At 42.4% G+C, this 139554-nt stretch overlaps 5 protein-coding genes and 1 long non-coding RNA gene across 8 annotated transcripts; 3 read left to right on the top strand and 3 right to left on the bottom strand.

The window, feature by feature from the left end:
- Window positions 1-22671: 22671 nt before the first annotated feature.
- taldo1 (transaldolase 1) lies at window positions 22672-34055 on the top strand. Its single transcript, XM_063189132.1, has 8 exons — window positions 22672-22903; window positions 27573-27696; window positions 28423-28530; window positions 30400-30531; window positions 31522-31697; window positions 31931-32128; window positions 33104-33249; window positions 33501-34055. The coding sequence occupies exons 1-8, from the start codon at window positions 22807-22809 to the stop codon at window positions 33531-33533; spliced, it is 1014 nt and encodes a 337-aa protein (XP_063045202.1). The 5' UTR covers window positions 22672-22806; the 3' UTR covers window positions 33534-34055.
- Window positions 34056-38002: 3947 nt separating this feature from the next.
- Window positions 38003-41892, top strand: LOC134439369 (uncharacterized). Its single transcript, XR_010032738.1, has 3 exons — window positions 38003-38168; window positions 40215-40411; window positions 41793-41892. It is a non-coding gene; the product is annotated as an uncharacterized LOC134439369 (long non-coding RNA).
- A 468-nt stretch (window positions 41893-42360) lies between these two features.
- On the top strand, window positions 42361-50169 carry LOC134438628 (uncharacterized; the record flags this gene model as incomplete). The annotated part of the gene is made up of 11 exons (XM_063188240.1): window positions 42361-42564; window positions 43059-43209; window positions 43569-43701; window positions 43911-44066; window positions 44817-44854; window positions 45007-45036; window positions 46041-46207; window positions 47320-47738; window positions 48609-48708; window positions 48945-49260; window positions 49856-50169. Coding segments are annotated over 11 exons (1794 nt in total), but the record flags the coding sequence as incomplete, so codon positions are not given.
- A 1809-nt stretch (window positions 50170-51978) lies between these two features.
- On the bottom strand, window positions 51979-60038 carry LOC134439237 (schlafen family member 13-like). Its single transcript, XM_063189135.1, has 5 exons — window positions 59913-60038; window positions 56564-57630; window positions 56310-56426; window positions 54216-54897; window positions 51979-54118 (listed from the first exon to the last, which is right to left on the bottom strand). The coding sequence occupies exons 1-5, from the start codon at window positions 59918-59920 to the stop codon at window positions 53332-53334; spliced, it is 2661 nt and encodes an 886-aa protein (XP_063045205.1). The 5' UTR covers window positions 59921-60038; the 3' UTR covers window positions 51979-53331.
- A 3951-nt stretch (window positions 60039-63989) lies between these two features.
- Window positions 63990-80448, bottom strand: LOC134439010 (CD151 antigen-like). Of its 2 annotated transcripts, none has more exons than XM_063188805.1 (8): window positions 80202-80448; window positions 76745-76829; window positions 75240-75431; window positions 72912-72986; window positions 71597-71701; window positions 71171-71329; window positions 70210-70296; window positions 63990-64870 (listed from the first exon to the last, which is right to left on the bottom strand). In XM_063188805.1, exons 2-8 carry the CDS (start codon window positions 76826-76828, stop codon window positions 64811-64813), a joined length of 762 nt encoding a protein of 253 aa, XP_063044875.1. In that variant the 5' UTR covers window position 76829; window positions 80202-80448; the 3' UTR covers window positions 63990-64810. The 2 variants fall into 2 exon arrangements, with proteins under 2 accessions (XP_063044875.1, XP_063044876.1); XM_063188806.1 differs by having other exon boundaries at window positions 71177-71329; window positions 80202-80383.
- Window positions 80449-84016: 3568 nt separating this feature from the next.
- Window positions 84017-119411, bottom strand: LOC134438833 (AP-2 complex subunit alpha-2). 2 transcript variants are annotated; one of them, XM_063188514.1, is made up of 23 exons: window positions 119040-119411; window positions 116370-116438; window positions 111056-111198; window positions 110265-110458; window positions 108605-108734; window positions 107822-107923; window positions 106983-107091; window positions 105205-105355; window positions 104352-104520; window positions 103531-103668; window positions 98998-99180; window positions 97157-97254; window positions 96038-96269; window positions 95516-95689; window positions 94434-94619; window positions 90784-91004; window positions 90509-90591; window positions 89963-90051; window positions 87926-88050; window positions 87534-87650; window positions 86755-86824; window positions 86463-86597; window positions 84017-86100 (listed from the first exon to the last, which is right to left on the bottom strand). In XM_063188514.1, exons 1-23 carry the CDS (start codon window positions 119104-119106, stop codon window positions 86023-86025), a joined length of 3063 nt encoding a protein of 1020 aa, XP_063044584.1. In that variant the 5' UTR covers window positions 119107-119411; the 3' UTR covers window positions 84017-86022. The 2 variants fall into 2 exon arrangements, with proteins under 2 accessions (XP_063044584.1, XP_063044585.1); XM_063188515.1 differs by lacking the exon at window positions 94434-94619 and having other exon boundaries at window positions 119040-119408.
- Between the last annotated feature and the right edge of the window lie 20143 nt (window positions 119412-139554).

Below are 139554 nucleotides of genomic sequence, written 5' to 3'. Positions count from 1 at the left end.
TACCATGGGCACATCATATTCTGAATACACATACAGTACGTACACAAACTTGTATGTAATTAATAATCCATCTATTTGAATCTTTTTATTTGCATATTTCAGTTGGCTAGTCATGTGTTTTTTTTCCTCGCTAGGACAGAGGAAATTTATTTTTAAGACAGATATTGAAACCGTTGGGAATCTTTACTCCAGATTGGCCTACTTACAGAGAGGCTATGAGGCAGTCTTTGAAGTTTCCCTCTGCCTTGTGTGGGCATAAAGAGAGAGACACTTTTATTATTTTTGCCCTGCTAAAGAGAGAAAAATAGGATGTAGTAGCATGCACTAACTCTGTGTATGTAAATCTCCAGAAAGCCCTACAAACGGTTAGTTCTCCTATGTACGTCATATTGCTGTATGCATCAATGGAACCAAGTGAGGCCATCTTGTCATGAACTGCACACAGTAAATCAGTGGGATTACTACAGATACAAGAAGAACAAAAAGATCTTGCAGTAATGCGCTAGCTTTCTGATAAAAGTCAGCAGGATTAAAGTAGATTCACCAGGAGGAACCTGGAGATACAGAGACTGAGATGTGTGCTGCCTGCCTGCCTGCCTGCGGAAACAGAACAGACAGCGTAAACTGCTTGCATGATGCTCCTGAAGCGACGTCCATCATGTTGGCAATCCATTTGCTCTCTGCTTTTGTGGTTAGGCCGACAGACATCTGACCTTCAGGGTAATTTCCAATCAGCCATCGAATTGGAATATATGATGTACTGTATATAGACAGTTGGGCCAGTGGCAATTTCCTTCCCTCCCTCTATCATTCTAACTCCCTCACCACCATACACAGTAAAAATGTAGTGTTAATTCAACACAGAGAGTCCTCTGAGAGCAAATAAAATCTAGTAGATGTTAGATCGACTCTGTGTGTTAAATTAACACTGTATTTTTTATTGTGTAGCGACCCAACTGACTAACACAAACCCCCTGCCAACAACCCTCAGCAGGACACCCGAATGTTCCCATCCAATCGCCACTCTTGGAACAGAGCATTCTAAGGTGAGATGACGGTATCAGTATCCTGGATACCAAAACACTCCTGGGTACAATGGATCCTCAGCGTCATAGTGCTACTGCCATACCAGTACGTATACATAAAGCCATTCGGTTAACACACTGTACATTGGTGCCATTGCATTGGCCAATACGTTTGTGTCTCTTTAATGAATATCTGGCCTAACCGCAGTGGTGTAGTCTACTTTTTTGTGGTGAGTATACTGTATATTTGAGCAAGTGGGTATACTGTATTTGTGCCATGCTAAATAATGGAGCAATCAATTTTAAGTGGGTATACTGAAATCCCTGAGATTTTGAAGTGGGTATACTCCATATACCCGCGTTCTACGTAGACTACACCACTGCCTAACCACGACATAACCGTGGCACTGGCCTGCTACACCAGCGACCCAGGTTTGATTCCGGCCTGTCCATTTGCCGATCTCTCCCCACTCCTGTCTGTCTCTCTCTATCCTATCAGAAAAATAATAAAGGCCAAAATTATATTTTCAAAAAGACATAGGCCTGTGCATGCACTGCATGCCTACACCACAGAAACATGCACACGTGTACACCGTAGATAAATGTGCCGTGAGACACACACCGTCCCAAGGTGAGAGAGCGTCTTCCACCATATTGCTGTGGCTGTCATTATTAAGGGGATGAAATATGACTGCTGGAGGAGGAGGAGGACGCGTTGGGGCCGATAAACATCCCTCCAGGCGTTGGTTGGAGCATCTCTACAGCATCTCATCTCCACAGCATAAACAAAAACAGCATTAACATGGAGCACCACTACCACCACGTCCCCCTTGACTACACGGCCAACACAACCCTGCCGCACCACCATCCACATGCTGTAAGTAAAACATAAGCCGATCGAACTGCTCAAAAACATTGAGGAGGGCAAGCAGAGAAGATAAAAAATGCACTGAATATGAGAATGGATGGCTGTAGGCCACAGGAAATAAATACAAATGCGCAATAAAATCAATAAAAAAACAAAGAGCAGAGGATGGCCTACCAAATGGACTGGAGCATTCTGAGACCTATAAGTTACACAAAAAATGTAAAATTGAATGTCTTGTAAAATCGCAGCTAATAAACTGTCAGTTCAATAACAATATTTCATATGCTTGCAAATAAGTAAGTTCTCCTTTCTTATTATCAAGAGGTCTTCTTCCTGCATTTCAGGGCTGTAAAATTCACCAGTCCACCAAAATCAAAATCTGGGACAAAAAGCCAAACTGGACTAGAATTATGCTTGCCTGCCCACATTTAATGCCCTTCAGTAGTTCAGATGTGCCTGCCCTGAGTACATTCTGACGAGAATTTCACGACTGATGCCCTTGTACTGTATCCTACCCTATCCTGAGTCCACCCATACTTGAGATTGTAGAGAATAGTCTACACCTTATATAGTCGATTTAATGGGCCTACATTGATTTATGCACTGTACATAGCACATGATTTTTGATTTCAAGAGAAAGCTGTAACATTGAAAAATGGAGACATGAGTAACAAAAAGATGTACAAATTTGGACTTTCCAAGAAAACCATTGCCAAAGTCAGGGCAATGTCCTTACAGTAAGTCACTGCATGAGTGTGTGGTATTGGTAGTGAACAATAGAACAACACTGAATGGCTGTACGCCTTGCACACTCAGGGGTAAATCTATCAACCCCACAGTCGGTACTGAAAAACCAATATCTGACTCCCGAATGTTCCAAAACAAGGTGGTATTTGAAAGCCGGCATATTCAACAAAATTCACAGCATTTTCATCGAACATCATCAGTATGAATGAATGGCAACATTTGGAGGAATGGTAATAGTAGAGGACCAGGAGCAACGCAATATAAAAGAAAGAATTACATTATTTTATATTATCCATTATTTTACTTTTACATGTTTATATTTATTGTTGTTAGTATAATTGTGGGCTTTGAAAACTGCACTCTCTGAACACCTATTTACCTGAAAAGGAAAGAAAGCTAAGAAATGTCGGCTGTTATTCCTCTCATCATTCTCTCACAAAGAGTGATGTTCTTTGGTTGAAAATGGATTCCATTAAATGTTCTGAAAGGCTTTATTCACCTTTCAACGCGTCAATTTGTTCCATTCCTCGCTAAAATAAATGGCATACTTTTTTTCAAAAAAGAAGCAGAATCAGCACGACTCCATCCTTTCAGAGAAGTATTGAAATTTGAAGACCATAGGGCACTGTGAGTTACAAAGGAAATGTCCAGGCAAGCATTGTCTGCATGTTTCTTTGAGCTTGGTAGGATCAGTTGAGGGGGCACTGCTACATTATTAGTTTTCTTACATCAGTGCTCTCCCTGGGCATATTTCAATAGCCTTCCTGAATAGCCTAACGTCTATGGCGGCTTGGAGAAAGTACTTTCCTTGAGCTCTAATAATAATATGATGTCATGTATATATTGCCTATGTCTGCTGAGGTTTTTTAGATTTATGTCTCAATGTTGTAATTGTATAATGTGGAAAGGCATGGTGATTTTTTTTCTCCTCACCTCACCCAATGTTATGCTGTGCTGAGTCTACTTTTTGGCGCGCTGCGCGGCAGCAAGGTACCTTAATTTCCCTTTGGGGATTAATGAAGTTTACTTTACTCTACTCTACTTATACTACACTCTATTGTGCGGTGACAGCCCTCTTTTTTCTATGCGTAATCTGACACCTTGGTCGTGACCTTTCAGCTATGTAGCCCAAATGTATTGTACCATTTTATTTATTTATTTTTGGATATTTGTTTTGGGGGTTGATTTTGGCCTTATTATAGACAAGAGAATGAATATGTAGGCCAGAAAGTAGTGGCAAATGGCCAGGCCAGTTTCAAATCAAGATGGGTCTCCATGGGCAATATTGCCCTTATGGCAGTGTTTTTCAACAGTGGGGTCGGGGCCCCATGTGGGGTCGCCTGGAATTAAAATGGGGTCACCTGAAATATCTAGGTGTGAAAAAACATCTTTTTTTTCCGATTGCAGGGAAAAAATGCATATGGGGTCCCCAGAAATTTCAAAACAGGGTCCAGGGCCAAAAAAGGTTGGAAACCACTCTTGTATGGCGTGTTAGCGTGCTGCACCACACAGTACCCACAATGTATACCCATTTTAAATGTTTTGATGAAACACCAGAGTTAACTGCACTGACGCTCCAGGAGCTGGCGCCATACTGTATAGAGCAGCTGTTGTCCTCAATTAGAGCTATGTGTGTGTGGGATTTGGGAAATGTCTTGATAGAGGGGCAAGAGGGACAGAGAGCTGAGAGTGTGTGTGGGGTGGGGAGGCTAACCTCCGGCATGATCCCGATGCTATTGTCTTCATGTGAATTAGTATTTAGGAAGGGGGACAGACACACACAATCCGATCTGGTGGCTGGTGTCAGAAGATTTGAGGGGAATAATCCAGGCTCCACTGACGCTTATTTCCAAACCAGAGTCAAAGCTTTCGCTTATTAATGAGGGCATGCAGAAGAGAAACACATTCACATACGCACATACGCACGCACACACGCACGCACGCACACACACACGCACGCACACACAAACACACACACACGCACACATACACATGCACAAGCGCGCGCACACACACACAAACACACTTTCTCCACTCCCTCTGCTTGTTCATCTCTCTCTCTCTCTCTCTCTCTCTCTCTCTCTCTCTCTCTCTCTCTCTCTCTCTCTCTCTCTCTCTCTCCCTCTCTCTCTCTCTCTCTCTCTCTCTCTCTCTCTCTCTCCCTCTGTCTCTGTCCTTGAAACACACACCCACCCACACACACACACACACGCAGACCCACACACACACAGGCATGTATCACACAGAAATAAATATTCAAGATGTGACACTCTTACAGAGCGCTAAAACAACACCAGAGAGGATGTCACAGTCATTGGCAGGTGGAGCATGGCAACTGGGAGGTGACTTTGAATCAAAGAATAAACGGTAATTATCATAAAGCAGATGATTATTATATGGCAGAAGGGCTGGCAAGGTTGTGGAGAGACAGAAGAAGAACGCAGGGGGAGGGAGGAGTATTAGGTTAAAAGCAGACAGCTAGAGGTTTCATTCCATCCATGACACCACACAGAGCCAAATCCGTGTCTTTCAGTAAAAGGGGCGGCCGTGGCTTTCACAGCTAGATTAATGATTAATAGCATTATCCTCTGATTAGATGTCACACACGTCCATGCTGCACTAGGCCACATCTGCTGCTATTGTTGTTTTCCAACATCGGCTCGGCGTAGCCTGGCTCTTGCCAGACCTGTGCAGTTCAGCACAGCTCCACTGGGGGAGCTCTACGAGCTACTCACACACACAGCTCTTAGGTGCATTTCTCAAGACCAAAGTTGCTTACTACATTAGCTACTTCTCTTTTGAGAAATGCAACCTGGTCTTTTTGGGTAGCTCTCAGACGTGGAACTTGTTGAATCAATTGTTTCAATAACAATGGCGGCTTGTATTGCGACAAGTCGCGCAACAACTGTGGGTTCTGTTGTAGACTCTGCCACCTGCTGGTTCTTCCATGCCTTCTGAAAACAAATTCAACGCACGCTCCTCCAGACTTACCGCAGAAATACACCAGCGGCGATCTGAGCGAGTCGAGCGACGGAAGTAATTGACTTTGTATTGAGTCACGCGACAAAATCGACTCTGGAGACTAGAGCGATTTGCGCGACGAGCGCGACAATTTGAAGTTGAAATCTTTTCAACTTTCTATGACGCGGTTCGGCGACAAGCCGCGACAGCCAATGACTGTATAGAGGTCAGTGACCACAGCCAATGGGAATGATTGAATGCTTTGCCTTCTGCCTGTACGGACATACTCTAGTCTCCTCAATCGCTCGTATCGCTTGCTGCTGCACTCTGTCGCTTGAATCGCATCGCCGCTGGTGTATTCCTGCGGTTAGTCAGTGGACCGCGCCAAGCTGTGAGGAACTACACAGGTCTTGCTGGAGCCAGGCTAGGCATGGCAGAGCATCCCAACTGAACGTCATCATTATTTTCCTGTTTCCTCACTGCAGCCTATAGTACGACACACAGCAACACTGCCTCTGCCAGTATGACAGGAGTATTGGGTGGCTACTGCAGACCAGGAAAAATAAAAGCTGAGCTGTTGAAGGGATATTTTCTTAACTCATGCCACAGTGGAATGGAATGGAATGTAAGCACGCACACGTTCACACACACACACACACACACACACACACACACACACACACACACACACACACACACACACACACACACACACACAAACACATGCACACACACACACAGACACCCACACACACACGTCACACACACACGTCACACACACACACAGCAACAGCAACAGCAACAGCAACAGCAGTAGCAGCAGTGCTGATTGAAAAACATGAGATTCACATGTGCATTCAAATAATAAGCGGTAAGCTCCCAGGCAACTGCGATTCTCCTCCTCGGGAGAATGACAATGTTCCACCTCCCGGCCGGATAAAAAGCTTTGCACTAAAACGAAATCTCTGAGAAGATAGGGGAATTCAATTAAATTCAATTGCCAAGAAGGAGTCCAGTGGCCTGACACATTGGCCTCCACAACTACACTGTTTTGAATAAAATGGAAACACAGTATACTGACCAAACCTCTGCATTTGTCAATTACGGTGCCTAGGATGAAGATGCGATGCGAATACTGAAAGAGTTTTAAAAATACTGCGCTATTTCTGCAGTGTATTTGCTGATCAGTGTTCACTGTTCAGTCTCTTTGTTTTTCGAGGTTACTGTAAAGATTAAGGTCATCATTCTTCACTCAGTGTTAAGATGGCTATTCATTATCATACTGGTTATTCTGCATGTCTACATGGGGTATGGGCCATTCTTATTCTTAATGCTATTTTTAACACATTCTGAGAGATTTACAGGATATGGAACAGAAAGCTATACATAATTTCAGTGCTGTTTCGCATACAGTAGCGTAAGCCAATAATGGGATTACTTGATGTAACTTGTTCCCTTGATACTTGGCATGTTTTGACAGGATGCCATAAACTGACTGAATGCACGAGGGTAAAGAAGAGTGTTACCTTAACAGGAATTGGATGTTGTCACGTTTCTTATAAAGAGGATAAGATCACAACACCAGCAAGGCAGGCGTAGTGTGCTGACACACACACACACACACACACACACACACACACACACACACACACACACACTGCACGCACACACACACACACAGACAAGAAAGGACAAACACAAAGGATTGACACACAAACATGCATGCACGCACACAGACACACAAAGGATTGACACACAAACATGCATGCACGCACACAGACACACACAGACACATACAAACACACACACACACACACACACACACACACACACACACACACACACACACACACACACACACACACACATATATATATATAGATAGATGGATGCACAGAACAGCAGTGTGCTATCTGATGGGGGCTTCCGCAGTACCAGAGGAGGAGACAGTGGCGGTCAGAGCTGTTTGAGAGTGCTTGCTTCTTGGACAGAGCACCAGTTTGCACCAGTTACCCCCTTGAGTGTTTGGTGTACACGTACACTGTGTAGAGTTATCATGTGTTCGTTCATGTCAGCTGTCCTCAGTCCCTGGATGCTTGAAGTATAGACCCATTTACTGTTTGTAATCAGATATGGCGTAATTTGGCTGCGCATCGTTGGAGCAGAATTGATCATGCACCGTTCATTGATCAGAAACTAGCCAGGTGTTTTTTTCGTAAATAAGAAAACGGATGGTCACGATAACTTCAGATATGCAGTGGGGACCACAGACACGGGTATTCGTGATGATGTCCTCCGTCCAGTCAGTACGTTTAATGTCTTGTGACTACAAACATCTCCTATGCTGCTGGAACAGCCTCTTCCCTCTAGAAATAGCATAACGAGTGTACTTTTCGGAATCTCTATTTTTATCAACTTACACACTTCAGGACAGCAGGTCTTCTCTCTTTAGGGTGTGCACTGTCCTCTTTAGGGTGGGCACTGTCCTCTTTAGGGTGGGTACTGTCCTCTTTAGGGTGTGCACTGTCTTCTTTAGGGTGTGCTCTGTCCTCTTTAGGGTGTGCACTGTCCTCTTTAGGGTGGGCACTGTCCTCTTTAGGGTGCACACTGTCCTCTTTAGGGTGGGCACTGTCCTCTTTAGGGTGTGCACTGTCCTCTTTAGGGTGGGCACTGTCCTCTTTAGGGTGGGCACTGTCCTCTTTAGGGTGTGCACTGTCCTCTTTAGGGCGTGCACTGTCCTCTTTAGGGCGTGCACTGTCCTCTTTAGGGTGGGCACTGTCCTCTTTAGGGTGTGCACTGTCCTCTTTAGGGTGGGCACTGTCCTCTTTAGGGTGCACACTGTCCTCTTTAGGGTGGGCACTGTCCTCTTTAGGGTGGGCACTGTCCTCTTTAGGGTGGGCACTGTCCTCTTTAGGGTGGGCACTGTCCTCTTTAGGGTGGGCACTGTCCTCTTTAGGGCGTGCACTGTCCTCTTTAGGGCGTGCACTGTCCTCTTTAGGGTGGGCACTGTCTGTTAGGTTTTACTTACAGCCTATTTTACCAATGCCTGCAGTTCACCTAGGGGCGCTGTCGAGAGAGCGCAGCTCATTCCTTCTGAATGGAGTCTGCACTCCTCCGTTGGCGCCCCTAGAGTGCAGTACCACCCATAGTATTCCAATCGTAATACTCTTAAAACCTCTCTGGTGTGTTTGAATCAACAATGCACACGCATTCAGTGATGACGTGAATTCTGAACGGTTCAATAGGTCATGCTGAATGAGATCTGCTCGCACTCCCTATGCGTACAGAGGGACGTGGGGTGACGTGGGGAAGACTGGTGACATGGAGGAGTAATGCCCCGTGTACATCGAAGGCGAACTAAGCGACCTGCGCGGCGGAAGTCATTGTTTCTCTATGGAGGGAAGGCGAATAAAGCTACCAGAGCGAATTCGCCAGGAGCGAAGCTTCTTGAGCGACCAGGGCGAATTTTGACGATTAAACTCAAGCTAATCTAAAGCGAATTCGCTATGACGCGGTTCGGCGAAAACCAATCAAGACAGAGCCGTTATGTGATTAGCTGAATCAAACATGTCAGTGCAGCGTCCAGAGCGAATAAAACAAATTCATGGCGAAACTTCTTCAACCACCCCAGCTACCTGGGTCGCGTTGGTAGCGCTTGATGTACACGGGGCATAAGAGCAGGCCGTGGGACAGTTCCAGAGGCCCCCAAGCAGGACAGTTGACTAAGCAAGAGGAATGATTAAATCTCTCATATCGCAGGAGAAGGTAAGACAGCTGTCCATCACTCCACAGGCTTCCACCCAAAAAAACAACACCATGCAGTAAACGGCCAGGGCAGAAGGGAGAGGAGACACCTGAGAAGACAGCCGTGGTTAGAGCTGCTTGGACACAGCACAGGAAGGGGTTAAAGGGCCAGGGGAGAAATGAAAAGTGGTGAGGGTTTTTAACCAGTCCCCGTCGACCTCTTCAAACGGACTGCCTTGACACATCTTATGACCGCTAGAGCAGTGTGAAAGCCACTGCTTTATAACTCATCCAACAGAGAGGCCAAGGTCATCCCTGCACTGCACTGGACCACAGTGGCATGGGCACACACACACCCAGACACACACGCATGCACACACATGCACACACACATGCGCGCGTGTGCACGGCATGCATGCATGCACGCACGCACGCACACACACACACACAAATGCAAAAATGTATGTGCATACAGTACACACAGATATGCACGCGAGCACGCAAGCACGCAGGCACGTGCGCACACACACCCACGCACTCACACGCACACACACACACACCTCTCATGCTCACTACTGTTGCCAAAGGCCTCCTTCAATTTCCTCAATTCAAGATAAGGGCTATGATGATGATCATCAACCCCCACAGTACAGCTCCCAAGAGCTACTGACCTACAGCTTTAATGTCCAATTAGTGCTAATTTATTCCCTAATCAATGATGTATTTATCTAGCTATTTAGTTTATGCCGTCGATAGACGATCAATATTGTTGTTGTTCACGTTTGGGCTTTCAAGCAGTGTAGCATGTGTCAACTCATGTGTAAATGTGTATGTGTGCATACGTGCATGCATTTGTGCGCATGCATGCGTGACAGTTGAGTGCGTCACAGTTGGTCTCTTTTGCAACCTTTCAGAGGAAAAGGCCTCCTACGGCTTATCAGATAAGGACAGAGAGGGCGGTGAAGATGATGATGATGATGATGATGATGTGAATTCCTCTAGCTTCTAACAGTGACTGACTGTCAGCTTTAATGTCAACATCATTCATTTCTTCATTGATCAATTTCTGCTCCGAACGAAAAAAAAGGATTTATCTACTTATCTACATGTATCTGATGTTTGCAATAAACTGCCCGAGGCTTTTTAATTGATACTGCACACAAGGGTTTTAAATCAGTTCAGACAATATATATTCAAAAGCATAGAGGGTTATGCATTGTTGTACGCTACATTAAACACATACAATATAAAAAGAAACACTATTATTATTTCTCAGTGGCATTTCTGTTTATATGTTTACATAAGCCCTCCTTCATCATCTTGTCTATGCGCTTGCTGTATGGATTCAAATTCACCACGCTCACTCTGACATATATCTCTCCTCTCTGACACTGTGCCAACCAATAGAAATGTGTAGCAAAATAATATGATGTATTTCATTTCGAATTATGTCCTTCATAAATGTCACAACAGTGTAGATTTTTGTGCTCTAGTGCAGTGTTTCTCAACAGGGGTGCCGGGGCACCCTGGGGTGCCGCAGGCCGCCCTCAGGGGTGCCGCGGAAACGTGGCTGATAAATAAATGTACTATAATACATATTTGTCTAAATTGATATGTTAATGTTAGTCAGTGGAATATTTCATCTACCATTTACGCACAATGAAGTAAATTTAGGTCACCCCAGTCAGCTGCAACTTTGAACGTAGGTCGTGTGACGTCTCCAAATGTGTTACTTTTCAAAGCTTGTGTGGTATCGGATGCGATGCCATGTTACGGCTTGTTGGTTTGGGGTGCCTTGAATTTTTTCATGAATTGAAAGGGTGCCTCGCCTAAAAAAAGGTTGAGAAACACTGCTCTAGTGAACAAGAAGAAGACACAGAGCCACACAGACTGGGTCCTGTTACTAAGCAAGAGTGTGCTAAAGAAGAGAGAGAGGAATATAAAGAATACAAGGAATGGTGTATAAAACTGTTTGGTGAAGCTTATCAGATTCTATCGAGGCTTTTGTGATGTTAGAAGCCATCTCCTCTGCCTCTGCCTGTGTAACAAAGCGCTCGGAGAGAGACATCTATCTTATGAATGTGCATGCATATCTTTCGTGACTCGCTGAAGCATGGCAAGCACACATACAAAGCGGCACAACAGCAATATTTTAGCAGCAGCAATACCGTAATGGTCGCAATGATTGGCCATCATTATGAGGGCAGAGTGATTTTAGGTGAAGATGCATTTCACTGGGGGGTTGGGGAAATATCCAAATCGACCAAAATTGCTGTTGTGCCATTCTACAAAAATGAATACCCTGGAGCTGTGTTGAAAATATGCTTTAGCTGCTTCTATGGAGCACCTTATCTTTTATGACAGAAATGATGTAACATGAATTACTAGAATTCCAAAATGGCCATTGGAGAAATGGCAAATTGGCCAAGTTCTAATGGTGCAAATGTAGGCTATTAGGCTTGTGATTGCTATTCTATGAAACCCTCACCGTATTCTGCCTTTGAGTAGTTGCTTCCTTGATAGCTTTTTGGATTACTTTCTGAAGGGACTGATCATGCCTCTGATGTGCTCTGACTTACTCTGACAAACAAATGTATCTTTCCACAAATGTTCACCATTTCAGGTGTACTGCCTGGGGTACAGTGAGCCTACCCACCACCAACACCACCCCACCCTTAATGTAGTCACTGCTGTAAAAATAGCAGCCCTCCCTCAATTATGAAAGGATTATTCACACTCTTCTTTTCACATTGAATGTCACTCCGAAGCCACTGTGAAATGGTACAACATCTGTTCGTGGCAAAGCATCACAGAATATTTTAACACTCTCGTTCCAATATGTGCATGTGCGTGCGTGCGTGTGTGTGTGTGTGTGTGTGTGTGTGTGTGTGTGTGTGTGTGTGTGTGTGTGTGTGTGTGTGTGTGTGTGTGTGTGTGTGTGTGTGTGTGTGTGTGTGTGTGTGTGTTTTAACTGGTTCTAAATTAAGTCTCAACCATATTAAGTGCAGAATGTAGCGCCATAATGAACACTATTCCACCACTGAAACGCTGTCATAGTCATTGAAAGTACACTACTATGACACAACACAGGGCCTTAAGTAATGCGGTACGACTGGGTCATTGCCGTTCTGGTTAGGGCAAATTTATAATGCTGTGCTTCCAGGGGCACTGACAGCTTTTGAAGGGCCCAGGACAAAGTAATCTGACAGGGCCTCCAACCCAATACATACTAGTGGTGTCAACAATGATCGATTCGGCGATCCGAATCGATCCGGGGCATGGACGATCCAGATCCAGATCCGGCAAGTTCCAGAATCAATCCGGCAATTTTTTTAAGTTTCAATTACTTCCATGGATATTTCGGGAGCAAATGAATGTTAAATGAAATAAAAACACTTCAAAACATTGCAAGACTGATACAGACTGATACAGAAAACAGCCAATAAATTGTTGCTCAGTATCTGACTACTTGTATTTCCTCATCATGGCTGAACATTTGCTTTGCGTTCAGTAGAAATGTAATGCATTGCAATGCATTGTAGAATTGAATCGAATCGGATTGGATCTAATAGAATCGAATCGAATCGGATCTACTACCTCCCGAATCGTGATCGAATCGGATCGTGAGGGCAGTGCCGATCCACACCACTAATTCATACAATGTAATAGCTACCCAATTCTGGGCCCCCTGTCTCCCTGGGCCCAGGACAACATACCTGTTTGTCCCCCCCTGTCGGTCCCCCCTGCCTGTGTGCTTCAACTGGCTAATGTTAACCTGTGACAACTTCGCATCTGTCATTTTGTCTGATGAAAAATGGCAACTCTGGACGGCGGAAAAAAAACCTGAAAACTGTAATCCTGCTTATGTTGTGTCCGTTTGCTCTGTACTGTATGTTGTGTGTGTTATTCTGCTGTTTCTGCTACAAACCCGATCTGTAAGATAAGAAGGCGACTGATGAAGAAGAAACTCAACCTAAACTCCAAAGCTTGCACAAAGACTGTCTGGGTTTTCCTACTCTTTCGCTGCCTTTTATAAGTAATACACTGCATAAGCAGTAAGGATGTGTCACGCCTGACTAAAGCAGCCCGGGAGTCTGCTATACTGACAGACGACCTTGCTCAAGACACTGTTCTTTGCCACCGGAATCAATCACATTATGCTACTTACACTAGAGGTGAAAGGAAACTATTGTTTTGACACCTGACGACCCCGATCTTCCAACAAATCTGTCTGCTATTTGACACACACTTGAACAAGAATAATAATAATAATAATAATTGTATTTGTATAGCACTGTGTCATACAAGGCATGTAACTCAAAGTGCTTAACAAATGGGAAAAAACATTGTTAGAGATAGATTTAAAAGGAGAGGTATAGAGGAGAGGCAGAAAAAGCAGGAAGGCAGAGGAAGAAGAGATAGACAGAGAATGTAGAGTCATAAGGTCAACGTAGGTTAGGACCAGGATTCTTAGATGTGTAAGGTCCATAGTGGCTGGGCCTATCATAAGTCATAGATAGTCACACAGAGATTGGGCGCTCAGGTGCGGCCCCTGGTGGCATCAGGGGTGAGGAAAAACTCCCTTTCGCTTGAATCATAGTTTGTGAGGGGGAAAAAAAAGCTCAGTGAGGTCTGAGAAAAAAGACCCCCTGTAGTCAGGAAGAAACCTCAGGCAGAGACCAGCGGCCACCTAGGGGAGCCCCCTGCCAGGGCTGGATTGCGAGTAGTAGTAAGGGCGCTGCGGCGGCTGGGACACTATGACGCCTTGGCAGCTAGGAGTTGGCAAGGATGAAGAGGTGGGTCTTCAGCTGCTTCTTAAAGGAGTCGACGGAGGTGGCTGATCGGATCTCGATGGGGAGGGCGTTCCATCTCTTGGGCGCATAGCAGGCAAACGCGGCGTCGCCGATCTTCTTCTGCGGGGGGGTGGGGGTCCTTAGCAGCTTGGCATCAGTGGACCTGAGAGCTCGAGCAGGGGCATAAAAAGAAAGCATGTCTGAGATATAGCTAGGGGCAAGTCCATTTAATGCTTTAAATACTGTGAGCAGAATCTTAAAGTCGATTCTGTATGAGACAGGTAACCAGTGCAGGTCTGCCAAGACAGGAGAGATGTGCTCTCTCAATCTGGTTCTTGTTAGGATTCTTGCCGCAGAATTTTGAATGAGTTGCAATTTGTCAATTAATTTTTTTGGGAGACCAGAGAAGAGAGCATTGCAGTAGTCTATCCTACTGGTGACAAAGGCATGAATAAGTTTCTCAGCGTCTTGTCGGGGGGCCAAGCCGCGCACTTTGTTGACATTTCTAAGATGGAAAAAAGCAGATTTTGTTATCTTGTTGATGTGAGGCTCAAAGCTCAAATCCGAGTCTATGACCACACCTAGGCTAGTAACCTTATCTTTAATGTGTATGCTTAGGTCACCTAGGCTTGAGTGGAGTTTTGCACGTTTTTTCTTAGGCCCAATGAGCAACACTTCAGTTTTATCTTCATTTAATTTTAGGAAGTTACTGTTTATCCAATCTGTAATGGCAGACATGCCCCAAGCCAAATACTTCTGGCCTATGACACTGTCTTGCATTTGACCTAACACAGCAAAATGATGTCTTTTGTCTCATGCTTTCCTAAAAAGGGAATTTCCAGACAGACAGAGAGAGAGAGAGAGAGAGAGAGAGAGAGAGAGAGAGAGAGAGAGAGAGAGAGAGAGAGAGAGAAGGATTAGGGTTGGGAAATGGCTACGGGAAAGCCAGGTTGGACTCGAACTGGAACCAGATCAGGAGGGACTTGTTAGTGCAGTGGCCCATAGCACCCCCTGAAGAAAATATCTGGGTGGGCTTATCCTGATGAGTATGATAAAACATAAACACAAAGCAGCCACTGTCTTTCAACAAGAGGTGTGCCCAGTCCGAGAGAGAGAGAGAGAGAGAGAGAGAGAGAGAGAGAGAGAGAGAGAGAGAGAGAGAGAGAGAGAGAGAGAGAGAATATTAGTATACTTACCAGTGACATTTACAGAAGCTCTATAGTAATGGCTGGATTCTGGCAGCATAGTACAGCGTAGGCTAATATACCATCTAGTCTTTTTAATACTATACACAAGCCGGCAGAGCCAAGGGACTTGTTTCTATCTCCCTCACTCAGACACAGACACATAGACTCTCTCGCGCCCTCTCTCTCTCACACACGCCCTCTCTCTCTCTCTCTCACACACACACACACACACACACACACACACACACACACACACACACACACACACACACACACACACACACACACACACACACACACACACACACACACACAAAGACACACACAGGCACAGAGACAGACACACAGATAACATCAAGAGGGTTATTTGGGGAAAACCAAGCAAACCAGAAAAGAGCGACAGCAGAGCCATTACAACATCTCGCCTTATGGGGAAAAAGCGACGGCTTAATAAACAGCCAGCCAGTTTCTCATGCATCCTCCCCAACATTGTTTGACAATCTAATGTACGTATAATATGAGGGAGTGCTATCTGCAGTTATCCGCAGTCTGAGCAATTGTCGGAGAGGGGCCTGTCAAGGTATTTTACAGCAGGTCCCGACGTCAGCGGCAGTAATAGGAGCTGTCATTACTGGCATAATTACAATAACTGCCGATGGAGAAGGGTGGCAATATATTTGCACACTGATGGAATATGTGCTGCCGTGGCTGAAAACAAGCAAGCAGGCGAGCGTGCCCCTTTGCAGACGCGATAAATCAGCCCATGAGCAGATGTCGTCTCTCTCTCTCTCTCTCTCTCTCTCTCTCTCTCTCTCTCTCTCTCTCTCTCTCTCTCTCTCTCTCTCAAGCCACTGATGTATGAACATTCATGTGCATGCCGCTTTATGCAGTTGTACATTGTACAAACTAAACTATTGAGACTGCTGCGATTTTTTCGTTCGAGGGGAACTTTTTCAAAGGTGTTTTTCCTAGTTTTCACCTGCCCAAAGCTCCCTTCTCAGTATATATATATATATAAAAATTAAATCTCATTCAACAACAGCCATCAGCAGATTTTCAGCAAATTTTGCCCAGCAATGTGTGTGTCTACCCAGGTCTCCTCCCTGGATATCCCTTTCCTGAACATCAACATTAACAGTACAGTGCGGTGCTCAGCCTCAGTACATCCTGAGTGCTCCTGGCCCTGTGTAGGGACTAGGGAGAGGTACACTATGCACGTGCAGGGTTATGCAACATCCTGTGAAATGGGTGGATGGGTACCAGTTCACTTACAGGTACCAGCTGTTGCTCATAACAGTGAACAGCTATACAACAGCTACATTCTTTTTTTCATTTGTTTTAGTTTAATATATGCCTTTAATATACATCATTTTGTTAGTGTATGCTTAATGTATACATAATAAGTAATGGATGAATATGTAAGGTAAAAATAAGTACTGACTGAAACTCCACAACTGTGTTGTTGGCTCCTATAGCTACTGACAGTGAGTATGTAAAGGATCCTCAGGCCTTAATTTGCCAAGACAGAGTTGTAGCGTGTAATCTCTTTCCAAGGCAAGCCTCTGCCAGGCTGGGAAGTGATATGAGCTGTACCCGCACATAATTACATGAGGACCATGGGGATGACATGGCAGCTTATCTTTAAACGACAATTCCCAATTTAGAGATTAGCTTAAACAGGAAATAATATCGGAAATGACAGTGTTTTATGTACGCTCAAGAAAACACAAAGCACCATATGTAGCCAGTGCACTATTTGTTTCGTTCTCATGACTTACTTGTCAGTTCCTATAAGCTTTAGGCCTAGTGTTTTAAAAAATTCAGATTGCACGGAGGGGGGGCTTTCGGTAAACTAATCCCCAGCCCAAAGTCTTACTTTGCATTCTAAGACAATGTTTTAAACGCAAAGCTTGTAAAATGGACTAGAGGCATAATCCATTATTCTGATACAGTACCTGGGCTTATGGCCCTGTTAGCTGCATAGGCGGGAACTATAGTACAAGTCATTACTTCTCCCTCTGAGGTAATGATGGCACGGGGAGCACTTTCTATTAACAAAGGCTAATGATGTACCGTGGCAGACGAATCAAACTAATAGGCTACGTAATTAAATCAAATAAAAGAAACATATTAAGATGGAAAAAAAGGCTGGTAAACTGTCCCAAGGTATGGCGGATGGAGGATAGGTTTGTTGCTATGTTAATAACATATGGGATGTTTCAATACAGAAGGCTCTTTAACAATAACAGGGAATTAACAGGCTTACGTTTTTCCTAGCAGCCCTTCTTTCTACGGTAATGTTTATGCTGGTCACGACTCACCATGACAAACTTGCACTCTCTCCATTCCCCCCCTTTTTTCTTCTTCACACTAACAAAAAGCAGCACTTGGTCTCTATGAAAAGCTAGGAGCACTCACCCACACAAACACACTCTGACAAAACACAGGCATATTGTGCGACGGGCTGTGTATCACACAAGGCTCTTGCTCATTCTTGCACATTTTCACCACACACACCGCCCTTCCTAAATATAGGCTTCACACACAGTCACTATCCCACCACACACCCATACACATACACACACGGGCTTGTTGAGGCTGAGTTTTTGCTTTTAGTGGATCTGTCCTTTGTGGAGTCAGTGTTTATGGTAATTGTCAGCAGCTTTTGGCATCTTAAAATAGTTTTTGAGATAACCACCACACTGGCAAAACAGTACATGTTTGCATTCGTCTATAGGAATATGGTTGTGGAAGGCAGGGCCACTGACAGCTTTGGCCAGGCACATCAGGACAAAGTCATCCGAAAGGGCCCCACCACCCAGTATATGCAATGTAATGAGAACCCCATTTTGCGGCCCCTCTCTCCATGGGCCCAAGGCAACTGCCCTGTTTGTCCACCCCTGTTGGCCTCGGCTCCCTGGTAGTAGGTAGGGTGTGCAGTGTTTCCCACAGAAATTTTGGAAACTATGGGGGCAGCCGGGGTTTATTTTGTCCGGGGGCCGGGGGGTCTTCTCACACGGGCCTTTTTTTTTTTGGGGGGGGGGGGGGGGGGGGGGGGGGGGGGGGGTTGGGGGGCTGTATTGCAGCGTAAATGCAAAATGGCAAAACAATGACTACAGTATGACATTGGCGCATGGAGAAACTGTAGGCCTATATTTCAGCCATTTATATTTTGAGAAATAAGGCTACATAAGATTTTACCCATGACTTGTATAATAGTAGTACATTGCCATTGTCAAAAAATGCAGTACAGTGAATAATTTCTGTTTACAACACAGTTTCATTCGTCCCTCATGCAGGGGTCTGGGAAACAATAATAAAACAAAATATAGAGATAAGAATTTAAGAGCACTGTGAAATTGTTAACGCATAGACAAAAAGGGTCTTAGAGGGTAGGCTATGCCTTTTCCCCCACACATATCTGTAGGCGTACACATTCTACATGAGGGGTGCTGGTCACAGGGCCAGTTTTTTCCAAATTCCTCCCATTAAAAGGGCTGAACAACATATTACACATTTATGTCTATATTCACATGTAAAACAAAGCCTGGGGAGTGTTAGTAAACTCATCCCAACTGTCCCTTCTCTGCAGCTTTTTTTTTATTGCTCCCAAACCCAAGTTAACTACAACAACTTGACTAGGCTTTTGATCCCTGTCTTTCAAGCACTTGTGGTTCTCTCTATAGCAGGGGTGCCCAACCTTTTTTTAAACAAGATCTACTTTTGAAGTTGATGGTCTGCCGTGATCTACCAAGTCAAATTCAAGGATGTCAGTATGAAAATTTAAGACCACCATTTATTAATCACCATTATTATGAACAAAATGTTTTCAGTAGGCTACTATGGCAGTATCTTTTCAGTGTGTTTTTAAAGTGTGTTGAATAGCCTATCTTTACAAAGCAATGCAGCACTGATAGTATGCAGAGATAATTTCAGTCATACACAAGTCATAAACAACTGAAACAATTTTCAAAATGATAAACATTTGGTATATAAAAGGCACATAGGCCCTATTTCTAAAAATATGATGAAGCATTATCATGCCTTCAGTGTATAGGCTACAAATTAAAAAAGGGCTCAAAAAATTCACCATTTGTTATGGGTAAAATAGTAGGCTACTAGAGAGAGAGAGAGAGAGAGAGAGAGAGAGAAAGAGAGAGAGAGAGAGAGAGAGAGAGAGAGAGAGAGAGAGAATGGAAAGAGAGACAGAAAGACAGAGAAAGAGATATAGAGAGAGAGAGAGAGAGAGAGAGAGCAATGAGAGAACTCATTGGATTGGTTAACACTCCTGTTAAGTGTGACTTCTTCTATGAAGGTTTTTTTTCAGCTCTCTGGGACAGTAGCACAGCAAAGGCTTTCTATTGTGAGTTTGGCCAATCGTTTTGTCCACAACTGAAGCAAGAAACAGCACAAATTGAAGTGAATTCCATACATGTCAACAACTAACATTTCCCTTACACGCGGCACGCGATGTAAACGCAGTTAGCGATGATGCATGCGACTAGCGATTTGGAGTAGGATCCTCGCATATCGGCGTGTCATAACGCATCGTTGCGCACATGTTCTGTTACTCACCCGACGTTACACCTGTGCACACATGAATCAACTGTGATACCCTTACGGTAACTCCCTAATGCTTTCCCCTCATTCTGTGTTACCGTGGGAGTAATTATCTAACCAATACAGATACCAATACTCCAGGAGGTAAATGCGAAGGAAATTCAACATCGTAATTCAAATCGTTTTTAACAAAAACGGATATCGTTAAAAAAAAAAAAATTAAAAAAAAAAAAAAAAAATTTTTTTTTTTTTTTTTTTTTACATTTTCGTAAACTATGGCGGCCAAATTTAAACTATGGCGGGCCGCCATAGTTTCCTCAATGTATGGGAAACACTGGTGTGTCTATTTAGTCACTACTTTTCACTAGGACTAAAAAATCCCAACTCTTGAACAATACTGTATAAAGAGAAACTGCACCACAAACTGGCACATGTATCTGAGAAGATGACTAGGAAGGATAAAAAGGATACAGCTGTTCCCACCCAACCAGAGTTCACAAGTTCAGACCTTGACCGTGGGAGCTGCACTGAAAGATGTTAGATGTTTTGTAGCTTCATTAAATAATGTAGCTAATTAACTACATACAACAATTCCACTCTGATTTCATCTTCATTAAATAGTGTAGCCTATTAAGTAGGTCTACATACGACACTGTGATATCATGCAGTTTGTAGTAGCCAAATTAAATCTTTGTTCCATTCTCAGATATATGACCTCCATAGTCTCCATAGGCATAGTCTACAGTATTTTGTATGGTTATGACACCGGTTATTTAGGGAACCAAGTTAGGCCATGGCAGATAGGCTTGGACAACTAAGTGTATGCAACTGAGCCAAACAACCTATCACAGTGTCATCACTTATTAGGCTAGTATGCAACTGAGCAGATGAGTCCACACTTTCAATAACCCCTGCACAATATCCATACCATGTCATCACTACTTAGTAGTACACCAACTGCTTGCACGTGAATTGAAAACCTCCTTTCCATGTTACTATATATAGCCTGTCTTTACGCTGGTCTTGTAAACACTGGAGGCTTGTTCCTTTACTAGTGAGCTGTAGGGGCTCGTGCGCCCACAACCCTCACCAGTCCAGGAGCCCACGTGTATGAAAGCTTTTGGCTGGGCGACGTGTCCCTCTCCTTATACCAAAAAAGCAAAAGCCAGGGAGGGACCCACATGGAGAATGTCAGGAATGCTCATGTTATTTTTCTTGGAGTTAGTTTATTTTTATGTGCCATCAGATACCACTCAAAGAGTGTTGCGCGCGCACAGCATTTCCATTGGACTAACTAATTTCTACCGTCTCACTAATTTCCCACATAAAGTAACATGTAAAGACAGAAAAATACAGTAACATGGCACTGGACATTTTCTGCGAGCAATATGCCCATTGTTGGTTTAAATATAGCCATCGAGGGGGGTGCTGGGGCAAAATACGCACAGCAACAAGTGGAGGTAAACCATCCAGATTGCTGAGACTAAACTAATGAAAGGCATGATCATGAATAAAACAGTTCAAAGACCAGAATTGCTATTATAAAAATGGGAGGAAAAATATTCACTTCACCCCCGCAATGATACAAGCAAGATTTTCCCAGGGGTTACCGATAAGTGGTGTCGCCTACCTTAGTATTCAGCAACGGGCTTTAAGTGTAAAGTTTTAAGACTTACCTCAGGCTAGATTTATGGTGGCTTTATGGCTGGCCTAATATCTCCGGAGGCTATGGTTTCTATGTGAAAGGCCAGAGAAACGTTGTGGAGTCTCCCTCCAAAGCGTCGCGTTTGATTCCAGCTCGGTTAGAAAAACAGCTGCTGAAGGAAAGCGAATCTGTCCCCTAACGGACTGATGTTAAAACTTTTTCTTGGACAGCACCACCAAAACCCAAAATGTTTGTTTTTGATGTTTTTATGTTTAACACTACTACCCTCTACTGGACACTGTATAGAACTACCAGAAGTTTAAAAAGGATGTACCCCACCGTACAGTCTGTGATCCCCAAAGTGACTGGGATCCCCATGATTCAACAAATTGACAGTAAACACGCGCACCTTTTGAAGTTCGCACCTCAATTTCCTTTTTTTTTAACGATTGGGTGTTTTGTTTGTGATATGTCATGATTTGGTTGTTACATCAGTATAAGCTAATTTGTGTCTTAGAGCGTAAATACCAACAGTGAAATATTGAAAGTGCATAATACATAAAGAGATAGATAGATTTTAAAAATTACATCAAATGAAATCATAAGATGTAGACCAGTGTTTCTCAACAGGGGTGCCGGGGCACCCTGGGGTGCCGCGTGCCCCCCTCAGGGGTGCCGCAGAAACGTGGTTGATAAATAAATTATGTAATATGATACATATTTGTCTAAATTGTTAAGTTAATGTTAGTCAGTGGAATCTTTCATCTGCCATTTACGCACAATAAAGTAAATAGAGGTCGCCCCAGTCAGCTGCAACTTTGAATGTAGGTCATGTGACGTCTCCAAATGTGTTACTTTTCTAAGCTTTTGTGGTATCGGATGCGATGCCATGTTACGGCTTGTTGGTTTGGGGTGCCTTGAAATGTTTAATGAATTGAAAGGGTGCCTTGCCTTAAAAAAAGGTTGAGAAACACTGATGTAGACCACTTGTTTGAGTGAACTCTTTCAGTGGTACTACCTGCCACTCCCCTGCAACCCTATTGGATGATTCATGAGCTGAGACAATGTGTGCAACAAAATCTCAGTGAGCATTGGTTAACACTTATTTCCTTGCCATTTCATCCCGCCTACAGCCCCGCCCCTCTCCACGCGCGACTCTGGCCTCTGTCTGTCACTGCACGTACGCGCTCCCGTCCTCGTTGCTGCTTTTGCGGGCCAGACATTCCAATTCGTTTCACGCGCTTGGGTATATAAAGGCTCTCTGTTCTCGTACATAATGTCTGTGTCACCTGACAAACGACGAAAGATGGAGTCAGCATTAGAACAGCTGAAGAAATACACCGTGGTTGTTGCCGACACGGGCGACTTCAATGGTAAGGCAAGGCATAGCTAACTTCATTGGGCTATGAAATTATTCTCTTATTTTACCCTGCGTGTAGACTCCCTCGGCTCGGTAATGCTTTTAACCTGATCAATGACAGATGTTTGCTGTAAAGAGCATTCTGGAAGCCTGCTACTGATGTAAGAGGAGGGGGTAGCTAGCATCACTGCCTGCTCGGCATCCACAGGCCTCTTCAGTGCTTGCTAACTAGCTTGTCAGGTCTTTATGCATGGAAACTCGTTAGCCAAGTGGGCAGGTGCTACTCGTGCTACCTGCTTACTTTGGCATCACCTGTACTTTGGTTAATCCACTCCAGGTGATCAACCACAGCCTAGCTTAGTCTTTGACGTGTGGACATTATAGTTGCACGCAACTTAACCTTTCGCATTTGCAATGTTCCCTGTCATCTATAACTTTTGAACAAGCTAACGAAGCGCCACCGCTGTGCATCTTTGGAGCGGAGTTAATGTTTAACATTCAAACTGATGGACTGCAATGCAAACATGCCCTCGGTCGTTAAATTCACGGTGCTCAAGCATATTTGGGCATATCACAGGAGCTTGGATAGTGCTTTGATTCTTAGCAGTTTAAACTTGAAAGCTGTGGTGTAGTTGTTTTGTGTGACGAACGCCCAACATCATTGTTTCAATCAACATAGAGGAAAAGTGCTATGCATCATTTCTACAAAGTTAGCATCATTAACTGAAGTCCTCCCGTATGTCACGCGTGTAGTTACGGAGGTCACGTTTAGGTAAGCCCATGTGATTTGTGGCTAATGGGTTTAAAATGAATATATGCACACCACCACGAGCGAGGCCAGCAATCCCTCGAGTGTTAAGGAGATGGTGATACAACTGACAAAGTTATGTGATGTCCTTTTTGCACGAGCTGGAGCTACATCCAAATGTAGTGATTTCAAACGCTCTAATCTAGTGCCACACATTCCAAATACTCAGGTTTTACCTGTCCTATTGGGGCATCTGGACTGCTAAAACCGGTACAATTGTAGTATTGCATTGGATTAAAGCTTCTGAGTCCAGGTTGCCCTTCATAGGCCAAATAAGTGATGCAGTTACTGTTTTGACGTTCTAGATCCAACACGTTCATGTGGTGCGTGAAATGATGGATGGAACATTGTAGACAGTTGTTTTCATGCAAGAGGTTTCCACACTCGGGGATTTTGCAGTTTACATTGTGTTGCAAAAAAAAGAAAAACATGAGATTTCCTCATGCTTGTTAAGTCACCATGACAAGACACAACGTGACGTCATGAATGCAGGGTAGTGCTCAGTTTACAGCCACAATAACACAAACGGGTCTTTCTGCCACAATGGTCAGTCGACTCGATATATTAAGCTGAAATTAGTTTTGTATATGAAATCCTAATTCGAACTAATGTACTGCTACGTGTAGAGTCTTATTTTACCCTTTTACCCAAAAGAGGTGATGCCTTGGCAATCAATGGCATCGTTGTATAACTTTGAATAGTATAGAAATAGAAGATGTTGAGAGAACTCGAAGATGCATGTCCGCACCTGTTTCGATTTTTGTACATTTCCTTCTTCCTTGAAGCCTCTTCTTGAAATGCTGTCTGCTTCCTCCTACAACTGTGTGGGTGGCTGGACACTGATACCTCAGCTCATGGCTGTTGGGTAGTTCTCTTCTTCCTGATTTCAGAATAGTGTAGTGCGTGCCACAGTAACCAAGCTTCAGATCATGGATTTTGTAACTTGCTTTGGTTTGTTTCCCAAGGGCTTGTTCTGCTTTCTCTCTCAAAAAAAAATATTACTGTGTGGGATGGATGGCTTACACGCATTGTTGCAGAAATACTGTGTGCTTGCTCGGGTGTTTGCTTGCATAGAGGTGTGTGGTTTTTTTTCTATTGCCTGTGACCAAATATTGTGTACAGAAATGGCAACACTTGGGGCACATTTGTTGCAAGTGTGTAGCCCCAGCCTGTTGCATCCTTATTAACGGCCACTAATATTGTTTGGTGGTAATGGATAGGCTGGCCACTCCTCTTGCTGTAAGACAGTGGCTGCATTGTGTTCCTGTTTTCTCATCATACTCATCAGCAGGATGGGTCCTTCCAGATTGGCCTGCAAAAATATCTATTTTCTTCAGGGGTTGCTGTGGGCCACTACAACGAGTCCCACCTGAACTGCTTCCAGTTCGAGTCCAACCTGGCTTGCCCTGGGTCATTTCCCAACCCTACCCCGTCTCTCGCTCTCTCGCTCCCTCTGTTAATGCGGGTGGTGGGTTAAGTTTTCTTTGGTAAGGGGTTGTATTTAATGGGGTGGACATGTGGACCATGGCTGGTTCAATAAAGGGATTTTAAATGTATCTATCGATCTATCTATCGCTGTATCTATCTCTCTCTCTCTCTCTCTCTCAATACTGTGTTGACCACTCTTCTCTCAATACTGTGTTGACCACTCTTCTGTCAATACTGTGTTGACCACTCCTTTGTATTGTAATGAATGGTTCTTGTCAGATAGCCGGTATAAAGCTGCCAACACCCAGTGAGAAGACAATACACACATTATCCTGTAGGTGGTGGTAAAACGATATATTGTCACTGTCAGGCGGAAACCTTCTCAACTTCTCATTTTTAACTCCTTAATATATAACTTACTATTTTCTTAATAATACATAATCATTTCAACATAAAAGTTGAATATAAAATAATCGTACACATCTACTCATGGAGACTGACCAGTAGTACTGATTTATATTTTATAATGCATAAAGAACGAATATAAAATAATAGAAAAATGGTGGAGATTCAAGATTTCTGGTGGACAGCGACGATATGTGAAAAGAAAGCATATGATCCGGGACCAAGACGGCAATGCTCTGTTTTGGACCACCCCAAAAGGCTGAACATGGCATTTAGTGTTTGTATCTCTTTCTCTCTCACTGCCACTTAACCAACTTCCTGTCACCACCTTCAATTGTCCTATCAAATGAAGGCAAAAAAAAGATTAGCTGGAAATTACCACAAAATGAATCAGAAGGAAAAGAACAGTTTTTTAAAGAAGACACTATTTTTGGAATTTTTAATAAGGTCCCACCTTTAAAGGTTTTGAACTTTTTAAAATGTATTGATGTGACCAAACTTATTTAATCTATTTATTCAATTATTTATATCATTGTAGATTTTTAATTTGAGGCGAATTCTATTACCTGTACTGGCCATGAAATAGCCACAGTTGCATATTTGGCCATAAATGTAAACAAACAAACAAACAAACCACAAAATGATGAGCTTATCTCTGGTGCTGATACTGTATCATTCAGCTACGTCCCTTGTAGTGTTTGCACAGCCACTCCCAGATATGATGGGGCTACTGAGACCACACACACACACACACACACACACACACACACACACACACACACACACACACACACACACACACTCACACATACTTGTTTTGTGTAACACTCATCTATGTGGTCTGGTCAGGTTAATTATTTCCTATTCCTACAACAGCTAAATGATTACCTATTTGTGGTGTTTTTTGCCCCCTCATTTTTGTATGTGAAGCACCACTCTAGGGTCTTGATGAGGGCAGTCCTGCAAGCCGCCAGGCTTGTGACTTCATTACACAGTGACCAGCCAACTGTGGTCTGACCATGTGTTGGCCATACGCTGACCATTGCTCTCTTCATTCTTAACTGTTTTGGCTAGCAGTGTAAGCAGTGATGACAAGGTTGTTTTGTTACATTGCTACACACACTTGTTTGACTTGGGCGGGCAATTGGTCCTTATAGTCAGCCACAAAAACCTTTTTTTTCATAGCTCGGTCCCTTGATTACCTTGATTTTAACTAAGTTACTCATGGTTTTTCCTGAGGTTCTTGTATTTCTTAAAACTAAAATCCACCCAAATCAGGATATAATCTCATGCAACAGGGGGAGCCGACCAGCCTTGCTGGAATTGCAAGTCTTGGGACTTTAGTTCCATCTAGCGGCAATCAAAGGTAATGACCTGGGGCCGTTTACGAAGAATGTTGGGAATCCTATCACATGCAATTAATGTTGCGTAATTCATTTTCCAAAGAGATTTCATTGTGTGGTCTCTGAACTACAATTAAATAAAATGGAGAATGGCATGCCGTTGGCCAGAGGGCCATGCGTGCTACACCTGTTTGCCAAGAAAGGTGACTGATTGCCGATCTGCATTCTTTCAGCATTTCTCGTAAGTTCACTTTGGGCTGCTCAACCAGTTTGATGTGTTGACATTACTTCAGGCGTTTCAATTGCAAGGTAATTGCGTTTGGGTTAACATGAAAAGATTTTTTTTTAAATCTCACAATCTCTTAATTGTGAAAGAACTGGAACTGGAAATGGGGGCTTGACAATGGGCTGCGATATTGCTTAGCAACAACAGAATGGCCGAGTAATGCAGTGGAAGGAGACCAATATGGCGCTGTAAACAATGGACCCATGCTGGACCACTGCCAAGCACAGCACACACGCACAGCGTACTGGGAAAACTGCTGTTCCCTTTCAATATTAGTATGTGTGTATTTGTGTGTATATACAACTCATGGAGGGCTCTTGTGTGAGTTATCTGACGTGCCTTTGGTGTGTTTTGAAACTTTGAATGTGTATTCTCCCTCTTTTGTTCCTCCTCCTCTCTTCTCTGTCGCCAGCCATCGAGGAGTACAAGCCACAGGATGCCACCACCAACCCCTCCCTCATCCTGGCGGCTGCCAAGATGCCCGCCTACCAGCACCTTGTGGACCAGGCTGTCAAGTTCGGCATCGCCAAGGGCGGGTGAGGCCAACCATATTTGCACTTATCCACGCACATATACACACACACACACACACACACATACTATTGCGCACACACATGCACCGTTGGATGTAGTAGATCTAATCTGAACATGTAGTATCTGTAAAAAAGTGGTTTTGCCACCACATAATAAATTGTCCCTTTTTATTTGATGACCCTGAAGAAGGCTACCTGTGCCACTATGCATGGGTGTAGCTCTGTACACTTTATGGTTAAAAACATAAAGCCATTCTAAAATAAAGGCTTTCACACTTATTTTGGACGTGAATAATAACAGTGTTTCTACATAACAATTCGTACTAACATGCAGGTCGCCACTATGCATGGGTGTAGCTCTGTACAATTTATGGTTGAAAATATAAAGCCATGCTAAAATAAAGGCTTTCACACTTATTTTGGACGTGAATAATAACGGTGTTTCTACATAACAATTCGCACTAACATGCAGGTCAATGCGCTTTCATATACCCATAACATATAATAATAATGATGATAATGCACTTTTTAGATAAGCACCTTTCAAAACTCTCAAGGGCACTCCCACAAAGATAAAAGTATAAAGTGTAAATACTGCAGATTTATTGACTGACTAATGGATGTAGTTGAAAAGCTAGCATGAGGTTGGCAATATTATGATGAAATGCCAGGTACAGGTTAGCTGTAGCTACTGTATGACACTTGTCGCATGTCTTCATTTCCCGACAGCAATGAGGAGGAGCAGATCAACAACATCATGGACAAGCTGTTTGTGAGCTTTGGGGTGGAGATCCTGAAGAAGATCCCTGGCAGAGTGTCCACCGAGGTGGATGCCAGGTACGCACAGACCATACACACCTTGCCTTCTTAAAGCTAGATTTATGCTTAGGACGCATAGCCTCTGCGCCCGTCCGTTTTCTGTCTATGCGAGTCCACGCCCCCCTCAGAGGCTCTGCGCCCGTCGTCGAGCGCCTCGAAAAAATTCTAACTATCCGTCGGACGGACGCGGAGTACGCAGACAAAAAGGCGCTATGATTGGTCGTCTCGCTACTTCCTTGTTCTGTTCTTGTGGCAGCGCAATGCCAGTAGTTTGCGAGAGCAGATCTGTATTCTGTTAAAAACTTTATTAATGCCTTGTGTGTAAATGTGTGTAAATACACGAAGCTACAAGCTAAGTAACAAACAATGCATCAGTTGAGGACTCGTGGCACAATACCTGCGGTTTTACTACCGTTCCTCCACCGAATGTAAACACACATCGGCAGAATCAACTGTCTTTACATGCTTGCATTTTCTGCTCGTGAAAACAGACTGGGTATGTCAAATAATGATACCAGTGCATTGCCTTTGCAATTTGTGTGAAAATACCTAGCTAACCGGGATAGAAAGCAACATTGCTTAATAATGACCGCAGTGCTTACAATGTAGTGAAAGTAGCCTAATCGCGCAATTTCAAATGTGGCTCGCGACGAGACCTCGGACCTCGCAGAACTCGCAGATGCATGAATACAATGTTGGTTCGTGGCCACTCCCACGCGAGTTTTGAGGGGCGCAGTTACAGAAGTCTAATCTGACCTTTAGGCCGAGTTTCTGCCCCTCGTCCCTTCAAACGGAGCAGTAAGGTGTAGGACCTGAAAGGCAACCCCTACAAATTGAGTCAATCATGGAATGACACTCAATGCATTCAAGACTTCCATGCATTAGGTTGACGTTACCAGCGATACGTTGATGTTAGTTTTTTTCATGTGCGTTTCATAGAGAAAATGACCATTACACATTGGGATAATGTTAAACTTAGTACAATGCAACAATTATGACAACGGTAAAGCTGTAAATAACGGCGAAAATATTTATATTTGTGTGCTTTTGTGGATGCCGCCATTTTTTTTACAGGCGTAGACCACACACCTTGCCATTCTAGACAGAGGTTGAACTCAGACAGCACACCAGTAGAATGGCAAAATCAATCAATGAAAAATATTTGTATAGCACATTATCATGCATAAATGTCAATATGGGTTGTCTTTTTAAGTCCAAATTGGGGAGAATGGTATTTGTGTGTACAAGTTTGCAAGAGAAGCATTTGCTTGTATTACATTGGCATTATCACATTGGAGGTCCCTCATACTGCATGTAGCTGCTGTGCATGTCCCCATTTTTAAGTGGCTTTAGATAAAGGCGTCTTCTACATATACTGTAATGTAACACACAATATGTTACCACTGTATTGTCAGTTGACACTGGAATCACTGGAACTTCACTGGAACTTGTTTATATGACGTATAGCATCACAGACTTGCACATATCACATACACCGTGCCATAGAAGGCTGCAGACGGTGCAGTGTGCCAGTAGAATACCATAATGGACCTTCTTTTCGCATCATATTGCAGGTCAGAAATGTGAGGAACAGTTGATGGTGTGTGTGCGCAATACATTCTCTAGTCATAAACACCTGTAGCCTTTCAGCTGTCAGATCAACAAGCTGTAGCTCCTAAGATTCCAGCCAGGTACATGACCGTCTGACTTATGAATTTGGGGAATGTAGAAGACGGACGTTCAGTATATTAATGTATTCAGTTTGTTTACAACATTCTCTCTCTCTCTCTCTCTCTCTCTCTCTCTCTCTCTCTCTCTCTCTCTCTCTCTCTCTCTCTCTCTCTCTCTCTCTCTCTCTCTCTCTCTCTCTCTCTCTCTCTCTGCCAGGTTGTCGTTTGATAAAGATGAGATGGTGGCGCGTGCGAGGCGGCTCATTGCCATGTACGAGGAGGCCGGCATCAAGAAGGAGCGCGTGCTGATCAAGCTCTCCTCCACCTGGGAGGGAATCCAGGCCGGCCGGTAAGTCCGTAAATGAGGGATGATGATGAGGCTTCTAACGCACCCATGGATAAAGAAGTAAATTGGCACCGCGGAAGAAGGGACAGGGGGTTGGCAAGGTCAATCTTACATGCAACCTCCTTTGATGCAACTCCAGAATACTACATGAAGATGGATGAAAAGCTGGGTAGTTCAACATTGTTTTATTTAAGGCTGGAAAACTTAAAATGCCTTTAAAAACACACAGTGCCCAGAAGATGTTCCCTTGTCTTTGGTAAACATTTTGTGAAATACGCTCGACTTGACGGAGTAATAAGATTGTGTTGATTTAGAAAAACTCATGGGTTTGAACTCAATATGAGGACATGGGCATGTTGGAATGTAGTGCCACACCTCTTTCAAGGTTTGCTGGGTCATGACTCTTCGGTGACTGCATAATGGAATGAATGGTCCGTCAGTTCTTCAGAACAGAGAGAACACTGTGAATTTCCCATACTCACTTTTGAATAATGTAGGTGTGTGCCCCTTTTCCCCCGTAGGGACCAACACTGTAGAGGAGAATTGTGGCCGTCATCCCCTGCAACCTTGTTGTTCTTGACTGTATTCTCGCTCCCTTCTGAATTGTCTGTCTGTCTGTGTCTGTCTTCCTCAAAGTGTGCTGGAGAAGAAATATGTATATCCAATGCAACATGACCCTACTGTTCTTGAATATATTCTTACTTACAGTAGTTTGGAAGGGTGTGTGTGTTTGTTTGTCTGTCTGTCTGTCTGTCTGTCTGTCTGTGTCCTTGTTCATGGACAGCTACTCTGTAGAGGAGAGTTATGGCATTCACGGCAACATTACCCTGCTCTTCACTGTATTCTCACTCCCTTCTCAGTTGTGTGCTTGTTGCCCATAGGAAGCATCTACTGCAACCAGTATGGCACACACTGCAACATGACGCTGCTATTCTAGACTGTGTGTGTTGTATTTTGGCTCTCCTCTGAGTAATGTGTCCTTGTTGTTTCCAGGGAGCTGGAGGAGAAGTATGGCATCCACTGCAACATGACGCTGCTGTTCTCCTTTGCCCAGGCCGTGGCCTGCGCCGAGGCCAAGGTCACCCTCATCTCCCCCTTCGTGGGCCGCATCCTCGACTGGTTCAAGGAGAACACGGACCAGAAGAGCTTTGAGCCCCACGAGGACCCAGGTACACGCCAATAACTACCAGCTAGCCTTTTGTGGTCCGGGAGGAAGATATCATGATAATCATTATTGGATCATGGGACAATATTTTTGACTCTTCAACCTAGCCAAGGTTGAGTACACATGCATGCCCCTCCTGCATCAGAGATTATTTTTTTAGCTTTCAGTGTCTGTTAAATATAATGTACTGAAAATGTAAAACAAACTCCTCTCTTTTACCTCCCCTCCCCATGTCAGGTGTTGTGAGTGTGACTAAGATCTACAACTACTACAAGAAGTTTGGCTACAGCACGGTGGTGATGGGAGCGTCCTTCAGGAACACGGGCGAGGTGAAGGCATTAGCGGGCTGCGACCTGCTAACCATCTCCCCCGGGTTGCTGGGAGAGCTCAGCCAAGACCACTCTGAAATCAAAGTCAACCTCACACCACAGACCGGTACGCACGCACATCACCGTCAAATCACTACTTTCCCCTGTGTACTGTGTTCCTTGTAAGTTGATTTGAAAGCCAGCATAACTCATTTCTTCAGCAGCAGGAACATAGGCGAGTAAGGGTTTAGCCTCCAAGCTCTGTTTAATGGGATTTATGAGAGGTAAAACTGTAACAGAAAATGTCTAACACAATATATTTGATAAGTAAAATGTCCAATAAATTAATAGTTCATTTCTTTGTCTTCTATAGATCCATCTTGTAGCAATGAGATGATTATATACAAGTAGATGGATAGGATGGGATGATTATGAGTAGCAGATCGAACCGAGTATTATGGGAAATATATTGAGTATGTGACTAAATTACTAAAGCTAAGTAGATTGAGAAGAATGTAGATTGATTATAGAGAAGGATTACTTGCAGACAATGCTTTCATAGGGGTGTGTAAGAACGGACAAAGGATATGTTGCAGATGTAAGATGGATAGCTGTTTTGATTTCAGAAGACTAACTGGTTGCTATGGCGACTATAAACAAACTACCTGGCAGAGGCACGGGGCATTTAAAGAGACAGAACACCCTGATCTATTTTGCGAAGGTGAAGCAAAAGGGCTCGTTTGTAACCCTTACCTCTATTAGTTAATTGTAGTATGTTTGGATTAGAATGGGACCTCTTTCAAATGGCCACTGTGCATTCCATAATTTAGAACTGAAGCAATGCAAGAGAATTGGTTCATTCTTTTTGAAGACACCTGTATAAGAAGTGTTTGTGGTGGTATTTATTTTCGTGTAATTAATATAGTATGATGAATTATGATGTTGTAATACAGCTCGCATGTAGTATTAATTGGGGAGAAATTGGGGGAAAAAGGGGCAAACGCTACATTACATGCACTACATACAGCATCATATACTCTTCTACAGCCTATGCTGTGTCACTAGTTGCTTTTGAGATCCTGAAGTGTCCCTGTTGTTGCAGCCAAGGCCTGTGACCTGGAGAAGATCCACCTGAACGAGAAGGACTTCCGCTGGCAGCACAACGAGGACCGCATGGCTGTGGAGAAGCTCTCCGACGGGATCCGCAAGTTTGCCGCTGACGCCATCAAGCTGGAGACTATGATTAAGGTGCGAATAGATGGTTATATTTGTTCGCATTTAAAAGACACATGGCTATATCAAATTATATTAGGGATTGTGCTGTTTTAATGTATTAAAATGAACTTTGCCAACCTTAAATGCTGTATATCAGTAAGCAGCTCTTTTGTGTTGTGGTAGGGAGGACAGAACACCATTTGTATGTGTTGTATGATTTTTGTTCTACCCAGAACCTCCAAATGGGAAAAAATAACATTTTGTTTTACTTTGTGTGTTTCCAGGAGAAGATCCTGAATGTAAAGAATGGACAGTAAAGGGGCAAAACTGAGACGGAGCACCCATGGGACCAATCCCCCCCCCATCTCTCCTTCTCTCCATTCCTCCCTCATCCCCTTCGGCAGACTGCCTACCAGACCTGCGCCGTCCATCCATTGGCTGAGATCGACTAACTGACTGACTCTTGAGGACTGATTGGTCTCCAAGGCCGGCCCCTTTTGTACATTTAGACTTGATGCCAACGAGACATGCTAGCAATGGACACTTAAAACCCTAGCAAGTCGGTCAAAGTTTAAAAAAGAAAAAATCCTCTCGAATAGCCTGATGTCTTACACTGTTGAGCTGAGGCCATTCACAGATAGCGGACCAATGGCCTTGAAAATGGGCAAATATTTACCCTCTATAGGGGGCTGGTGCACTACTTACTGTATTTACTGATCCCTGCTGCAAATGAACAGAATTTTTGACTCTTGACATTTTGAAATTATGATCATTCCAGAGAGGAAAAAAAGAGAACCATGTTTTTGATTTAGCTCATTAAAAACCTGCCCTGGGTCTAATGCTTGTGTCCTGTGGATTTGTTTGGTTTCAGTAAAACCATTACAGTAGCTGAGTTCATTCAAACACAAAGAAAATATTCATGCGGGTGACCAGATCATAGACTAGAATGGAGAAGGTTAAAGGTTAAAAATTAAACAATGATGTGGGTGCTACTAATTGTGAAGGTAATTTCAATTCAATTTTTTTTACTGGACTGAAGCAGTCAACAAAACGAAACAAAAATGTAAGCCTATGTAATTCTGTCTGCCATCTCCACGGGAGGAATTATATTCTGGTCATGGCTCCTGACGCTTTGGCTTTTTTCTCACGTACACCTTTTTTTTTACACTTCACACACTTTTGCTGAAAGTTTTGCTGAAACTCATTACTTTTGAGTGCAAATGATCACTCATTGGGTTTTAGAAGTGGAAAAAAGATGCTGTTAACCCACCCAATCCAAGCCTGGAGTCGAAAGACTGATCCTGAACCTTAGTCAAAATTCATCCATGGTCAGGTGGAAGTCTAAATTCTTATATAATAATGAATATTTTTCACATTTTTGCTTTTAAAATTTACATCAACATCTCACATCACGTTTAAGGTCATTTGCAGGGTGTTAGATGTGTTGGTGTTTTTAAATCTAGATCAAAAGTCACCAACATGAAACCAATGAGTACCAGGTAGACATTATGAAGCTTTGGAGGTGCCTGTGAGGGATGTTTGTAAATGGTGACTTGGTTATCTCTTTCTGTATTTTTCCTTTTTAAAATTACAGCACTTGCATAACAAGCATTTATTAGTCATGACAAGCTAACAATTATACAATCAGTCATTCGAGAGGACTGTCAAGACTTTCATTCAGTAGACCATTTTGAACAAGTAACCCTCAATAGGCCTACAGATTCTCAAACCGAATGACTGAGCCCTTAATCCCAGAAAGGGTGGAGACCTTTTTCATTCATTCATTTGTTTATTTGGATAGGACAATGCACATTAATCAATACATCAGCTTGAGAGCTTCAATATAAAAATGCCAGACCTTGATCCAGACCAGGTGTGCCACCAGGGTCAGATTAGTGCACAGATAGATAGATAGATAGATAGATAGATAAATAGATAGTTTATTTGTCCTTTTGGAAAATTGTTCTGTGCCATTTTTAGTCCATCTGATAAACTTGCCAGGGGCCCCTGATTGACCCTCTGCGGGGCCCTCAGCCACCTGTAGCCTAGGAGCCCCAGGTCATCTTAATCCGACCATGCCACATGCAATCAATTTGATGTCATGTGGGCAGGAGCAGTAGCAGAATTGCAAATATCGCATTTCCCTATGTTTTCCTATTTCGGCTTATCAGAATCACATAGCTAGTCAATCATCTCAAGGTGGATGGTCAACATTAACGTGTGAATTGCGATTAAACTAATTAACATCTTAATTTTTTAATCATGAGTAGAATTTCCCAGCATTCCCAGCATAATCTGAGTGTCAAATGAGTTCTATATATCAAATTAAAGGTTGTGATGAGCTCTACAGTATAACTGTACCAAAAAAACATATCAGACATATCAGAAGGAGCCAAAAGGGAATTTACTCCTATGGCTTTGATAGGCTTAGAAGGCCAAAGTGCTTCAAATCAAGAGAACTTGAATGTCCAGTAAATATTAAACTGTTCAAGTGTTTAAAATGAATGATGAATGGGAATAAATGATCAAACTGCAATTTGTTGAGTTCATCTGGTCAGAAATACTTTGAATTATGGGCTTTAACCCATTCATACCTAAAACACCTACAAAAATACCTGTTAAACAAATAAATGTTTGGGAAAAGGTACTGTCAGCCTAAGTATCTCAACTTCTGATGCATATAAACATTCCATAAATTGTATAAATTGTACTTAGAACATGTTCATTGTGCTACACAAGATCCTGCATAAGTGGGTCTTGAAATGCAAAATAATAATAAAAAATAAACATGGAATTAAAGTTGGTATTAATCACGGTTACCTATGGAATTTCTGAGATTAACCGTGATTTTTAAAAAAATCGCTTGACAGCCCTTATAAGAAACATTGACTGTAAATGGCGAGCAAAAAAAGGCAAAATCTCAGACACCTACAGCTCAGTCCTGAAATCTCAGACACCTTTTTTCTCTACCAGAGGCTGTATTGAACCACTTGACGGGCTACATCCGGCCCCCGGGCTTTATGTTTGACACCCCTGATCTAGACCTTGTTTAGGTATCATACAGTACAGTAGCTGGAAGACTGGCTTGACGTAGCAGTAACTCATAGGGCTGTGCTCTCCAACCAACCCACGAGGTGTGTGATGTCGGCTCATTTATTAGTGTTGGTGAAACCAGTTTGCCTTCTTCTTTCGTTAACACATACCTGTGAGTTTTGTGAATATTAACCCCTGTTGTCAGAGTGTGTTTCCCCATTTTGACGAGAGCATTGAAAGGAAGGGATTCATATTCTCTTAAAATCTTATCAGGTGAGACATGAATTTTATTGGACTGCAGTTTAATGTTAAGGAAAGTGAGGAACCAGGAATGTTGGAAGTTGATATGTTTTGTTTGTTTCATTTAGTTTTTAACTGTGGCATTGTGAATTACCAGTATTTGTAAGACTTGTGATTTAAGATACATGTATTTCAATTTGAAAGTTTTTGGGAGAGATTAATGGAATTGTGAATTAAGTAGGACTAGTGAACTTGATCAATAGCCACTTATGGTGATAGTGTTAGTAGAGCTTGTTGATCATTAAGTAGGCCTACATCCTTCAGGATACAAAGAAGGCTTCAGTATTTTGATTGATCTCTTGTGTGTCAAATTCTGTTCTTTTATCAGTTTTAACATAAATAGCCTGTATCACATTTTCAGTTTCAGTTTTAAAGCAACACAGGTGCAGGTGTGAGACAGGAAAACTTGGTGAAAGATGAAAGTTCAGAAAACCTAACCCATACAGTGCTTACTGTTCTTTTTTTAGTCTTTTATTTCTTGGAGCTCCAAGAAATAAAATGAGAAAAAAAGTCTACCTTTACTTGAATAAAAGTTGTGGATTTGTGAGGTTCTATGTTTGAGAGGGCAAAGAGACACAAACAAACAGATCCCATAACATCAGAAAAATGCCAAAGATGCTGTATATTCTAAGCAAAAAAATCAATTGACACTGACCCTTTGTTGACCTTAGGGGTGCAACGTTTTACCTACCTCATGTTTGCCACCTGTCCTTCAATCTGAAATGATACTTTACACTGTTAAATGTTCACACGTATTTAATATATTTGGATATTTTACTTTTATTTTGATTTTTTTATTATTATTGGATCAGTTATCCTGTTTATTACACAGTGCCATTCAAGCTGTCAGATGAATGTATTGATAAATGGAAAGGTGACTTGCAGCTGAGATAAGAGGATCTGAAACTGGCAAGTGGTGAAGACAGACAGCAAGGCTGTGTGTTGCAACTGTATCGCACGCTATATCGTCACTTGGCCACGAATCGCTGTAGGGCTCTGTGTTGAGGGTGAAGTATCAGCTATCTCTCAATCTCACAGTAGGCCTAGTCTGGCCAGCCCAGTGCAATGCGTCCATGATAAGATCTGTGATACAGAATTGCACGTCTTGAAAAGAATGAAGATCAAGTATCAAGTAAACATCACCATGAGCCTTTCCCTTAGATCCCACAGTTGCAGATATTGTAACTCATGACATTTTAGTGCTTTTGCATAATAAGACATTGATGTGTATCTTGGAACCTTCCTTTCTGATAACTCGCAACGCACAGTGTTGTTTTTAATGTTATGCCATCCACCATTTTCAAATCAATTGTCTAAAATATTCTACAACTTAGGACATGCAATTTAAACAGCTGTAACATGTTATTTTACATCATGTATGATGTACAAACATTATGTGGACAATTCATTTTTTTTAAAGAGATTTCTTCTCTGATTTTTCCACCGTAGAGTATAAACTGAAGACCTGTCATAGACGGGGGCTGCTTGCCTGCCTGATGTGGCAGACTGGGCCATGGCGGATGAAGGCTTTGATCCTCATCCTCCTATCAATGATGCCCATCTGTGAAGCCACTGTGGCCGTGATAAATATCGAACCTTTGGAAGATAGTGACATAAAGGTATGCTTCCCCTCTGAGATCCTAATCCCTCGTGATTCTTTCGCACTGAAGCACAGTGCATTTTTCTTCTCATTCTCGAGTTCTTATTTTAACACATTGCTTTGGGTTTTGTATTTTCCAGTGTGTGTGATCAACTGTTTGATATATTTTGATGAGTTTGATGAGTATGTAATGTTATGTCATACTGTATATTAGACTGATTAACATAGTTGGTATGCAGCCATTGGTATGTCCAGCTGGGTTTTGGTTGGGGCCATCCATCTTGACTGTAACTGTGACTGTGATTGAGCAATGAACTTGTATAATAGGGCTCATGGTACACACTGTACCTGCATACCGTAAAAAACCTCTGATCCAGGAAAAGGACTTCATGAATAACATAAAATTATGCTTTGCAGATTATTTATTATTACTGTATATTCATAGATTATTATTATTGTGTGTGTGTGTGTGTGTGTGTGTGTGTGTGTGTGTGTGTGTGTGTGTGCGTGTGTGTGTCAGAGCATGGCAACCCGACCGAAGCCCGACGGGCCGGGTCGGAACCCGACGGGCCGGGCCGGACTCGGACAAAAAAAATAGAATATCTGTCGGACTCGGGTCGGGCTCGGGCTTGAACCAAACAGACATTGTGAAAATTGTAAGCAATCAGAGGAAACGTTTCAGTTCATGCAAACGGCAGTTTTGTGATTAAAAAATAAGTAATTGAATATGCATAAATGAAAATGTTGGTAGGCTACTCGTGCGAGTGATTATTATTGGCTGTATGCACGCGCCAGTTACCAGTGGCAACATGGACGCTCACTCCCAGTCAGCCGAGCCGGAATGCCGAGTCAACTTGCTTTCTTAATAAGCGCCAAATACAGTTGTCAGTGAACGCGTGGTCTTTTGTTGTAGGCCTAGTGTAGGCCATGTTTTAGCATGCCTTCGGTGCTGTCTTAAATGTTGAACATAAAATGACGAAGTTTGTCACTGCATTGCTCGCCAAGGATTACATTTCCAGCAAGGGGTAGCAAGGAGCATAATATGGATTAAAGAAGACGCACACGCTACGTGGAGTTGCCTAAGGTAAGGTCGAAGAGGTTTCCTGTTACTACTTTGTCCGCTGTGACATTTCATGTCCTTCACGTAGGTTCTTAATTCTTGTCACTTTTACTGTAGCCTACAGTTGTAACTATGCGCGTGCAACCTTTCCTGATTTTATATTGACCGCATGGACATCAGGGGAAATGACATTCTCTTGGAGGGCCAAACAGGCTACTGTTCTTCGGGGTGAACTTATAGCCCATCCTTCTTAACGACAAGGAGCGGCGTCTTCACCGGCTCGCGGGGATTTATTTGCACTAACAGTAACGTAACAAATGCGTCCATAGCCGCGCTGACTGCATCCAAACCGTATTCGTTAGTTTTCGCCTTTCTTATCCTCTCACGCCCCTCCCAAGCATTTGATCACAGCACCCAACATCTCTGGTCTAACCGAAAGAAACATAAGGTGCGCTGTCACATGTATGCGTGTGTTTATACTTACTATGCGTGCGTTACTAAATTAGGCCACAGCAAATTGCCTCATCCTAGTTGCCTATCCTGGCTATTTATCACGTGCTATTTTGAGTATGAAGGAGGCCACATAGAAAATATTGCTTGCGCACAGGTTCTGTTGTTATTACAGTGGTCTCGGGCTTCGGACGGGTTCGGACACAAACATTTTAATTAGTCTCGGGCTCGGGTCGGGGTTGATCACTTTTCTGTCGGCTGAGGGCCGGGCTCGGACAGAAAAAACCGGCCCGAGCCACGCTCTAGTGTGTGTGTGTGTGTGTGTGTGTGTGTGTGTGTGTGTGTGTCAAGGGAAGGGTCTCAAGGTATTACTGCACAATTTGTGGTACTCGTAAATTGTCAGATGGTTTACACAATGATGTGTAACAGTAATGCCATTACAGTGCAATGTAACAACATGGTGGTGTTATATAATAATCATGAAAGAGAAATGAACTGAAGCATCAACACCAACTGCTGGCTGAGTGTCCTTTTCTTTATTGTCTGTCCGTCAAGGTGAGGGCCCACTATGGTGTCATCACCCCACTCCCATGCCCCTCTCTCTTGCACAGCGTGTGTCATGAGGGGGACTCAAGCTGCATTGCACACACCTTACCCTCTCCCCTGCAAGGGCAGCATCCTCCTCCTGGCTGGTGTGTACGCCAGTGGCAGCAAGTCATTCCCCGGGAACATTCCTCTGACGTCCACCTAGGGTGGGTGACCTTCTGACATTTTTGAGACTTGAACCCACATTTATATTAAGAGAAATAACAGTTGCCACATGGTAGCCAACGCAGAGACACAATTTAAATGCTACAAAGGGTAGAGATCAGCAAACAGATTCACGGATATTGTTTTTCATACAGTACTGTAGCAGTAGCAATAGGATTTGTACAGCACATTATTATACATAACTGCCATTCAGTGGCCTTGAGACTAGGAAACAAAGAGAAGAGATAAGAAATATTATAGAAATTAGGAAGTACAGAGTAGATAGCTGAAGACCCAAACATCTTTTAGGATGATATTGCTCTTGCATATCTGCAATATACTACAGCCAGTGTAGTGTATACATGTACAGTATATGTAGGCCTACGGATACGTATATTGTGTTGGCAGCCAGTGTAATGACGTAAAGGTACACTGCATGAGATTTTTATGTTTTTATTTCCAGAATTCATGCTACCCATTCACTAATGTTACCTTTTTCATGAGTACTTACCTCCACCATAAAATTCTAAGTATTCATTAGGACTGGAAAAAATGCACTTTTCATAGATGAAAAGGGGGATCTTCTCCATGGTCCGCCATTTTGAATTTCCAGAAATAGCCATTTTTAGATGCAAAAATGACTGTACTTGGGCCATAGAAAACATTAGTTTACTTAGTAAACTTTCATGAAAAGATCAAATTTGGCAATAGGCAACAGTTTCAATGAGCAGCATAGTTGCAGTACCTTTTTTGACCACTTCCTGCACAGTGTACCTTTAGCACTGGAGTGATATAATCTCTTTAGGATAACTCCCTATCATTTTTAGATGCCAAGGTACAGTATACACCTTTGATATTGTGTCTATGTCTTTGGCCCACCCTGCATGTCACAAGAAGTAATAACGATAGATATTACTTCATAAAAGAGATGTGGACCTGCGACTTGTGACTTGGACTAGAATCAGGCTTGAGTCAACTTGAGACTTGACTTGGCAATTAGGAATTACTTGTGACTTGACTTGGACTTGACAGTTTTAGGTTGCAATGACTTGACATGTAAGGTAAAAAATGCAGTATATATTCAGTTTTTTTGTTGACGTGAAAGGAATGAAAATTTAATTATTTGCCCCTAACTGATACTATTTTGGTTTATAATACAGAATGAGTGGTTTAGAATGACTTGGATTGAGTACAACTTGGACTTGGTCAAATGTGTCTTAACTTGTGACATGACTCAGACTTGATTGGATAGACTTGAGACTTAGGCCAATTTGTGACTTGCAAAACTCTGGTTCATAATAATGATTTTTTGTTTTTATTCATATTAAAGTAATAAATAATGAATCCATTTAAAAACATATGAATATCTCCCCTGTTATGTAGAACCTCTGCTGCCGTTGTTCTCTCCACGCGAGCTGACCTGTCCATCCGCAAGGACAAACTAAGGGTGAACCGCCCTCCATTCTCAGCGTTGATTCCTCCTATCAGGTAAGTGTTGGACTGCTCAGAGTAAGCCTATAGAAATCCAGATAGAGTATATATATATAACAACACTGTGAAGAGTCAGATTAATCCAACAAGGAGCCAAAGTCAGTAAAATTCTGCAGATGGCCAGTGTAATTTCAACTCTATAGCTTATGTTTGCACAATATTGAGTAGAATTAACTCTGAAAACGAACGCAAAATGAACAGTGTTATCTGAACAGAGTTGATTTCAACTCTTCAACACTGATCATTTACACTATTTACACTGATAATTTTACTATGTGCCATGTCCTCTTGAGAGTAGCTACAGTATGTACCCTCAACATGTGCACCATTCCACGATGGGGAACGCTGTAATAGTCATTGAAAACACTTAACCACTATAGCACTACACTTTTGAAGCATTATATAGAACCATTAGTAATAGATTACGACTTGGTCATTTACATTCTTGTAACAACACATTTATATCAAGGACCAGGTCATAACAGATGAACAAGCCTGTTGCTTTGTGTGCTCCCATTTCAGGGTGAGCGCAGGCTGCCCCCGTGACATCCGCCTCAGCACGTGTGACCTTGACGGGGATCGAGTAAGATGCCGATATGCACAGGAGACAGCTGGGGAGTGCCATGGAAACTGCCCACAGCATGACTTCCTTCAACTGGACGAGGTGAGGCTGCAATGTACTGCACTGTAAGGCAGTGTTGCAAATTACCACAAACAAGTCACACAAAAAACTAAAGCAACCTCCTGAATTAATATTTTTTATGATGCTTTAACTTTAAAGTACTGTATGCAAACAATATATAGCCTACATGTATGGTATACATATATGCAGGATAGATAGATAGATAGATAGATAGATAGATAGATAGATAGATAGATAGATAGATAGATAGATAGATAGATAGATAGATAGATAGATAGATAGATAGATAGATAGATAGATAGATAGATAGATAGATAGAGCTTTTCATGCTTGTTGAATGAAACAATGCATTAATAACAGTTTACATTGCTGAGTTAAATGGTCCATTGCAGCTCAGATTGCCATTGTCATAATTCTATGCAGCAATACAGTCATTATAATACAAAGGCCCCTACCTGAGTAGTATAATGTTCTGACTCATTTTTCACCGGCTGCCTGGTTTGTCTTGTGGACAGGAGTCTTGCACTCTGAGGTACAGAGGGGGGGCACCTGGGGGGCAGTACCATGTGAAGCTGATGGTGGAGGACTTCCCACTCCCCATACCAGATATCCAAATGGACCTGCAGCAAGCATTGAGTTCAAGTCCAGTCTACCTATCTATTACAGGTGAGCTCTTCTGTGTGTATATGCTCAATTTACCTGGGTTTACTGAATATCTTTATTCTAAATTATGACATGTTGTTTAATGTATGATACTATATATAGATTAATATATGTTATAAAAAAATACACAATATGTTACACTCCTAGTTACAAAGAAACAAGGATTTCACGTCATTGTATAGTGAGTGATTCATAATAAATTAATGTAAAAAAAATACAATTACAGTTACTACAGCTTATCTAAGGTATTTTAGGTTATTCTTCTCTAGCAGTCCTCAACTATATATCGCTACTGATAAAGGAATAAAATATACAGAAATGTAATCCTGCTGTTGTTACATGCCTCTCTTTTGGTGTTCTAGTGGAGGCTGGAGTGTCTGACTGCCCAGCACTACCTGTATTTGTTGATAAAACCCCAGTGGACAACACACTGCTTCCTATCCTGCCGTATGAAGAGGTCAAATTCAATATAACCACTTACTCGGAGACAGAAACGTAAGGAGACACTATTGTGCTATATACTAATAACAATAGTCTGGTCTAACCATGCCCTGCCCTTGTACTAATTTCAATGGGGCGGAAATTTCCGGATGGCAAGGCTGGGTTATGTTTCCTTTCCAATGCAATTAAAAGTTGAAGATATACGTAGTAGTGAGATCTCTCTAATTATTGTCCTGCCTTTTGTCCTTCCTCTGCCATCACAGTGTGTTAGAAATGGCGGTGGCTGGTCCTCCAGGCCTGTATGTATCACAACTTAAAGACGAAGAGGAGTCGAAGAAATCAGTTGCTCTGTCGTGGGTGAGGGACACCAATCAGCTTAGTCGGTTGCTGTCCATCTGTTTCACAATGAATACCAACAGGTGAATCCCTACAGACGATTTAACAAAAACAGAGTATTTTTCATATTTCAACTAAGACTACTGTAATGTCTTGAAATGGCTTGGTAATGAAATCAATAAATACACTCGCCTCCAAAAGAGTTGTCGTCTATCCATCTGTTTGGAATAACAGCTAATAACCTGACTTTCAATTAATCACTTGGCTTCAGAAGTCACTCATATGAAAGCTACAACCCTCCCGAATGAAAATGTATGTACAAAAATAAATTTCATGCACCAAAGAAAGATTGACCCTTTATTGAACACAGACAGGGCAGATTTTCACAAGACAAAAGTTTTGTCGCCTATCGAACATAATGTGAAAATGAGCAGATAAGTCACTTCAAAACACTTCAAATACGCAGATTGGGTGTCATACTTAATCACTGAATCACTCTCACCTCTCCAGAAAATCAACTTTGGCCTTAGGTGTATGTTTAGGGTCATTGTAATCATGGAAAGCTTTCATATGAGTGACTTCTGAAGCCAAGTGATTAATTGAAAGTCAGGTTATTAGCTGTTATTCCAAACAGATGGATAGGCGACAACTCTTTTGGAGGCGAGAGTATGTAAATAAATATAATATAATAGGATAGTATGTTATGGATTTCTCCTGAACAATTCACAGGTTTTTCATGTTTTCAGTTCAGTTCAGTTCAGAGATTTTCATTTACAGTAGGCCTCATCTCTGACAAGAAAAAAAACCCTCACTGTTCCCCATCATCTCCACAGCTTGCAGTCCGAGATACGGTGTGTTTGGCTCAACCAAAGTAAGACACTGCTGACATAGCACACTTTCTTTTGCATCGTGCACTTTATTGGTCTTGTCAAATGGAATTTGAAATGTTGACAGGCATTGTGCATACAGTATATTGCTTGGTTGTAAATGTCTCTTCTCATTCCCTCCTCATGTCTCCTATAGAGCCAATGCATGTCCTGCCTGCTGGAACAGGTAAAATAACCCAGAGAGACAGCTGTCATCTCTGACATTGCTGCACATCACAGTGTACAGACAAAATGTGTTTTCTATAATAACACACATATTATATTATATAATGTCTTGTTATATTCTGCTGAAAAACTTTGTCAAATGTTGTACTACCCATGCTTGTTTGGTTCAACTGTTGAGGGCAAAAGTGTCACAGCCATGGAGCACATTTTTTGAGGTGTTTTAGGGACACCTGGGACGTTATTAGATGGCCTTGGGCCCCTAGGCGACATGTTGAGTGGGCCCCCTCGGAAGACAAATTTCACGACAAATGTGCATAGTGTCATAATGAGCAACGAATTAAGGATTACATGTCTACCAACTGTACTCAGCACGACACTGTACCCGGTCACAATTCCCCAAATTTTTCACTTTTGGCCAATCAGGGGCCCCCTGCTGGTGGGCTGCAGCCATGTTAACTTGTGTGTTAATCTGGCCCTGAGGGACACCACACTCTATGTTAATGGAAATATTTTGATATGACGTTTTATTCACAGAACAGAATAATTCATGTCAATTAATTCAATTCTCAATTCTTTATTTACATCATGGTCCATACCCATAGTCTATCTATATCAAGGTATCCAAATAGAGTGAAAATAGATAGCAGATGCCTGAGTGAGAAGATGACCTGTGGTGTACAGTATTCGCAGTACATACTGTATATAAAGTGTCAACTATACCTAATCAATCATGTACTCCTACAGCTCTGCAATGATGTGTCAAAATTTTAACTAAAACAGAGGCAGTCCATTCTTGGTTATACAGCTTAACCTGCCATGCACTATAAATAATTATGCATACAAATTTCAACCACAAATAAGCTTTATGAAGGCATCATAACAAGTTTTGCCACCTGTTCACACGGACATTTGCGCTTTAAATGTTGCTTAGCTGAAGTGCTTCATCCTATCAGAAAAGGCAGCTCATTTGTTAATGCCGTATTGTTGACATCTCTCCCATCACAGTGCTGAACTGTAACAACACCACCATGTCGCTGGTGCTTCCCATCTCCTCCATGCCCGACCTGCCATTGGACGATCTCAAACTCAATGATCCCGCTTGCCCTGTGCTGCACAACACCACTCACGTGACTGCAGTCTTCTCGCTGCTGGGCTGTGGCACCAAGACAGTGGTAAATGATTTCAATATGTACCGTAGGTGCTTATGTAATGGACTCCAGCTAGAAGACCTCGTCGTGAGATATTAGTAAACCACCCTCTCGACCCCAGAGATTTATATACGCAACTGATTAAGCTCAGAGCCATCCTGCTTTTAGCTCTCTTGGTAGCATGTCTGCCTTTCCTAAGGCTGGGTCTGGGATGAAAAATCAGGCTGGCCTTTTAGCCAAGGCCAGTCCATCTGGCATGGAGAAAGACAGCAAAGCCTTTAACTGAAACTTTTACACAGAATTTTTGTCATCTAATATGAGCAGAGTTGTATAAAGTCTAAACACTTGTGGTATGAAGATAACAAAGTTGAAACCATGTTAAAACATACCACTATAGTGTTGTAATTACGTTAGAAAGAGTACTTCTACTTTATACAACTCTGAATATGAGCTATGTTGACCCTAACAAGCAAAATGCTTTATTAATATCTAACCATCTCAAAGGGGCCTACTGTATCGGCATGAGGACTGACACCATTGAGGGGAGGGCCAGGCCATAATCCTCAACAGTACACCGGGCAAATGCCCTGTATGCCGTATGGCCAGTCCAGCCATGATTGTGCCTGTACTGAGCAGGATATCCTTGGTTACAAAGGGGATTGAGCTAAAAGTGCTCCAGGTATAAGGGGGAGGGGAGCGGGGGGCTTAAGGAGGTGGCGCAAGGAGTTAAGGAGTTTGGAATTTAAGGGAGGCACTGCTTTTGCATTTAAATATTTGGTGGTTTGTCTCTGGAGTAAGCTAATAGTTTGGTGGAGGGGTTAAGGGGTTTAGTCTGCCTCCAGTTCTCCCTAAGGAAAGCATGATACCGCACTGCCTGTACTGGTGGTTGACAACATTCAAAACCACAAATAGGCCTAATACACAAACACAAACACACATGCAGACGTGGCTGTTGTGCTGTGGGGAAAATAAATTCTATTGAATAAATGAATGAATAAAGTAAATACTTATATAGGCTATGGATATAATCACAACTATTCATAAACCATGTACCCATTCACATATAACATACATTCATATTATTGTTTATTGTCTACTTACAAGTTCAGATTTTCTCTTTTTTTACCCCACTTTAGCATGCCGGCTCAGATTTGGTGTACACAAACACACTGCAGAGCACCAGTGGCATCTCCTCCCTCATCACCCGACAGGCCAGGCTGGTCCTTCCTCTGGCTTGCCGCATCCAGCCACAGCAGGCTACGGGACCGCGCTACAAGATTGCCATGCCCAAGGAGGAGACGGTGTTCGGGACCTTCGACTTCTGGGTGGAGTTCTATCGGCCGGGCGAAGGCCCCCTGGGCAACATGACCCGCAGCGCAAAGTTCAGGCGGAGCCTCAGACAGTTCAGGGGGATGACGAGGGCCGGTCGCATGGAGACACTGGACATGTACGTGTTCTCCAACAGCTCGGCGGCACGTGCCCAGCTGATGGTGGGGAAATGCATGGAGTCGGAGAAAGAGGATTTCTCTAATGCCTCTCCTCTCATCGACAGTGGGTGAGTTTGTGTCTTTGTGAAAGTCAGTCTGGTGATTGAAAGGTTGGGGACTGACATGTAGGACTGTGGCCTGGTGGCCAGAAGTGGTACTGCAGCAGTGATGTCCCATTCTAAATCATTGGGCGCCCTCTACAGGCAAGACAGGGGAAATTAAGTGAAAGCGAAAGTACAACTGGGAAACTTCAACTCCCATTGTTATTGTGACACAGCATAGACTGCACACTGCACACAATGAAATTTCATTTATGCCTCAACTGTGCAAGGGGGCAGCCCCCAAGGGCGCCGGAAAGGGAGCAATGCTGCGGGATGGTACCATTGCTCAGGGTCAGGGAATCCGACAGGGGGGACAGTTGGCCCGGGCCCAGGAATATAGGGGGCTCAGAATTGGGTCGTCACTATGTTGTATGTATTGGGCTGGGGGGCCCTTTCAGATTACTTTGTCCTGGACCTGGCCAAAGCTGTCAGCGGCCCTGCTCAGGGTACCTCAGAGAATGGGGAAGAGCACTGGTTAATTACTTCCCCCACCAGCCTGGCGGGTCGGGAGTCAAACAGCCAACCAATTGCCAACTGACCAACTGACGACCTAACCACTTACCCATGACTGCTCTTGACTTCCTACCAATTGATTGCAAATGATGTGCCATTGTTTGTGGGTGGAATCACTATTGTTTGATAACTTGCTATAAATGTCTCACGTACACCTTTAATTCTACAACTACTGAGATTGAACTTCCCGTTTCCTTCTCACATGAAGGTAGCGACAATGAGATATACCTTACATAATTCATTTGTGAGTAACTCAATAGAACATATAAGTAACTTCTAGGCTATCTACACCTGCCCTCCTTTAACACAAATGTGCATTTTCAGGTGTTCACGTAACAGCAGAGGCCTGAACATGATTGTGGAAACGCCCCTAATTAAGGTGTACCGGATGGACTTATCTAAACTCCCTTCAGACGACAACATGGTCAGTCAGTCAAGCTCTTAAATGCAACACAGGAGCAATTGTGATCATTTTGATTCATAATGAGCAACCAGTGTATATTAATTATATTACATACCTAGGCCTAGAACTGGTGGGTCTATACTGTTACTAATTGTAGTTAATTAAGTGCATTTGTACTGAATAATAACACTTGTTTATGTTTTGACTTCTCCAAAGCCAGAAACCTATATGATTGACTTTCTGATATCTCCCCACAGATGTATGTGGAGTGTTCAGTAAGCCTGTGTGTGACCACGCAGGCCTCTGAGAAGTGTCCGGGGCCTTGTGATCCGCCCAATCCAAACGCAAACCTGTTGGTGCCCAACTTCCTATCCAGTAACTACACGGTGCGCTCTGGACCTATCTCCCTCCTGGAGTCTCCAGAGCCAGTAGCAGCAACAGCTGCCACAGCAACAACAGTAACAACAACAACGACAACAACAACCACAGCAACCACGACCACCCCGACAACCCCTGCTACCACCACCCCTACCCTTACGACACAGGCCACTAATAACACTGCCATAAGCTCAGGTATGTCACTCTGGTGATGCAGACTGCTCAGTGTTGCTATTATTCAATGTATATGGACACTCTCACCCCATTCTCTTCACCCTTTCCCTCAGTGTATGGGCAAGGACACACACACGCACACTGATATAAAGGTTCATCAGTTCACCCTTAATTCATCCCCTACCTGCCTCCCACTAACCCTTTCTATCCCCTATCCTTCATCAAACCACTCTCCCTCCCCTCACATACGTAGAGAGATAGACAGACAGACAGACAGATAGACTGTAAACTGTATTTATCCCCAAGGTGAAATTTGTGTTCCAGGTTGCTAGAGATACAAATAGATTAAAAAAGAACAATAAAAAGAAAAATAGATAAATAATCATTAACACCGATCACTACGCAGAAAAGTACATTTGTTTATCTTTGTCCTTAATTGACAAATGAATAGAGCTGTATGGATTGTATAAGCTGGCAAACAGTATTTCCATTTCCCTGTATGCATACCCTGCTCCACAGAGTATCTCTATGCCGGTGACAAAATATTGTAAATGTATTTATAATGGATACACATACAAGTCTTACATTTCATGTTTCTGTTTCAATCCTGCCACAGCCTCACACAGAAGATGCAGCCTGGCTTTGATACTGACTACAGCCCTCATACACACACTACGCCTCCGCATTCCGCACTGAGGAAACAAGAACCATCGGGTCTTATACCAGTCATAAACATCATGGACATATTTGGATGAAAAATCTTCTCTGGCCAGACCAGATCAATATTCATTAAAAAGAGCTCATTTGCAATTTGTGGAAATAAATGACTAAATTACACACTGGACTGACTAGAGCAGTTGTTCCCAACCTTTTTCTTTAGGGACCCCTTTTTATTAACCATTTACAAGCTTTGATGACCCGATTTTTGTCTTGGGAGGTAACACTTTATAATAATGATCCTTAGTAAAGACTCAGTAAATAATTAACTAATTCAATTCATTCTTTATTCCAGACCCAGGGGGATCCATATCACATTAAAAAGACAAAGCATCACAACACAGTACATGATTTAAAAACAATACAAACAAAAAACAAACAAACAAAAACCAGGAACAACTGACAAAGAAAAAGAAGGGGAAAAAAAACACAGATGTATCATAATTCTCAAGTCAATGTCCCACATACAAGCATGCTCGCCAGTGATTCCACATGCTTGAGAAGAGTCTCACAGAGCTACATTTAGGGCTGGCCAGGACAGCAACTAGAGTATTTTGTGACTCAGATGCCCTGCACATGAATTTATACATAAGATTACGCAGCACAGCTGCACAAGTAGGTACCCCAGCATTGACAAACATTTGGCTGGCACTTGACCTCCTAGGAATTCTGAGCAGCAGCCTCATGCTGTCGTTGTATGCCACCATGAGTTTCCTCATGCTGTATGCTCATGCTAATGATGAATAAAACATTAAAAAATGTTTTTATTATTAGTTAAGTTTTATTAATGCTTTATAAAATATCTACAAATGATATATGCAAGATTGTACACACCTTATAACAGAGTATTTTATTCATTTACAAGCAACTTGTAAATGTTTGATAAATATAAAATATTAACATAGCATTTCCTTTTTTAACATTTCCTAGTAATTTACAAACGTTTGTTAATGTTTTGTTCATCAATAGTTAATTATTTATTAAGTCTTTATAATGCTTTTTTGCATCCATTATTCTAAAGTGTTACCAGAGGTGTTTACATGACGTTTACAAAGCGGAACTAAGCTTCATTCAGAATGAAAGCTTTATTAATTAGGCCTATAGAAAGGGAGGGGTCATGGAAGATAGGCCTAGCTACACTACACTCAGGCAAGAAGAGAATATGTAAGGGTTAACGTTCGGCGAGAAGGTCGCTACCGTGGAATAGCAGCACGACAGAGAGAATCTTTTGTTCTCTCTGAAGTGCTGCTATTCCACAAAGCGACCGACTCGCCGAAAGTTAACCCGCTTATTATATGGATATACTTAAATGATTCACACATGGCGGGGACATTTCTTTAGGCCTATTTAATGTTAAGATTGTTGCTGCGCAAAACAAAACAGTGCCGTTGTGGAACACCGCTAGGCAACAGCTAGGTAGCCAGAACAACAGGTGTTGTCTATCACAGCAGCTGATTAGAGTCTTGTTGAAAAGTCGCTTTAGCAGTGAAAAGTCTTGTTGCCATTGACAGCGGTCTGTTATAGACCAACCCGTCCGTTATCGAAAAATAACAGACGTGCGAACGTTGGGGAGCCCCGTTGAAATGAATGGAGCATTCGACCGATGACGTCACACTAGGGGTGGGCGATATGACGATATTATATCGTGAATCGCGATATTGAGTAAAAGATCGTCTCGAATCTGCCAAAGTGGAGAAATCGTATAGATCGTCTTGCAATGAGGATGTTTATTATCAGTATCAGAGTGATGTTTTCTCACTTGTGTTGATGTCTTCACTTTATTCTTTACATTATTGTATTCCAATTGTACACTTTATGAGAGTCTCATCAGTGTGTTAACATTTTATTGACTGCAAATTACAAATTGCAAGTATATGAAAGTTGTTTTTTGTTGTTTTTATTTTTTGGATGGAAGATCGTGATAAAAAATCGAAATCGTGATTTCATGTTAAAATATCTTGATACAACATTTTTGCCATATCGCCCACCCCTACGTCACACCATATAATATGATACAATAAAGTGTGTTGATTTTTTATTATTAATTTGCAGATATTATTATAGTTTACCATACAAAGCCCAGTCATCATGTGAAAGGATAACAATCACATTAAACTGCAATTTAAAATAAAACAAAAAATAAAATTGCGCGAGCAAAATGTCCGAGCAGCACATTATTGAAAAGAAATGTTGCCTCACTTACATTAATATGGAACAACAGGTAGACATGTGAATGCATGTGTTCTTAAAAAAACCCCATAAAATGTAGAATATAGAAACATTGACAAATATAACATTATTACAGTAAAACATTATGATAAATGGTGACTGCTACTGACAATAATATCTAATGAAGCAACCCTGAAAGCTTAAGGTCAAATTTACATTTGAAGCAGACATTGACAATATCCTTTTTTAAAATACTGACATTCACATGCAGTAACAATGATAGGCTAATTATTAGTGTATTGAATGAACAGTGTGTGCCGTGATATGTTCATATGCTAACTTGTCCATGAATGACAAAATCTTGGCACAAGTTAGCTTACTGTCAATGGTGCTGGTGTGTCTAACCATTGGTTAACATGGTGTGTTTCAAAGGACCCACTGATTTTATAGGCTTTAGTGGTCTCTTAATTGCTGTATTGGCCGTGTCTTTGCATGTTTAAATCTTTCTTGAGTTAGTCTTGGTAAGATACTGTCCTCTCTGCCTCCCATGCTGAAGGTCTGGCCTCTTTACATGCAGTTTAGTTGCACAGGAAACTATAATGAAAAAAAAAGGTATTCAAGACTTTGAGATATGGGCCAGTGTAGTGGACATCACCATTAGTATACTAGGCAAACCCACCAAGCGGCACAACATATTTTCCGTCTGGCAGGTTGGTTTAGCATCACACCATAAGGGAAAATTGTAGCTGGGCCAAGACATCTCCATCCAATCACAATGTTATCTGTGTAGCAAGGCTTATTTCTGTTTCACTAAGAGTTTGCTGTATTCGCTCTGGACATGACTTTTTGACATGTTTGATTTAGTTAATCACCATTGAGGTAAAAAAAAAGAAAAAAAAAGACCAAGGGTTGGTCCTACTGCTTTGCAAATTGTGCAATGCCAGATTATACTCTTCATTTTATACTACGTCTTGCAGGGCTAAGAGGATAGGGTTGTTGCCATGACAAAAAAATTGTTCATATATTCATGGTGCAGACCAAATTCTAATAGCAAGTGAAGCACAAGAAGGGGTGAAAACGTTTAGTTGTGTGACCTGTCCTTTTCTTTTAAACCTGAAGCTGGATACTCATTGCTTACTTAAAACATTGTGCCATGTCTATGTTCTTACGTACAATTAGCCAGCAAGGGAATTATTATTCATTCATTCATTTATTTAAAGGCACAAGTGGGCGACGGCTTGGCACGCCTTCAACATGATACAAGCGTATTCTTGCTCTGGAGTAAGCAGAAATGAGAAAGTTTGCCTCCTTTTCCTCAAGGAAGGAATGGACAGAGGGATTCACCAAAATGACAATGTTGCGCTCAAGGCCACTGAACCGCCGGACTGTATCCAAGATCATCATTCTCGGACTCATATTGACGACGCTGTCAAATGCGAATGTAGGTTCTATTTTGAAGCCATCTTCATCCAGATGCTTCTTTGTTGGGAAAAGCACAGCGATATCTCCAGGGGAGTGTCCTTGAGAGGAGAGGAGGCGCAGGATCTGGTTCACAGTCTTCAACACCTTGTTAGGTGCCACTTCTTTGAAATGAAACGTGCCTGGGAACGAATGGCTCAGTTCCATCTTATTGTGCATGCCAGCCAGATGTTTTGTCTCTGAGGTCTGAGGACCGGCCACTACCTCATCCATTTTACGCCGCATTGCATGCATGACCTTCGCAGAGTTCCGAACAACTTTGTGTAATTTCATTTTGGATTGTGAGCCAAGGGGTGGGAGGCCATCTTGGAATTTGTGATTTTTCTGATAGTAGTCCAGAAAGACCCAGAACATGCCCTCGTCACCTACAAGTTCCTTAGCCTTCTGATACCAGTTTCCATCTTCTATGCGGAAGTTCTGGGCCTCATCCACGATGATGTGCTGCACCTCTGAGAGATCCACTGATGGAGACATAAACTTGATCCTTGTTGTACACTGGCAGATAGCTTGCTTCCTGGAAAGAAATTAAACATGTCCCAGATGTCACTTAGTAAGCAGCAGATTTACAGTATCTGTAATTTAAATGCATTATAACATGTTTGTTTACATACCTCACAAAATCTTTCAGTCCAACATTTTCAGAAATATAAAGAATATTTCTTTCGTCACAGCCATGCAAGTTCTTGATCCTCTTTATTAGTTCCACAGCAATCAACGTCTTCCCAGACCCAGGAACACCATGAATGAAGAGATGATTTAATTCATCAGAGTTCTGGAGAATCCCAAACTGCTCCTCTGTTAGCAGATTAAGAACCTCACAGCCAAGTTCATCACTCAACGGTGAGGTGAAACTCAACAGCACAACCCCCAGGGAGCAGAGAAGGGCCTTCAGGTCATTTTCTTGGTTCAGTCTATAGCTGTTGGGATATAACAGGTTGCATTCGATCACTGGTAAGCTGTGGGTCTCAACAAGTTTTGGCAGTACACAGAGTTTGCCTGTATAGCCTCCCAGGTTGACCAGCTTCTGCTTGAGATGGAAGGCAGTGTCTCTTGCATACTGCCTCAACTCAGGACTGGCCCTTTCAACGACACAGTAGAGAGTGGGATAACTTCCCATGCAGATCACCAGTGCTTCATACACCACATCTTCATTCTTAGGGAGATTTAGATCAACTGCCCAGCTCTGGGATAGAATGCATATGCCAGGACCCTCTAGGGACTCAGTGAGATGGTCAACACCAGTGAACTTGTCTCTCAGGGCCTCTGGCACCACCTTGACGCCATTCTCTGGAACTAGAATGAAGAACACCACAATCAATGTACAATTCTGAAGTATACAGTACATAATCAACTCTGTCCTCTTCTCAATCAACAAGGACATCATCTGTTGATCACCAATTGTACGTATTACCACTCCTCAAAGATAGTGGGCCTGCATTTAGAGAAAAATGTCTGATAGGCCGACCCTTCATTGCCACATTGCATTTCGCAATACATACATACAGTACAAATTCTGCATTTCAACAGAGTGGCAAAACACGTGCAGTTAATGACCCACAATTAAGTAGAGGTAAAATTAATAAAACGATTAACAGTGTGATTTACAAATGCCCCACAATAATCCTATATGTGGTCATATGTAAACGAAGTGACTGCAGTGCAATGTAAAAAAAAGGGCATAAACATGTTTTGGTAACACTTTATTTTAGGGATACATCTATTAGCACTAATACATGCAATGTCCCTGTATAAGTAACTTGTAAGGCATGTACAAAGCAAAATCAAACATTTGTTAGGCATGTATTCGCAAATGTCTTGTTCATGCACAATAAGGTACTTATTACCAATTAAACCTTAGTAAGGACGGCCTTAGCGTTTGCTTAGTACATGCCTTACAAGTTACCTATGCAGGCAGGGGCGCCACCAGGAATTTTGGGCCCTATGAAAGATTCTAATTTTGGGATTAGGGATTAATAATTCCGTTTGTGCGCGGTGACAATAAAGGTGGAGTTTTTAAATAGGCCTAGCACGTGCTAACGTGCTCTCTTGGAGGCTAATCCAAGGATTCTTACCATTTGATAGCGTGAGAAAATGCAATGTCATTGAGTGAGCATACATTCTTTCTTGTGTGACCAATTTGAGTGACAAGTTGCCTGCCTCTTCTGGCCCTCTCCTCTTTCTCCCGTCTTTCCTTTTTGCCAACCTGCCTTCACTGTCACCACCAGCTCACCATCATGTGATTAACACATAGATTGTATATTACTAACATTCTATGGGTTAGCCCACGCCTAAGACCTCAGTCGCTCTGTACACCTGCTGCCAGCATTTTTGGGATGCTGTCCGATTCAATGCCTCGCGCCAGATTGGACCGCACCATGTCGCAAGAGCTCAGGGGGAAGGGTAAATGACAATATAATAATAAAGAACTGACGAAAACGTTATGGAAATCGACAGTTGTGTGTTTCATAAGCTTATTTCCAATTACTATTTCTTTGTAATTATAAATTTCTTAATATAATAATAATAAAAAAGCAAGAATATATTATTAATATTTTATTATCCCATCCACGGGCCGAGGGGCGCATCAGTACCACCTTTCCCTCCCTAGCGGCGCCCCTGTATGCAGGCATTAACATTGTATTTATTAGTGCTAATAGATGTATCCCTAAAATAAAGTCTAACCCATATTATTTTTATAAAATCACCTGGAAAAAGTTTCTCCTGAAGTTGTGTCAGCTTCTGGATACTGTACACAGATTTGCAAAGAGGTGGAGAATTTTGCAGACTCACAACATTCTGGAAACGTTCACAAAAATCGGCATCTGAAAAACATAGACATACAATTATATGACTTACCTTCATGCCAACATCACTGCAAGTGTAATATCACAGTATGCTGTAGAAATGAGTAAAAAAAACACAGCAACAACAAAAAAGCAACTCTCCTGAATGCATTTACCTGGGTCTGTGAGTTGTAGTTTCTCCAACCAGGCTGCAGCTTCTAGCCTGACTACCACCCCACATTCAACATGCCAGGAGTTTGGATCTTTCTCAAAGACAGCACAGCAGAAAGGTGGGATCTTGATGGCCACCACATACCCATAAGGCTCTGAACGCTGCCTTGGTATCACTGTGATAAGCCTATACTCTGGGGGCCAGTCTGTGCTCTTCCTGCATCCTGACATATGGACAGCCTTGGGCCTCTCACACAATCCTTGAATCATGCTGTGTAGCATGGCTTCATCAATGTCATGACAACACCCAACAACCTCTTGATTTTTATCAGAAACACCTATAAACATATAACCGCCATCTGTATTCGCAAAGGCTGATATATATTTGGGCACGACTTCCTTCAGCCTCGTCTCAACCTTTCCACCACGGAACTCTTTAAATTCTACATGCAAACTCTCCCCAAATTCTAAACGTTCACCATAATTCACATAGTCTGTTGTGAAGAATTCATCAGCCTTCAATTTTATCATGTCATTTCCTGGTAGTGCCAATGCTGGTCTCTTGACAGGTGGTTTCCCCTCATCCATGTTCTGGTTTCTCTTGGCCCTTTTCTTTTTCTCTACAAAAGCAGGCACCATGTTGGGAGAAATGCACTCGACAAATGACCCTGTTCTTTCCCATAAAGCTGTGTCAATACTGCAGAGTCTTGGCCTGTGATCACCAGATTGCCATGACCTAACAAAGATATGAATTCTGTTACCTTGTGGTATAAATTCAACCATATCTTCGAATCCTGAACCAACTAACATTTTCAAATGATTCTCAATATCTAATCCCCTCCCCTCTGTTTTGTAATTATATGACAAATTAGCAACGTCAACAGTCATAACTCCTCCTCCTGAATTCAAAAGAGCACAAACTCCATTCAGAATGCATTCCCTTTCGGATTCCTTTTTCGACTTATCCATTTTCTCCCTCTTTGTCTCCCCAAATGTTACACTTTTACAGCACTTGATCTCAAGATCAGGGAAAACCTGGGATTTCGCCACTGTCAGTATGGTTGACGCCATGCTGCGAAAAACAGAGAAGGATGTTGATAAGTACAACATAATTTGAATAATACTGTTTAACAATTATAAAAATAAAACATTCCCAAGGAAATCTGTACATTTTTCCATATGTGTTCACAACTGATGATTGCACCATACAGGCAATTTAGCCAACACAGACACTCAGATTAAGTATCATGTTTGTATTTCAAGGAACTTCATAGGCCTGACATTATTGCCAATGCTTATTAATCCATCACTAATGATGAAATTCAGGAATTTTATGTAAAATCTTTCATCTTGCATGCACTGGTTTAAGCAGACTTCTGTGGCCTTTCTTCATTTTCCAGCTTCAACACATCTAGCCTATACATCAACACAATCACTTGGCTATTCCTCAACAGAATTCATTACTGGTTACAATGTGGTAAACCAAATGATACATGTAGCTGTTTTGTGCATTAAGTGCATTCGATTTCTCATCAACGCATGCATGCGCATAGACAGCAATGCACTCTGGATGAAAATGCTGCATTGCAGTTAGATTTCCTGTCAAACTTCAAAATAGCCCCATACGACTTCTGTTGCTGCCGATCAACATTGACGAAGGACGTGAGCGAGAACTTGTTGTCACGATGGGTGTTATTAAATACAGCGCGTTTAAAGTCGGCCACAAATATGAACGAGACGATGAGCTCGCACCGGTTTGCTCTACTAACACACCACGTGTGAGTGGGGGGACAGGCAAGCAACTGCAGAGGTTGCAAGATCTGACTGCAGTCGCATTCATCCCGCGATAGTTTGACACCATGTGACATGTCACCTCGTCGACGCAACATCGACAAAATTTCGAAGTTCCGAACCGTCATGCAGCATTTTCATCCAGGGTGCATTGCTGTCTAAATGCGCATGCATGCGTTGACGACATGTCGATCGCAACTAATTTCGGTGATGTTGAGTTGACGAGGTGACATGTCACATGGTGTCAAACTATCGCGGGATGAATGCGACTGCAGTCAGATCTTGCAACCTCTGCAGTTGCTTATCCCCTTCAACGCTCGCCTGCAGGCTGCCTCCGAGGTCACGCGTCCATAAACTGGTTGGTCAACAACTCACTCACGTGTGTATGAGTCTTGTCACACCCCTACACAAGTTTGTGCAGGTCCCCACTTCAGCTCCTCCTGCCTGTCCCCCCACTCCTCACACCTGGTGTGTTAGTAGAGCAAACTGGTGCGAGCCATAGAGGTAGAAAATAACACTAGAAGTGACCCCACCCCCCTTTTTACTGCAATCTGTAGCGGCCATTATCTGTAGGTAGACCAGAGAAATTAAAATTAATGGAGAAGGAGGCTCACCTCTGTCAAAAATGGCTTAATCATGTGAAACTATCCATCAACACCCTATACAATGACAATAGTTGAAGTGTGTTGCTAAATATGTTCATAAAATATATAATTTGATTTTTAAATGTATTTTATCGACTCATATGATTTAAGTAGATATTTAGCCTGACATTTCAAATCTGGTCTTTGATTAATGTGTTACTTCATATTCACACAGTTTTAGTCAATTTTTTGACAGGGGTGGGCGTGTTCTCCATTGACTTGCTTTGACTGAAGTGAAGGTGCCTACACTACAGAAGTTGGGAAGCTCCATGTGCCATTTCCCAAGGCTGACGCAAATTGCCGTGTCACCTCTAGTGTTATTTTCTACCTCTGTGGTGCGAGCTCATCGTCTCGTTCATATTTGTGGCCGACTTTAAATGCGCTGTAGGCCTATTTAATGACACCCACATCGTGACAATTAAGTTCTCGCTCGCGTGCTTCGTGAATGTTAGTCGACAGCAACAGAAGTCGTATGGGGCTACTAGCCTGATTCTACACAGAGGTGGGAGGCTGCACTGATCACATCAGAAACCGGAACCCAGCGAATCAAAATAAGGCTACTGCCGCCTTTTCAAAAAATGGCGCGCCGCGCTCTAACAGACCCATTCCTCTTACTTTTTAATAGCATAGCCTTAGCCTATGTTTAACAATGAACGTCCGTCCAGTCTGTAGCATGTAGGCTACAGTGCATGCCACATAGCCTACTGTATCAAGCAAAGTCGTAGCAAGTTAAATAAATAAATCTCAACAGGCAACGTTGCAGCCTAGGGCTGAAAAGACACATTGTGCCATTTGTGGTGCCGTTGGTTAATTAGTCGAGAGAAGTCATTGGACTAATCTTAGGTAATATTTCACGCACTATAGATTTAACTAAACTATTGTATTGTGTGTAGGCTACACAAAAATAGTCAAGACCCACCTTGACATTAATCCGCAGCAGTAGCCTACCACGACGACACACTTGCAGAGAAATCTGTGGGTACACGGCTCTGGTGGATGGACTTCAGGAAGTAGGCTAATCAATCACTGGTTTCCCAGGTCCTAGCTTCTAGATCTGGAAGGGTAATGGAGGATGGTCCGTGTAGCAACCCAATGTAAGTAGGCTGCCGGATGTGAGTGCCCGGATATCCGCCAGAGTATTTGCATGCATTTGCATTCATTTCCACCATCAGGAATGCTTTGCGGTACCACAGCTACCCTATGTGAGTCGCGCTGTGTCGCCTGACGGTCCCTTCTATAATATGATTGTAGCCTACCGTAACAACTCGGCCTCGGCCCCCGCCGCAAATATCCACCACACCACCACGGGTCCTCTGGTGTTGTGACCGTTTTAGGATATTTTTTCATATCTAATACTTGCACATTAAGAGTGACAATTCCATCATTTTTAAACGATATGTGCGAATGCAGTCATGTTCAATTTAGGGTGGCCAAACCATGCCATGTCATAAAGAACGTGCATCACATTATTTAAACAGCTCGTGCAAACAGTTATCCTGAGTGCCCGTGTCTTTTTGGAGATCGGAGGCTTGATTAGCAAAGAGATGGGAGAGAAATTAGTTGTGCGCGCGCACACACATCTGCACAATAGCCTATCCATCGGACACGAAGTTACTGGCTCCAATATTTCAGCGTCCCGTTTGATTCTGTAGCCTACTGACACTTTTAAGTTTAGTAGCACAATCAAATGAATAGGCTATGTCTAAATTATATAGGCTGCAGTCTCCAATGTGCCTAGTTTCACGTGTTGTTGGCATCACCAAATAGTCTGCACGGTGCGGCATAACTTTTCGAGTGCTACAGACCGGGTAAAGTATCGAGCATGGTCTGTCCCTTCAATAATACTAAGTGTCCTGTAACAACTCGGTCTCGGCCCCCGCCGCAAGTATTCTCCACCACGATTGTCTTCAGATGTTGTGACCATTTTAGGATATTTACTTATAATACAGAAATAAGCGTGCGCGCGCGCGCCTCTGACTGTATCTAGACACGGAGGGAGAATGGCTCCAATATTTATATTCAGCGCCCAGTTTAATTCTGCACTGACACTTTTAAATGTACATGGCACAATCAAATGAGTAGGCTATGTCTAAATGTACTAGGCAGGCTCTAGTCACCAATCTGGCTTTGTTGTTTCGGCATCACCAATAATAATGGCATAATATGCGACATGGTTGTTTTTGCACCACCAAATAATAACTACACAATATGCACACAATATTCCCGAGTGCTAGCTACATTTAGACTGGGTAAACTCGTGACTTTAATGCCTTCCGAAACGGACTATTCCAGTGTCTGTGACAGTGCATCTATTTTAGTCTTGTGCAAAACTTTTTATTTAACATTGCGAATGGGCATGATGATTTGCTTAGACACGCGTGCTTCAGAGCAGCTAGAACTGTGCAAGGTGACTGCTGCAGTTTTCAGCTCAGTCCTCCTGGATAATAAAAACAAAATAATGCCGACGAGAAAGTAACGCCGTTATCTTTTGATGGATTCCCGGGTGCCCGGTTGAGACAGTTTAATGTTCACACCCAAATCAATTCGGTTTTAAGTTATAATTTCATTTTATTATTTTTTTTTATCATTTTGATGTTATTGGTCACCGGGCCTATTCTTTTGATTGGGATATCAAGGAACTCTGGTGTCGCCGAAACGGCGATGTGCTGTGGGCTCTTTACGCACGGCACCTATGTCCCTTCCATCTTCAGTCAGACTCAAATCGGACCGAAATCAAGTAGCTGAGGTTAAACTGTCGTAAATACACGACCGAAATCGAGTAGCTGAGGTAAAATAGACGTAAATACTCGGGCGGATATCCGGGCACTCACATCCGGCAGCCTACTTACATTGGGTTGCTACAGGCCGATCTGTCACCCGTCCCCATACTACTGAGCTAACCCATGATGATCTATTATTGTAGGGGTGGAGTTTTGGACATTTCCTGGATCTTTGCAAGGAAAATGGTATCCATTAAAAAAAGGCATTTTTTTGTTAAAGAAAAAGATAAGTGCTTAAATGAACAAATATGTCCTAAAATGGTTGGCTCAATAAAAACATTTTCTTCATTTTTAGGGCGTATTCAGACCAAATTGTTTCATTTTGGTAGGCCTACGGTTCGCTTTCAGACATAGCCTACATTTCAGTAAGAGGAGCAAAATCTGTCAACAACCCCACGAGCCCCGAGGTCATTCAGCTATTGGTCAGAATTTGTGAATGGCATTCATGTCCAAATTAAATAGCCTTGAAGAAGACCTCAGGGGGCATGAAAATATATTCACTGCATGTACGGCGGCCACATTAAATAGAACGCACATGCCAATCGGAAGTTCATGAAGGGAGTCTGATATTGATCAATGATGATTTGTTTTAAGAGGGAAAGAAAGAAACAGGGATAGCCTAAAGGTATCCACACTGACTATTACCCGTGTAACATGTGTCTTGAAATGTCCATGTGGGCACTATGTGTATTTATGTAAGCTAGACACCTGAATTTCCCCTCAGGATCAATAAAGTTACTCTACTCTACACACACACACACACACACACACACACACACACAGGGACGCTGCTAAAAAAATTTGGGCCCCATGGAAGATTCAAATTTTGGGCCCCCAAAATGACAAATTATGTTATCAGCATCCTTCCAGGGCCCTGTCAGAGCTGTCGGGCCCTTAGAATCTGTAACACCTTACCCCACCCCCCCTCGCAGCACCCATGCACACACACACACACACAACCGGTACACTGTAGCAGTAGGCTAACAGCTCTGGAGAGGATATGATGAAATTACCTATAGGCCAGTCTTGAACCAGGGTCCCGTTGGAACACTGGGATCTTGCTGGTATTCATCGGAACATGTGGGAGTGTCATTTTAAGCAGTAAACCGAGGAGATAGAGATGATGTTGGAGGGCAGAGGAGATGGCATTGGTATGAAGAACAGTGCAGCATTGAGGTGCTGGTGGCGGTGATTTAGGGCAGGGCGCAACAGAACCCCAAGACTAGGGTTGCCACATTTCAGTGTTAAAAAAACCTGACAAAAACATTGATGCGCAAGCACGAATCATTAATGATGTGTTTATTCAATGGGGTAATATGAAGCTGACTGTGCATTATAAAAAATCGTGACAGTTCAGGAATTTACCCGGACAGACCATAAAAAGGGCAGTCATGGGTGAGCGGTTAGGGCGTCAGACTTGCATCCCAGAGGTTGCCGGTTCGACTCCCGACCCGCCAGGTTGGTGGGGGGAGTAATCAACCAGTGCTCTCCCCCATCCTCCTCCATGACTGAGGTACCCTGAGCATGGTAACGTCCCACCGCACTGCTCCCCATGGGGCGCCACTGAGGGCTGCCCCCTTGCACGGGTGAGGCATAAATGCAATTTCGTTGTGTGTGCAGTGTGCCCTTTTGTGCTGTGGAGTGCTGTGTCACAATGACAATGGGAGTTGGAGTTTCCCAATGGGCTTTCACTTTTCTTTCACAAAAACCGGGACAATCCAGGAAAAACCTGGGCGTGTGGCAACACTACCCAAGACAAAGACACTTTCCTGACCTCTTGCCCTCTAAAAAGATAAGATAGGATGACCCTTTATTGTCTTGGGCACTGAGAGTCTGAATTGCACAAATGTCACACATCAAAGCAATAGACAACACAAACATTAAACATGCAAGGATAGATAATTTGGCCCGCGAGATCATTTCAAATGTGTATTACAGTTGGAACTCATACGCCATTAATATATAGAAAATGTGACTTGAAGGCAAAATTTTGTACATCATAGTAATTTTGAGTGGCTCCAGACTAGTGTAGGCACATACTAGCACATATAAGTATATGATAGTATGAGTATGATGGGAACGTGTTATTTGCCCAGCGTTAAATCTACTGTATGCACAATTTCATAGTATATTGAATTCAGATTTTGATTTGGGCCCACTTTGAATTTGAGTTTGACACCCCTGGCCTATAGTGTACAAAACAGATGGGACAGAAACAGCCTTGTATTTAAAGTTTAATACAGGATCATATCATGATAAATACATTACATCAGCTCTAAGGTAATAATCAACGTATATGTAAAACTTCATTTCTGCTAAACATCTGCTGACATAACACGATACACACAAAACATACAGGGGAGTAAGCACAGAATATGCTACCGTGATGTAGAAACTGACCGAGGTTAAGGCTTGATAACGTTTAAGACTTTGGTCTGGTGGTATCCCTTGAAGACATACAAAAACTGACAGTGAAATCAGTTTGGCACTTCAGTTCAATTCTTGATATAAAAAAGTTCCACAGTACCGATTGGGGAAATATTAAAACAACAAAAAAGCACAATAAGAAAAACAAAAAGATTAAAATCAGAGTGTATAGTTTGCATAGTAACAGGAATTAAGAGTTCAGATGAAATGCATTTTTCTCAACAAAACAAGATGGCGTGCGCTTGAGACAACTGTTTCTGATTCAACAATTGTACCAACTAAAGGCTATACCTGTTCTGTTTCAGCAAGTATCCTGGTACAATATACTGTAGCAAAAGTATATCATCTACTCAGTGTACAACTACGTAGTGTCTTCGATTTGCTTTTATACATCTAAATAGACATGAAATGATGAACGGCAGTGCGTGCATTTAGCTCATAAACATTTGAAACATGTTATTGGCTCAAAACACAGGGTATGCATCACCATTACAATGCCATTATAGCTATCTTCAGTAGTCAATGCAGTTCTATGTTTGTCTGTTTTCACTGAAGTCACCATTTCATCTGAAATGCTGTACGGTGAGACTTTCTTCTGCATACTTCCACGTTAGTAAGGCTCAGCCTTTAGGCTCCGGTACAGGCAGCACGTGAATATCATTCCGATGACCTGTCATGGGAAGACACACGATTTAAGCATCAGTAAGTTACTTTTAAATTTGGTAGAGTTACGTAGGCCTATATATACACTTTATTAGCATCAGTGAAGAAACATGATCCGATGAATCTGAGGTCAGGATGACTGGTCAGGTACAGTTAATGGTTACTTATAAATGCAATCCATGACTCATCACTTCAGCTCATAGCCTCTTACTACAGATGGGGTCGCCAGCGGGCCTATTCACTATTTGCTGAAAATACTCAACTACATCATAACAACATTGCTATGACAGTACTGAGAGTAACAGATTAAGTAACAGATTAAGACACATTTCTGGTGACAGTAAGGTTATAACATAGGCTCTGCGCAACGTCATCAAGGAGCAAGTCAGTGACCATTTCAAAGTAGCCTGGTCTTTTCGTACCTTACCCTCGTACTAATTTCATTCGTACAGAGAGCCTGAATTGGTGAAATTCAGAAAGAATTACTGCTGTTAAATTTTGAAATGTGCATCTGATTTAACCCAAACGCTAATGTTTGGTCGTGGCATATAATCTGCTCATATGTAATAAGGCCACACCAATTTAATTCGTTGGTTCTCGGATTTTTTCAGGAAAAAGTTGAAGCGAGAGGGCGAAAAAATAAATAAATAAAAAAATTAGTCGTGTGGTTATACCACCTGTATATCAGCCTCACATGGACCTCCAAAGGAAGGTGCAAGACAGGCAAACACCTGGACATGGAGAAGGACAGTGTAGAAGGGAATTAAGGCAGCCAAATAGACCAGGCACAAAATTAGCTCACAGAACAATTATTATATTAATCTGGTTTGAATAAACTGAGATGATTCAACAGTTGAATAGTTGTTGTTTTTCTTTTTTGCTGCTATCCCACTCCACTAATTCCACTAAGAGCAATACTGTGTTTCACCGCTGCTACTGCTAACCCACAGGGGCTTCAACTTGCCATTGCATGTTTGTCTGTAAATGTTTGAATGTAACACGTTTCCTGATTCGCTAGTCGTAATCGGCATGTTGAATGGAGTGGTTTTATTGGTTCTCTACGTCACATGACCTCCAACTACTAAACAGACACCTCCCCGTTAATGAAAACATGCAGTCTTCGTTTTTTTTAGCGATTTCATTTTTTGGGGTATTGAAACTGATTTTTTTTTTTTCCATTTTGTTACAAAATACAAGAGGCGAATCCGAGAACCAACAAATTAAATTGGTGTGGCCATATCATCCTTCATCCCCCCCTCCCTCTAACCTGATTAGTTAGTTATCTGGCAACATGAGTTATCTGCTATCAGAAGACCCGAACCAGACATAACATGGAGGGAAAGGTAAACTGACTGGAACTTTACGAATGGCAAGGCCAAGCCAATTTGAAAGAGGACTTTCGTGTTTTTAAATGGCTGCTACAAGGAGTACTGTAGAGGTGTAGCTCAGCTGCCTCAGGCCTTGTAGTGAGCCTCGCTTCCCCACAGACATATAGAAATGTTACTGTTACTGTAATCCTATTATTTTTATTCATTATTAAGCGGGCTTGCGGAGCAAGAGCAGAGCTCTTGCAGAGCAAGGCCCGATTATAGTAATCTCTAAGTCCTGTTTATTAAGCGGGCTTGCGGAGCAAGAGCAGAGCTCTTGCAGAGCAAGGCCCGATTATAGTAATCTCTAAGTCCTGTTAATTATTTATTATTGGTTCTCTTGTGCAGGGGCAGCAAAAATAGAAAATGGATATCCTCCTAGGCCTTTCGAGATAGAGACACCGTTCAAACACTAAAACGACCGGCTCGGCTTAGAGATCGCGTATATTAATAGGCTTTTCCGTGTCTCTTGTCGTTTTCCCGTTTTTGGCGATTTTGTGAAAGCCTGGGTCTCCATTGAAAACCATGGTGGAACCTTCATGAACGACAGTTCCGCCACTCTAGAGATTAGAGTGTAGGAGGCTTTTTCGGTCATAAAACATCAACACTTTCACCTAGAAATTTAGTTGACGCGTTGTTAGCGAGCTCTATGGCATGTCTCCAAATTGTGAAAGTTTCATCTCCCAACTCCCAATACTTTTTAAATGGCAGGTTTGTAAAAAAAACAGGCCTGGCTCTATGGAGAATCCCAGTCTTTTGAAAAGTGCCTTTTTCAAGAGATCAGCGCATGTCCCACACGGAGGTCCATTTGTGCCTGAAAATTTTAACCTATAAACTTCATTCAAAGACTGTTAGAGAGATCACAAGCATGACTCCGATCTGTGAAAAGGACACGTGCCAACTCCTTTTAGTTTTTTTACAACGATGTTGTAAAGACAAAAAACTCATTCTCATTTTCTCCCCTGTTAAAGGCTCAATACTAACTGTCTTTCAGTCAATCACAACAGGTGCAGCCAGTGAAGGATTCCATTTCAACTGTCACTGTCTCAAGATTCCATTCTTAACGAGCAGGTGCGAGCAAGCATTCTAGAAGTCCATTGTTCAGCTCTGCAATGCAATGTAATATAGTCTTGCTGGACTATGCATGACAATTAACTGCTTGGCTTAGTGGTAATGCATGACCTGCATTAGATTGGAGGTTGAGGGTTCGAAACCCACAAGAAGCAATGTTGATTTTCTAAATTATATCATATGCAGCGTTCCTTGGCCGACTTAAAATGCCATACATGTATATCATTTAGTATGGATGGCAAATGTGCTGAATTACAGATATTGAGGTTGGGGGTTCGAAACCCAGTCAAAGCCATGTTGATTTTCAAAATTACATCATATGCAGTGTTCCTTGGCCAACTTAAAGTGCCATGTATGTCATTTAGTATGCATGGCAAATGTGCTGGATTACAGATATGGAGGTTGGGGGTTCGAATCCCAGTCAAAGCCATGTTGATTTTCAAAAGTATATCATATGCAGTGTTCCTTGGCCAACTTAAAATGCCATGTATGTCATTTAGTATGAATGGCAAATGTGCTGAATTAGGGATATGGGGGTTGGAGGTTCGAACCCCAGTCGAAGCCATGTTGATTTCCAAAATGATATCATATGCAGTGTTCCTTAGCCAACTTCAAATATCATGTATCGTATGTCATTTAATATCAATGGCAAAGGGGTTGGATTACAGATATGGAGGTTGTGAGTTCTAATCCCGCTCGAAGCCATGTCGATTTTCAAAATTATATCATATGCAGTGTTCCTTAGCCAACTTAAAATACCATGTATGTCATTTAGTATATCCCCAAAACGCAGAGCTACAGCACTTTCAAGATGGCTGAATCCAAGATGGCTGAATTGTTTGGCCCATGACTTCTGACTGGGTGGATGGATTTTTCCCAACATTTCTTTTAGCTTTGTTTTCTCAATAGTACTTTTTTTCATCTCTGCCCCAAAAGGCAAGCCCGCTTCCAGCATTTTCTGTGAGAATGCATTTCTAGTTGGTTCTCTTGTACAGGGACAGTAAAAATAGAAAATGGATCTCCTCCTAGGCCTTTCGAGATAGAGACACCGTTCAAACACTAAAACGACCGGCTCGGCTTGGAGATCGCGTTTCGTTATAGGCTTCTCCGTGTCTCTTGTCGTTTTCCCGTTTTTGGCGATTTAGTGAAAGCCTGGGTCCCCATTGGAAACAGTGGTGGAACCTCCATGAACCAAGGTTCCGCCACTCTAGAGATTAGAGTGTAGGAGGCTTTTTCGGTCATAAAACATCAACACTTTCACCTAGAAGTTTAGTTGACGCGTTGTTAGCGAGCTCTATGGGATGTCTCCAAATTGTGAAAGTTTCATCTCCCAACTCCCAATACTTTTTAAATGGCAGGTTTGTAAAAAAAACAGGCCTGGCTCTATGGAGAATCCCAGTCTTTTGAAAAGTGCATTTTTCAAGAGATCAGCGCATGTCCCACACGGAGGTCCATTTGTGCCTGAACCCTTTCACCTATAAACTTAATTCAAAGACTGTTAGAGAGATCACAAGCATGACTCCGATCTGTGAAAAGGACACGTGCCAACTCCTTTTAGTTTTTTTACAACGATGTTGTAAAGACAAAAAAACTCATTCTCATTTTCTCCCCTGTTAAAGGCTCAATACTAACTGTCTTTCAGTCAATCACAACAGGTGCAGCCAGTGAAGGATTCCATTTCAACTGTCACTGTCTCAAGATTCCATTCTTAACGAGCAGGTGCGAGCAAGCATTCTAGAAGCCTATTGTTCAGCTCTGCAATGCAATGTAATATAGTCTTGCTGGACTATGCATGATAATTAGCTGCTTGGCTTAGTGGTAATGCATGCTGCTGCATCAGAGATATGGAGGTTGAGGGTTCGAAACCCACACAAAGCCATGTTGATTTTCTAAATTATATCATATGCAGCGTTCCTTGGCCGACTTAAAATGCCATGTATATCATTTAGTATGTATGGCAAATGTGCTGAATTATAGATATTGAGGTTGGGGGTTCGAAACCCAGTCAAAGCCATGTTGATTTTCAAAATTACATCATATGCAGTGTTCCTTGGCCAAGTTAAAATGCCATGCATGTCATTTAGTATGCATGGCAAATGTGCTGGATTACAGATATGGAGGTTGGGGGTTCGAATCCCAGTCAAAGCCATGTTGACTTTCAAAATTATATCATATGCAGTGTTCCTTGGCCAACTTAAAATGCCATGTATGTCATTTAGTATGAATGGCAAATGTGCTGAATTAGGGATATGGGGGTTGGAGGTTCGAACCCCAGTCGAAGCCATGTTGATTTTCAAAATGATATCATATGCAGTGTTCCTTAGCCAACTTCAAATATCATGTATTGTATGTCATTTAATATCAATGGCAAAGGGGTTGGATTACAGATATGGAGGTTGTGAGTTCGAATCCCGCTCGAAGCCATGTTGATTTTCAAAATTATATCATATGCAGTGTTCCTTAGCCAACTTAAAATACCATGTATGTCATTTAGTATATCCCCAAAACGCAGAGCTACAACACTTTCAAGATGGCTGAATCCAAGATGGCTGAATTGTTTGGCCCATAACTTCTGACTGGGTGGATGGAGTTTTTCCAAGATTTATTTCAGCTTTGTTTTCTCAATAGTACTTTGTTTCATCTCTGCCCCAAAAGGCAAGCCCGCTTCCAGCATTTTCTGTGAGAATGCATTTCTAGTTTATCTACTGTAATCCTACAATTATTATTACTACAGTATATGGTACTTCCCACCACATACAGAGCAGTAGCTCACTTGGTCTTCACACTTCTCATTTATCATGCATTAATCATTATAATAATAATGATGCCATCACTTTTAACAGAAAATTGTTACTGTTGTAATCTTACATCAATGTTATAAAACTCCCAACATGGAATGTGCACTTACTTGGACACATGCTATGCCCACTCCAACAGCACCTATGATCTTTAGATGGTCCAGGATGAAGTTTTCTAGCTTTGTTATACAGCCACCCTTCAAGCAAAAATACAGGTAAATGGCATGTTAGTTTTTTTCTTACACAAAAACACATTTTTGTTTGTGTCATTGGCTTAATGGTTGTCTAGGAGAAGGAAAGTTACAGGTTTGAATCCCATATCATTTATCATGGCTGAAGTGCCCCTGGGCGAGCAACGCATCTAACCTCACATCGCTCCATACCAGGGACTGTCTCCATATCTCCTTTACCTAAATAAGTGGTCGCTTCGGATAAAGGCAGCACTGACGGTGACTGTATAATGCAGTAGTTCTCAACCTTTTTTGAAGAAACCCCCCCTTGTCCTCATCAAAAGCCTCCCAACGCCCCTTTGACATCATCATAAGACTGACAACGCCCCCCTTAGTATTGAAAAATTAAATGGACTAATGCCCCCCATGGCAACTAATCACCGCCCCTCTCAGCTGTATCCTTCTTAATGCCCCCCGAGAGCTCTCCAACACCCCCTGGGGGGCTGTACCGCCCCTGTTGAGAAACACGAGTGTAATGTAATGCAGCTTTCCCATTTCCCAGTCCGGCCACATCATTTCCTATCCATATCCACCTAACTGTTCAACAACGAAGGCTCAAAGATATAGATCCTATTCAGACGTATGCAAATATTCTTGTAAATACATACAGTACATTTGGGACATTTGTTTACACATACATTGACTTTTATGGAGTTTTTAACTCCCTAAACTGAGTTTTTAATGGAGATTTCTAAAACGCTCTTGTCACAATGGTGTTTCTTTAACCACATGCTGTGTTTACATGCAAATGTATTTTTAAAAATCTTTTTAGAAGGTCATTTCAAGTGAAAAACAACGAATATAAAAGAAAAAAAAGAAAAAGGTCGTAAAAGAATTTCACCTCAACCTTGTAGATATTTGAGGGGTGGTCTCTCTTGCCGCATTTATCAGTGATGGTCTTGCAGCAGCTGTCGGGCACCACTCGGCCCTCAGCCTCCCCTGTCTTGATCCAATTGCTCTCAACCCAGTCTGAAGAACTGTTGCTGCCACAGCATTTGAACTGCAACCACACGACAGGCCGGGAAAAGAAATAATTAATAATTAAGATTAACTTAACAACAATTAAGACAAACTTTATTCCAAATGGAATTTAACTAAACAAAAATGCAAAAAGTGGAAGACAGCATAAAGGGTATTGCTGATCACTAACTCAAACCAAATATTTTTATAGCATTTAATACAACTGTACTGATACTGCTTCAAAATGGCCCCCAACCCCACATATTACAAATGTCCAAACTTTCATCTGTCTATATATCTGTCTCACCTCTTGTTGTAGTTTATTCACGGCCTCTGTGACGTGCTCATCGCCTTTCACGTTGTATTTCTGCGTCATGGTCTCCTTCAGGTTTTCCTTTAGTTCTGTGTTCAGCTGTCAACGATAAAAGTCATTTTATTTATAGTTTTATAATTATGCACAACAGTTCCATATGCTGTAGATGGTTGTAACTTTGTGTGGAATAAGATGGATATAGGTTAGATGTCAGTGGTCTAGTGCAGGCAGGGTCCCACTCCCTACATAGTCCATGCAGACAACAGCGAGGGGATTTTCCTAAATGTTAAACATCAGACTGATGAGGCACACAACCCATCATCGCTGTGTGTTGTCAATCAAGTATGGTCAAGAAGAGTGACAAAAGGACAGGGTGCAGTTCTGTGCCTGTAAAACAGGGGGAGCTGCAGTTCAGCCTTTCAAGTGTGAAATTATTATTAAAGCGTATTTGACTAGTAAAAATGCTATAAATAATATCCACTAGTTAGTTCTCTAACTAGAAGCCTATTTCGTTCTCTATGTAGTTGAAATGTTAAACAATTTAAAATTGTATGTTCTATAATGATCAAATCTCCCTGCTTGCAACTAGTGACAACATACACTGCCGATCAAATGTTTTAGAACATCCTAATTCTTCCAGTTATTTATATGGATATGAATGGTACAAAGGCCTACTGAATAGCCAGAGGTTAAAAAAGGATGGATTTCCCATTGAGCTGGGCAGAGCAGTGAAAGCCAAGCAACCTGTATCACACATTTATAGCTTAGGAATACAAGTTTTAATCAATGTTTATACTGACATTATTTTGGCAGGGAACATGACATGACTGCATGGAACCATTTCAAAGCTCCGTACAGGACCAGTGTAGAACGAGAGAGACTGGATAAGATAATCTCTGGTAAAACTGCTACTCTCTATAATGGTGGCTAAACTTACAGTCAAAAGTTTAGAACACATTATTGTCCATTCTGTATAGCTGCCATGTAATATGATGTGTTGTCTATGAATTCATTCAATGATACAGTCAGGGCTGGATTAAGGCGGCCCCTAGGGTCCAGGCGCTGTAGGCCCCCATCGAGGAGAAATTCAGTGACAACTGATGGCATCGTAATTCTGAACCAGAAATAACACATTTGCCAACTAGTGACAACATGAAAAAAATAATTGTTCAGTGTGGTACTTTCGGAATTCTGCAGTAAATGTTGCTTTGGCCAAGTGGGGCCCCCAGGCAGGTGGGGCCCATAGGCTGCAGCCTTATCTTGCCTGTGCCTTAATCCAGCCCTGCATACAATACATCCAAACACGTACCTGCTGGTAGTAGACGTAGGCCAAGACACCAGCCAGGACTTCAAGCAGGAAAATAAAGAGCAGCAAAGCAAAGTACTACAAAACAAACAAGCAAACAAACAAACAAACAAACAAAAACAAAGTTAAAATGATGCTTTCTTTTAGCACACGTGCACAGAGGCAAAAACTGGGAAACGATCTGTGTTTGTCTACACAAGTCTACATTTAAAGGAGACAATGCACACTTACTTTTTACAATTTATTACATTTAATTTGATGCTAACCAACATTGATATTAAAATCCAAAGAGTCGTACACAAATATATATCTCGATTCTGCCCGTGTGCAAAAAAGCCACATGACGTATCAAAAATATTGACAGAGAATAACAAAGTACACACACACTTGTCAATGTGTTTTCCAGCTAAACAGTGCATCAAGACTTTGACTCAGTTACAGAGAAATGCCATTACTAAGATTAAAGAAATACAAGTGCAGGATATGCCTTCAATATGAGTCAGAGCTGATGATAGCCTGCCCAGGCCAGCTGCTATTAGAGGGAGGTGTGTGTGTGTGTGTGTGAGAGAGAGAGAGAGAGAGAGAGAGAGAGAGAGAGAGAGAGAGAGAGAGAGAGAGAGAGAGAGAGAGAGAGAGAGAGAGAGAGGGAGGGAGGGAGGGAGGGAGAGAGAGAGAGAGAGAGGGAGGGAGAGAGGGAGGGAGAGAGAGTGTGGTAGGAGGGAAAGGAGCTGAGTCAGGTCTTTGTAATGGTATTGAAGTATTGCCTTTGCCCAGCCCATATAAATCACAGCTGAGGAGGTGTGTGTGTGTGTGTGTGTGTGTGTGTGTGTGTGTGTGTGTGTGTGTGTGTGTGTGTGTGTGTGTGTGTGTGTGTGTGTGTGTGTGTGTGTGGGGTAGGAGTGAGGTGGGTGGGGGTCTACCACTGCTCTGCTCCCTCACTCCCTCAGCTCAACCACCTGTTTCAGCTGAACAGACATGGAGGCACTCACACACACACACACACACACACACACACACACACACACACACACACACACACACACACACACACACACACACACACACACACACACTCTCTCTCTCTCTCATACATGTACGTCCCTCTCCTCTCTCTCAGACCCTCTCTCTCTCTACGTCCCTCTCCCTCTCCCTCTCTCTCCAACTCCAACACACACACACACACACACACACACACACACACACACACACACACACACACACACACACACACACACACACACACACACACACACACACACACACACACACACAGACTTCGACTGCTGCATACCACTGCAAGCATGGGCATGTCTTTGCTTAGATGACCTCCCCCCTCTGTGCCTATCTCAGTTCAAATTTCAGACACAACACTGTGGTTTACTGAATAAGATATAAAAGCAAGACATTCTGGGGCTGCCCCAAAAGAGACTGGATTTTGAACAGTCCCTTCTTAATATCCAGAGCATTGCAAATTATAAAAGATTACAAAAAAGCTTTGACCACTTATACTTACAGACAGCCAACCGATATCCTTCATTGCAAATACCACTCCATGACCATTACTGGCCGCGCTGGTTTTATTTGTTTCCCCGTTTTTTGACTACATTTTTAAAAGTTAAGTTTCTAATTTCTGACCTGTTATATTTTTTCTAACTACTTATTCAAAGAGCATTCTCGTGTCATATTCCTTAGAAGTGCAGCTGTGTATTTAAATATCTCAGTTTCCACATTCATCTACACTGGCATTTCCCAAGACACTCTTTCACACAGTGTTCTATTCTTTTAGCGCCAAGAAGTCTGATACTGCAGATACCAAGATACTGCATCTCCAGTCTTGGCACCGCATGGTACGACAAAGACTTCTCAGTTCTGAGGTGATTTTTTTTTTAATGCAGTCGAAGGCTTAAGTTTCTTGTAATGGTAGAAGGATCTTCAGTATGTGGGGTTTATACTTTCAGATTATGTGTAATATTTTCCAACATGATTTTATATCAGTTTTAAATCAGTATCAGCTATCCTGCCAAGAGTGGAAGAAGCAGCATACAGGACTGAGGCCTTCTCTTTTCATGCTTATACCCAATTACTGACACATACGTACGTACGTACACGCGCGCGCGCACACACACACACACACACACACACACACACACACACACACACACACACACACACACACACACACACACACACACACACACACACACACACACACACACACGCCCCCAGTATGCTAAAAATGATTGGCTTTTTGTAACGTACAAAAAGATTCACAAATCGAGATAGAATAATGGCAAAGTTGGTGTGTGTGTGTGCATGTATTAGTCTTATTACCAGCCTCAGAAGCCCCTTCTGTTCCTTGAAGGTGGCACAGCATCCCAGTACTCCGGTGATCATGACAATGATGCCGGCCACGATGAGGATGTAGGCAGAGATAGCATAGATCCTGGAGGACAGCAGGCTGATGTAGTCACTCTTCTCCGCTATTGTCCAGATGCCCACTGCCATCACAGCCCCCCCGGCCAGCTGAGCGGTTTAAAAACAAATCACATCTGTGTTACCCAAAGTACATGTACAGTAGCAGTACAGTACAGTACAGTAGGTTATTCCAAATGCCTCAGAGTATTAGTGGGCAGAGCTATGTCATACATTCATTTTCGTCCTGGGTACGTATTTTACATTCCATTCCATTATACTTATCTGACGCTTATATCCAACGAGACTTACAGTTATTTACAGGGTATTGGTTACAGTCCCTGGAGCAGTATGGGGTTAGGTGCCTTGCTCAAGGGCACCTCAGCCATGGGGGGGGTGAAAGGTTGAGATTCAAACCTGCAACCCTCTGATCTAAAGCCTATCTCCTTAACGATTAGACTACAGCTGCCCCAAGCTTATCTAGATCTGGAAGAACTGAGAATAGACTTTGGTACAAAATTCAAAGTCGCATCACAGGCACAGGCTGCTAGCCTGAGCGAAAGCTGAGTGTTGACTCCGTCAAACAGTCTGGCGAAAGCTAAGAGGAATCCGTCTCCATGGAGATTGGGAGATGGTCTGAGCTTATTCATTGGAGTTCCGAATTAAAATTAAAATTAAAATTGTACTTTATTAGCATGACTGTTACTATATAGTGTTGCAAAAGCATACAAATAACAAGACAAAAGTGTGAATAGTGTTACCTTTACCAATCAGTAATGGACTCTGCGGGTGAGTTCTGCGTCACCACTCTCAACTGTTTGCTGATTGGCAGAACAGTGAGCGAACCGAGCTAAGACGGTTTCGCCAGACTATGTGCAGAGCCAAAATTTTTGGGTGGTGGAAGTACATAGGATGGCATCGCCAGGCTACCAGGCTGCCAGTCTTCCAGTATCTCTTCTAGACGTCCTTGTGCAGATGCACTTTCTTTCCAAACAAAGCCAAGCTGCATTAGCAAACCGCCCTGTCTGTCTGGCCTTACTTTGCGACACTGTTGCTCACTCTGTCCTACTCTGCATGTCTGATATAGGTACAGTATATCCTCTGCTCTATACACGTGTAGATAAAATAGAGTGAAACTCTAAACCCTTCCCCTAAGGTAGACACAATCAGGGCTCTAAATTAACTTTTTGATCACCACCAGCCAAAATGGCGAGTAGATGTTGATCTCTTACTAGCCAAACATACACTCACAAATGGGTCCAAAGTGGTTGGTAAGTTGGTCTTTTCTACCTGCCAAACTGAAATTTCACCACCATTAGGCCGGTTGACTGGTGTTAACTTAGAGCACTGGAAACAATCCGGAGGGTTCAGACCAGGGCATACTCATAGTGCACTGAGCCACACAGTGGGAGCACTTTACTCACCCAGAAGAGGAAATTGAAGGTGAAGAGCAGGTACTTCAGGCAGATGGTCCCACATGTCTCCTTCTTCTCCTCGTACGCCCCCATTCTAAAAAAAAGGAGAGAAAGAACATGGCCTTTTTAGTCGCTTTGTGGAGAGCCCCTGTTATAACCGTATTCATTGTCACCAATATTGTAACGAACAAGTCGTAATCTGTTAATTTAGGCTCTCGGTAATGTCATAGCAATGTTGTTATGATAGTTGAGTCTTTCCAGTATAGAGTGAACGGGTCTCCTAGGGGCCCCATCTGCACAAAGAGGCTACTTCACCAAGAGAAAACTGTATAAAACTTCAAAACAGAGAGAAGCCAAAGACACCAAAATTACAGGACTTGACAAAAAGCGTTTGGGCGATGACATAATTATAGTCTGATGCATTGTTCTTTTCACTGCTGGAATAGAGGATTTCTTAAGATCCTTGTCTGTTATTTGTCTGTTTAATTTAAGTAAAAAAAAACATGCAGCCTCAGTGATTTAGAGTCCATTGCCGATGGCTTGGGCCAAAACGCATCTGTGAAGAACATGGTCTAAATAAATACATAATGAGGATTCACTTTTTTTTTTTTAAACTTAAGCTTGCTTTTTTTGTTGCACAGAACACCATTTCCGTCATGCTGGTAGTTCAGCTTGCCTGTTCTTATCAGTCTGTTTGCCATTTCCCTGAGTCATGAATGGAGCTGGCAGTGTGAATAGGGAGTGGCAGTGATACAGCATTACTAAAGGAATTTTTTTGAGCAATGATACTACAAGATTTAATTTGTATAGTTTATCACTACACCACTTTTAATCAGAGAATGAGAACTTGGATCAGCATTTTCTCAATCATTTTATCGGATAATTAGGAGCCAATCATGCCGTTGCCCAGCAACGTTGCTCAAAAAGCGGTCAAGTGTTTCATCACCTTCAAGAGTGGAGTTCTGGCACTGTATCACCACCAACTGAGGCGTTTCAATGTTTCACTTCAGGTGGCACAACTGTCTCAGCTGATCTAAAGTGCCTTTTTTTTAGAGCTCAATACGATCAGATGATTCAGAGATGGCTGGATGAAATTTAGAGCTGAATTTTTAACTTTCTGAACTGGTAATACATGCCTCTGGTCACCAATTAAATGTATTGGCACACATGCCTCACAAAAAGTGTGTGACTGATGATTACATCCAACCAACAATTTTTTAGGTGTGGTGCTGACCATGTTTTCAAAGATTTCCTTTGGGTTTAGAGCCTCAGTATCGGTTTTGAAAGAGCAATGTCTGACCTCATCTGCACACAGGGGGAAAAAAAAGCTACTCTAGCCAAAGCTGTGAACTGGCTGGCCTTGAGGCAGCAAGAGACTGGGTAACGCTTTGTGTGTCAGTGTAAAAACATCTCATCATGCCCCACTGGGTTTGCTTTTTGTGTGAGGGAGGCAACAGTCTGGCAATGGTGTGAATCACAGGCTTGCCAGACAAGACAGTGGATCCACAGACTATAAAGGGCCATTTTAGGGTTCCACTTCGGAATACCTGAGTTGGCAAGGCAACAAAATGATGACATCTTCTGACAACTCATGTTTGTGTGGTTACGGAGTAGACACAGAGTATAACATTCAGAATCCATTCGAATCTCGTTCTACTTCTTCATTCTCATTTATTAGTAGAAAGTAAATAATCCCATGAGCGCATCTTGAAAAAGGCACACATACTTAGATGGTATTCCTGGACCATTTTTAATAGATCCATCTTGGACGACACCAATGACTGTACATTCTAATTTAACACCATTGCATCTGCATGGCAGTCTGTAAATAGCAATGGCAGCTGCGGCCTGATTGTTAGACAGGTGGTCTGGGGATCTAGGGTCACTGGTTTGATTTGAGCAAAGGAATACAGTGACTAGATGAGGTGAGAAAAAAACTTTTCGGCACCCTTATCCACATAAGTAGTTCTACTTTTCAGGAAAGCATTTAGCTCTATCAATGTTGCTGTATCTACAGCAGCAGTGAGCAGCCTTGAGGGTTGAGGCCAGTCATAACTGTCTTTGAATGTCATTGGGTTGACTAACTATTGAAATTAGACTCTTGGTTAGTGCCAGTTCCATGTAGTGTATAGTATGCAATCTGAGCATCCACAATCCTTTACCACACTTCATAAATGACGCCTATAAATCTGTACCACTGTCTGAAATGATGTTATGATGAAGATAATAAATGTTAGAGCAGTTGACAATAAAAATCTGTTTTGCAAAATGCCTGGTTTTGAAAGGGCCATCCAGATTGACAGAACTCACTCTGACCTCACTCTGCCTGTGTTTAGCCTAAAGTAACCTTGTAGTGGGTCTTCTCCCCATCTGGCCTCTCAAGGCTGCCTGGTTCTCTCACCTATCTGTTAGTTACATGCCCCTCCTCTGCCATTTGGTTGTCAATTCAAAACAAACAAAAGCTTTATTGTGCGAATGCCTCATTAATCCTGTGTTTACAAAGTCACTGTCGGGTCAAGACTATGAAATAAATCAGCTGTCACATACTGAAAAGTGACACTGATGTAGCCTAGACGCTGTATAAAACAGGTGTTGTGAGATGGACATTTTCTGAAATGTTTGGGGACAACTCTGCCCTACAAAGCAAAGTGTCAGCGCATAGCTCCAAACTGAGTGAAATGACTTTACAATTATTCTGTTGTCCAGCCTAAGTAGTTCCAGGTAGATTTTTGACATGCGGCTGTTAAGTTACTCTATACTACTACATTTTTTGCAGATTAATCATTTTATGAATCTTTTACGCACTTTTACGCAACAACGCAGTTAGGCTACTGCCTTTTTGATTTGTAGAGCAGAACTGACATAGCCTAGTCTCGAATTAAGTTATCAAGTATGCATGTGCATTAGACTGTCCTTCAAAAGTAGACTGCAAAGGCCAACTTACGAGAGGATAAAAAACCTACACTGTCAGCTCCACAATTCTAACCCTAAATCAATGCAGTGAAACATCCGTGCTCCATCTAATGGTCCATGGTGCACCAGACTATCCTACAATTTTGAGAAAATACTTTTCAAGGGTCCCGACCTAGACAAACCTGTATCTGACTGTTCGTACGAATTGATTGTTTAAGTGTAATGTCCTGTTGCCATATCCGAGGGCCAATCCACGCAACAAGGTGCTTTACCATATGCGGAATTCCGCAAGGTGAGCTCATTTTATATAGCCGCAAGACAAAGGGAGTGAGTTTCCCTTGAATGATTAGTATTGACGAAATGAAAAACAATCGGTCCCGAATTCTGTTACTGTTCACATTTGTAAAGATAGTGTGTCACTGCATTTGAACAATAAACAGGAGAACATTGGTTAAGCCACGAAACAAATGAAACTGCACTTGTTCCGGCGGCTGTACACGCTACTACAATGTAACAACCCAATCTTAGAAAAGGAAAGAAAGCGCAATCCTACCTGCAAGATGTTCAACAAGTTCTTCAAAGAATCTAACACTGTCCGCGTTGGAAGAGAGGATGGGGACCACCTTTATTTCGATCACACGTTTCTGATCAAAACGGTTTTTGGTGTTTTCCCCCTGTAGTTTGGACCGCGACCAACAATGTCGGAGAGACTCCACCCTTTTACCTCTGTGATGGTCTGCCGAGAGGGTTGAGCTCGTCTGGTGTACAACAGCGGTACTGCACTATGGGAAAGACCCCTGGGGGCATACAAAATACATCTTATTGCTCTGCCAGATGTTTGATGCCGCTCTTACCGCACTCTGGGGTATTTTACGCACAGCGGCTGGCTATGATGGTGTGGGTTTGTCACCAGTCTGGCAGCAAGACATGTCGCATAATTTACGAATACGAATACGAATAGTGATTGTCCACAGAGTGAATATTTGTCTTCAGTTTCACCACAGACATAGCCTAGGCCTACAAACATTTAAAGGGACACTGTGCAGGAAATGGTCAAAAAGGTACTGCAACTATGCTGCTCATTGAAACTGGGCTGCCTATGGCCAAATGTGATCTTTACATGAAAGTTTACTAAGAAATAAACAAATATTTTCTAGTATGGTCCAAGTACAGTAATTTTTGCTGCTGAAAATGGCTATTTTTGGAAATTCAAAATGGTGGACTATGGAGAGGATCCCCTTTTTCATGTATGAAAAGTGCAATTTTTCCAGTCATAATGAATACTTAGAATTTGATGCTGGTGGTAAGTATTCATGAAAAAGGTAACATTCGTGAATGGGCAGCATGAATTCTGGAAATAAAAAACTCAAAATCTCACACCGTGTCCCTTTAAAGACAATAATCCCACAAAACACAATCAAGCATTCAAACACTGCACCTGTACAAAGCAGAAGAGGAGGACAGGTTATTATAAAAGTACATTTAAATATTAGGTGAATATACAAAATGTACATTAGCACTCAGTAGCGTGTTTAAAAGAATAAAATAGCTGAGCTGATTAATAATATATGATTATATAATGAGTAGGCCTACAACGACAAATAGAATACATAACAAGAACAATTAGGCTAAAGAGCAGGGGAGAGGTTGATTACGTGTAAAAACCTGTATTATTAATCACCCTTATTCCTGTAGGGACAAAACAAATCTTTAAAATGTTTTTAACGGCGTTGGGAACCCTAAAACGCCTCCCAGAGGATAGGAGCACAAATTCACAGTGGAGCGGATGGGAGGGGTCATTTATGATTTTCCTTGTTTTGTTTAAAATCTGTTCATCATCATACATCATTTTGCTGCTTTCCTATGATCTTTGAGGCCTTGATTTTCCTTGTTTTGTTTAAAATCTGTTCATCATACATCATTTTGCTGCTTTCCTATGATCTTTGAGGCCATATTCCACGTTATCATAGGCTATTAAATGATTCAACTCTTTCAATTTGTCAAATAGTCATAATTACAACACCAAATCATTTACTATCTAAGGCTCTAATTTCTTTTCGCATAATTAGTCAAGGAATAATGTCGTGGAAATGATCTGTAGCCTGTATGCAATTAAGAACTGGCAACTCTTATTCAAAAAAAGAAAATGGTTAGTTATTTTCCCCCCAAAAAATTCTGTGAATCTAACCCTCCCCAAGGCATTGTATTGCATTCTCCTATGTACTGTAGGCCAAAAGTGTGGGATCGCCTTCTAATTTAATTTATTCTCTTTATTTTTGTGGCTATTTACAGAACATAGAACATTTTTAGGCAGGGCATCAAAACTGTGCATGAACACATGCATAATTATGTGTTTGAAAAATAAATTAAAAGATGAAAAAAATAAACAAAAATATTAAAAAATGCTAAACAGTGATGTCAACGCAGCAAACCTGAGCGCCTCACACGTTTCAACAAGCTTATTTTTCTGTCTATTTTCAAGTAAATACACCCAGTTAGTCAAGTCAATCTTAATTCATACAGGCAATACTTTCTTGATCTGATAATAGATCACTTGGTCAAACATAGCTAGTTTTCTAGGTTAAACAGTGGTACAAAAACTAAAAGTAAAAGTGAAAAACCATGCCACAGATTCACTCCAACACACGTTTGACCTCTCCAAGTAACTGGCTCTGACTCAATATCATATCAAGAAAATGTCTGTAAAATGCCTGTATTAGCAAGTGTTTAAAATGAGGTTTTAGGTCTCAAAACTCTAGTTCCACAATGGTTATTGGAGGACTTTAACGTTAAATTAAGGTCGACATGACTGACTGGGCATTTTTACTCGAAAATAGACAAAAAATAACGTATTGAAATGTGTGAGGCCGTCAGTTGTGCCGTGTTGACATCATTACATTACATTACATTACACTGCACTTAGCTGACGCTTTCGTTTTATTCAAAGCGACTTACAACTATTATTCAGGGTATTGGTTACAGTCCCTGGAGCAATGTGGGGTTAGGTGCCTTGCTCAAGGGCACTTCAGCCATGGATGGAGTGGTCAGGGGGGATTCGAACCGGCAACCCCAAGATTGAAAGACCAACTCTCTAACCACTAGGCAATGGCTGCCACATCAGGTGGATAGACAGCTGACATTGCTGTTGGACAACAGCTAGAATGATATTTTTTGGTGAACACATAATTCTACATGTGTTCATGCACAGTTTTGATGACCTCCATGAAAACACACACTGAAAATCTAAGAAAATAAAGAGAATGCATAAATGAGAAGGTGGCCTGTACTGTATATAGTTGAATGTGCCACCTATATTCCACTGAACTAGTTCACCCCACTTGCTCAACGACAGAATAGATACCAGCTTTCTTTTTAAACATGTACATGTATGCCTCACATCCTTCATTTAGAGTTACAGACCAACTGTGAGGCAACAGTGCAAAAATAGGTCGGAGTCTTAAGTAGCCTAGTTGCCAGACACGATGCTGTCTGCCTCCTAGCCTCACCACTGGCCACAGTGCTGGGGGCAGGGATGGTTAATCATTCCATCGGCCCATGGGCCAGACAACAAGAAAGCTCCCCTACAATGGGTGTTGCTATTTTACAAAACAATTCAGGGTTTTAGGCCAGGCGTGAAGAATATATGTTGTCTGGAGGGTGCAGGGTTGTCCCCAGAGAAAATGTGAAAATACAGTTGTCAAATCTGTGATTTTAACACAATATGAGAATGCAATTATAGAGGCTAGAGCTTCAGAACCCCTTTCTCTTGGGCCCGAGCCCAGTTAGGCCTGTGCAGTAATCTGCCCCTGGCAGGATATGATATTTGTACAGTAGGCTACATGGGTTGCTGACTCCCCCAAAATGTGTAACATTCATTTTCACACCAGTTCAGAGAGCAGACCACCCACAGTCCTCCTAGGCCAGGAATTGCAGCCTGCCATCAACATCATTTGTCACAAGTGGTAATCATGCACAAGCACTGTGCCTTTGTTTTACTGGGTATAGGAAACCAAAAGACCTATGTATTAAGAAGATAATACCATAGTCCCTATAAACGTTCTTGACTAACTGCTTTTGTTCAGCACTCCTCTTTTGTAAATACAGCAGACAGCTTACTGACAAACTTCACTGGACTTGAGAGGTGCAGTATCTTTATAAGTTGCAAACATTGTAGTTTGGCTCGGCTCGTTTCTTGCTTTGGTCAAAGCTGATTTTTCATTATCATCTCTGCCCCCTTCCTCAAGCTAATCTGCCGAGTTTTGTCATGTGTTTAAACAGAGTCCATGTGTTTATTTATTTACTTTCCTGTGTATGTCATATTGCATTAACGAAAGTAGCACTCAAGTAGGGACACAAGCCAAGACAGACAAAAGTGTAACACTGGTTTAATTGACAAAACCTGTGATATGCTTGGAAGTATAGCAGAGGTTTGGGTGTATATACACATTTATACACACATACAAAAACAATACACGCACAAAGATAAAATAAAATCAATAACCAAAACATACACACACAACTTGAAGGCACAGGTGTAACAGGCAGTGGCCTAGCTAGCCAGTATGGTACCTGCAGAGACAGCACATTTAGCCAGTGGCAAAGCAGGTCGAAGAGCCCTGAGCCCTTTGATGGCCAGGGGAGTATTCCCAGAACCTGTCAGAGTCGTAGTAAACCAGGTTCAGTTAACCTTGAGGTAGTGCTAAATCATCCAATAGAAGAGCCTGGAGTGTCCATTTACTGAACTAAATGACATCTGTGGGCTATCTATTAGCAGGTTTACCACTGAACCTGTAGGTTAACTTAGCCAGGTTTATCACTGAACCATGTTCTCTTGGAATACTCCTCAGGAAATGTGTAATTTAGCCTCACACATGAACCCTAAGCTCTTCTTGAGTATACACAGTCTCGGTTTGAGTCAGAGTCAACTACGGAGTCATATATATTATATATATAAATGTTGTGTAACAGTCTTTATGGTTGTGGTCATGATGGGGAGACAGTACATGAGTGAGAATACAAAAAAAATAAACATTTATGTCTTAAGACAGTGAGATAAGAGTATTCTTTTTATTTAACTTAGGTGACTATGTGATCATTACATGTGTGGCAAAACACTTGCAATGGAGTGTCTTAAAAGGTAAGCCTGTATGCTTTGGGAAAAACATAGTCATCAGAGGGGGCCACAGGGCCATAGAGGCACTTCATCAGAGGGGGTTAATGTGGGGCTAATAAAGGAAACAGCCTGCCATGGTCTCCTTACTTCACCAAGTAGCTGATCTACTTGTCTTCAGTGCTCATTACGCCCAGCTGAGTCTGAGCTGGTTGGATCACATCTGTGGCAGGGTATTTTACTTTCTTGAGTAACTTGGCTCTCTCCAGATAAATGGGTTCTGCCTTGGCAAAGCTTTGCGAAACCACATACATTTTGGCGAGAACCAGGTTAGGGATTGACGCCTCTACACTTAAATCCTCAGTAAACTTAAATACAAGACTCACTTGTAAGTGCCTCAGACTACCAAGAGTTGTTTGTTTTCAAGACGCATTTGGAAGATATACTTAAGGTACTTAAAATACAGTCAGGTGAGGCAGCAAAAGCAACAGACAACACTGATGATAAAACTGCAGACTCTTGGGAGATGATCCTGCCTAACAACCACACAATCTTTCTTTTTGTAAAACAGTAACTGGAGGGAATAAAACACTTTGTGGAGAGAGTCTACATCATTAGTGCATGTACAGTTTACACATATTTTTTTTCTCTTTTTTTTTGTTCATATAAAAGCAAACATAAACAGTCTTTTCCATTAAACAATGAAGGCACAGTTGGATGCAGTCATTGCACAGCATGGGGGGCAACGAGGCCACATTAGAACATCTCGTTCTTCCAGTTAAAATACCCATAAAACCCTGCTTCTGTGTTGGGAGAATAAAAATTATAATAATAACAATATAAAAACCCTCCCAACTGTAAAAACGCAAGATTTTCTTGACCTTTGTGTGCACATGGACATAAAGAGTAGAGTTTTTTTTTTAAAGCCGTGGATGGTTAGTAAAGCGAAGTGGTGAGAAAGCACCCTTTTTAAGTAAAAAACAAACAAAAACAACAAATTTACACTGTACATTAAACACACATAGATCAAAGGATGCTAAACTGGTTGGTTGGTTGGTTGGAGGGTGTTGCCATTCAGAGAGCTAAACTTTTAACTGGTGCGAAAACAGGAAGCCTGTTGAAGAGTAGATGATTCTCAGGAGTGATGTGGGCTGGGATGGAGTGGCAATGGGTCGGGCTGAAGTGCCACGGAGAACTCTTTTACAGAACTCCTCTGACACGGAGTGTTCCGTTTCAGAACTTATCTGCCGCGGAGCATTCTCTTTTAGAACTGATCTGACAACAGGTCACATAGCCTCTGTGATACCGTGTCCCGGCTAGTTCTTAAGGTGAGACGATACATCTACAGGACACAACAAAGACAAAAACAAAACAAAAAACAAACAGAAAAAACAAAACAATAAACAAAAAACAGAGACAAGATAAAGAAAACTTGTGAACTACAAATCAAACAGCATTGCAAAACAAAAAGGCAGTTTTCTTTTTGGAATGTAGGACGTTACATTTGCCTTCTTTAAAAAAATACTTTTGTACTTGCTATAAGTACATCTCTTACATGAACCGCCATCAGGATTTCACATGCAACAAAATACAAACGATAAACCCATGGCAAATGCCAAGATACCATATCATGGGTTGATCCTAGGGTGTTTTTGCCATAAAACTTAGCGGAATTAGGGCAGGGTGAGCGAGAGGTTGGCCTACCTGTGCTTGCATGTTGGGCTCCAGTCGCAGTAGACAGCCCACCTGAGTGGTTTTTGTGTGGATGACTCCAGCGCCCACAAAGTTGGAGGGATTAGGATCCACTCCATCCAGCAGAGCCACGCCAAAACCAATGATCTGCAGAGCAAACATGGCACACCAGTAATTATTAAGCGAAGATTAGAGTTTTAGCCCTGATTAGTTTTAGTTTAGTTTTGAAAAAGTTATGCTATGAAGCTTTATTCAAATGAGCAATGGCAAAACCACACTAGTCCAGTACATTTGTCAATCTTACCTTGGCTTTGGTGACTTCTGTGTCCATGGAATGCTTGGCTTTGAAGATCTTTTGGACCTCCTGCTGTGGGCTGATGAAAGGCAAAAAAAAATACAAAGACCCAGTTAAAATCTTGACGTGCAGACAGTTGTAACATTTGTAATGCGTATATACACCAATCTTGAAGTCAAATTTACTACCATTTAATACCTTTTTTCACTACCTTTAGATCATTTTTACAACAATCACGGCAATTCGTTGCGAGTGTTAACAGGACATTTTTTGCAAAAAGCGCCCGAAAGGGAGAAGTGCAGCGGGACGGTACCATCCTCAGGGTACCTCAGTCATGGAGGACAATGAGGGAGAGCACACTGATGAACTACTCTACCCACCAACCAGGCGGGTCGGGAGTCAAACCGACAACTTTTGGGCTAGAGTCTAACGTCACCATTTAATTTTTAATCAAAATGCTACAAGTGAAAAAAAATAATGGCTCGTTTTTTTCAAAAAATAAAATGTACTACTTTTAAGGCCATTACATTTTCCCTTTTGAATTTATCAACTTTTAATACTTTTTAAAAGCCTGCGGACACCCTGCAACAGTTTTGTGACATTTAGTAATATTGTGTTAAGTAGGATGATGGCTAAATGTGTAGCAATGTCATGTTATTAAAAAGTCCAGTGTGTAATTGTAGTAGTTTATTTCCAAATCCTACAGTATGCTGCCCTATTGACAACATGATCCCTGGAAATACTAAACATTTCGCAAGCTACCTTTAATACCAAGGATATAAACTCACGCGCTAAGTTGTTTCCATCGCTGGAAGAAGTCTTGAGATGTCATTTCTGTCTGCTGAAAGAACTTGTTGAGGGTGATTGGCAGCTTGACTGCAATATTCTGAAGGGTGCCGCCATATCTGGTGTAAACATGAGAAGAACATGTCAATGTATTCGAAGCCCACATGGTCAAAGTGAAGAGTCATTCAGAAGAACAGTCCTCCCTCAGCCCACAGCACAGTAGCCCTCTAAACGTAACATCTTATAAATGTGACATTTTAATAAGACCAGTTACACAATAATGTAAATATATGATAATATAATGTAAATATTTTGTGTATCACTTCTGGGAGGGATGATAATCGTGCAAACAAATACTGCAAGACAAAAACACAAAATCAGCAAAGGCCATTACCTGAACTGGATGTTGAGGACAGGTGCCTCCACAAAGTCCGAGACGCACTCGATGTTGACAATCTGTTGAAGCTGAGCTCCCCCGTCCACCGTGGGGTCAACTGGCTTCAGATGCACATTGAGCTGTGAGCAGGCTGGTTAAAGATGAACTGATACACACAACTTTTTAATTCAATTTGAGCAAGATTTAAGGACAGAAAAAGTTTGGGGAATATGGGCAGATGGAAGGTCACTCAGGGCTCCAGACTAACTTTTTGCACTGGTTGCACTGGTGCGCCTAAACATTTTTTTTAGGTGCACCAGCACAAAATTTAAGTGCACCCAAATGTTTTCACCACCCCATACACACACGCACCTCAGCTTTAAAAAATAATAATTACAAATAATAACAATAGCAATAATAATAGTAACAATAATATAATAATAATAATTTTCTAATAATAATAACTTTCATGTGCTATAGGCTAGTCTTCCAAATGTGCTCCTTATAAAAGACATGACAGTAGGCTACCTAACTAACACATCTTGGCTACAAGCAGTTTGGCTGGTAGAAAAGACCAAATTAATAGCCTTTTAGTATGTGTTTGACTAGTAAGATCAACATACCAGCCTTTTCTGCAATAAGGCTACGCACACGGCACAAGCACAGAGTTAGGCTACAATATGAGGATAGATGGATGGATGGATGGATGGATGGATGGATGGATGGATAGATCTTTTTTTTAACAAACCCTGCTAAAAATGTCATGATTTTTAAAATCATTAGACACAAGCCTAGCCTATGTTTACAGTGGAATCTGAGGTGAATTGGGTTTTGTCTATTTCCCCGTTTTTGAACGCTCTCCCTCTGCATAATGATTGTGGTATCTTAGCAAGCGCAACGAACAGACACGATAGCACAAGTGCGCTCGCTCGCTCGCACACACACACTCTCTCTCTCTCTCTCGCCCCCTCTCTCTCGTGCTGTCTCGAGGTGCATGAACGATGCCTTGCCGACTGATGGGCAGTATGTTGGCCAGCTCTGCACGCGGCTGAAACGGGTAATTATCCGCACCCGTGGCAATGTTTAATATCCGCTCAAGCCATTTAGTTTTTCCCTGTGATTGCGACTCCCTCGTGTTTAAAATATCCTCAAGTCAGACTCATTTTGCTGTTTTTTACCGTGATTGTCACTCTCTCGTCCGTTGCAAAAGTCGCCTGGTTGAGAACACAAAACTCGCTGGCACATGTGAACTCGGATAGTTGAGCGAAGTCGAACATTCTATTCTGAAACGTCGGGCTGCCTGTGAACGAGGAACGGGGAGAAAGCTACCGGTAGTTCAGCGGAGTTGAAGGAATGACCGCATCGACACGTTTTATTGTGTGATGATGGGCCACTACTGTAGAATGACTATTAATTTGATGTCCATTAAAACAGTTGTTTGGTAATTGATTTTGTTCTACTGATGGCTGGTCGCACCGGTGCGCCTAAAAATATTTTTTAGGCGCACCATTGAAAAAAATGGGCGCATATGCGACCAAATTGGTCGCACTCTGGAGCCCTGTCACTAAAAATATTCCTAGGACCAAAAGGGGACGCCAGCAGAAAAAGCTTGGGAACCACTGAGCTAAGCCGTGCTTGTAACATTCAACTTTTCTTTAGGCTATTAGGTCTTTATTCATAAGGCAGAGTCAGTATGGCAGGAAGAGTGTGGGAGAGAGATGGGCCAGTGTTGGGACATGACACAGGTCGGGCCTGAACCCGAGTCCCCATGGGCATGCAGGCCCACATGTGGGGGGCTTAGCACGCTGCGCCACAGCACCCTCCTCCACTTTTAGACACATCTGGTAAACATGAAGACTTATGCCAGCCAACTTACAAAATAAATAGGGCTGGGCAACGTTAACGCGTTAACGGTGCGTTAACTATTGAGGTCAATATCGCCCGACAATTTTGTTAACGCTATAACGCAGCAGGGTTTTTTTTCGTGTTTTTTCAGATACTTATTTTTTATACAGCAAATGATGTAGTACCCATTTTGGACATAAAAAGGATATGAGAAGCAAGGCCATCTGGGCAGGCAACTGAGGAGGCAAAATTGAGGAACTGTGTCGATGTTTTGTTGCCGAAGAACACATACATCCGACCTACGGGTAGGGGAAAAAAAATAGATCTACATGTATATATATGCAGTTACATCAGAGCCATCTGGCAGGATGGCAAAAAGCAACTCTTGGTGGACTTGAAATGGACCATTTTAGCACAATCAGTGACACTTCGTCCAAATATTTCAGCATTTTAACCACGTCAAGAATGCATTACATTAAGACGGTCACTGGCCAAACATGGATAGCAAGATCCGCATTGTCAGATACACAAATAACTGCTGCGCTTTCACATCCATGTTGTTTTGGCCGTAAAAAAAAATATTTCGCTACATTTAGCAGGCAATTTTATGCAAAGCAACTTACAATCTAGGACATAAACAAGATACATATGTATGGAAGAATGCAGAATACCAATACATTACACAGTGTGGCCTGGGTGTTGGAAAGCTTGGTGAAAAGAGTTATGGTGAGACTGGGAAAACAGTGGGCTACTTACCCAGGTTTTGTCGATACTCTGACTTCAAGCCAATCTGGAGGAGCTGATTTTCATACAGCACCCCGTTATTCTTGCAGACAAACCTATGAAAATTGATAGCATTGATGTGCATTTTTCCTTGTATTATAATTCACTGACGATGGTCAATGTTTGGTTGTATGGTTGCATGTGAAGGTTAAATTCAAAGGTCATCATGAATGAACGAACGAGCAGACTGACAGAGAGCCAGGCAGACCAACTAATAGATTAAAAATATCCCCTGAGCTCGGTCTCACCTGGAGAAATTGTCGTCGGCCACAGGAGCAGCGGTGGCAGGGACGGTGATGGGGGAGGCTGCTGCTGCCACCACTGGGCTGCTCTCCGAGAAGACGTCCACCAGGAGACTGGAGGAGGCGGCGGGAGCGGCAGCCGGAGGAGGGGTGGAGTTCAGGGACGACGCTGAGCCGCCCAGGCCCAGTAGATCTGTGGAGGACACAGCTGCTGCCGCTGCTGAAGCCTGGTATGGGGAGGTAGAGGCTCAGTTAGACCTCTTACGATTTAACCCCTTAGGACATGGCCCCTGTTATAAATTTGCAGTTACCAGAATAGCAATGACCAAGTCATAATGTATTTCTAAGCAAGGCCCTGGGCAATGTGGTAGTAGCGCAGTACTATGATAGTTAGGTCTTTTTAACGACTATTACAGTGCTCCACTAGTGGAACGGAGTGCATTATGGGGCTATGGTTGTAATGCACAGGGAAACTTTTTGAGCAACTTCTGACGATAACACTTATAGAACTTCGATCAGCAGCAAACATTTTTTTTAGTCGTTCCATCAGAACATTAAGAGCAAATCTTGTTGCTGCTCAGCAACTGAAAAATGACTGTTAAAACTTGACAGATGCACAGTAAGGTAAAATTAACAGACTTGTATGTCCAAGGTAAAAAAAAAGACACTTAGTTAGCAGTTACCACTTTGGGACCGATATAAGTTATAAGTTGAAGACACATTCCCTTTTCACTTTAAAATGTTCATCTCAATTCATTCAACTTCAAAACTATGCAGCTTTAATTAAAAAAATCACTTGGGTTTCTCAAAGCTCCCAGGATGCAAAAAAAGTTTTTCAAAACATCAGCCCACCAGTCTTATACCTTCGCGATGCCAAACAATTAGAGATTACGCCCGTCACTAAACAAATGCTTACATAGTCCAGCCCATAGTACAATGGCATAGTCAATCGTAATCACGGCAATATCATTCATTAATTTTTCCTTCACTCTGTTAGTGAATCAGTAGTATTAGAAAACACAACATGTACAAAATAAATAAATAAAAGAAGAAAAGACAAACAAATTCAAATCACATTCTCTGACACATTTCAGACAAACAAAAGCAGAAAATAGGAATCACAGTGAGTTCTGCGTGTGAACAATTTGAAAAAAAGGGTGAGAAGGAGATGCATGCTGCTCAACACATACGGGAGGCTGTGTGGGCAATCGGACATGCTCACTCACATGTGAACACAAACCTGAACACACGCATGCACGGTACAATGTGGCCACACACATACAAACCCCCACAGAACACACTTACACACGCACATGCACGAAAACACACACTTACACACACACACTTACACACCAGGGCTTGACATTAACTTTTTCGCTTGCCGGCCACTGTGGCTAGTGGTTTTCCCGAGTCACTAGCCATCCAGCTATTCTACAAGCCACAAATTAGATTTTTTTTTTTTAATCATGACACTTTCCATCTAACCTCAGAAGATGATGTGTTTAAAGCAAGAAGATGAGCATATGGGTTTCTACATGGAAATAAACAAATAGGAACTGAGTAACTGGGCTTTTTCTTGAACTTAAATACAAACAATTGATACTCAAGGGGCAAAGGTCAGAATATACGCAATTCTGATATGTCATACAGTAGAATAAGCTACCTGCCAAATTGGCTAGTGACATTGAAATTGTTACCAGCCACTGCCCACTTTTACCAGCATTTGGCTGGTTGGCTGGTGCTAGTGTCAAGCCCTGTTACACACACACGTAACACACGCGCATGTAACACACGCGCACGTACAGTTGAGGACGATATTATTAGCCCCCCTCCTGAAATTAGACATTTCTCTTGATTTCTCATGAGAAGGACGATTATGAACCATTTCTGTTATTCTGGAAACAAACACACTGATGGAAATTATGTTCAATGAGTTGAATTTGGATTTTTCCATTTTCACAATGAGTTTAAACAAAAAATGGTAAAAATGGCAATGACAAAATTATTAGCCCCCTTACCATTAATAGCCAATAGAGTGCCATTTATGAACCAACACTGACATCAGGCACTTTGATTAGTTGTTAACTATGTTGGCACATGCCCTACCAGGGATTTTGGCCCATTTTTTCATTGCAAATAGTTAACCTGATCCAAATTGCATGGATGTTGAGGATGGACATTCATTTTCAGCACTCCTCAAAGACTATCTAAAGGATTGAGATCTGAACCACAACATGATTTAATTTTGGATGAAAGTTTTGGGTTATTATCTTATTTAAAGATCCAGTGAAGATCTTAGTTTCCTCTATGATCATATTTTTGCATGGTCACCTTCCAAATTCTATCATTATCTTCTGTTTTTATGGTGCCGTACACCCAAACAAGGTTTCCTGTGGCTGAGGCTGCCACAGAATGATGCTTCCACCACCATGTTTAATTGTGGAAACCATGTTATAAAGTTTTAAGGACTACCCCTTTCTTCGCCTGACAGAAGCAGAATTCATGCATCAAAGCAGCTGCAATTGAATCTCATCAGATGAAAGCAGGGACTTTCAAAACTCATTTTTGACTTCCAAATGTTCATAGGCAAAGCTCAATAACACTCTGATATGCACCGACTTTAGTAAAAGGGTTCGTCTGTGATGATGGCCCCAAAGCCCAATATGATGACAAGCTCTTACAGCTGTCTTTCTTGAAATAAAAACTCCAGGTGAGGCCAGGTCAATAACAATCACCTAGGCAGGTGTCCAATGCTTCTTTGGTCTAATGAGACTAAGCAGTTTCCACAGTTACACATAGTGGTGGGGGCATCAAGTTTTTAGACTGTTATTCAGCCTCAGACACAGGGAGTCTGGGTCTGGATCTGGATTGCTGGGTCCTCCAACAACATTGTAACCCAAAGTAAACATTTAAATTAGTTCAGAGGTTCTTCAAGGACACTAAAACCATGATACTGGAATGACCCGCCCAAAGTCCAGTCCTCAATCCCACTGACAGTCTGTGGCAAATGTCTATGCTCAGCATCAATGCAATTTGGACCAGCTAGAACACTTTGCAGTGAAGAAATGGGCCAAAATCCCTAGTGGGGCATGTGCCAACCTAGGTAACAACTGATCAAAGTGCCTGGTGTCAGTTTTGGTTAATAAATGACGTCATATTGACTATTTATGATCAGGGGGCTAATAATTTTGTCCTTGTCATTTTTGCCCTTTTTTGTTTAAACTCATTGTAACGATAGAAAAATGCATTCATTGCTCATCGGACATTATCTCCAACACTGTTTTTGTTTCCAGAATAACAGAAACGGTTCATAATGGTCATTCTCACTGAGAAATCAAGAGAAATGTCTAATTTCAGGAGGGAGGCTAATAATATCGTCCTCAACTGTAACACACGCGCACGTAACACACTCGCACATCACACACTCGCACATCACACACTCGCACATCACACACTCGCACATCACACACGCGCACATCACACACGCGCACATAACACACGCGCACATAACACACGCGCACATAACACACGCGCACATAACACACGCGCACATAACACACGCGCACATAACACACGCGCACATAACACACGCGCACATAACACACACGCACATAACACACACGCACATAACACACACACACACACACTAGGAGGACCTGGTAGAGTGTGGCCGCGGTGGCAGCTAGAGGGAGAGCGCAGGCCTGGGGGCCCGAGGCCAGGGGGGAGAGGGAGGAGTGGAGGAGGGAGGCGGAGGACACTGGGCGCGGGCGGTTGGTGGGGATGGGGGTCGGGGGGGCCGGGGCCAACAGGTCCCCAACGGGGGAGGAGGAGGTGGGGGACTCCTGAACAGCCAGCCGCAGAGATGGGAAGAAGAAAAAGAAGAAGAAGAAGAAGAAGAAGAGGGGAGAAAAGAAGCAGAGAAGCGCAGGCTCAGTAAGGATGGAAAGACAGAGAGGAGGGATTTCTTCAGGGTGAAATAAAGATGTGTAGCAATATGAGGCAATGGAGAGAATGATTGAAGAAAGAAACATGAGAAAACATGATGAAGAGAAACCAATGCAACCCCTACAGATACAGAATCTAACAGCTTCTACTGGGCACACCACTTTAACTTTTTCACTACATACATTTGAAGATGGACTGATTTTTGAAGTTTACTAAATGTATAGATCTAGCACCTGTTATGTTAAGTCATCTAAAATGCACAGAGAGCGTTTTGCATCTAAACTCTTCATTTGTTATCTTTCTTTTTCTAGGCAACATGTCCCAACATGTATTTAACACCAAGCTGATCTCGCACAGGTACAGTACGTCTCTCTAAGATAGCTGACTCGTATCTATGTAAGCTCCTTCACCAAAATCCCAAACTCTTAAACTCTTCATCTCTCCACAGTCAAAATGCACTCTGCAAAACCACCACATATGCTGGTGGCAAACATCTCATTCACCCGTCCTGAAACACTAACAACACTATGAATGAGGAAAAACATTGGGAACAAATGAACATTTTGCACAACATTACACAAGACAATGTTAAACCATGAGCAGTCTTGAAAGTCAAAAAGCCACGTGTATGGAACTATGAAAAGACACCACCCCATTACACCAGGGACCCAGGACCAATACTGGCGTCATTTCCCAACCTTTACCCATCTCTCTCCACCACTCGTTTCCTGTCTCTGTCTCTCACTATCTAGTCTGGGAAAAAAAAACATTAAAAAAAAGCCATGTGGGTGACCTTGGCATTTGCGGCAGCGTTGGTGTGGTTGGTGCCTCCGTTGACGTTGGCGTTGCGCTCCTTGCGGTTCTCCTCGATGTCAGGCACGGTTCCGGGACCCTTCTTCCTCTTCAGCTTGGCCAGGATGGAAGACTCCCGCTCCGGGAACGGAGGCATCTCCTCCAGTACTGTGGCCTACATGGGAGAGAGAGAGAGAGAGAGAGAGAGAGAGAGAGAGAGAGAGAGAGAGAGAGAGAGAGAGAGAGAGAGAGAGAGAGAGAGAGAGAGAGAGAGGCATTGTGACTTGAGAGAGAGGCATTGTGACTTGAGAGAGATAAACCAGCTAGCTAGCGGGTCACTGTGTGTGTGTGTGTGTGTGTGTGTGTGTGTGCGTATACCTGTGTGCATGTCTGTGCAAGTGTGTGTGTCTGCACGATGCGTTCATGTAAGAGTGTGTGCTTCATTTGCTCGTGAGCAGAGCACCTATGTGTGTGTGTGTGTGTGTGTGTGTGTGTGTGTGTGTGTGTGTGTGTGTGTGTGTACCAGTATGTCAGTGCTGGCGATGCAGCTGAGGCGTAGGTACTCCACGGCCCTTTGCTGCAGCTCCACGTCTGCGTTGCGCTGCTGGGAGTCGGAGCGCAGCACCTCCTGGATGGTGCCCTTGACCTCGGGGAACAGGTTGATGAACTTGATGTAGGCCGACAGCAGCAGGGCGCGCGTGGGCACCGAGCACAGGTGGAACTTGGAGTGCAGCAGGTCGAACTGCACCAGGGGGCTGGACACAGGAGACAGGAGACAGGAGAAGAGGCGGAGGAGATCAGTCAGGGCAGGCTACTACTTTCTCCTGGTTGATATATTTGTGTTTTAAGTCTTGCCTTGGAACTGCAGATGACAATAAGCCTAATACCAACTCTGGTACAATGTTTTATGGTTTTAATAGCACACAGCCCAAAATAAAAATGGAAACTGTAATCTAAATGAAGGAGCTTTCGGTTATAGTTGTCTTTCCTGAATCATCAGGATTTTGCAATTTTACAAGCTGAAAAAATGACTGAAGACAAAAGAAAAGAGATACTTCGAGGTCTACTTGAAATCCAAGGTATATTATTTTTGTGGAATAGTACTGCAATTGACCTATGACAATCACTGGGTTTGTGGCATCTCCATGAATGAATGAATTAAAGAATGAATGAATGAATGTAACCAGGTAGGCAGACAGACAGGCAACCATCCTTTTTCCCCGAAAGGAAATTTGTTTTTACCGCCATCATAACTTTTATAGCCAACAAATCTAGGCCAGTGAATAATAATGTCACAAGATTGCAACACCAGAGCCCACCCCAAGAGGGCGCCACAACATAGAACATGGCATAAGTGAATGAAAAGGTGACAAGCCAATGCCCTCTACGTGCAGCATTTCCTTATTCTTCAGCCACACATATTTCTCAAACTGCACTAAGTGCATGGACACCCATGAACAAAAAGGTGCCGAACAAAAACTGTGAAATGAAGAATGTCTGCACACTTAAATCCGTTTTGTTATTTTTCTTGCCAAACTTTTGGTCAAAGAACAAAAAGGATTTAAGTGTGCAGATATTTTTCCTTCAATTTTCAAACTGCACTAAGTATTGAATTCATACCACAGGGATGGAGACGCCATACCTGGAGCGCGGGTCGCCTGCAATGAGATTGCCAAACTCTCCCAAGATGTAGCCGCCGACCTTCACCAGGTTCTCATGGCAGGCTGGGGCTTGCAGTGCCTGCCAAAACAAAGCACAGGCTCACCATGGGAGAGATACTCTGAAGTGACGTAATCCTGACAACACACAATGGAATTTAAGAGGGAGGGGTAAAAAAAAGACACCACTTTGGGAAGGGTGGGGGAGGGGGTCAGCAAAAAAAAAAAAATCACATCTGATTTTTCATGAGGGAAAGAAGGAGATAAGGGCTGAAGATGGAACGGGCAGGATATGGACCAGCAGCTACAGGCAGCAGGAGCAACAAAAGGCTGGCAGGAGGAGCTCTGGGGTGCGTTTCTCAACAACATCGCTGCTAACAAAGTTAGCAACTTAATTGGTTGCAATGCAATTTGCCATTGGAAATCTAGTAAGTGGCTAACTGGTTAGCAACAGCACTTTCAAGAAACAGGTCTTGGGTTTGGCAATGGGCATGTAGACAAAATATATACAAAGAGAGAGGAACAGGAAGCTTAACAAGTCAAGTTAAATCAACTGGTCAGATCTGAGGTAATGATCTGAACTGCTATGTACTTCCTGCTGCAGAATGACAAAACAAGAAGAAAAGAAAAAGGAAACAACAATTTCAGCCACTAGACAGAAGCTGAAATTGACTCCATTCCACAGTTTGTTTTCATGTATTTATTTCTAATTCTGACAACTACAGTACAGGTAGCAGTACATTCATGCATGCTGTGTCTTGGCACAAAAGTAGGGCGAGGGCAGATGGGGGAGGGGGGAGAAGGGGTTTCCAGTACAGCTGTGTTTTAACCAGCCTGGCATACACACCTGCATTATTCACACAGGAGGACCACCCAAGAAACGCTGGGTGGCAAAAGTAGGCGACGATCAAAAATTAAACACTTAAGTCCAGACTGAATAAAACAGCAGCCAGCAGGAAAGCAAACTGCCTGCCACAGAGTGGTGGAGGTGGTGGAGGGTGGGAGGGGGTTCATGTTTTTTTGGATCTTTGCAAGTGACCTACCAGAGTGTGAGACAGTTATGTAGAGACAGACAGAAGCCCCGACTGAAAGGGGGGAAGCAAGAACAAAATGTTTTTTTTTTCATATGTGAAAAGCCTCTTTCATGAGCCAGTCACCCAGGCACCCCTAACACTGGGCCCTGGCTCTACGACCAACACAGGGCAACACACACACACAGCAGTTGCTATGGTGAGAGTAGTGAAGTGAAGTGCACTAGCCCTGCCCTGGCAAGCAGGCGTGCACGCGCACTCTCACAAAACTGGACGGACTTTCCCTGGGCAGGAAGAAACACAGCGTGAAAGACACACAGGCGGTTGTTTTGAGCAAAACAAGGTCGACGTAATACAGACACACTACAGCGAGACCTGTGTATGTTAATGCATTGTAGAAAAACCTTGCAGTTAATGACTATTATTACATCTGATTAGTTAAATCCTGTAGTTAAGGGGGGACTTACCACTGACTAAAAAAACACATACACATGCACAGAATGTAGCTCACAGGTAGAACTACAGGAGATGCACTTCATGTTACATGAAGCACTCCGACAGCTGCATTTAGTTACTGTACTTGATAACAAAACGAGAACTTTAACTGAGAAATAAACAGGAAGTAGTGTAAAAGCTCACACAACCACCATAACAGAAGAGACAGAGGATGTTAGTGAAAGTACACACACGCGCGCACACGCACAAGCAAACGCACACGCACACGCACGCGCACGCGCACGCGCACACGCACACGCACACGCACACGCACACGCACACGCACACACACACACTACCTCAAAGACTGTCTTTGCAGCATATCCCTGCACGTCGTCTCGGTTAATGACAATCTGGATGACGCGGTACCACACTTCTTCGCTGACGTAATCTCCGGCGATCCTGATGAGGTTCAGTATGGTGTCCACGTACCAGGTGTAGTCCACTGCATACTTCTCAGCCAGGATGGCCACCTTCAACACCTACAGAGAACACTTATTGTATTACATCCCATTACACTTACAATACACTTATGCGCCGTTTATACGAGAACGATGGCACAGGAAGACAACACAATATTTTATCAAAAGTGCCTTTTGTGCACACACGGCAACCCCGCCATTGGCGCTTGAAGACGCAAAAATCTGAAGACTACTTCCCGAGTGTAGAGTTTTTAAGACGACCCAGGTTGCGTCTCCGTCTAAACGGCTAAACAGTCAAATTAGAGTGTCTGCGCTTCCTCACAGACATACCGGGGTTCTATCACACCACAACACCGCGTTCTGGAAGGCATCCCATCGAATATCACATACCCTTGCATCTTCATATAAACAAAGATTTTCCCCTGAGAATGCTCGTCTAAACGCAAATGAAAAAACGCCACTTTTGCTTCTTCTCTTTTCATCGTTGCCGTATAAACGTACCCTTGGCATTGCATTGCATGGCATTGCATTGCACACCTCAGCCAGGATGGTCACCTTTAGAACCTATACAGAACACGCGTAAGATTCCATATGTTACTACTGTACATTAGCTGATGCTTCCATCTAAAGTGACATCTGGTTATGTAGGTACAGGGTAGTGATTATTAGTGGTGTTAACAATGATCGATTCGGCGATGCAATCCAATGCGTGGCATGGACGATTAATTCAATGCGGCAAGTTCCAGAATCGATCCGGCAATTTTTTAAGTTTCGATTACTTCCATGGATATTTCGGGAGCAAATGAATGTTAAATTAAATAAAAGCACTTCAAAACATTGCAAGACTGATACAGACTGATACAGAAAACAGCCAATAAATTGTTGCTCAGTATCTGACTACTTGTATTGCCTCATCATAACTGATTAAACATTTGCTTTGCTTTCAGTAGAAGTGCAATGCATTGTAGAATTGAATCGGATCGGATCGGATCGCATAGAATCAAATCGAATCGCTACCTCCCGAATCGTGATCGAATCGGATCGTGAGGGCAGTGCCAATCCACATCACTACTTTATAGCCCTCGGAGCTATGCATGGTCATGTGCCTTGCTCAAAAAGACGGCAGGCATGGATGAGGGTGGGTAGGGAGATCACCTACACACAGGACACATTCTTCCTGAGATTCAAACCTTTCATGCGCTAACCCCAAGAACAACCCCCTCTTGACTCTGATGAAGACTGCGTTGAAAAATATTTGCACCACAATAAAATAACAGCAAAACGTATCCTGTGTGCTCCAGTCATCCTTGGCCCAGCCTCTCTGAAGTGGACCAGCTTGTTTCCTACTGACTACAGTCCTGGGGCCTCATTTATCAAGCGTTCTTAGGCACAGATCTGTGCGTAAAGTGTGCATGCGATCATTCCTGAGCATAGTGTGGGATTTATGAACATGTACTTGAACGTAGAAATGTGCCTAAATCTACGCACACCTCAGACCATGCGTGCAAGTGGAAGAAACACGAAATTGCAAATAATATTGACCGTGCAAGGTACAGCTTGCTTTGAATGACAATGGAGTATGACAGTGTGCTATTTTACAGTGCTTTCGTCCACGTGTGTCTCATTCTTTTACTTATTTTGAAACACTGTCCTCCTCCTGTCGAAAGCACCTCCACTTCTGCCGCGGAAATGTTTCTATCTCCGCGCTTCCCGCCAGCGCTTCGACTAGCGCGTGTGTTCATGTGTGTCCAAACAGGGTTGCGCCTTCGAATTAACATGGCATTTGAATATATTTTAATACCATATATGGTTATTTGGAGGCGTTTCGGGATGCAAATTACCCCGAATGCGCGCGTGCACAGTGATTTGGAAGGTGTGGGATTTATCATGCAGACGTGTGCGTAGGAGCAGCCAACGCACGTTTGATGAATCCCGATTTTTCTGTACTTGCGAACATTCTAAATTTCACTCGTAAGAGACAATTTAGAAGACATTCTACGAACTGATGATAAATGAGGCCCCTGGACTGTGAGCACAAGCAAGGCAAGGGCACAAGTGACCTCCTTTCCCAACAAGCCTCTAACCTTTAGGCCACAGCAGCAGCACCACACAGAATGCAAAAAAAAACCAGGCCAAGGACAAACCAACTAAATATAGTAATTTCCCCCCCCCATTTACACTCTTCACACAGCTGAGTAGACATGTTAACTCATCTACCTGGCTGACGAGGTGTGTTCATTACCATTAACCTGATCAGTTAACTGGCTGGAGGAAGTACAGTAACTGGTTGGGTTTTTACTTCCTTCACTTCACTATTATCTTACTGTATTCTACTGGGGTACCAAACTGGGGCTCTAACCGCTGCACCAAAGAGGCAGGCTCGGAGACAGCACAACAGTCAGAGCACACGCAGAAACAAAGGTATTATAGGTTCGAACCCAACCTCTGCCTTTTCACCATTACCGTATTGATGGCCACATACAGTGCCCTCCATAATTATTGGCACCCCTGGTTGAGATGTGTTAAAAGCTTTAAAATAAATTCAGTGTTTATTGCAGAAGAATACTGTCACACTGAAAATTTTTGGGAAAATGTAGCCTTCAACTCAATGAATTGTAAGAAAATAAAAAAATCCCTGACTAAAAAATAATTATTTTTCATTAAATCACCTGTTCCACAATTATTGGCACCCTTAACAATTCCCAGGAAATAAATATAATTGAAGCATTTCTGTCATTTCTACAGTAGTTTACAAAGTTTAGCAGAGTATGTAGGAACATTTAATTAGTAATTCATCACTTCCTGTTTCCCTGGGGTATAAATATGACGTGACACAGAGGCCATTTCTCTTATCCACTCTTAAACATGGGAAAGACAAAGGAACACAGCATACAAGTGAGGCAGATGTGCGTCGACCTTCACACGTCAGGCAGAGGCTACAAGAAGATTGCCACTCAACTGCAGCTGCCCATATCCACTGTGAGAGGAATAATTAAGAAGTTCAAAACAACTGGAACAGTGGTAAACAAGCCTGGACGAGGACCCAAGTTTATTTTGCCACCACGCACAGTGAGGAGGATGGTAAGAGAAATCAAAAGATCTCCAAAGCTCACTGTTACAGAATTACAAAGAAATGGTAGCATCCTGGGGTCACAAAGTCTCCAAATCAACCATCAGGCGCTGTCTACACGCCAACAAGCTGTTTGGGAGGCATGCACGGAGAAAACCTTTCCTCACTCACAATAATAAACGCAAACGTCTGGAGTTCGCCAAGCGGTATTGGGGCTTCAAATGGGACCGTGTGCTTTGGTCAGATGAGACCAAGATTGAGCTTTTTGGCAACAAACACTCTAAGTGGGTCTGGCGTGCCACGAAAGATGCGCATGCTGAAAAGCACCTCATACCCACTGTGAAGTATGGGGGTGGGTCAGTGATGCTGTGGGGCTGTTTCGCTTTCAAAGGCCCTGGGAACCTTGTTAGGGTGCATGGCATCATGAATGCTTTGAAATACCAGGACATTTTAAATCAAAATCTGTTGCCCTCTGCCCGAAAGCTGAAGATGGGCCGTCACTGGGTCTTTCAGCAAGACAACGACCCTAAACATATGGCCAAATCTACACAGAAATGGTTCACCGGACACAAAATCAAGCTCCTCCCATGGCCATCTCAGTCCCCAGACCTCAACCCCATTGAGAACCTGTGGGGTGAGCTGAAGAGGAGAGTACAGAGGAGAGGACCCAGGTCTCTGGATGATTTAGAGAGATTCTGCAAAGAGGAATGGCTGAAGATCCCTCTTTCTGTCTTTTCTAATCTTGTGAAACATTATAGGAGAAGATTAGGTGCTGTTTTGTTGGCAAAAGGGGGTTGTACAAAATATTAACACCAGGGGTGCTAATAATTGTGACACACATTATTTGATGTCAAATAATTATTTCTTTATGTGGGATTTTTTCCCCACTGAATAAATGCACTTGTATTGAAGGTTGGATTTTTCTCTTTTTTTCCATTAAGGTCCCATATTATTTAGAAAAAAATAATAATAATTGGAAGCTAAAAAACACATCTGAACCAGGGGTGCCAATAATTATGGAGGGCACTGTAAATACCTTTAAGTTCATGAGCAGGCTTGATGGATCAACCAATTGAGCGATAAGCTCATTTTTTGCACAAAGTCGTAGCTCTGTAAGATATACGTCTACTATCTGGGAACACTGGCATGAATGCCATCACTAACTTCCTTTTACTGTATGTGTATTTTTACTGTATTGTTGATGTGTGTATTGTAATGTGTCCAATGTGGGCCCTGAGCCTGTAATAAAGTTTATATAATAACAAAGCCTCTGGCGTAACATCCACAGCGTATTACTGTTATGCAAGTTGTAACTGTTACTGCAGTGAAGAGGGGCGCACAATTTCTTCTCTGATGGAGTAGTCGGCCGTCTCCAGGTAGCTGAGCATCTCGGCCACGATCTGTTTGGCGTTGCTACGGTCACACATGGCGTAGAGGAGGTCCACAGCACGCTGCCGCACGCTCACGTCCCTCTCCGTCTGCAGAGTAGACAGAAACAGACACACAGACAAACAAAGACACAGACACACACGTAAATTCATGCTCATAATGTTATTCTTGCTCACAATGTTAAGCAAGATGCTTCTCAAAGGTAGGGAATCCAAAATAATAGGTTTGAGTGTGTGTGTGAATACATGCATGTGTGTACGTTTGTGACAGGGTTTCCGTTATAAAAAAAATCTGCCGGACAAGGTGGCCGGCCGAGTTTTCATCTTCCGGACATTTTAATAACATGACGGTCAAATATTTCACCGTTCCTAACTAGCTTGAATTTTCACTTGCATGACCTGCACAAGACCGTGCATGAATAACTACACACCCCACCAACTCTGTTAAATGCAATAAGATCAGACAGACACATTGGCTGTACACACGGAGACTGTACAGCTTTCGACACCAACTCTTATGCACTCACTCGCACGCACGCACGCACGCACGCGCGCACACACACGCACACACACGCACACACACCTCTCTCTGCCACATCATCACCATCATCCAGCCTACAGAACATACAGGTAGCGGGAAAACAACCATTACAAAGTGATCATTTAATTTCCCCAAACAGTGTTAGCGCACTGCGAACAAGTGAACAGTGCAAGTAAACGTGAATAATGTCAGCTGAGGAATGGGGGGATCGGACATCCGAAGCGCTACTGACCTTGAGTGCGTTAATGACCGTTTCGATGTGTGTTTTGACGGCCTCGTGGGAGAACTCTGAGCTGGCCAGCGTGCACATGCTCTCCAGGGCCAGGTAGCGCAGGTTGGTCTCCCGGTGCTGAAGGAACTGGCCCAGCTGGTTACAGGCCCGCACCAGCAGGGTGGGCTCGCTGCAGACACAGGAAACATCCCATTTTGAGGAATTGTTTCTTGTTTATCTTACACCTTCTGGCATTGTGCCGTCTCAACACTGGTCAGCAAGATTAGAAGTAAAAATCCAAGTTCCAATACAACAATCTCTCCCCCTGCTTACTTGCTTTTCACCATCTGTGTTTTACACACCAGCAGAGTGACACACAGCAGAAACATCACTTCAACCTGTATGCCAAACTTGCCCATAGCTGTTGTGTGCCAACAGCTCTCTGACTTTATTAGTCATTGTCAGCATGTTCTTCTATTGTCTCATAACTTGACATTGTACCAAATACACTTTGGTTAGGTTAAAGGCTAAAAAGCTTGGCTGTGGCGCAGTGCCCAAAGTTGCCCACATATTGGCTTGCATGCCCACCTTCCATGCCCAGGCTTGAGTACGGCCTTAGGTCCCAACCCAACCAGTCACTCTTCGGCTAATTTCCTGTCTACTCTCGCACCATCCTGTCACAATAAAGGTCCAAAAAGCCTAAAAAGGATTAGCTACAACACAAGTCCCATTAGATTATTTGTAAAGTTTGGTCCCTTTCCCATGTCTATTTTGGTCCCTGACTGTCAACGACTCCACAAGCACAGTCAGCTGGTTGTGAGGTGCTCTTCACTGGATAGGACTGGGTGGGTGGGCGGGCGGTGCCACTACTGACCTGTCGTGATGAATGATGAGGCTGATGGCCTCGAAGAGCACTGCGTTCTTGGCGTTGGAGTGCTGCACCTTCTTGGACTTGGGTGGTTCCTGGGCCTTGTTGAGGATGGTCTCCAGGCACTCTGTCAGGCGGCCCCGAATTGCAGCATCCTCTACAGGTGAAGAAACACGGAGGAGACGATACAGTTTATGTCGAAGGCAACTGGACTTCTTTCTGGAAAATACTCTATTTTAAAATGTTAAAAAAATAAAATTCAACAACACTCCATTTTAAATAATCTATTTGGACAGCTTTCTTTCTTTCTTCATTCTGGAGCTTGCATATGTTTCGTCCCCCCAGAAGCTTCATCAGTTCTGGCTTGACATGACTCAGTAAGTCCGTGGTAAGCAGTGATGGGAATAGCGGCATTGAAATAAACGCTGTTATTAAAGGGGTATGCCACTATTTTGGGGCTTAATACAGTTAAAAAAGTTGGCCGGGGTTTATAAGGGTGGCTAAGTGTCTTATTTTTCATGTAAGCCGTTATCTTGCTACATGCTACATGCTACACGGATCCATTGACTTTCACTAGCTTAGCAACATACTCCCTCTTTCAACTTGTCTTAAAGCAAGACAACGCTTAACATGAAAAATAAGACACTTAACCACCTTTATAAACCCCGGCCAACGATTTTAACTGTATTAAGCCCCAAAATAGTGGCATACCCCTTTAACGCTGTTACTTTTTCCAGTAACGGGTAATCTAATTCGTTACTTAACCAATCGTTGTTACATTTACCAAACCCTGTTACTGCGCGTTACTGACGAAGCTGCTCCAAAGTCAGATTAGGCTTTGTTGTGCTGCGCCAGCAGGAGCGGGGCTGTCACCCGACATCAAATTGTCCTTCAAAAGACGAGGAGCAAGCGATATATTTCACTGAGTCTCAACCTTTTCCTTTGACCTCAATTTATAGACAATGTCTTCCAGATTGAGATTCATTATGATCACACAAACCTCCTCACCCTCAACAACTTTAGAATTATGTTATGGCAAATGGCAGTGAACATGATGAATATCCTGTTAAACCGTTGTATGTTCAATTTCAAAGTCCCTGACATTAGTTACCAAGAAAAGTAACTATTGGATTACTTTTTTTTTTTAGACCAAGATAGACAAATTTGCTTTAGATGGTGTCAAGCATGTGTGGTGGTAAACAAGTGAATTTGACCAAAAAAGTGCATCATCTGGCTCGTCAAGCATGGTAGTGGGACTGACATCGTTTGGGGATGTATGAATGCCGTCAACATTGGAAATATGAATAACACCTAAAGAAGCATGCATGTCAACATGCACTGTGACTACAGAAGCAGATCATGATACTCTCCATAGGATTTCATTCAAAACTCACACCCATCTATTTTAGCCAGGTGCAGACTCAAAATGTATAATTTCAATGTACTGAAAGGTTGAAACACACACCGATGACCTCCCTTTCAATCCCTTTTCATTTCGAAATGAAAAAATGAATGTAGTTGCTGCCAAAGGTGGTTGTACAAAGTATTAAGCAAAGGCTGTGAATACTTTTGTAAATATGATTTCTTTGTTTTTTATTTTTTATAAATTTTCAAAACTGTCAAGACAACTTGTTTTTCACATGGTCATAACGGAATAATTTGTGTAGGATTTTGACAACAGATATTCATTTGTAGCATTTGGAATAAGGCTGTAAGATAATAAAATGTGAAAAAAGTGAAGCGCTGTGAGTACTTTCCGGATTGACTGTACACACTACCCATACCTGGTGGAGGGTAACACTGTAAGAGTCGCAGCAGTTTGACGGACAGCCAAGGCGCTGCAACAAAGTAGTATGTGTAGTCCTGAAGGTCTGTGGAGGCGGACGTGACAATCTAAGACAAAAAGAAAAAGAAAACCAAAAACAAAAGTGACAGTCTTTTTTTATATATATTCTTGGGGCTTATTATTGCCTTCACTCGACAGCACAGCGAAGGCAGTGACAGGAAGTGAGTGGGCAGAGAGATGGGGAAGGGTTGGCAAAGGACCCAGGCCGGGAGTCGAACCCGGGCCGGCCGCATAGCAAACGGGCTCCCTACCATTTGAGCCACGTCAGGGCCAGTGACACAGTCTTAACAGAGATCAAAACTGATGACAAAAAAATGCATCATAAAAATGAAAAATTACAATTTTCTGAACAGATATGAGCAGGAGGTATGCTCTCATTCTGACATGATCAATATTTTAGCCACAATCCAAGTGTCTGTGCTACAGTTACACCATGGCCACAAGAGGGGAATGGTAACACTTTATTTTAGGGATACATCTATAAGCACTAATACATACAATGTTAATGCCTGCATAAGTAACTTGTAAAGCATGTACTAAGCAAATGCTAAGGCCTACTAGGTCTGATGTATCCCTAAAATGTATCCCTAAAAGATGTATCCCTAAAATAAAGTGTTACCAGGGGAATTAATAATACAGTCTTAAGTCAGATTCCAAATGAACATTTCTCACAACATTAGTCAACATCACAACATTAGCGGAGTGTGTCCCTTGAACATGACTTAAGAGGGCCATAAGCTGGTGTCTCCCCTTAACAAACAAAAAAAATCATCCTACCCGACTGAGTCTAGCCACTGCCAGAGACACAGAGGTTTTGAAGTCGTCTGGGTTCTTCTGGGCGAGTGTGGTGATGAGGCTTGTGGCAGCAGTTACTACGCCCTGTGCAAAGGAGGAAACTCATGAGTAATGCTACATGTTTTACAACCGAAATGAATCATCATTTACCTGCTGATGGTGCAACGTCATGAATGAAGTAAAACCGAAACGGTGAGAGTTTTATAGTGTTCCTGGATAGCGACCTATGCTGCACACCTCTTGACGCACCTGCCAGATTCGTTGTGCAAAAAAAAAGTTGTAGGAGTATTGAAATTGAAAAGAACATCAAAATTAATCAGGTGCACAACATTCAAAAAGATTGGGAAAAAAAAACCTGTGCCACTCCGGATTTTCGTTTCGGTCACACGCACGAAGGCACACCTGACAGCAGGGCAGGGCGATTCAATTTTGATTTTGATTAAATTGAGATCAATCATGACGATCACCGCTTTGGCTACGTTTAATCAGACATGGCTAAGCTATTCCCGGAAAAATGAGGTCATTGTTGACCCTCCCAATTTAACATCTAATGGAGCAGGTAGGTGAACCGTTGGTGGTCTGTGCTTTCAGAGGTTTTCCATCAACACGACTGTCAGAGAATTCTCAATAAAAACATTTGAGCAACTTAAAATTACAGTATATTGTGATACACAATACTGTACATGTAATTTTCCCCATATCTCCCAGCACTAATAGAGCAGGTCATTGCTATATCACTACTGCTACTGTAATGTTCATAATTACCAGATGCTGGTCGTTGAGTAGGTGAACCACCCGAGCCGTCCACTCTCCCATGGGCACCAGGTCTGGGGAGGTTCTGTTGAGGCGCAGCAGGCACAGAGCTGCACTCTGTTTCACACTGTCCATCGTGTCTCTGTGCACACACAAAAAAAAGAACGCACGCACGCGCGCACGCGCGCACGCACGCACGCACGCACGCACGCACGCACGCACACACGCACACACACACACACACACACACACACACACACACACACACACACACACACACACACACACACACACACACACACACACACACACACACACACACACACACGCTTCAGAATAAAATCACATTTCCTGTTGTTTCTCCACTTCACCCTGAATTAAATATCTAAATAAGATTTTTTTGATTTCCAATAACTGTAATAAAGCACTATAATCTACAGTATGCAGATCCATCCTACCATCCAGCAACCACTTCTCTCTCTGTCCATTTCATTAAAATCTCTCTGTCCCTCTCCCTCATCCAGCTCACCCAATCTCTCGAAATATCGCTCCCTCTCTCTTTATCCATGTGTCAGTGTGTGTAGGTCCACTTCAATATGTACTCTCCCCTCCACCCTTGAGCGTGTGGCCTCAAGATGATGTCGCAAGATGGCATTGATGACGACAGAAGTTTAATTCAATATCTTGCAAAAGCGCAATTCAAAGATCATTTTCTCATTTGTACTCGGTATGTTGAACAGGTAGAAGTCCCCCAAATGTTGTGCCTAGGCCAATGTCTCCCAACCTTTTTTGTCCTGCGTACCCCATTGGCAATTTTGTCATAGTACCCCTTCACTCATGCTCTATATTTGTTCCTATATCCCAATGTGACTACACGTCATACATTTCTTATTATTACATTTTTCCAAGTACCCCCTGAGGTGTGCTCAAGTACCCCTAGTGGTACACGTACCCCTGGTTGGGAAACACTGGCCTAGGCTGACAGCGGGGACACTTTATCGTTTTCTCCACAGAGGCGGGGTGTAAGCGAAGTCGAGGATGGGAGTTAGGATAATGGAATGGGTCCTGTGTCTCTCCATCTCTCCATCCTGTAAGCCAGTGTTTCCCAACTAGGGGTAGGCAAACCTAAAAGGGTACACAAGCGCACTGCAGGGGGTACGTGGGAAAATAGTTGATCATAACAAATGTATGGAACAAAGTCAGACTGGGATAGAGGAAGGGGCATGAGCATGAGTGAGGGGGTAGTCCTATAATGACAAAAAAAGGTTTAGAGCAGTGGTCTACAATTATTTTTTTTATTTTTTTATTTTGGGCCAAATCATATAGAGCAAGTGGGGCTGCGGGCCAAACCAATGCCACAACCCAATGAGAAACAAGATGGACAGAGAACAGATTGTCGCTTTTCCGTTTTCCCTTTTTGTCAAATACTGTTATGAGACTGTTAGCATGACATCTAACCCAATGCTTTGGGGAAATATGACCCATTGAAGTTTTAGTGATCGAAGATAACAAACACTTATGTTTTCATTTGTTCCGCTCTCATGGGCTAAATGTTTGCCATGCCGGGGCCTGATTTGGCCCGCGGGCCTTTGTTTGGAGACCAGGGGTTTAGAGGGTACGCAAGACAGAAAAGGTTGGGGAACACTGCTGTAAGCACTTGAGTCCAGCTCACCCTGCTACCAGGATGCGTGGCACCTCTGCAGCGAAGGCCTCCGCCATCTCCCTGCTGCCCACGTTGGCGATGCAGTGCAGAGCCAAGTTCATGAAAGTGGGGTTGCGACTCGACAGGTCGTTCTTGATGGCATTGTTGATGAGCCTGATGAGGTCACTGTTGGAGTTCACCAGCACCGAGATGAACAGGTAGCCCTGAGGGAGACACAGACACAGACACAGAGAGACACAGAGAGACACAGAGAGACACAGAGAGACACAGAGAGACACAGAGGCACACAGAGGCACACATAGTTATCTGTTAAACTGCAAAATACTTTGTGCTGCAATGATGCATGAACTGTGCCAAACAAATACAATTACTATGATGATTAGTAAAGCACAGTTGTACTGTATGTTGGGTGTCCATTCAGGTAATATGCAACAGCTACATGTACTCACAGTAATTGCACTTGAGAAGATTTTGGAAAAAGTCACTATTTAGACAGCAAAACATTGCCTTTTATGGGGTGTTTTAGGGGAGGATTTCTTAATTGGACAGATCATGTGCACTTTAACACATTACCTGAGTGTGTGATTACATTTTTAAAAACATAGTGTACGTATGTAAGCAGGGCTGCTGACAGTTTTTGCCAGACCCATTACAAAGTCATCTGAAAGGCTCCCCCATCCAATGCATACAATGTACGCACTACCAATGATGAGTTTAACATCACATAATCTGTGACAGGGTAGATTTTATCTGATGATGAACATGCACCAAGGGACTTGTATCAGGAAGCACAAACTTACAATCTGTTTTTCTGTGTACTTATTGGAGCTCAGGAGGTTGACGGCCTCCATGTGTCCAAAGTCGATGTCGTGACCAAGGAGGAATATGAAGAGCAGTTTGCAGACATACTTCTTCTTGCTGTAGCCGTCCAGAGCCTTGTCACCTAATGCACAGGCAGCGCACGTTTACATGGACTCGTTCATTCTTATTCAATCAAGATGGAACAATGTGCATTAATTAGTATGACCATAAATAACACACAAGTGCACCAGAGTTAGTCGCTGACTAGTTTTTATTTGTAGTGTTCTCTGGTAGGTAAATATGAAAAGAAAAACTCAAGACACCCACACACACCAGGGTACATTGTTAAAAAGGATGGTGCACTGCTGATTTCTGATGAAGATTATCTTAGGCCCGACTGGCTTTAGTATTTATGAGAAAAGAGTGCAATAAAAGTGAAAAAAAAGTGTCAATTGACATGATTGCCCAGAATCTACCCAGGTGACCCTGTTCGATTTGCCAGATTTGTACAGGCAGGTACCTTTTGATGCAAACTCAAAGAATACCAAGTTGTATCATCCCAACTGTAACAGCTTTGGAGAGGAGGCCCTCCAAAGTTTGGTTCCCACACCCACTTCTCAAGCCCAGGAATGGTATACATACAGTAATTTACAAGCAGATTTGAACCCTCCAGCTTTAGTTTGAAGACAAATGCAGGCTTTCAAGAGGTCATGTCCCCTCAGTATGATCCTGTCCATTAGTAGTGTACTTAGAAATTGCATACAGTGAGGAGAATAATTATTTGATCCTTTGCTGATTTTGTTGGTTGGCCCACTAACAAAGACATGATTAGTCTATAATGTTAATGATAAAATGTATTCTAATATGGAGAGACAGAATATCAAAAAGAAAATCCAGAAAATAACTTTCAAGAATGTATTTTAATTGATTTATATTCCATTGAGGAAAATAAGTATTTGACCCCTCTAGTCAAAGAAGACAAAATACTTGGCGGCAAAGCCCTTGTTTTCTTGTACAGAGTTCAGATGTTTCTTTCAGTTAATGACAATGTTTGTGGATATATTAGAAGGGATTTTTGTCCACTTTTCTTTGCAGATCATCTCTAAATAATTTAAATTGTATGACTCTATCTTGGCAAATGGGAGCTTCTGTTCCCTCCACAGGATTATTATAGGGCTAATGTTTGGAAACTGGCTAGGCCACTTCATGACGTTAATGTGCTTCTTCTTGAGCAACTCCTTCGTTGCTTGGGCTATATGTTATGGATTATTATCATATTGGGAGGTCAATCCATGACCCACCTTCAGTCTTGTGGTGGTGGGAAAGAGGTTGGCATACAGCATTGTATATTTACATGTCTCCCTCCATCCAATTCTTGACGATGTGAAGTCCTGTGTCTTGGCCAGACAAACAACCGCAGAACATAATGTTACCACTTTCATGTATGATGTTGGGGAAGGTGTTGTTCTTGGGATCATAGGCACCATTTCTCTTCCTCAAAACACAACGAGTTATGTTAATGCCAAACTGTTTGATTTTGGTGTCATCTGATTCCAGCACCTCCCAATCATATCCTAATCCAGTTTGATGTTCATTGGATAACCTCAGGTGAGCCTGAACAGGTTCCTTCTGAAGCAGGGGTACCATACATGCACTGCAGGATTTTAATCCGCTGTGGTATTAAGTAGGGGTGGTACGGTTCACAAAATTCACGGTTCGGTTCATATCACGGTGTCAAGGTCACGGTTTTCGGTTCTCTACGGTTCTTTTTGTTCATGATAAATGGTGCACTGGGAATATTAAACAATATTTATATAACTGCAGTTCTAAAGTGATGATTCACAAGTTGAATTTGACCTTTTGCATGTGTCTGAGAACTGCCTCTTGTGCTAACCTGCACTTGCACTTAAACTGTCGTCAGCTGATGTGCGCTGTCTGAGCGTTCCAAATGCCCTCTTTCAATTGGCTAATAGAATCGGACTTATCACTAAATATCCTACATATGGTTTATATAGGCTTATAATGTGAAAATGGTGTGATTTTAATTGTGTTATCCTCTGATTGGTCTTATACGCTAATGTTTTAATCAGAGAGACTGGATAAGATACTCCTAGAATCTCTGTTTTACATATTTTTCTGGGCAGTACATGAATTGCGGTTTGCGACGGATTCCACGGTTCGGTTCGGTATGTGTGTGAATTGTACGGTTTCGGTTTTCGGTGCGGTTTGTGCCATCCCTAGTATTAAGTGTTTCCAATAGTTTTCTTACTGATTGAGGTCCCAGCTGCCTTGAGATCATTTCCTAGCTCTTCCCATACAGTTTTAGGGTGCTTTATCTCTGTTTTTTCTGGTTATTGAATCCCCACAAGGTCAAATCTTGTATGGAACCACAGACAGGCCTAAGATTGATGATTGATAATCATTTTGTTTGTCCTAAAAATAATTTGGAAGAAATGCACCAACAGTTTGCTCCGTATAATCCAGGAGCCCATTTCAGCCTTCTTGAGTTCTAAAATCTTGTCCCTGACATCCTTTGACAGCCTTTTGCTCTGTCCTATGTTGGTGAGTTTAGTTTGCTTGATTGACAGATACTATGGACTGATTCTGCAGATTCAATGTGTCTTTTGTGCAGGTTACTATTAACAGGTGTGTTCCGTTCAGATAACAAGTTGATTGGAAGTGCCATTTGATCTGCGGGATCAGAACTCTTAATGGTTGGCAAGGGATCAAATACTTATTTCCCTCAATGAAATATAAATCAATTAATATATATTCTTTAGAGTTAATTTTTGGATTTTCTTTTTGATATTCTGTCTCTCCATATTAGAATACATTTTATCATTAACATTAAAGACTGATCATGTCTTTATTAGTAGGCAAACCAACAAAATCAGCAAGGGATCAAATACTTATTCTCCTCACTGTACTTTCTCTAAGTATTTCTGGATACGTATATTATTATTAAGCCTTTACAAATTTGATTTGCAAAAGGCATGATAAAGGCTTAGAAACTACAGTTCACAAATATGATAAAAATCAGTTGCAATACCAATAGTATGCACACGTTCCAAGATGTATAGTCCAAAATGTCAAAATTGTTTATCACTCTTTACAAATCCAAGTCCTGTTTTAAAGGCTTAATATATCCACAAATAGTCAAGTTATGCTATTTCTAAGGGTACATAATATGACAGACAGATAGAAGTCTGTGCACCACTGAGTAATTATTGAAAGTGCCTAATGGCAGATGACGCAAAGTAGTGCAGCATTTATATGCAGCATTTATAACAGCCTGATTGTCTGCCGCAAAAATGTTGTGGGGCATCTGCTGAGACCAATATACTCCTTAACACATTGCCATGCCAGCTAATATAACTCACAGGGCACATTCTCCAAAACACACGGATATAGAAACCGGGAGTGATTACACAGCGTGGGTTCCAAAGGGGAAAAGAGGTGAGCGTGTGAGCCAGTGAGTGAGTGACTGAGGGACGTAGGGAGAGAGAGAGAGAGATTTCAGAGATGAGCAGCCAAGTGTGTGTGTGTGTGTGTAAGGGGAGTGGGAGTGGTGTGTGCGTGTGTGTGTGTGTGTGGTTGTGTGTGTGTGTGTCAGTAAGGGGGAGTGGGAGTGGTGAGTGTGTGTGTGGTTGTGTGTGTGTGTGTCAGTAAGGGGGAGTGGGAGTGGGCTCTGGCTCTGCCTCTGAAGTCAAGGCTGGGAGGAATGTGGGGCGGGGGGGGGTTGTGGGGGTTCGGTGAGTCAGCACAGCAGCACGGGACAGGAAGCTGACCATTGCACTCTCTCCCCCATGAGAGGAAGTGGTGGTACTGTACAGTACTCTTCTCCTAGCCCATTCACTCACACTGCCCTCGCACCACCACCCTACACTACGCAACACTACACTGTAACTAAACATGACTGCAACATGTCAACAGAGACAAGGAAACATTGTTACACATTGCATGGCATGGAATCAGGGCACATAATCCATGCCGCTGAGTGAGTAGTGGACAATCGACAATGTTGGACAAACGGGATGCGGGTCGCGGATGACCCAGAGGGTGGGCTTTGAAGCATGGTTTTTCATGAAGCACGACATGGAACAGTCGTTTCTCCATTTACAACAGGGTAATAGGTGACCGGCAGATATTCCCACTAAATGGGATAATTTACCAGTGGCTGTCTCTTGTACTCCAAGAGCACAAAGCTAAAAATGTGAGGTGGTGTGCACAAATTAGAAAGAGTGCAGACAAAGAAAGCTAGAGAGACAGAGAAAATGTGAGAGAGAGAGAGAGAGAGAGAGAGAGAGAGAGAGAGAGAGAGAGAGAGAGAGAGAGAGAGAGAGAGAGAGAGAGAGAGAGCGAGCGAGAGAGAGAGAGAGAGGAACAGGGGTGGAAAAGTCCCGTGATGGGGATTAGGTACAGGAATGAGAGCAGGATTAGACCACTGCTTTCAAAGGGCAGGAAAAAGGAAGGAGGAATACGGCGGTATTCTGTGTGTGTGTGTGTGTGTGTGTGTGTGTGTGTGTGTGTGTGCATGATGCGTGCATGTAGGAGTGTGTGTTTCATTTGCTTGTGAGCAGTGCACGTATGTGTGTGTGTGTGTGTGTGTGTGTGTGTGTGTGTGTGTGTGTGTGTGTGTGTGTGTGTGTGTGTGTGTGTGTGTGTGTGTGTGTGTGCGCATGTCTGTGCAAGTGTGTGTGTCTGCACGATGCGTTCATGTAGGAGTGTGTGTTTCATTTGCTTGTGAGCAGTGCACGTATGTGTGCACGTATGTGTGCACGTATGTGTGTGTGTGTGTGTGTGTGTGTGTGTGTGTGTGTGTGTGTGTGTGTGTGTGCATGTCTGCAAGTGTGTGTGTCTGCACGATGCGTTCATGAGTGTGTGTTTCATTTGCTCGTAAGCAGTGCACCTATGTGTGTGTGTGCGCGTGTGCGTGTGCGTGTGCGTGTGCGTGTGTGTGTGTGTGTGTGTGTGTGTGTGTGTGTGTGTGTGTGTGTCAACTCTGTGCTTGCCACTTGCATACTCCTGGAGTCAAGGGGAAGTATCCGGGATTCTCCTACACGCAGCAACCTGGGCTTCCTGCAGCCCTGGGCTACCCTCTCAACTCAAGTCAAGCACGCTTCCTGTCCAGAACCACCTCACATGCCCCCACATGCTGCCCTACAACACACTTCATTGACACCCTGGTCAGCGCAACAGGACACGCTTTATGACCAAGTCCACATACAGCACGGAGCAGCAAGAATCCTCTGCTTCGACCCGGCCTTCCTGTCTTCTAATGTAAACCTCAAAGTCATGCTGCATTTGACTTACCTTTGAACTTGGAGCGGATATTGGCCAACTCTTTGTTAATCCTTTTGATCTCTGCTTCTTTACTTTTACCTGCAGGGGAGGGAGGGGATGCATGTTAAACACAGGCTTCCTCAGAGAGACGCTTTTGGGAAAACCAAATGGTTAAGGCTCAGGTTAGATATGCATTTCAAATACACATGGTAGGGTGTCCCACAGAATTGTATTGGGCTAGTGTTGTTAGGTGGCCACCTTATCGACATTGACCACCTCCACCTTGACCAAGTCCCCTGAAAAGATAGAGATTTTGTGTTTGGAATGTAATTTCTAAAGTTGCTTCATCAAAAATGCATACTTTTATGGATTTTTTACATTTCATATGACATTTCAAAAACACACCCTTTCCAATGATGATAGCAGTTATGTGCATCTGATACCAGCTAACCGCTTACCACCGTGACTAACCTAAATTATGTGGGAAACGATGTATGGACCTACAGCCTACATCTCACATCGTCACCCTTGACTGAGATGGGAAATGAAAAGTCAATTTGTGTTCCTCAAGCATGTCGGACGGCCATAAATCACAATCACCTTGACAAGACAGGTGACAAAAGTGCACCACTACTACAGTAAGCTTAACCATGCTGCTCGTGTTAGGAGTCCTAAACACGAAAACAACCATCCTGAAATCCTCAATCCTGAAATCCTCAATCCTCAAGGCCACTTCTGCTGCTTCAATGCAGACATATGATACCTGAATGAAATTAAATTCTTCAATTAACAGGCCACTTCAGCTGCTGCTGCTGCTGCAGTAGAGAGCCAAGTGTTACGTTGCCTAATTTACAGTGGAGTCCAGCAGCCCAAGGCCAGAGAGGCACTGGCGGTGCAGGTGCTGGAAATAGCCTCTCATCTGTTCTGGGGAGTCATGGAGGACTGTGGGGGAAAGGTTGCTAGCTAGCTACTGATGTGGGGCGGCCAGCCAGCCAGCCGTGCTTAAATAGACACAGGGACGGCGAGGAGAGGAGACACACGGCCCCAGACACGCATGATGATAACTGAATAATTAAAAGCTTAATGCTAAATAATTTAGCTCAAGGACCCTTACTTTGGCATGACTGAGATATATTATGCAGAGAGCGTGTGTGATTTGATGTGGGTCATATCAGTGAGGAGGTGGGCGGGAGGAATTGTCAACATAGCAGTAAATTTTCTCCAAGAAGACATAGACAGACCCTAACATATTTACAACTTAAATGACTGCAGCGCATTGTGGAAAACATTCTTGTTCATTTCATTGAGTCCACTTAGAACCACCACTTGGGCACGAATATCTTCTGTCAGCCACCGCATGCATCACACACAGGCCAAGCAGCGCATCACTTCAGCACCGCTGGATGCATCAAATATTCACGACCTTATGGGTCTATGTGTGCCCAGAGTGTGCAGAAATGTTGAAACGCACTTGACGGTGTAAACAGTCTGTGTTACTACAGGCTGCATATCCAGTAGTAGTTTACAACATTGAGTAATGATGACACTACGTACACCCCACTTCCTAGTTAAAAGGAAACTGCCTCCAGAAGAATACTCTGCAATATGACCAGCCAGTGCTGCCATTATCATTGTCGATTACCATGCAGAACAAAACCAGAAATGATAACTCCAGCTGATCTAGAGCAGCGTTGTTGTTACCGGAAGGAATCTCTACGCCCACTGAATACTTCTAACACTATTCAGTCATTCACACGAGACTACATTGATCAGACAGGCCGTTTAATTCATTCTACTGATGGTGGCCTATGGATTACTCCCAATAGACTACAGTACTAAACTATGACGGATCCGCACATACAGATGAGGTCCCACATTATTTCACTCATCATCAACACAAGTCACACAAGTTAGCAAAAGCTTACAAACTAATCCTAAAGTTAGATAGCAAGTTGCAATGCTACTCAAACAACAATCAAATAATCAGATAATCCACCTTGATTAAACATGTCTTAACCACTAAAACCAGGCCACTCACTTCATTAAGTGTCCACCAACTTCAGATGGCTATCGAGTTAATTGGTTTGGTGAAGTAAAGGCTACCCATCAGACTAGTTATCACCAAGCTGTAGCTCATCATTATGGTTTTGACTAGCTTTTACACATCTTCCTGCCCTGTCACACCCACATACTGGCTAAATAACAGCGACTGAACAACAACTAATAATACGTGTGGTCTGGTTGACCAGTGAAATCGAAAATATCTGCTCTCAGTAGCAAATGGGATTAAATAATCCATGATTTTATCATATGACGAATTAATGTTATACCACCGAAATTGCGAGCTATTGTTAGTTGGCCAAGTTGAGGTCAGCCAACCATACCTGACATTAGCCACGTTAGCACTCCTAAAAAAGTTTACTGACAAAACCTGACCGACAATTCAGGACTCATAACCTCCTAGTTACATTAAACGGAGTCAAATTGGGGATGTGTGGTGTAGATTAAAACGCTACACACTGACATCGTCCTGCCAGACTTTCGGACTGAAGAAACAAGCCCATGTTGGGTAGCTAACCACACGCTAATATAACTGAGCTAACTTTCTCTGGTACTTTCGGCAGCTGTCTTGTTGACCCAGCTAGCGCTTCAGCTAACGTTCCTGGTAAACAAGCAGGGAAAACCCAGATTTTAACTTACAATTCCTGATGTCAGAAATGAAAACAGCAAGGCCTCGCATCCCGTCTCCCTTGGAAACAGCAGGCATTTTACTCTCAACCCGACAGTGCTATATCCTTGGTTGCTTGTGTGATCAACTTGACAATTCCTTCAAGGTGCAGGTTTAGTTTGAAATGAAGATAAACCGGGGAGCAGGAAGACGGTCGTGGAGTTCGTGACCGCTCGAGGAGCTTTCGGTTCCTACAGCGTCAGTATATTCGAATTCCTGAGAGCAGGGAGCGCGCACATCTGTTTGGGCGTGAAAAGTGGTACACACATCATGGCGAGAACGAGCATATGACCTTAGCGGTGGCGGCGGCAGGTGGTAATGTTCTTTTGAGGAGGACAAACTTGAGGCACACTTCCTTTGCCTGAATTTAGCAAGTGTTTTACAAAGTAGACTCTCTAGACTAAACACTTGAATTGTGCCCCCTGCTGAAATGCATGGCAGTAACTGGTCTGATACCGAGATTAAACACCATTGGCAGAACAACAGACAGCACACATGGACATGTCAAGTTTTAGTTGGTTTGAAAGGACAAGCCAGGAGCAGAGAGACGAAGATGGGATGCTGCAGCCAGTGTGCACTTTATGTATGGGCTACATGACATGTCAGCAGCTGCACAACGGCAAAGGTACCATTTAAAAAATAAAAAAAAGTCATTTGTGTGTGTAGGCCTATGTAATGTACACTCTGTGGTCAGTATGTTTCGATGAATTAGATGAAGATTACCATTCAGAAAGGCGATATTGAATAGGCCAAGGAGTGACCTGGGTTAGCGGGAGCGTTCCCACTGCAGCACATTAATTTTTTTAGTCCAATATGGTTCCACACAGCCCATTGGCCCCACAGCATCTGTTGCTCCAGATAGCAAAATGTTTTTGGCAGAGTTTTGGGCCAAATCGTGTCTTGGCCTTTTGGCTGGCTTCGGTTTGAGTCCCCGGGCCAAAAGTGGCCCAAATTTGGCATGCCAAAACCAACCAAACCCAGCCATAAATTGACCAAAGTTCACCCAAAACCTATTTGGGATTTCCACGTACAGCCTTAAAGGCCCCAAAAGGAATTCCAGACCCCACCCTTCAGCCAAAATGCAGCCATAAAGTACCCATAACTGTCCCAGAACTGCCATAAATGAGCCTAAATACTGCCATAATGTACCCATAATTCAGCCATAATGTACCCATAACTCTCCCAGAACAGCCATAAATGACCCTAAATACTGCCATAATGTACCCATAATTGATCCCAAATGTAGCCATAATGGGGCCAAATGTCACTTATTTGTCTTATAAGTTTCCCTGTATACTTAAAATGTAAGTACCAGTATACAGAGAAACTTATAAGACAAATAAGTGACATTTGGCCCCATTATGGCTACATTTGGGATCACTAAATATTCCTGTTTTATTGTTGAAAATCGCACATTTAATAAATGCGTGATTTTCAACAATGAAACTGGAATATTTATGCATCTAGAAAAAAAACCCAAGACAATTAAATACATTTCATTATACTTTATTGCCTCCAAATGCTGTGACTGGTTAGGGTGGCCAAGTGGCTGGATTTGATGGATGGGTATAGCTGCACGGCAGGTGGTGGAGGACTGGGTGACTTGATGGGTGCTTGGATGTCTGGGTACAGGCCTCTTGTTTTCATCTTGGTCCCCTGGCCAGTAAAAGCAGGTACTCTATTGCCACATAGAGGTAGGCAGATCAGATCAGATTCGCGACATCTAGGAAAGAATAAAAAGATAAACCAAATTGAATTACTACATGCAAAAGTAACTTTGAAAACAGTGGCATTACATTTTTTTTTCTTCTTTTATTTAACCTTTATTTAACCAGGAAAATAAACCTGTTGAGATTAAAAATCTCTTTTAACAAGGGTGTCCTGGCCAAGTGGCGGCACAAATGCACTTGATTAATAGAGTAATAGACGGGAGAGGGGGGAGGGGTGTTATTAAAATTTGGTACCTGTTTTTGAGATCCGATTTGATTGTCCCCTCCCACAGGTGACTGCCGTGTCCGTTCGCAGCACAGCATCTGAAAAGAGAATGTAGATGTTATTTCATATTTTATACATTTTAAATGACATGAGTAGTAGGCTATAGTAGATTGTACAACCATCTACGGAATTGTCAAAAGTAAAAGGGAGAAAAAGAATAGGAAAAAACACAATACTCAATCAAACAAAACCCTGCCAAAACATAACTTGCACTTGAGTATATAGTAGCCCACTGATTCTAAGATCAGAGTACTGGTCAAATTGGAGGTTTTTTTAACCTAGCTTTTAGGTTTTTCAATAACAACAAAGCAGTAGGCTATCTATCTCATTGGGTGTGCCTACAGTAGAATAACTGGTGAAACAGACTGGTCACTATGTTATATCATGTGCCATTGTTAAAGCTTTCTGCCAATTAGTAATTAGTAATGCTCCCACTACCCTGGACTTGTCAGTAGGACTATCTGAGGTGTTTTTTCCCCCTTATTCAGTCTTTTCCGAGATCCTGGTCTGGGGGCAGGCGTTTGTTTACATTTCACCATGAATTCACTTCTACTTTTACCTTTGACACATCTAGTAAGCTACTCTCTGTGTTGAGGTATTACAAATGTTAGAGCAAGATTACATAGGCCTACATGGGCCACATTTCTGTATACGGTTTACCCCCTGTTGTTGATAGCTGAACAATACACACTGCCTTAACAACTGATCATGTTAAATAGCCAGCGCTTAAACACAAACCGACCATTACCCAATACAGACGTATACTTAAAAGCAGTTACATTAAAAGCAAGGACTTTCACAACGAACGAAGATTAGACCAGAGAGAGAGGTTAATAAATTGTGGAACCAACCTGTAGTATGCCTGTCAAAAAACAAGTTCCTCCACCGGGTGACTGCCTTCAGCAGCAGCAGCACATCTGAAAAGACAATGTAGAAAAAAGCAGATTCACTCGATTGCTTCAGTAGTAGGCTAGAATTACAGTGAGTCCAACACTTTCCGTGACAGACAGATATTGCTAGATAGTGCTCTGCTTTGTGCCAATAGGTAGAAGATGCTCCATGCCTGAGTTAGCTAGCTCCCGGCTTTTGCTAGCTGTCGTCGGCCAGTTAGCTGGGATTGCTAGTGTTGTTGTTCTTTGATTGAAATTCCCTTGGCATTGATATCTGAAAGTGAATTTCAACCACAGAACAACACTTAATCAATCGTTACTGAGTATGAGGGTAGCAACTAAGGTTAAATGTCACAGTTGTGTGTCACAGACGTTTGTGTTTTAGCCAGTGTTCAAATTATCCACCGGGCTTCGGGGGGGTCGGACTTTTTGCGGACCAAATGATGACGTCANCCCCCCCCCCCCCCCCCCCCCCCCCCCCCCCCCCCCCCCCCCCCCCCCCCCCCCCCCCCCCCCCCCAAAAAAAAAGGGCGAGATAAATCTTTTTCCTGTGAGTGGTAATATACTGTACAAAATGTAATACAACAACAGAGCTTTAATGTGACGTGATGTGCAAAACAACAACAACAATATGCTATTTGCAAACTGCCTGCTAGAGCTCATATGAATCAAGTGACCACGTTTGCGGGAAGATCACATCAAAGCACCCGTCTCAGTAGCCTAGGTGTTTCCATGATTGAACTGTTTTGGATGAACATCTGCGAGTAAAAGTGGATATTGGACAGGGTTTTCAGATTTGTGGCCATAGAAATAGGCCTAAGTAGAAAATAGTTTAGACTGGCTTGGTTTAGATGTAATGCCACCAAGCGGAGTTTGAGCATGTTTGGAGTGGAAATCATCTGTCACTGGTAACACTGCCTATGTGCTGGCCTGCGCGCAGTGAACTCATTCGGCAACAACGTCAGGTTCAACAATCCAGAGCGAGCACGACACCGGAGAAAACTGATGCTCCGATTCAACCACCTAGTAGCCAAAGTTTCTCTCATACACACGCGTTGCTGCAACAAAAACGTCTCCAATTTACAGTTGGCAACAACAAGCACAGACGCACAACCAACTCACTCAATGCTGAACAAAAAAAGCCCGAGCCAACCTCAAACAAACAGCTATATGCGGCTTTCCAAAAGCAAACTAGCAACTAACATTATGTAGTGAGTGACCACGGAAACACAACCAAGAACTTCGTGTCAACAGGAAAGTGAACCCTGACATACAGAATCAAGCTGTAAATTATCAGAATTACAACTCCCAAATTCCACATAGAGCTAGCTTGTAATGTGTGCGCTTTTCTTGAGATTGAAAAGTGCTATCAGATGCTAGCATACCGGTAGTCATGGAAAATACTGCTAGATGCTACATGACATGGCCTCTAACACAGTCAAAATAATATTTACTCCTATATTTGTCACGGCGGACAAAATGTGAAAAAACAATTTTCCTACCTTTCTGCTATCCATTTGCCTCGCTAGACAGCTTGCTTGCTATCCATTTGCCTCGCTAGACAGCTTGCTTGACACAGCTATCCTTGGTTTGTGGAGTCTCACTATCCATTTGCGCCTTCTTACTTAGTAAAATTATAATATTCCAAACATGGTGAGCCTCGTCCTTTATTTTCTGTCATCAAGTACGCTACGTGTAGATTATTAGAGCAGTCCACCTCTTTCACTGAGACCCCTTGTGTATGTTGACTTTGATGGAGTTCTGATGTGGGCTATCGTTTTTTTTTTCTCTCGTGGGGGAAAGGGAATTGGCGGTCAGCTGTCTTGAGTGTTAGTAAGTTCAGTTCTTTAAAGTTGAAATCATATTAGTTTCATGTACATTTCTCACAAATCACGGGGATCCTTCACCTTGACTCCCCTCGCTCGCAGCTGTAACATTCACCGCCATTTCTATTTACTGCCAATGTTCACCGCGCACCAGAACCAACCCTGCCTATCAGTGGGTGCTGCCGAATGTTTTGACAACTCTCAAACTGCGAGGACGTGAAACGTCCGCTGGTGGTACAGTCCATTGAAGGGGTGTTCCAAAAACTCATGTTATTTTGTTATTCATAGTACACGTTCAAAATTACAAGTAACAAGACATTTTTAACATCTGATTTTTAACAATACCTCAATGTTTCCAGTACCCCCCAAAAGTGTAATTTAGTCCCATTTGGGGGGTATCAAGTCCCAATCGGGAGGGTCAAACCCCCCCGGTACCCCCCGTAATTCGAACACTGGTTTTAGCTCTTGTTAAAAGGGTAGCGATTATCGAAGTTTCAGCGCATAACACGGAAACCGACGGTCACAGACCTATGAAATCAACATGAAAACCGATAACACAAAATGCCTCATCTCTTAAGTCATCGGCGGTTGTATTTTATATAAAAACGTGTCAACTGCACTTACCTGCATAAACTGAAGTCTGACACACACTGGCGCTGGGGAAACTGAAGTGAGGCAAGCACGAGTTTCTCTTGACAGTTGATTTTGGCAGTCTTTTGGATTGCCGTAAGCGCACCAATGTAGAACGTTGCTGTCCCGCTCTCCACCCGAGGTTCAGATTAACCTGACACATGCCATAACCTGGCCATAACTCATTCATTCACAGTCCGCGCGTTTTAATGTGTTGTGGGAAGCCATAAACAACCCATATTTTAGCCAAATCTGTGTTTTTTTTTGCTTTCCAGAGGAACGCCCCAATTCACTGGCGCCCAGGTCAACCATAACCATGCCAAAATGTTGCCAAAGCTTATTGCTTGCCAAAAGGAAGCCATAAATTGCAGATATCTGCCAAAACAAAGCCAAAATATCTGCTCCATGTTCGTTCCCATATTTCTAAGAATGTATTAAAAGTTAGGCCCCATGTTAAAGGCACATGTTCTTAGTTTACTCGGAAATGTGGGAACAAAGAGTTGTAGAACATAGGGCCTATATTTCAATAATTCCTTTAAAACGTGGGAACGTGGAGCAGCGGGAATAAACCGTAGGAACATTAGGAGGTGGTGGGAACATAGAGCTGACCCCGGATTAGCTAACCATGTGTTATCTTCAGGTTGTAAATTAGGCCTAGGCCCTACCTACACTTTTCATAATCATCATCATCATCATCATCATCATCATCATCATAAGCAACAGCAGCAGCAGCAGCAGTCTATCAACACAATGCACAGTGAGAATCCACAGCCTCAAATTCAACTTGAATGTGAAAATCATTGACTTGTTCGGAGTGATGAATAGACTCCCCTTGTAAATGCTATATTTTTGACACACACACACACACACAAAATATCTTTGACAAAGCACAGTATTTTATTGCATTGTACTGAGGACTGCAGTAGGCCTATAGTAGGCATGGAAATATTATATTAAAGCCCTGTACATACTGCAGTTTTCACTAGCTGTTTCTGCTGCTGCTGCTGAGCTGGCTCTAAAAACAACCAGGGATAGATTAAGACTCCATGGGTCCCTGTGCCAGGCAAGGGCCACCCCTCCATGGATGTCACTAGTTGTAAAAGATTCAGGGTTTCAGGCCAGATGCGAGAGTTTGTGTTGATGGGGGTTTGGGGTCATGTCCCCAGAGGAAATCTGAACATTCAGTTATTAAAAGTGCAATTTTAACACAATATGAAAAATATAGATACCCCCCCTTGACTCTTGGGCCCCTGGGCCTGGGCTGTCAATGAAAACAACTCTACAGCAACCAGCATCAACTGAACTGTTTTGTCTATAGCAAGAATGGGGCTATGAGGTTGGTCCTCTGGCAGTTCACTTAAGCCATCCTGCCTTCAATTAGATTACTTGTCTCTCCTGCATTCTTGGAATGCACTCTGGGTTGGAAGACTCAACATTGTCAGGAAACCATGAGAGTGGGCATGTCCTCCATAAAACAAATAGCGAAGCCTATTAACTTGCGATAGGCCTATAATTAAACTAAACAAACAAACATAGAAAACATTGTTTCTAACCTCATGCCTACTAGACTACCTGTGACCCTTCAATGCAGTTATAACATTCTTAATCTAAAAAATGACAGATATACCATAGGTGATTACTCTCAATGGATATTTCGTTTTACCACAGCCAACAATAAATGATCAATATTAAATGGAATTTGAAAAATATAAATACAATATGCATGACCGTATGAGATGTGAACCATTCTCTCAGGAAAATATACAACAATGAGAAATTAAGACAAATTTATTCATGACAAAAATATTGTTGTTCACTCAATTTTCACTTAATTGTTCTAAATTTGGTTGACTTTCGCAATTTGCATGGCCTTTATCGGCTACTCCGATTTTTCTTTTCTACCTCACACACACACACACACAGAGAGGAGAGGAGGAGAGCGAAGGAGATACCAATAGGGGAACCAGAAATGCATGTAAAGCAGTACTCATCATTAGCCACTGGTAGGCACTGTTCTCCACCGAGAAAACAATGCATAGCCCACATCATGATCCTGCCTCCCTTTGATGGCGGGTCAATACCAGCGTGTGTCAATACTTCCGCTGTAGTTTACGGATTCAACGATGGCCACTTTCTGGTTTAAAAGGTGCACTATGTAATATTTTTTACCAGAATTCATGCTGTCTTATCTCAAATGTCACAAATACTTATCACCACCATCAAATTTTAAGTATTTGTTTTGACTGTGAAAATTGCCTTTTCATAGGCCTACATGAAAAGGTGGATCTTCTCCATGTCTGCCATTTTGAATTTCCAGAAATAGACATTTTTAGGTGCAAAACGTACTTTACTGTGGTCATACTAGTAAATAAATATTAGATTATTATTTCATTAAAATGTCAAATTTGGCAACAGTCAGCACAGTTTGAATGAGCAGCATAATTGCCATATCTGGCCACCATCCTACACAGTGCACCTCAACCCTAGCTGTGAAAAAAACCTGTGTATCTCCATCAGGGCTAGGGCTCAGTGTGACTACCCTAGTAAAATAAGGGACAAATGAAATAAAATGAATCACACACACACACACACACACACACACACACACACACACACACACACACACACACACACACACACACACACACACACACACACACACACACACACACACACACAAACTTTCCTAATGTATTAAAGAACTTAAACTAACGAACAAGTTTGCCATAATTGCTGTCAATGACTGAGGGACTATAAATTCCAAACACATTTACTCCATGATGGTTGGATGTAGGGCTGCACGATTATAGAAAAAATGATAATCACGATTATTTGGGTCATAATCATAATCACGATTATTAATCATGATTATTGAGTTGTTGCTCATTTAAAAAAATATATAACAAAATGAAATATAACCAAGACTGAATTATACGGGATGAGCAAAATACAATGAATTGTAATAATTATGTAGAGACAATAGCATGAAACTTAGGTGGACAGATCTCTGGCCAGAAACACCAGCCTGTCAGTATGCTCTGCCTTCAATGACGCTCTCAAAGGTAGGTCACTATGGCCACGATTAAATCCCGTTTGAAATCACGATTTCGATATTGCGATTTTATTACGATTATTTTCGATTAATTGTGCAGCCCTAGTTGGATGTAACAACCTATAGACAGCTTATAGACAATTCAAAGGCAGCTTGAAATATTACATTATAGGCTTTAATTAAATAATTAGAATAATGGAAAAATGAATGTACTGTCAATTTGGTTTGGAACTTGACAATCTCTTGCTGGTTTTCCTGTATAAAAAACTTTGCAGATCCGTACAATATGTTTGTGTTTTACCTTTACTACTTGAAAATGAACCATTTGGGTTTGTCCCCAGCCAGCCGGATTTTCCCCGCCCATGCAGCCCAACCCGGCTCTTGTTGTGAGTGAGCTATTCCCTCCCGCCTCCCATTATGTCCACCGGCCCCTCCTGTTTACCAAACAGGCCCGCTGCCACGACACAATGGCCCTTAAGAGGGCCCGATCAAGTCCTCTCGATAGCCAGTCCCTGATAAAGGATATTTGCCCATTTAATCAGCACGTCACACTGCTGCCAGATCAAACATGATTGCCAAAGTGCAGGCACATTCCTGTAAGTGAATATTCACTATACCAGCAGAAGGTATAGTAGTCAAGTAGTGAAGTTTATAAGAATCTTTCCAATTTGTGAATAAATAAATGAATTAATTGAGCCGACGCAAGACGAACTGGTTTAACATATTGATTCTGATTTTAGAAACTGACGCTAAATATTTTCATTCTGATACGTCATTTCTCGACAATTCTATCACCATTATGTTACTGTCCTTTTCTGTAATTAAAAGATGATAGGAATATCGTATCAAGGTTTGAAAGGGTCGAGTAAGGACAAGCAAGATGTTCCCCAACAAAACAAACAAACAAACAAACAAAAAAGAAAACTGTATCATCGTGACTACACTTCACTACACTATTATTATCGTAAATGCAATAGTGTATATGTCACAAAGGCTTATTCATTGGGCAGTTTAATTGTATTCCTGTGTTGAGGGGAGTGTACTATTTAACCCTGTCTGTATGTTACGTGTGTTTGGGTGTGTGTACGTCTGAGTCTGTGAGGCGTATACAGGTACATACGTGTCTTGCGTGTACAGTAGGTTTACAAGAGCAAGTGAGCAGAAGAATTTGCCTGCGTCGAGTGATGACTGATACAAGAACAATCGTCGCTGAGATGTAGAGGGCCTGATTCAGTACTCACACCTTTAATTTCTATAGATGACTCAGAGTCTGATAACAGATTTGATTAGGAGTTGATCACGGACACCGTGGGCCGGGCTGGACTGGGACAAACCCCTCTAATTGTGGAGTTGTCGCTGGTTGTTAAGGGGAAAATAAAAACAACAACAACAATAAAACCCAGCCCACAATGAAAATGCCCTATATGCTACATTACTAGTACATCCCTGGCACATGGTTTGTGCCCAGTATGTCAATTCAGTAAATTGCCACACCTTCTCTCTAAATTGAAAAAGCCACAGGAAAGTCTAAGAATAAGGGGTACATATAGGCTAATTAAACCTCTTTCTTTCCCATAACACACTGTTTCTTAGTGGGACGAGTATTTACAACAGTGTGGGTCAAAAGGCAGGGTGAAATCCTTCAGGTGGCCAGTGTAATGTTAACTCCACAGCTCTTAATGTTTACACAAAATTGAGTTGAAGGGAACTCTGAAAATGTTTCTCTGGCTTCAGAGTAAACGTAACACTATTTTGAATGGGACCAAGTATTATCTGAATGGAGTAAATTTGAATTCTTTAAGAGTTATCTAAATGCTGGTATTTTTACAGTGCAACTGACCACTTTTCTGCTGTCTCTTGTAGCCCAGTTCTTACCACTTACTTTCTTTGGCTGCCGTTCAGTGTTAAAGCTGATTTGTGGCGTCTTCAGCCTCCCTCGGGCAGGGAGGTCTGTCTGCCCAGTGTCCATTGCCCAAGGCCATGACCTGCATGTATTATAACTTATTTGCCGTGCAGGTGTGGCCCTTCCGCCTGCAGGGCCACTCACAGCTGTGGCCGGGCTTGGGACAGTCATCTTGAAAGGCCTCACCCCCACCCAATACACACTATAATGAGAACCCAATTTTTGGGCCCCCTCTCCCTGGGCCCGGGACGACTAACCTGGACTCCCGATACTGATACTTTAGTTTTATCCCCAACATATAGTGAAAACAAATTGATATGCAGATTTAATTTGCCTGTGTCTTATAATTACAAAATAATTAATGAATTACTCATTATGAACAACTACACTAAATATGACAATAACTACCTATACATGACAGCACTGTTGGGTAAGTTCATTTTCCTCAGGAACTAGTGCAATCTTCAGTTCATTTCAAAATTAACTAGTTTGTTCATAGGTCATAATTGTTTATAGTTGGTAGTTTGTTCATAGTTCCAAAAATGAACTAGTCAATTCTTTGAGAGGTTATTTTGAGCTATGTTGTTCAATGTCATTGCCAAATCCTTTATAACACCACACACAGTAATTATTTTGTTAGAACAGTGAAAATATACATATGCGTTATAGATATCTCATATTATTGCAATATCTTTGAAATGTATTTGGATGGGATTTCACCTGAACATTTGAAAAAGTTGCAGTTCGTTCACAGGCACCAGATTGAATTCATTCATAGTTCATTCATCATGCAGTAAATAGTGTGTGTTCAGTTCATGTTCGCCCATATGATGAACTACAGTTCATCTGACTAGTTCAGGTGCAACACTACACTACGATAATAATAGATATCACACACACTACCTTGACACAGATAGGTACTTTAGGCTAAATAAAATGACATAACATCTGTCTGTCAAACAGCATGCTTACCACTTCCTCCTTCTGCACTGCTCCTGATAAGCGATTAACAACATTCACTTGCATTCCACATCGGGCCCAAAATGATGATGCACAGGGAGAGTCAAGAAAGACAGACAGACAAGTTGGCCTTGGTCATGGCCATGGCTCAAAGGATAAGGCACCGTACTAGGGACCAGGGTTAGATTCTGACCAGAGGTAATTTCCCGATCTTTCCCATCTCTCTCTCCCACTCACTGCCTGTCACCATCTCGCACTGTCCTATCAAATAAAAAGGAAAGAAAGGCGCAGTTAACTGGTGCAGTCACAAGAAGAATGTTTGGTGGAAATGGTTCAGAGGGTGCATACCTAAAACAAACTCTAGAATGAACTCTGTCTTGTTTTAACCTAGCAAAAGGGAGTAAAATGCCCCACTGGGATTTGAACCTGGAGTGGCAATTGATGCCCATGCTGGCAGTCTAACTGTGCAATCGTTATTAGGCCCCCTCTTTGTAATTTTTGTTGTAGCCCTCCTTCTATTAACCCCTTAGCGCAGCACTATGCTCTCTGTAATGTCACAGCAATGTTATGATGTAGTTAAGCATGTTCAGCAAGTGAATAGGGTCGCCGGCGACCCCTGCTGCAGTAAGAGGCTACGCATATTTTAACTTGCTCTGCACTGTGAATGAAAAGGCAGCAGTTTTAGAAAGATACTGTTTTTGATATTTTTAATAAGGTCCCACCTTTAAAGGTTTTGAATTTTTTAGAATGTATTGATGTTAAGAAGCGTATTTAGTCTCTTAATTTATACAGTTGTATTTCGTTTTTAAATGTGATGTAATGTTTTTTCTATCTGTATTGGCCATGATATAGCCATAGCTGCTGACGTGGCAATAAATGTAAACAATCAATCAATCAAATGTGTGTGCGCGTGCGCATGCGCGTGCGTGTGGAGGAAACTTTCCAATTAATATTATCAGTATCCAAACTGCAAAAATCCCTGAACTACCAAGCGGAAAAGGATTTTATTGGTAGTCAATGCCCAAACAAGGGTAGCCAGCCACATTAATGTGTGTGTGTGTGTGTGTGTGTGTGTGTGTGTGTGTGTGTGTGTGTGTGTGTGTGTGTGTGTGTGTGTGTGTGTGTGTGTGTGTGTGTGTGTGTGTGTGTGTGTGTGTGTGTGTGTGTGTGATTTTCAGGGCAAAAAGTCCCTACTATCAAGCGGCAAGAGGAAGACTTATTTCCTGGTTTACAGAAATTCCATGTTCTCTAAAGCCCTCACAAAGGTTTAATCTATGTACAATTAGATTATACCAGTATGCATAAAGCAATAAGACCATAGCTTTTGTTCTTCTGGTGGGAAACGCAAATAGAAATCTTGTTCAACGTGTCCAGTACTTGCACAAAAAAGGTAACTTTTATCAAGTAAAATGCAACAATGTAGTGCATTGTTTGTTCAACATAGCCAGATAAGCTTGAAATATCAAATCTTCCGAAATCCGGCACCACTTACAATTGTGAAACATTTATTTCCTTCTGATAAGGCATTGGAAATGTTTCATCCATTTTTTTGGGTTACGTATGCGGTTGTCAAAAATGGTGGCAGGCACCATGACAAAACATTTTTTTTTTACTATAGTAGGGAAGAGTTTTTGTACTGAATAAAATTCCAAACATTGGTCCATAGACTCCAGTCTTTCCTGCATCTGATCAGGTCACGACTATGATTATATGATGTACCCACGCTTGATTTATAATTATTTTTGTTTGGGCTTGTCACGCCTTTATTACGTGAGGATCATGAAAATGTGATATTAAAGTAGAGGGGAGAGAGAGAGCATGAGGTAGAGCAGGGAAATGACCTGCACAGGACACGAACCTGGGTCCCTCTACGCAGTGCACCCTTCTCCCCCTCATTCTTATATGGTATTTTGTTCCCTCTATCTCTCTTAATGCGACACAACCAGTTAATGAGGCAAGGCAGGGTGACACAGTTGTGTAGATGATGAAAACGTGGTGAAAAAAGAAAAAACACAGCAAGCACATCACTATTGCGTTTCTGTAAACAAAAGGAGGGAAACACTCGGTGCGTGTCAAAACAGGTTGCATAGGATTAGTAGGAGTAGTAGGTCCTATTTATAGTTTTCGGTGTGGGCAGGCCAAAGCCAATAGGGTGCTTTTCACAGAAAAAAATGTATTGATATTGGGATTGGTGTAATGTGATGAACATAGCCTACTTAAAAATATATTTTGCTGCAACTAAATGGATGTGGCCTATTATTCAGTTAGAATAATTTCTAATGTGTTTCTCACCATTATTTTAGGCTATTTGCTTGGATGTTGCTGAAAGAAAGGAGGCATTCTTCATTGTGCAGCACCACTGTGGGTAAGTCACTGTTTTGTCTGTGTTGCAATAGTTTGGCTACCACTAGTGCATCCCTATACACTTAAGCCTTGACCAAATTGAGTGATTTGACCTCATTCAATTGGACCCTCATACAGAAGCATTTTTGTTTTCTGATATTTGTTTTTAATAGCCAACACTTTCTTTACTAGCTAACACTTTCTTATTTAGCTATTTATTTCACAGACGGTCTGACCTGTGTCTTGCAATGTCATCATCATGTTATAATTTTGTAACTAAATGTCACATGTGTGTTTTTCTTTTCATTCAGAGGCTGAGAGAGTTTTGTCGAGGCTTGATTCTGTACCCAGGAGGTGGAGGCAGCAATGCCAGCTTCAATACGCACAGTCCTTTAAAAGGGACACCGAGCTAAGATTTTATTCCAAATTCTACACAGAATGCACTGCTCTACACATTTGGTTTTGGAAACACTGTGTATTATTGTAAGTGTACACCAGGGGTGGGGAGCCTTTTTCATTTGAAGGGCCACTTCAAATTACTCTGAGGGCCGTGAAAGTCCTCCGAGGGCTGTACAATTAACACAAACTAGGATTTCCCCCTGCACTCTAGGCCTATATGGAATGCAGCCACCTTAAAAAAGACCTTAACTTCTATATGTCCCCTGAATATAACTTTCTTTGTATTGCAAATGTTTCTTTTACAAAATAGGGCATATTTCATATGAAGCTGCATAACATTAAAATTGTCTCGGGGGCTGGATTGAAACGGCCTCAAGGGCCGCAAACGGCCCTGCAGACATAGGTTCCCCACCCCTGGTTTACACCAATACAGCAAATTCATGGTGAAACTACAATGACCTCAGTTATTTGGTTGTTTCTAGTGTTTACCTACTGTCACAAAGCAGTCTTACAAACACATTTATTTATCTCTGTATCAACATTGAGGTTCTCATATAACCTTTCCCCATTCCATTCCCAAGTACAAATGTGCTCATAGAAACAACTTAAAGGCATAATGCCCTTCACTTTTAACATGGGTCTCTTTGTAAACTTTGAAAGTGTATATTCAAAAAGTAGACTATATTATTTTTGTATATTGGTAAATCATGATTTTTCCATAATGTGCAATGCTTTTTACTCAACCTGTTGGGTTGAAATTCATAACCCAATGCATTGTATAAATACAACCCAATGCGAGGTTGGTCCAATAGTTACCCAGCACCGTAGTAAGAATTGGGTTATTTTCAACCCATCCTTTTTAAGGAGGAAGTAATGTAAACAACGTCTTAGTGGTGCTGAGTGTCACCAACTCTGGTTCAGAGATGGACCCTGTTATAAATTTGCATTACTGAACAAAAAGAACACTATAATATTCTTATAGTTTAGTGGTTGCAATGTATTACCAAAGGCTCTTTGTAATATTTTAGTTGTATAATACAATGATGGTAAAGTCTTTTCAATGACCATCACAGTTGCACCGGTGGAATTGATGCGTTATGAGGCTACGTGACCTCAGGGATTTAACTCTGACGGCATTCCAGGTTTATTTAACTTGGTCATTCAAAAGCCGTCCAAGTCGCTCTAATTTTCCAATCAATCCAAGTGTCTTTGAATTCCCGTACATTCACCCTCTACATGCCAACTTTTCACTGAGAGGAACTCCTGTAACTAACAGTATTAACAAAGAGAATTCCTGCATGTGGAAAAATAGCTGTGTCCTATACAGAATGAAATAAAAAACAAAATAGTAAAAAAAAAAAAAAAGAATACAGTATTCTGTATAAGGGTGTTTTCACACTTGGTCCCTTTCAGACATTGAAGCGAACTCAGACCGGTGACTCTTCTATGCATATGTGAACGCTCTCAGACCCCTCGGAAGTGAACTGTATACTGAGACCTTTATTGACGTGGTCTCTTCTTTTTATCCTGCCTTTTTATTACACTATGGAATGCCTTCTGGATCTTATGTGTTTTATTCTTGCTTTTTGACCTTGACTTGCTTTTAATCACATTTTTATTATTATTTAACTTTATAGGGTTTTCACACCTGGTCCCTTTCAGCCATTTAAGTGAACTCAGACCATTAGGATATGTGTGGGTGGTTGACGTTTAAAGGGACACTGTGCAGGCAATGGTCAAAAAAAGGTACTGCAACTATGCTGTTCATTGAAACTAGGCTGCCTATTGCCAAATTTTATATTTACATGAAAGTTTACTAAGTAATAAACATATATTTTCTAGTATGGTCCAAGTAGAGTCATTTTTGCAGCTAAAAATGGCTATTTTTGGAAATTCAAAATGGCAGACCATGGAGAAGATCCCCCTTTTCATGTATGAAAAATGCAATTTTTCCAGATATAATGAATACTTAGAATTTGATGCTGGTGGTAAGTATTCATGAATTCTGGAAATAAACAACTAAATATCTCACACAGTGTCCCTTTAAGGGCTTAATGCCAAAAAAAAAAAGTTTTTCCAATTCCTGAAAAAAATGATGGAAAAAAAAATGGAATAAATAGAAAAAAATAAAGCACTTAGTGGTCCATGCAATATCGCCTTATTTTTGCCATTTTTGGGAAAATGTGTCCTGCATCAACACATTGCATAGGCATGTCACACCGCAGGAAAATGAAGTCACACCACAGGAAATTCACTGCATTATAGCCATTTTAATCTTTTTGTATACATGACTGACATCTGAGCTCATGCTAACTTGATAATGATATTGTGTTTAATCTTAATATGTGTTTTCATTTCTAAAAAAACCTTTTTTTCCTACTATAAGAGCAGTCACGCCACAGGACACCATAAAATGAACCTAAGCATTGCGTGACAGAAACATTGCAATATGAAGACATAAGAGGTTAATAGTCTCCATAAACTTCCACAGCACTCTCCAATAACTGAGGTACTGACTGGTTAGGATCCGGTCTTTAAGACCCTTGTAGTTGGCCTTGTAGCTGCCCATTGACAAACATTGACATACATGTCACCCCACAGGATGCAATTTGTGTTACGAAATTGAACTTGTAGTTAATATTACTGTCTTGAGTTTTTTTCACATTCACATATCTTAATATGAAGTTAATATTTATGCAATCATGCCAAATGCTTCATACATTATTCAAAATGTTGTTGGGTTATTTATATATATATTATATTCTAGGTTTCATTAATGTTACAGTCACACCGCAGGATATTTGACATACAGTATAAACCTTTACATAAATCTTAACAAAAATGTTTCTTTAAAGGAAAAATAACGTTTTGTAGGTTTTTAACCAAAACAAGGCGTCACGTCTCCCACCCGTGTATATCCCTGGTTCTCTGAAGGAGATGAATGACACATCTCTATGGGGAGTGCGTTCTCAGAGCAAATTTGCCAAAGCTCTTTTCAATCACGCCGTTAGGCCAATTGAAATGAGACGTGGGCGGGCCCGCCTACAGTCAAAACTGTACGTCCAAGCATTTCGCGGTCATATTAAGACAACCACCTCTCTTCGCCTGACAGCAAGAAGGGTATCTTGAGAGATGTCTCATTCATCTCCTTCAGAGAAACAGAGAATCACTCCCGATTGCTCACCAGATCCCAGAGCCCAGGCTGGAATTCACCAATGAGCCTCCTCGCTAAAGGATGGCACCCTGTGGCCTAGGGGCGGGGCAGTCACATCCAAACAATAAAAGCGCACAAAGGTGTCAAGGTTGGCCCAGCTAGCCGCTCGATACTTCAGAGAATGCAGTGCCCTGAAAGAGGACCCAAGACATAGAGACTGCTCTTGTAGAATGTGCCCTAATTTGTGCTGGGGGCTCACGCCCCTTGGCCGCATATGCCAGGGCAATGGCTTGCACCAACCATTTGGAAAGCCTCTGTTTAGAAAGCCCTCTAGAGGGGTTGGCAAAGCACACAAACAGCTGCTCAGGCCTACAAAAGGATTGAGTCCTATTCATGTGAAGGCGTAAAACCCATACAGGGCACAGAAAATGTTGTCGACACTGTTCCGCGCACGCAAAAAGGAGGCTCGTGATACGACTCCACCGGCTCACAGTTGAAAGCATTCTGTATTTTGGGCATGAACGCCGGGTTCACCTTCAAGGTGACCTGTGCATCGTTATCCACAAACTGTGCGTAAGCAGGATTAACTGACAGGGCATGCAGTTCACTTACACGCATCATAAGAGCGAGGAGAAGGGCAGTTTAATGGAGAGAACCCTGAAGTCCATCTTTTGGACGGGCTCAAAGGGAGCTCCACACATAGCTTCCAGTACCAAGGAGATATCCGAGGGGGGTATCGTCTGTCTTTGCACAGGGTGTAAGCACCTGGCACCTTTCATAAAATGGCACACTAATAGAGCTCCTAAGTGCCATAGAGTTCCAGTATCTCTTGTTAGCATTTCAGGACTTCCTGGTTCCCTTTCGTGAGAATGAATGGAATGGATGAATGACCAGTCTCAAATAAGGTGTGTGTGCAAACACGCTATTAGCGAACCCCCGCAAACTGACGAGGGTGTTAAAAATAGGCAGTAGCGATGACATGATTGACCATTCTTGTGTCAAACGCCGATATAATACGATGTTGCCATCACATGCTAAACCCGGAAAACTGGCAGACTACAGGAGGGAGATTTCATGAGCTGTGTCCATGGTAACCCACAGCAAACTTTCCATGAGCAAACTTCTCCTCCATAGTAAGTTTTGGAACTATACTACTAAACCAAGGCGATTTGAGTAATTGCAGTTATGGCACTTTTTAACTTTTGTCAAAAGAGTATCACCAGGAGTGGAAAAACAAGCGGTATCAGAGCTTGGTTAGAAATTTCCGAAGTCTCGTACCAGTAAGGTTTGTGGCAGGTTGCTGTGGGTTACCATGGATACGGCTCGTGAAATATCCCTCCTGTAATCTGCCAGTTTTCCGGGTTACGCATGTGATAGCAACATCGTATTTATGTTGGTGTTTGATACAAGAATGGTCAATCATGTCATCCCTACAGCCTATTTTTAATACCCTCGTCAGTTTGCGGGGGTTCGCTAATCACGTGATTGCACACACACCTTATTTGAGACAGGTCCCCATTCATTTTTAATCGCAAAGGGAACCGGAACTTAGTGTTGCCAGATGTGATTGATCAAATCCCGCCCTAAAGGTTCTCAAAATACGCTAAATTATTCCCAATTTGAACAAATTACATTGATTTATGGGCGTACAATGGGGGCAGCCGTGGCCTAGTGGTTAGAGAGTTGGTCTTTCAATCTAGGGGTTGCAGGTTCGAATCCCCCCTGACCTCTCCCTACATCTCCATCCATGGCTGAAGTGCCCTTGAGTAAGGCACCTAACCCCACATTGCTCCAGGGACTGTAACCAATATCCTGAAAAAAATAACTGTAGGCTTAAATCGCTTTGAATACATGAAAGCGTCAGCTAGGTGCAATATAATGTAATATAATAATGTAATAACAATGGCAGAAAAAACGCCAAAGGGTCCATTTTTCCCGTTTTTACCCGCAGACGGCCATAGCAAATAATCTGGCAAAACTAACAAGTTAATACTTGAATCTCTATGGTACTTAGGAGCTCTATGGATGGGCACCCAGAGTGTCCGTGCCAAATCCCACATGGCATGCATAAATTGCCACTAGGTAGACTTAAATGATAGAAAGGCTGTACCTCTCTAATTTCGTGACGAAATATTTTCCTCATAATTATCGTTAACGATTGCTTTCCCCCTGACGACAATAAAATGGTGACGAAAAAAGCAGCATGCGTTTGTACGAACATTTTTACAATATTGATTCATATTTTCGTCAAAAAAATAAAAAATGTTACTACAATACCACCGGAGACGAAAACCAATAGGAAGCATATCATTTTCATGAAATTTTCATGATAAAAGACAGCAGACCTACCCTTTTCCTTTCTTTGCTCACTTTAGGCCTAGGCCTACCTGTCAAGCGCCAGTAGGCTACAGCCGCCAGGGCCCGCCTGTTCGAAGTGTGACACAACATAGCCTACACTCTGTGCATGTCTGCGCCAGCCAGGCAATCAGTCCAGTAGAGATAGGCTACCTATTGTGCAATGCACAGACTTTGCAAAATGCTGAGTTGACAGCAATATCTAACCAGCAGCCGTCTCGCCAAATCGCCGTTCATTTTATGCATCCAAAGTTTTCCGTTGGACTGTTGAAACCGAACGTGACCAAAAGCATATTACATTTGAAACCATATGCGCTGCTAGCACCACGTTGACTAGAAGTCCGATTGGTATTCATTTTGTACCAAGGGTAAAACTCTTAGTTGTTTTATATGAACAAGACAATATCTTGGCCTAACCATTATTCTGTGTTGTTGCATCTTTGTGAGGCATATCGTCAAATAGACACCGCTTGTCGGCGCCGCTCTCTCGCGCACACGGATGACCATTGATTGGCTGATGACAGATGAAAACTTAGCCTACAGGTTGTTCGTCAAATCACCCTTCATTTCTTTAGTTTCAAGTGGCGTTGTCGGGTGACCAGAGAGAACAACCAAAGTTTTCCTGATGAGACTGTAAAACCGAACACAAATAAAAGCAGAGCAACAAGCCGCGATTGACTGTTGTGTTTTTTTTAGATGACTAAATTGTGACTAAAACTAAAATTAGGCTACATTTTCGTCAAGAGACTAAAACTAAAACTAAATTAAAAATTCCTGTCAAAATTAACACTGCCTCTCTCCAATAAGTCCTGTAAAAAGAACAGAACCATAGGTACTGAACATTGGATAGCTATCTTGCCGCGTTGGACGCACTAGCGGTCGAAGACAATCCACTTAAGGTTGTACAGATATCTGAATTTACCCTGCTGTCCTACCATCTGGGAATTTCGGTGAAGCAACAGGGGCGGTTTCTACCACAG

This window comes from Engraulis encrasicolus, chromosome 22, assembly GCF_034702125.1.
Source record: "Engraulis encrasicolus isolate BLACKSEA-1 chromosome 22, IST_EnEncr_1.0, whole genome shotgun sequence".
In the NCBI taxonomy this organism is placed as follows: domain Eukaryota; kingdom Metazoa; phylum Chordata; class Actinopteri; order Clupeiformes; family Engraulidae; genus Engraulis; species Engraulis encrasicolus.
The sequence above is the reverse complement of the archived record's forward strand: the minus strand, read 5'-3'. Positions and strand labels throughout refer to the sequence as shown.

Bases quoted from the DNA above. Each gene is read 5' to 3' on its own strand.
- taldo1 (XM_063189132.1), top strand. From the start codon at position 22,807: ATGTCTGTGTCACCTGACAAACGACGAAAGATGGAGTCAGCATTAGAA. The intron at 22,904-27,572 runs GTAAGGCAAGGC...CTCTGTCGCCAG, and splicing joins CGACACGGGCGACTTCAATG to CCATCGAGGAGTACAAGCCA. The intron at 33,250-33,500 runs GTGCGAATAGAT...GTGTGTTTCCAG, and splicing joins AGCTGGAGACTATGATTAAG to GAGAAGATCCTGAATGTAAA.
- LOC134439010 (XM_063188805.1), bottom strand. From the start codon at position 76,828: ATGGGGGCGTACGAGGAGAAGAAGGAGACATGTGGGACCATCTGCCTG. The intron at 75,432-76,744 runs GTGAGTAAAGTG...TAAACCGCTCAG, and splicing joins CCTTCAATTTCCTCTTCTGG to CTGGCCGGGGGGGCTGTGAT. The intron at 64,871-70,209 runs GTAAGTGCACAT...TTCCCATGACAG, and splicing joins TGGGCATAGCATGTGTCCAA to GTCATCGGAATGATATTCAC.
- LOC134439237 (XM_063189135.1), bottom strand. The intron at 56,427-56,563 runs GTAAATGCATTC...TATGTTTTTCAG, and splicing joins ACTACAACTCACAGACCCAG to ATGCCGATTTTTGTGAACGT. The intron at 54,898-56,309 runs GTGATTTTATAA...TCTTCATTCTAG, and splicing joins TCAGGAGAAACTTTTTCCAG to TTCCAGAGAATGGCGTCAAG.
- LOC134438833 (XM_063188514.1), bottom strand. From the start codon at position 119,106: ATGCCTGCTGTTTCCAAGGGAGACGGGATGCGAGGCCTTGCTGTTTTC. The intron at 91,005-94,433 runs GTCCTCCTAGTG...TCCCCATACCAG, and splicing joins CCGCGGCCACACTCTACCAG to GCTTCAGCAGCGGCAGCAGC. The intron at 86,101-86,462 runs GTAGGCCAACCT...TGTGTCCTGTAG, and splicing joins AGCCCAACATGCAAGCACAG to ATGTATCGTCTCACCTTAAG.